Source organism: Aythya fuligula, chromosome 9 (assembly GCF_009819795.1).
Source record: "Aythya fuligula isolate bAytFul2 chromosome 9, bAytFul2.pri, whole genome shotgun sequence".
In the NCBI taxonomy this organism is placed as follows: Eukaryota; Metazoa; Chordata; class Aves; order Anseriformes; family Anatidae; genus Aythya; species Aythya fuligula.
In genome coordinates this window covers 14304024-14414423 of record NC_045567.1, presented here as the reverse complement: position 1 = coordinate 14414423, position 110400 = coordinate 14304024, and the positions used below count along the sequence as shown (strand labels likewise).

General features: G+C 43.5%; 1 protein-coding gene across 1 annotated transcript; it reads right to left on the bottom strand.

Annotated features, from left to right (window-relative positions):
- Positions 1 to 576: 576 nt before the first annotated feature.
- On the bottom strand, positions 577 to 56704 carry MB21D2 (Mab-21 domain containing 2). Its single transcript, XM_032193356.1, has 2 exons — positions 56494 to 56704; positions 577 to 4257 (listed from the first exon to the last, which is right to left on the bottom strand). Exons 1-2 carry the CDS (start codon positions 56702 to 56704, stop codon positions 2993 to 2995), a joined length of 1476 nt encoding a protein of 491 aa, XP_032049247.1. The 3' UTR covers positions 577 to 2992.
- Positions 56705 to 110400: the final 53696 nt, after the last annotated feature.

The following is a 110400-nucleotide window of genomic DNA, read 5'->3' as shown; positions in this document are numbered from 1 at the left end:
AGGTTGCAGCCTTTCACAAAGCTCTTGGGCCCTCTGTTGTCTCTCTGTGCTCTGAGTACTCCCTGCCAAGCTGGAGCTCCTGCCAGCAGCTCAGGTATATACCCTTGCACAGACAGTCTCCCAGAAGTGAGAACTGGAACCAGTCAAATGAGCAGTTTCTCCCATCGTGCTACTGGCCAAAAGCCCTATGTAAACAGCAAAAACCTATGCATTTTGCAAGTCTTCCCTGACATGTACTAGGAGGCAAGAAGGGAGTAGGAGAGGGAGAAAACTGAGTCTTTGTTTGACAGAGCACACACCACCTCTCCAGGCAGACAACATTTCATTAAGCAGAGCTGTAACTATGCGGAAAGGAGCAAATACTAGACTGAGAATCAAAAGCACCTGGAGATTAGGATTCTGCCTCTTTGGAGGACAGACAAACCAGGCAGAGGATACAGTGCTTCCCCAGACCTACCTGGGAAACTGCTTTCCAGTCTGGTAAAAGGCCAAGTCTACTCTCCCCCCACAAAAACACACACACACACACACACACCTTTTCCTCATAATGCATGAAGACCAAGATGAATACTTTTCAAAATGTTTTTTAATTAAAACCAAAAAGAAAGGAGCACACACCAGAGCTTGACGTGGGCTAGCCAAACCGCTGGTCGTCGGGATGTTGAAGTGGCATGAGGAAGGCTGAGAGCTGTGCTCCTGGACAATGCAGGAGCAGCGGCACAGACGCTGGGGCTCCCAGAAAAGCACCCTGCCTGCCGGAGGGCTTTCTGCTGAGCAGATCTCTCAAGTGGCAATGGGAAGTGGCATCCTGGAGCGCAGCCTCTTTTCCCAACAGACAGAAAGAAGTGCTGGAGACAGGGGAAAAGACGGTTTCAATGAATCTGCATTTTCAAAGCGCTTCTGGAGAGGATTCCCAGATGGTTCTTTTGCCCCTGCTGGCAGGCTACACGGGTTTACAGAGACTCATCTTTGGCAGTGGCCACGCTGGTAGGACCCAGTTCTGCTTCCACTGAAGTCAATTCATGTCCTTCCCTAGCCATAACTGCAGCCGCACTGGGGCTCACCATCACCAGCCGATTGTGCTTTAAGGTTAAATCCTCATCCAATGTCCATCCAGCCAACAGCTCCTGGGAGCTTCTTCATGCTCATGTGTACCAGTAGATTCAGGTAAATGTGAACATCTTGGCTGCAGCAATGAGATAAACTTTTCAAGCATGCCCAAGAGATGAAGGAGCCAAAAATTAATTTTAGGTTGTGACCTGGGCACTAGATCAGGTATTGAAACCTCCCTGCTATCTAATAAAGGAATACAGTTTCCAAAGCTGCTGGTGTGTTGCTCCACCAGCCTGGTTTCTTTACTGGACAGGCTGGGCTAAAGAAGTGACACATTTTTCACACACAATTTTTATCTGTTAGAATTTACTAGATACGCTCCTCATTTGTCTGCCACATATTTAAAAAATACTTCAACCTGCTCTAATAATCACATTTTAAAACATGCATCAAGTTTGGATCAGAACAGCTTCTCTGGGAAAATCAGTAAGCCCAAATTGCTGATTTAAGGCCTAAATATCAGTCACTGGCCAGCCAGCCACAAAAAAGCCACTCTATCCTTGAACTTGGAATCCTTGGAATTATTTTTATGCTTGGAATTATTATCCTTGGTATGGTTATTATCCTTGGAATATTTTTTTTGGCTCAGACTAACCCTTGTTAGCGTTGCACTACAAGTTTATGTGCAAACAACTTCTGCAGACACGAGACCAAGGTAAGATCTCGTATGTCCCAGGGTAAGTCAGAAAAGTCCGCAGGAGTCACGGGACTAGTAACTGCCGTAAGGGATCAGGCCTAATGCATGCATCAGAGAAGCAAGGTAGCTCCTTTGCTCGAGGTCTGGCTGATTCACTTTGCACACACCACTGCTTTAGCATTAAGTCCTTATCTAATGGCAAACCTGTTTCAACAACATGCAATACATATCAATGCAATATGCACTGCAACACACAATACGCATCCAAAGAAATATGCCAATGCAAAATTCTGACTTCTCAAACATAGCAGGGCTAACAAGGAAGTCTTTTACAAAAGACAATCAAGAAATCACCTGAAACCATGAGACCCAAAGGGCCTCAAGCAACCGGTACCTAATAACAGATGCTAATTCATGAAAGAAACACAAACAGTGGGGCTGAGGTAATGGCAGAGATTTCATTAGTGCAATTAACATTTATAATGGTATGTTCTTTAATAGAATTTAAATAAGGCTTTGAATAATTACACACACTAAAACTAACATTCCATAACCTTATTCCGCATGGAAAAGCAGCAGAAACAACCCTCTGAACTGTACAGGGTCCAATTATGAACAATTACATTCAAAAAGTAGATCAAAACAGAAACAACTCTTCCCCCCAAAAGCATTAACATCTCTAAAGTCAACTTCCTCCCCTAGTGTGAGAAGTGTGAAAACAGATGAACTGGGCTTCAGCCCAGTAGATTTGGCCTCATCAAATTACCAGGAGTGCTTTCCAACCCAGAGTCTCTCTCATTTCTTTAGGGTCATGGAAGCTCGAGGAAAAAAAAATGTAAATTTCCTAAGCAGCGGAAGGTGAATGCTCCCTTCCGGGGGCCCAACAGTATTTATTAATTATGGAAGCTTGAAAAAAAAAATTCTATATAACACTGGTATATGTGTTTATGGTGCCTGTCCTCCTTTAGAAACTACTCACAGACAACGGGGATGGGTGCGTGAAAAAAAAAAAATCAAAGCAGCATATGAAATAGTAATATACTGTTTCAAAATCTGCACCGTCCTGCAGAACCAGGAATTATAATTTATTCAGATTGTTCTCAACAGATCCAATCTACGCTGGATATGTAAAAAACAAGAGACTAAGTCATCAAGGAAAAACAACTGAAAAAAAATGCACACTGTTTTGTTTTTAAAAAAAATGAAACAAAAGAAAAAATCCCAAGAAACATTGATGAAAGCTCAGAAAAATTTGTCGTCGATTCTGAAGTGGGGCCTTGTGACATCATCTGGGTTAATGAAGACAGAGATGGACTTCCCTGGGTTCTCAGTCACTAGTTGCTGCAACTTTTTGGCTAGTCGGTCATCGGGCTGGTTGGGGTCCCCTCCGTCTGACTGCGGGGAGGGGATGCTGGTGGTGCTGCCTCGCCGCTGGAGCTCGAGCGTGAGCCGGTTGGCTGCTTTGACGTGCTCTATGGCAGTTCGAAGGTGTTCGGCAGGGTCTGAGCGGACTGAGGACAGCTTCCGCGCGTGCAGCATGACGGTTTCTTCAGAGAGGTGCTCCAGCATGTTGCACTGGGGGATGAAATAGTTAGGGCACATCTTGTTGACCAAGCAGTGCTGGAGGTCATCGATGAGACCCAGGAGGAAGTGGGCGGCGTAATCCTCCTGGGCCAAGTAATTGGCAGGTAGCCTGTCACACGCCCACAGCATCATGCTCCGCAAGTGGTACGGGCTGATGGCTTTGGGGCGGGACAGCAACTTGATGATGATAGCTTTGCAGGCCTGATAGGCTTGCATGAGGCTGCTGGAGATGCACTTTTTCAGCTGCACTTCACTTCTGGCAAATGACAGCCTCCATTCATTGTCCTTCTTCCCCTTGTAGGAACATGCAGGCACTAAGTAAAATCCACTTATGACTTCCTCCTCTGTGATCTTCCCATCCCAGAAGTGGTTCTCCATCAGCCAGCTCTGCGCCACAGCTGGCCAGCCTTTGAAGGACACCACAGGAACAATGTCATACAGCATGCGGCTGCTGCCCACTCCCAAAATGATGGATATGATAGTCCCATTCTTCTCTACCTTCTCCACCTTTGGCATCCCTCGCTGAGGCTTTTTCTGGATCTCAGAGAGGACAATGCTAATGGAGTCATAGAACCAGTCTGCGACTTTCGTTGGGGAGAAGAAGTAATTGGTAGCTCCGTTGATATGGTCCACGATCGTGCAGCAGTCCTTCCATTTGCTGATGGTTCCCTCGTCAAAGAGCCGCAGGCTCAGCCAGGAGTGGCACAACGCTGAGTGGCGCATGTCCAGCGTGACTGGTTGGTTGCGGTCATGCAGCTTCAGCGCGGGCACAAGCAGGGTGAAGTCCATGTCATAGTCTGTGCCTCGGGCATACACATTCAGCTCATCAAGGTCAATGTCCACCACACCTTCCCGCACACCGCCTGAGAGCAGCAGGTACTCATTGGCTACAGGCAGCTTCTGGTCAAGTTTCTGAACCATGCCTGCAAAAGAGAGAAAGAGGAATCCTTCCGTGAGAAGGCAAACAGATTTGAGATACAGGATTTAAACAGGACTAAAACCCATCCCATGCTCAGCAGGAAAATAACCCCACCGGGGTATCCATCACTGTTAATGCGACACAAACATATATCAGGCCAACTTTTAGTCCACCCAACTGAAGGCAGGGCCATCCCTGCACTCCTGGGAATAGCTGAAGACCATCCTAAACACCATATCAGGAGCAATGGAAAAAAGCAAAAGTCTCTCTAAAAATACAGCGACGGTGTTTCAAGTACTAAATTCTTAAGGGGAAAATATCTTGTGGCAATATTTGGTGTTCCTGTCCAATCCTCCATGTGAAATTCCTTGTAAAATATACTTTACCTGTTTTATTGCTTCCAAGAGCACCAGATTCAGTTCATTTTTTGCCATGAACTGGGATGATTTTCCAGCCAGGCAGGTAAGGGCATAACCCTTTTCATTTCATGCAGCTCCAGAGGTTGCAGGAGAAGGAAATAGCTCTGGAGGAGTGCTAAGAAACTTCTCCTGCTAGGACCTGAGCTAATCCCATTTTGCAATCTTGCCACATGCTGCCGCATGCTGCCCCATTCATCCTTAAAGAATAATAACCAAGAAAAGCTTCTGTCAACCTCAAAGACATTTTTTGAAGCTAAGATACACAGTGAATGACATTACCCTATGAAGCACAAAGCCTTGCCAAGGTCAAGTAAGTGTCAGTCTCCTTCCTTGCACCCAGAAGAGTGGGATATCTAAAGGGTACCTAAATCAATATGACTTCTGGAGACAGTACTGACACAGCCTCCAAACCCTGCCATTGAACCAGTGGAAGCAGTGCACTGCTTTAGACCTTAGTCGATCCTTGGTGCTGTAGAGCCCAGTCACAAGTTGTGTTTGAGACCCAGAGGGTGGAGGCTGGGACAATCGCATCACAAGGACAGGGAGCAGTTGCTTTTTTCCAAGCATACAAGTCAGTGCTAACCCTTGTCGTGGGGCAGCACAGTTATTCAGGATTTGTGGTGTCCCAATGGCCCATCCTGCCTCTACACTGATCCAGAATTTTTCACTCAGGACTGTGATTTGTGGCACCCACCATGCAGATATGCAGATGATCCTGAGCAAGACAGACAAAACATAACCACCCTATAGAACAAACTGTTCAAACCTACAAAATTCAATGAAGGATGCATTTTTCGAAATATATATATATATATTAATTCAAGGGATAAAAAACATCCTGTGAAGTTCCGTACTGTTCTCTTTGCATGAAAACTTCTATCCTATGTTATAGTCAGAACTTTCGACTGAAAAAGATCATATAATTTTCTGAAAGGGAGAGATTCTCCACTGGGGAATCTACTCTAGGATGAGTTGCTCTCTGTGACCAGAAGAGATCCTCTGTTCTTATGCAGAAGCAATAAGGCTGATGAACTGACCTCATTCAGTCAACAGCAAGTGAGACTGAAGTCTTGCCTTTTTGAACACCCCAAGCTCATCTGCTGGGAAAACAATAACGAAGCTCCAGGACACATATGATCTACCTCCAAAGCCAGATGAGAGCAGGAGCCACTCCTGCAATGTTAATTCTACACCAGCTAACAGTGCCCCTGACTTCATTGGCACAAAGCAGAGCTTGCACTGGATGAAGCCTGGGCAGCTGGCTTTACTGCCAGAGGGGTTGCAAAATGCCAGCTAGCAGAGAAGAGGCTTCTGCTGCTGGTGAGTGGAAAGCATTTTGGTAAGAACTATCCCACAGACTTAGAGCCACTGCTGTCTAAGCACTGTCATGCAGACACTCCCACCGAAGAGACACTTCTCTTCCTTGTAAGAGAAAAAAAAAAGGAGAACACCAGTTTCAAATGTCCTTGCAACAGGGAATACTTTCTGCCCACTGAATGCTCTTTACACTTCCTCTAGAGAGAGGATGTTTGTTGTGTTCTTCGTTAAGTCCAGTTTGCAAGGCTAAAGACTCCTGGAAGGGAAAGGTGCAGTACACTGCCAGTAAGTCAATTGTTTTTCTCCCTCCAGAACTCTAGATCTACCAGCAAAGGAGGAACATAAAAAAATAATCAGGCAATGGCTACAGGAAATGATCTGATACATCATCAAAATCTCTCTACCTGAATGGCTGCAGAGTTTAAATCCAAACCCTTGAGCCATGCTTGTCACAAATTTTCCCCTTCAAGGCCTTGACCAGGAACATGTGCAGCTCTGCCACAGAGCTAGAAAAGGAATTTCTGCTAACAGGTCACAGCAGCATCACTGATCCAATTAAAGCTGTGGAACAAGGGGTTGAGATGAGGTCCCTTTGAGGAAAATATATTTAGAATAAGCATAGAATGTTCTATAAATAGTTGGGACAGGCAAAATCAGGATACAGTAAGGCTTTGGGGGTTTGCGGTATGTTCAGACTGACCCCCTTACTCACAGATCTATTTGATATGTGAAAGGATTTCAAGGAATCTCGTTCGCCAGCACTGCATGGCATACACTACCCTGGCACCAAGCTTTCGTCCCAAGTTCCAACAACCCAAAAGCAAGCTGTGAGAACCACGTGTATGCACAGCAGAAGCAGGTACTCCAGCTCAGCAAGCATGCAAGTGCAAGTATGTAGAAAAGTAATCAAGATTGGTACTTGACCCAAGTACTTAAGATAAGAGCACCAGAGAGCCATTGGGATTCTCATCTTCCTATCTTCGTACCATGAGCAGCCAGGAGGGGTTACAGATAACCTTGTGGAAGTTGTAGAAACCCTGTGGAGTTGTCTGTTAAGGATTGAACCCAGAACTTGTAGGGTCAAACGCAAGATTTTTATCTTACCAGAAGCACCAGCTCTCATGGCATCAGAGGAGGCTCACAAATGTTTAAGAAGACTCTTGCTGCTACTAGGAAAAACAATTTGCAGCCATACCTTGCATAATGTTCTTTTGAAAAGGTTGTTTGGCAAAGCTGGCATCTCGCTATGTGTTCAGTTACTACTTCTACCTGAAGTGCCTTAAAGAAGCTGTTTTCTTAGTCATATAACCAGTTTAAGACCTTCCCAAGATACAAAACTCAGCATCATAACAAGTAACTGAGTAACTAGGCTTACAAGCATGAGGAAAGCAGAGCATCTGACAAAACAAGAAACAGAAACCAAAGGCCAGGCTCAATGGTTACTTTACTAAGCAGTCGATTCAGTGGTGCAGGTGAGCAAATGAGGTCTACAGAGAGGTTTTCACTCCTTTACTGTTCCTTCAGTGGCAGGAAAATAGGATTTATTTTTACTCCAAGAACTGAGATACAAGGAGAAGAAAAAAAGGACAGGGAAAAGAGATTTTGCTTTTACATAACAACTAGATTTGGGATACATCCTTGAATGAACTGGGACTCTGATGCACATGACACAGAGACTGTTCTGTCCATTAAAAAAAAAAAAAAAAAAAAAAAAAGCAACGCAAAGATGTTCTCCAGCCACTACAGAATTTCAGATGAACTCATTTCACAGCCTTCACGGTGTGTGCTGGGATCTGATGCTATTTCATGAGCAACTTCATGTAAATATGGAGGAACTTACAGACCTGTCTTAGAAGAAACTGACCACAAGAAAATTACACAAAAACTTATTTCTAACATATGCATTTCCTTATTTTGTGTTCCTTCCTGATGCTTTCCTTCCTGAGGCCTTATATACATAGCCATTACCATTAAAAGAGAATGTAAGCAGAAAGTACCACTCCGTTAGTCTTACCTAGTCTCATCAAACTGAGCGTGGAGATGTCCAGGGCAGTCACTGAATTACAGGACACTTCTGCTGCATGTGAAATAGAGAGAGGTCAAAAGAGCACTGGGGTGCTCAGAAAGGCTCCACAAAGGAGGATCTTTCAGAACCTCACATGCAGCACAGGGTGCTTCTGGGAGCTGAGCCTGACCCAGGCACTAACTCTGCACTGCTCCCCGCTCCACCTTACACCCCAGTGCCTGCAGCTGCAAACAGCTTGCTCACATTCCACATCAGCCTGCTGTGGAGGAGGCAGCCCAAACAGTGCACAGCCTCCACTTTCCTCCTGCACAGCCTGCGGTGCTCCCTGCAAGCTATGGGAACCCAGAGTTACTATAACATCCCTGTCCCTGCAGACTTTCTATGCCAGGAAAGGTTTGCAAGCTTGCTCTGGAAGCTAATGTGGTCCCTCCCATATCATCTTTAAAGTCTTAGGACTACACATGTGTTTTATACATCAACAGCACAGTAAGCAACAAGAGGCTACTAAACCAGAAAGATACCAAGAAGGACCCCAGGTTAACAGGAAGGGGCTGTAGCCCCCAGGCAGCTGCACAGGGGAACTGAGCAAGGAAAAGTGATGTTAGCCAGCTGCTGCTCCTCATTGCCAAGCTTTCTCTGCTCACCTCTGGACTTTGCCATCTAATCTGATCTGAGAAGTTCTGCACAACATCAGCTGTTACAAATAGCTGCAGCACAGAACAAACATGCCCAGTTCCTGCCCTTTGGCCCCGCACTTGAGTTGAGAAGAAGCCGGGGGGTCCCCTCTCCAACCACACTCAGGCACAAAGCGCTGTGGGTTCAGCCCAGTGACAGGGTGCAGCCTGTGAAGGATCAGAGGAACTTTGATACCCAAATGCTTTACATACTTAACACACATACTTTGATTGAAGGCTGGGAAGGGAGGACTGGACAAAACTGGCAACGTCCTTCACCCAGCTCCTTTCTTTCACACGCACCAGGAAAGAGCCTACAGAATTAAAGCCAAGGTTTTCTCTTGTGAAATCCAACACCCAAGCTGGTATTCTCACCGATATCTTCTTGCCCCAGCTCCGTCTTACTTTGCAGGTAACTTGATTTCCACAAAGCAAGGGAGTCGGATGCTCATTTCCTCAATCAATAGCAATGATGCGATGTTCTGGCACGAATCATTGGTTGACCTTGCATTTAAAGCCTGCCCTCTCCAAACCATTAGCCTGTGCTCTAACAGAAGTCTCCTGTTACTTGCAGCCAGCATTGTGCAGGCCTGCCTATTGTTTTGAGCAACATTTTTCAGCAATCGTATTGAAAGAGAAAGAGAGTATCAGACTGCTGCAACTGCACCCCAAACACCTGGGAAGAAACATAGCTACCTCCCCCTCATAGAAGAAATCAATCTAAATCCCCCCTGACATCAACAGGGCTCTTTGTTTAAATTCTCCTGCAGACCTGCCCAGGGTAGATCCATCCAAGGTGCCAGGGACAAGCGAACTCCCACACCAGGAAGCTCTCCCAAGGGGTTCCAGGAAGGAACCATGTCCCTGAGGAGACAGAAATGCTGGAAGCAGTTTTTATTCAATAGATCTTATTTGCCCTCAGTTGTTCAGCACTTCAGCAAGAGTCCCATGTAGGGAAGCTTGGTCTGTAGAACCACATGCCCCAGCTGCAGGTGTGTTTTTGAGATATGCAGAAATATCTAACAGGGAAACCTGCCGTGCTTTGTTGGGAAGAATACCTGAGCTCACCTGTTGGCAGGAGCTGACTTAGCAGCTGTCAAAGGCAGGGGTAGGACCCATTCCTTCCACTAGGGTGGCCAAAAAACACTATGCTGGGTGCTTGGCACCCTCATCCCCTGGCAGCCTAGGAAGCAGCCACATACAAGGAATCGTCCTTATAAAATGAACTCTTCTACAGGGAGGGCTAGGGATCACCCACATACACCACTTTGCCTCCCTTCTTTACTCTGGTTAATCTGTCCAAAGGACCCAGCAGTATCAGGGCTCTCGAGTCCATCCCAGCTGTACCAAGTTTGATGCTTGAGTCTGTCTTTTTTCTTCTGTATAAAACCACTGCCCTCCTTAGCACCAAAAGCTAAGGAAGTCTGACCTCCAGCATGCTCAAAAAGTTCTTGGAAGTGTTCAGACAGCATTGAACACACAGCAGATGTTACCAGCAGAGAAACAAATTGTGAGCTCATGATAAATCTCAGGATCCTTCACTTCGGCCAGCAAATTCTTAACCCTGACTGCCGAAAGAAATCCTATGAAACCCCAAGCTAGTCAAAAACAAAAAGCTTTTGTCATTTTTAGTAAAGACACTATAGATAGGCACTCTGCAGTTTCTGGACAATTCTGCTGCAAACAGCAGATCCTGTAGAAAAGGAATATTGTTGAAAGGCACGCTCCCTGCAGAGGTCTCCCAGCTATATGCCCAAGTGACGCGTGCTGAATGTGAGGGGCTTCTTTAAGACAGGGATGTGAGGCTAACTCTGCTGCAGCTGGTTTGCACCCATTCTTCTGTTTCTCCTGCTAATTGCAAATCTATTTATGAGCAGCACGAGTTGCTGTTACGCAGAACTGAAGGAGTCAGCTCTTTAGCAGTGTCTTGAGTTACGAAGCACTTTGTGAGATGGCTCTTGGCGGAAGCAGGCAGGGGGTGGGAGGGGAGCGGGGAGACTGCACCGTGTGATACCATTTAGTCAAACATGGGAGGCGAGCGAGGGAAGCTGCTCTTTGCAGGCTGATACACCAGTGTCCTACTGATTTTGCTCCTTTTAGAAATCTTGTGATACAGTGACAGAACACACTGCAGGGGCCCAGCACCCCCTTGTAAAAGAAATCAGCTTCTTTTTCCAAAGTCTTCTTTAAAAACAATCTTAAAAATAGTGTCCCAGTTTTTTTTTTTTTTCCAGCTCCCATGTGCCCTGGTGGAAGTCACCCAGCTAGCTGAAATCCTGTATGCCAATGCAGAGGGGTATTTCATAGTGCACTGGGGAGAGGGGGGAGGAAGGAGGAGAGAGAAAAAGGAAGAAAAAAGAAAAAAAAAAGAGAGAAAAGAAAGAAAAAAAGAAAAAAAAAGAAGAAAATGATGTTGGGTTTCCTGCCTGCCAATTGGCTTATCCAATGGACTTACAACAGAGTTACATTAGCCAAACTGTAATCAGTGTCTGAAAGCTGAAAGCCTAGCAAAGAATATAAAGTGCAGGTGAAATAATTGTTTTAGGGTCTGAAGAATATGTGCAATAGTGACTGAGAGCAGCTGACAAGAAGAAGGAAGATGGGAAAGAAAGAATTTGGGTTTTCCCAAACTAGAGGAAGTATTTACAGCTTTGTCTTTTACAGCCCTGATGGGTTTATCTGCTGGGAACGTCTCGCTGCTTTCTAAATCATTCATGCTTTCAGTAGAGTCAGCGCCTTGCAGCACTGTTTCACAAGGTACATGGTGCCAGAAAGCATTTCCTTTTGCTGGTATGGTAGGAAATGGAGAAACTCACCTAACCACAGCACCTTCCACAGATCACTCATGAGTTTACAAGGCACAGCCAGTCATCTTTTCTCCATGCTGGAAAAGCTAGCTTATTTAGGCTTTGTACACCTGACTGTTTGTGTCACACCTGGGTGAGCCCTGGGATTGCTGGGCTCTACGTGAATCGAGGTGGTCAACCCTGCATGTCACATGAAAAGTGACTTCTCTGTGGATGTCTTCACAGTCCTCTGGAAAATACCTCAACAGCCCTAGCTGCTAAAGCAGCTCCACTCCACTGCCAGGTTGTTCAATGTAATGGAGTTCTCCCCAGAATTTCATCTCACCTTCAGGATATTCCACCTGGAGAAGCCAACACTGATCTCACCACTTTACAAAGGGCATCGATGACACTGGAAAATAACTGCAAGCAGGACAGGGGATGGCTTTGGAGAATGCACAGGAGAAAAAAACCCTCAGCCTCCTTCAAGCTCTCACCCAGACCTGGCTACTCAGCACCAGGTGCCTCTTGCAGATGATGCGGCAGCGCTCCAGCAGTGAGCAAAAGGAGAGCAAAGCCCTTGCCTTCCCAACCCAGGAGCTCCTCGTGCCTCAAGTCAGTCGGATGGGCACGTGTACCTGACGGGCAGAACTCGACTCCGAGGTTGCAAAAGCACTTTGGGCCCCTCAGGGATGGCTTTCTGTTCTTAGTTCCTGCCTGGTCTCCATCTTCCTGACCTGACAGGGCTCAGATGCTACAACACCTCACGTTCCGGTGCCAGCCATGGGCTATGCCCAGAGGAATGCCAGCACACCCTCACGTCCTGTAAATAAAGCAAGAGCCTCCATCGTAAATGCACTGCGAGCTGTTCCTGGCAGGCTTCCTGCTTGCTGTTATCTAACACACAGGAAATTTTCTCCCCAGCCACCTAACCACCAGCCACTTTTCTGTTCCTGTGGACGAGGTGTTTTCTACAAAGACGAGTCACAATCTGAGCAAATCACAGCACTATTCCTTACAAACTGGGCCTGAACACGCACTGCCCATCCTTAGTGCCTGCCTGTTCTGTAATAACAGCTCTGCCATGTTGCAGAGCAGCACATTTGTCCTTGACTGAAAAATTTGTCACTAAATTATAGAGGAAAACTTCCTTGTGGGGTGTATATGGCTACAGAAAGCCATAAATTGTAATTCAATTTACTGTTCTGGATTGCCTCCTGAAATCCACCACACCTGGCTCCTGGGGTCAATAACATGATCAGAATGGCATCCCCTTCAGTCACTATTAACCTCTTCATCTTCCTATGACTAAAATCTATTCTAAAATCTATTTAGCTTTTTTTTTTTTTTTTTTTTTTTTTTTTTTTAAATTATACCATAGGACAGGTTAGAAAAGGGGGAAAAAAGGATGATTCCAGGAAACCACCCAACTTTCAAAAGAGCTCTGGACTCAGGGAAGCTCCTTTCTCTATGTGCAAAAGGAAAGCACGTGTCTTCAGAAGCTCTTCTGAGGCATCTGGTGGAGAATACATGATGCAAATCCTCTCTCCATCCCCTAGAATTCATTCGACTCTATGCATACATTCCTGGCCTGGCCCCTCTGACAGTTCCTATATCCAAAAACTGGGACAAGCCAAGCCAGACAGGCCAAACACATATGAGCTGCCTGATGTCAGAACTACAAACCAGCCTGCTTTGTCCCTGCAGATCAGCACAGATTAGACCAGCAAAACAAGGCAGGGAATGCAAATACTTGGTCAGAAAGTGCTGAACTCAAAAAGGTTTAAACACTACCATGTGTCTGAGATCATGGAGCTGACAGTGAGCTTCCTTGCAGTACTAAGCAATTTCCCACTCACCACAGAGAACATTGCCATGTGAAACCTGATCAACTGAAATATCTATATAGAACTTATTTGTTAAGGCCCCGTCTACGGCATCAGCTGCACGAAAGAAAATTGCTGCTTGGCTTTGACATTCACGCATACACATTGCCAGAGGAAGAAGTTATAGGCCAGATCTTCTGCTAGCAGAAAACATAGCAGCTCCCCTGAAGTGTGTGGGAACACTTGGCAGAAAATGCAGGGGCATTCCTCCTCCCTTTCCATGGGAGACAGACAGAGGAAAACCTTAGATTTCCAAACCTGCTTGCACATGTCCCATTGCTCCTACCCTCCTGCCCCAGCTTCATCTTGCAGTGGTCGCATTTGACAGCCCATGAAAGCAAGCAGAAGGAAGGGAATGGATGGTCTTTTTTCTAACAGCGACTGTCAGTCCCTAAATTCTCAGATTTTAGAGTCACTTATGTGCGGCTGAGCACTGTCATCTGCTAAAGAGCATAGCAGGAAGCACTGTGTGGATTCCAGCTCCATCGAGTGCCAAGCCTGCAGCCCGAGCAGCTGTCAAGGATCTCTTATCCCCTCAGCACAGGCAGAGGCTAGGAAGCAGAGAGCTGGGACAGTTTCAGCAAGAGAGCAAAACAATCTCTGCTACAGCACAGCAGAACCTGGGCCACCTTGCATGAAGGCACGCAGGAAAGTGCCGCTGTCTGGCACAGGACTCCAAAGGTGCAGAGCACGGTGATTTAAGAAAGCAGCAGTGAGAAGTCACGTAGCCAGGTGGCCCTGCAGGATCCTCTGCCTTCCCTCCTGCGCCAGGCGTGTAGTCTTTGGTGGGAAGGGGGAGCAGGGGGAGCTCTGGCAGGGGCTGGCAGCGCTCACAGCTATCTGATGTCCCACAGATATTTGCGGTGAGACAAGGGGTGTGGTTTTGGAGCAGTGATCTGCTACCAGGAATGGGATTTGGAATGCTAGTGCCAGTTCAGCCATGAGACACTCACGGTCCTTTGCACAGCACTCTCACCCTGTTTTGCCTGCTCCAGAAACTCCAGGAGACGAGTCCCACATCTGTCACAAAGCCTCTTCGTGCTTACCTGGCATGAAACAGAGCCTCACATGCATTTAATTAGAGCAGGCCCGGTGATCAACCACTTCATCAGGATGACAGTTACATTGTGAGGTAAAGGACAGAGAGAAAGCAAAATTGTTGCTGATCACATAGACAATGCAAACAATACACTCAACAAAGACATTCTCTCCAAAGTCCTTTCTCATCTAAAAATCTAGTGGAGTGTGGACATAGCAAGATTTGGGTCCAGAGAACTGTCAGAAAGTTATGCAGAAGACCTCATGGAGTAGGAGGTGCTCAAGGCCAGGCTGGATGGGATTTGGGCAAGGTGGGCTGGTGGGACGTGTCCCTGCCCATGGCAGGGGGTTGGAATTAGATGATCCTTACTGGACTTCCAACCCACTCCATTCTATGACTCTATGAATTTCCCTAGTATTTCTGTAGCAATAATGAAAAATGCTGAAAAACTTTGCTGACAAGTGCAGATAAAGAAAAGTTAGGCTTAGAAGAGGCAGGCACATGGAGAATGCAGAACTTTCACATGAAATCAGTAATCAGAAATCTCACTTATATTTTATGGATGTTGCTGTGAAAACACTCTGCAAAATTTCCCCATGGACATTCAGCTCCTGCAGGGCTTTTCTATTCTTTGTATGAAAACACTTCCCAGTCAGCACACCAGGAGTGGATGTTGTCAGAACACAGCCCTGCTACAAAGAAAGCAACAACTGATAGTGTCCTCGCTAGTTTCCCACTGACAGTTGGCCCCTCGCCCCATGATTAATGAACAAACAAAGAAGATTATAGACCTAAATTTGCTAACAGTTAATATAATTAATTGCACATGGTTGAAGCAGGAACATGTGCGTGTGGGATGGCCCTATAACAAGGATGTTCGTTCCTGAAGTCAGACAAAGCTGATGTACAGCTCATGCCCTGAAGACATCTGAGCATAATCCTAATTATTTGTTTCTGACTGCATTTGGGGAAGGGCTTGACAGAGGAAAAATGAGGAAAATACTGAATTTTGCACTGGCTTTCTGGCTGGGAAAGATGCTGCTGTGACAGCAGCTCCACTCACTAATCACCGGTCCTGCTCTGCGTGTGCAGCCCCAACATGTCACCCTGACAGACAGATGGAGAGCTTTGCCACAGCACTGGTGCTACAAACACAGCACTAGAGCACTAACACGCCCAGGTGCAGGAAAGAAGAGGAGGCTAAAGTCTTGCCTGGGAAGGAGTAACAGGGGATTTGCTTCATTGCTGTTCCCATCCTGGGGTTTTGTAGACATCTCCAGATACCTACTGTCCTCTGGATACCTCCAGACCTCAATTATGTAATCTCTTCTACTCAAACACATGCTGCTCTGCTCTCCCTGCCTCACAAAACAACCCACGAGGAGGAGCACTGTCATTAGACAAAAACAAAAAAAAACAAAAACAAGCCTCTCAGACTTGCTTCTTCACCAGGGATAGAAGATCTCGTACTGAATGGACCTTGGGACATCTCCAATCTATGCTCAGACATCAGCCAACCTTTTTACCCACAGGCGTAGCCTACAAGAGGGCAAAAGCGTGCCGATTCCCAAAGAGGCAATGATTGCTTGCGCTCAGATACGGCATTGGCATTCTCTGTCTACAGACAGAAGCATCTTCTAGAAGGACCCTGCAATGTAGAATTAGCTGCTAAACCACAACTTCCTGCCCAAAATTATATTCTGAGTAAGCAAAAACTATTCCACAGAGCTTTGGGTTTGAGAAAGAAACACCATTTTACCCCCTGGCAAAAAGATGGCTTGTGAAATCACGATGCTAATAAACATCTCTTTGCTTTACTGAGACATCCTGCTTTGCTGCTGGCTTTTGAGAGATAACATCAAGGTTCAAATCCCATTTCAGACTAGTTACCCAGCCACCTTAACAGTAAGACAGGAAACATTCCCCCTTAGTATCGACACATTCATTCTTCCATGTATGAAATCCCCACAGGAGTTGTAAAAAAAAAAATAAAAAATAAATAAAATAAATAAATAAATCCAGAAAAGCAGGGACATGCAATCACCTCTTCCGTCAGCAGATGGCACAAACGCATCAGTGTGCCCGGGCTACAGAGCTCAGCACGCCTCTGGGATTTGAGCAGAGAGAAAAAGAATCGGTGAAAAACAAAAGGCGATAGTTTTCACACTGCAGCATGGGCAAGTGAGGAAGCCACATGCAGCCACACAAACATCTTTCTGTGCCACCTGCTAGGGTTTAAAATGAAGAAAAAGCCAGCTCTGACACAATTATCACTACAAGGGAGAGGATAAGACCTATAGTACCAGGCTATCTCCTACCAAACCACACTTGGTATATAATTTTCATCCACTGTATGTTAGAAGTCCTCTAGTAGCACACAGCGCATGGGGTGGGAGCAGGATGCAAGTCTAAGCACGGATAAGCCAGAAGACAGACAGCAAACCTGTCTACAAATCCTATTTAATGCCAGATTTCCAGCCTGTGAGGACTGAAGGGAAAGGCCAGCGTTTTTCCCAAGCCATCTGTACAGGGCGCCTTTTGTGCCATTCCTCTTTGAGTATTTGTGCCGCTTTAGGCAGCAGCATAACAGAGCCGGCAATGTGCACTGTGGCTTCAAAGCAGAACAATTGCTGGTTATAGAAGCACTGTTAACAATTTATTGCTAATGCATTTTAATAAGTTACAGAAAAAGCACTGCTCCAAATGAATCACAGGTAAATGTAGTTCAACATTTAGGTTTTCTATTTCTCCACTGAAAAACAAGCAAACTCACAGTGAGCACATGTGCAGAGGCACAGCTCATACTTTCGATGCTGGCAGGTACCTCATTTTAAGGAAGAGATCCCTTGGATGATTCTGACTTAACACCAAAAGATGGGACCAGCACTTAACTAGTCAGTTTCCCTTATTTATTCTCATCCTCAGAGCAGAGCGAATACAACAAAAGTAATTTAGGAGCACTCCAAATTAAATGCAGACAGGGTCATCTACGAATGCGCATACATCCACACTATATATTTGAGGAGCAGCACTGGGATTTTGGAGCTGATTCAAGACAGTAAATTGAGAGCCCTCTGAGAGATGGTGGAAAGGAAGGAAGTATTAAGAAAAACCAACAGCACTGTCCTTGTAAAGCAGCATTTGCATGTTTAAAACCAGTCTATAAAATTTCTGAACTAAATAAACCTGGACCTAAAAAGTACAAACATTTGGAAGCCCAAGCTAGCTTAAAGCAATGTTATCGCCGTTTGTCAGTGTGACTCCGCAGGGCTTCAAGACAGAGACCCCTGCTGTAAGCAATGCTTTGTAGAAGTGGCAAGGAGGTTACACGGCTCTGCTGGTAGTGCTGAGACACATCAACCTGCCCGGGTGCCAGCTGAGTTACAGGCAAGCGAAGGAATGAGTCCAGAATGGTCAGTGGGTGCCCTTACTGCAGCCTTGGATTTGTCTGCTGTAACAGTTGTGAACATCTGGCAATGCATAACACACCTGTGACGAGAGAGCATGAGCGGAACAAAACCAGGTATCTTTGGAGCTTACAAGAACAGCGAACTAGGTAGTGCAAGCAACGTGGTTGTAACGCTGCAGCCGCACGTGCTACAGCTCTGTGCCAGGCAACAGCAAGCAGCTCTGAAGGGATGATGGGCGTCTCCTACAAACCTTTCTGAAGCTGCATTTAAACAGCTATTGTTATACCCACACATCAGGTTGAAGCAGCAGAAACCTTTGTGGGTGACACCAACCCCACAAAGGACCCCACGTACCCCAGAATGCTCCCCGCCCTAGAACATCAGAGGCTCTCATGGGGATGCTGCTGGCATCTTTCTCCTGCTAGCTCAAGGCAAACATTACCAGAGGTGATCCATAAAACAAGCCCATTTCAAGGTCCAGAACCGCTGGTATGGGAACATAACACCTGGACAGCTCACCATGGGTCCACTGATGCTCCAGGGCAGGAGGGGCAGATCACTCGCTGCTAGGAGGCTGGGTAGAAGGAGCAGTTCACAGCTGACAGGAACAAATCCTCTTGTTTGGGAGGTCAGGGTGGCAGGGACATTAAAAGGTCCCTGAGGGCAGGCACACCACTGCCAAGTAGCAGAGGAACCAGAAGATGCAAATGAAATGGCCAGAGTGAACTGAGCCCTCACATAGCCCCAGAACCTGCAGATTCCCTGAGGAACAATTGCTGAGCTCTGGGTCTAAAGCAAAATTGTGGCAGCTTGGACGAGTATTTCAACCCACAAGCCTGAGACCAGAGTTTGTGCAAGAGAAACGAATGTGGAAACAAGTGAAGCAAAGATTGCTTAAGGCAAGGAGGAAATACAGGAATCAGGCTTCAGGGGAGCCCGCACTGCTGAAGAGCAATCACTTGATTGCATGAAGGACAAATGCTGGGTGATGGCTGTACTTGCCCACTTGAGATGCTTGGCATGTAAACAGCTCTGGTTTAGCGAGCCCCCAGACCACAGCTGCATTCCCCATGTCAGCAGCTTAAGGGACAGCAGCCGCTCTCATCCCCCCCCTGCTCAGCTGAGCTGACCTGAATCCACGGCCATCACGCAAGCCCCGTGTTCCCTACAAGCAGAGGCGCTCATCCTGCTTTTCCCAATGTGCAGCCAGCTAGATCAGAGGCAGCTCTGCCAACTATTGTGTTCAAAGCCTGTAACGGGAGCTCAAGTATGAACCTGGCCCACAGAAACACGCAAGAAACTCGGGGTTTGTTGCTACCTTTGCCTCCAGGCTACAAGCTGCCAAACCGCATTTCCAGACTTCCTTCCTCTGCTCGGAGAATAAAACTGGGATTCGCACATCATCATCTACCGACTCCAGAAGCTGAAGCTTTAATGAGAGCATAAAATTTAACGTCACTGTTGATTAAAAACAGAAACAAAAAAATGCAATTATGAGCTGGCAACACTGTGTGGTACCCAACTGGTATTTTGCCCCCTGAACTGGAGAAAGACAGGAGCACACCACAACTGCACCAGAATTGCACCAGCTCAGGTACAAATCACCTTGGCCCATGAATACTCTGGGCAGAGTTGGTGTGTGATGGTGGAGAGCCTGCCCCACTGCTGCTGTGACAGCAGCAGGGCATGCCAGCAGCCTCCAGGATAACAGGGAAGGCATTTTTGCCTCCTCTCTGTTGCTGCAACCGGCTGCCTCCCCATCCCGTCCCACTCAACGCCCTGCAGTCCTTGTGCACACACTGCATGGTCACACACACACACACACTCAAACCATCCAAGGCAAGGGCTGGGACAGAAAGCTGCACGCTGTGTGCTGCATGCATTTTCTTCCCTTGTTTTATCATCCTTTAAAAGCTGTTAAGACGAAGGGGGGAAGAAAAAGAATCGATAGATGGAGGAGTTGCAATCTCCTGTGAGTATCTGGAGAGCCTGGCTTTCAGCTATTTTCAGCAAATTAGCGTGGGGCTCTTACACCCTTACTTCTGCTCTCTGCGAGGTGAAAGCAGGACCACCGCCAGCTCCATGACTCACACAAACACAAGGAAGCAAACATTAAACAAACCGCCTGCTTGCTCTTTCCCAGGGCTTATTCACACCCTTCACAACTATTTGATCTGCCTGCTCCGGCGCGTCCCCAGTCAGTTCACACAGAACCGCTGGCAGAGTTCAAGCCAGATCTCAAACTTTCCAGTGAACAAAGGGGAAAAAAGAGAAATATCTGAACTTTTATGACGGTAGCTATCAACGGCCCCTGGCAGTTGGGCAGTAATCATCATCATGTTCTGCTTCAAACCGTTTCTGGCTATGACAAAGAAGACCCATTCTTATCCATCAGCTCCGTGTACTAACCTAACAGACACCTACAGACCCGTGCGTCCCAGAGATTTCAAATCCTGAGCCACAGATACGTGTTTGCGTTGTGTTTGGGTCCTGGCACCAAGCAAAGACATGCTGGAGGTGCTGGACAAGTTTTCAACACTCAGCATTTGGCCGTGTTAGCAATTCCTACTGGCCTTCTGCATCTGTCCTTTTGCTGAAGACCCCAGTTTCTGAAGTCATAAGACTGTGCAAAAGTCTCAGCTTAAATTTATGGAAAAAATGAGCAATTTCCATCCATCACAGCTGCAAATAACCAAAAATACCCTGAAGGAGATGAAGCTCAGAAAGATTAAAAAAGCTGAAGAAAACAGAACAGAAGTAAAAATACACCAGGAGCTTTTATTTTTAGAGTCAAACTTACAGCTTCTGAGTGCCTCAGGTTTAGCAAACCAGCTCACTGCTCTTCCCTGTGAGGTTTCCCTTGGAAGGCTGGCATCAGCTCTCTCTACACATTTACTTGGTAAAACAATGGCAAAGTAAAAGTTGCTGGGCGGAGAGGTGGCACTGCTAGGAAAGGGGCAGAAGGATCCAATTTCTCATTCCCTGGGACAGTAACGCCCTGGGAAAACACACCACAAGGGGATCTGTCTGCATCCTAGGGATGGCAAGAGCAGTGCAGATGCCTCCCAGGACACACAGCTCCCTACCCTTGGGGGGAGTGATGGGCACGCAGGGCTCTGCCCACCTCCAGGCTCCTCCACCTTCAGCTGAACATCCCAGCACATCCCCTGAGCCACTGACCAAAGGAAGGGGAGAAGACCATCAGCACCCGACTCGACTCGGCTCTCAGGGCTGCAGACTCCCGCTGACACCCACAGCATGGGAGCAGCAAACCTCTGTAATGCCACGCTCTGACGCCAACAGCTGCAGCCTTCAGCGCTGCTTGGGGATTATCCTCCTCTGACCCCCTCCAGCTCCGTTCTTTGATCTGCCCACCCGGCTCCACGGGCTGGCACAAGGCCAGGCTCCCCAGCCTCCCCTCTCTGTTACTCCATCTGGCCAAGTCCTGGCCTTTTTCAGCATGCAGCTGATGCAGCAGGCACAGGCACTCAGCCCCAGAGCCCAGTCCCTGCTCTCCCGTCCTTCAGATGTCCTTACAAAAGGCTCCACAAAGGTCTGAGAGGCTGTGACAAAAGGATGTTTTGGACACGAGGCTCCTTGCGATCACTCATCTTTCTATCCATGTGGCTAGGTGCAAGCAGGGAGCCAAGAGGCTCCTGCCTTGCTATTTCTGGATGCAGGCAGACCCTCCTCTGCCTGTGCCACTGAAGATGTCTGAAATAGCAGACAGGCCAGCTCCTGGCATTTGGTTACCTTCCAGGCTCTCTGTTTAGCTTCCATCCAGAGATAACGGATCCCTGCCAAGAAACTTAGTTGTCAAGGAGACACCTTCCAAACAACAGTTTGGTAGAAACTCTGTTATTGTCAAGGGTAGCACATCTCCGAGGTAGAACACTGAGGTTAACTGCCTGCTAGCTCAATTGCAGTTGGAAGAGATGGAAGAGAAAGACAAAAAGGAGTTGGCAGCTGAGCCAAACCCTGGAGATCGTAATTTCACACACGTGCAGGATGCTTTGGAGGCAACTGCAGAGGTCACCAAACAGGCCCATGCCCCTCCTGGCTGCCATGGCTCAGCCTCCCTCTCGCGCTCCCACACTCCAAAATGCAAAGAAACAGATCCCATCCTTTAGCTGACACAGACCGTCTCCCCTCTGGGAACCGTCTAGGGCCTTGCATCCTACAGGTGGCAATATTTCACTTAGAAATAGATCTAAACAGGAGCACCCATCTGGAGAGAGCACAGGACCAGACAGGTAGGGATCAGTGCTCAGCAGACAGTTGGCAGGCGCTTCCTAATGAAAGACATAGCCAAAGGGTATGCAAAGAACATAGCTCCTGCTGCATGTTTGCTCCCAGTCCTAGCAGAGGACAGATCTTTAGGGCAATAAAAACTGCTTTCTCATTTGCCTGCCTTCAGCAATACCACTTTCTCTTTCCTCTTCTCTGTTCCCACCTTTGGAGGCTGGGTTAGCTAGGAGGGAACAGTGGAAGTCCCATTTGCCACTTCTGGTACTCTAACTGCAAATAAAGCTACCTCACAGCAGCATCACTAACTACCAAAAGCTTCACTAACAGCAAAAAAGCAGCCAGAAAACAGCAGCCAGAAACAAAGAATACAAGTGGGCAATCGGGGAGAGTTACCCAAATGTAACCTTCAAAAACAGGCAGAAACGAAGCAGTCACCGGGAAGCAAGATATCTGCAAAACCACCAGGAACTGATGCATTTCTAATTGCCTGAAATGACAGCTCCTGACAGCATAAAGCTAATCTTTTATCTCTTGAGAGGAGTTTCAAAGGTAGGAGACATTTCCTGGCATAAGGAAAAAGCTGAGCTGGGAATTCAGGTTATAAGGCACACGACAGAGAGGGAGCCATTTTAAAGTCCAAAAGCACTTACTACAACACATGGCTTTATCTGGTGCAGCCTCTTCTGTACAAGACATGTAAAAATAGCAATTGGTAAGACATGAAAATCAGAGACAGCAGGCCTGTGCCAAAGACATTTCAAGGGAATAACAATCTGATATTACAGTTTCAAGTAGTGATTTAAGACACCATAATTAATTATTTGCTCTATGCCAGCCATGAATGAGGAGGGAAGTACCAAGGTTTACAGCTCCATCCTTGAGATAAAGCAAGCCTGAAAATTCAGTGGATGGTGATGAACAAAATTCATCAAAGAACTCAGTCTGTGAAGCTGAGAATTTCTTTCTTACATCAATTTTTTGCTCAGTCTCCCACCAGCATACAGAGGTAGACAGATAAGCCTCTCATTGTCTGGTAGCTGCAATTCAGCACCAATTCTTCACATGGCAAGGTCTTCTTTGAAGAGTCTTCTATTAAAGAAGAAAGTATTAGCAGATAAATTGTTAAATACTTTTTACTGGATATATTTATTGAAGTCCAAGGGCTGAATTCAGCCTACAGGATCAAATCAAGGAGTAAAAGAAATTTTTTTTTTTTTTTCTTTTAGGAAAGATCGGTTGCTACACCTTCACACTTCCCTCCAGTAATGTGGACTTAGGATCCCTGCCAAACTGTATAAACTCAACTAGTCATCATGCTAAGAACTGCTATCTTCTCAGCACCATGGTGAAAACGTGGTGACACATCAACTCAAGTGACATCCTGGGAAAATGGGTTCACAGCCATCCCCCAAAGCTACTATCTCCATTGGTAAGCCAATGGAGGCCTCAGAAGAATTATCGCTCAGTGGAGGGATAAAGAAACCTCAGTGTGGAGAAACCTACTTCAGAAATGTGACTCTAGTGAAACGGTGGGTCTTAGAAATAATTTGGAAACCAAAGGTAAAAATTGTGCTTCTCTGTGTTAAATAAATATCAAACAAATCCACAGAGCTGTACAGATGACAAATACATTATGATCAGGATTAAACATTCTGAAATTTGACTTCTTTTTGAGTTGAAACAAAGGCAAAAAACCTCTGAAATTATTCACAAGGGGGAGAATCTAAAAATATTTCAGATAGCTGGACATAGGAAATAGAAAATAGGCAAAATGCTTTTAAAACAACTTGAGTGCTCTGTTCCAGGAAAGAAATGTCAAGTCTTGTTATTTTTCCTTTCCAATGGAAACTGAGGCAAAGCAGTTTTGTGAGTTACTCTGTTCAGATGGAAAATGGTCAAATGTTTTTGCAACAGCTGTGCTTATCAGGTGTTTAAAACAAGGGAGCAGAGCAGGATGCTCCCTTGATTGAAAGGCCAAACGTTCAGCCGTGAGCAGCACAAGCAAGTGTTTTCCTTTTGTAAAGCACTGAAGGACGCGTGCATAGCTTCCTCTTCCCTCACTTTTGAACACAAGAGGTAGTGCCCATGTGGATGGACAAGGCTGGGATCTTGTCCAGCAATACCAGAAGCCTAGGCTTGGCTTGGCTACCAGGCTTGGCTGCCCCAACACACATGGGATAAAGGCGAACAAGCTGGAACCCAGCCTGGAGCACTTTGCCAAAGCTGTTTGCCAGGGGGAAATCCCAAAAGAGTATGGCCTGGATCCAAGGATGTGGGGAGAGAGAATTAAAGAAGTCCATCTGAAGTTGACCGAATTTCCTTCTCTTCCAACTGCTCCGCAGTGTCCTCAGGACTGACGTGAAATACCTGTGGATCTTCCTGTGAAACAGGTATCAGGACAAGGAGGACACTTCACTGGAGAAACAAAGGAGAATGGAGCAGAAATACGTTTGTGAGGTTGTCTTAACCTCAGCACAAGCCACTCCTTGCTCTCTTGCTGGAATGGCCCCACAAACCCCTGTCTCCATGTGAACACTCAGGAGCCCAGCGTCTTGCACACCTAGGCAACACACAATGTGGGCAGGCAGCACCAGCACGGGACTTAAGCAAGACTCGGTGCCAAGACAGACACCACACAGCTGGTTCAGAACCACAGAGCCAGCTGGATTGTCCACAGAGAGGAACGGGCCCACACCTTTCTAATCCTGGGAAATGCAACAAAACGAGAGAGTTTGGAATCCATAGCTCACACCAGGGCTTGGTCTTCTCTGGTCAAAATAAGCCCTGAAGAAAATCATTCAGAAAGAAATGAGACGGGGAGGCCAACCAAAAGTAATCAGCAGACGCCAGCCAGAAGGCAGAATTATCCTAGCCATTGCTGGTGTGCTGAGTTTCAGCTGCAAATGAAGGCCACAAACTTTGACAGTAGGAGAAAATCTGCTTCAGGGCCTCCGACAAGCCAATTCTAAACAACAAAGTTAGGTTTATTTAACAAACAAAGAGCATTACAACTAGCCTCTTCTCAGTCTTAACTTGGGATTCTTTTATATATATATATTTTGTGTCATTTTTAGTGAAAATTTTTAGCCTCCAGGAAGCTTGGTTCTCCCAGCCACAAGCCCTAGAGGAATCAAATATTCTTCACCTTTTAAGAACAAAGTTAATTGCATTGGGCTGAACAAGCAAAATGACAATCAGCCAAACATCAGCATGTTCTCAAGGCTCAAAGATCCAGAGGGGTGACAGTGGAAATGAAGAGCTGAAAAACATGTGATGTTGGCATCCCCAGCACTCAACAGATCACTTTCATGAGATACCTCTGGCCCTTCTTTACATGGCCAATTATCCCTAATCATGCATGTGTGCGGGCAGATACCAATCCCATTCCTCGGGATGAGAAGCGAGCAGCAATCCTAAAATAGCTCTACCGATATCCAAGAGATTTCTCTCAGAGTCAGGTACAAGTCAGCGTGAACAAGGACACTGAACATAGCCTGTAGCACGCCTGTAGCTCTCCTTCCCTGGATCAATTTATTAATTTCTCCTGTGCTGGTGATTATGAAGAGGGGGAAGGGGATGGGGAGACAGAGACAAAGCCCTTGTGTGCCATGAAATTAAATGCATAGCAGCAGCCATCATTAATGATGCATTATGGAATCACAAAGGGAGCCCGGCTGATTGACAGTCCCTAACAAGTTGTGTATAATAAACACTTCTCTCCAGACAGAACGTTCCTGATTATGGAATATGTTCCCCTCGTGTTACTGGCGGATCCATTGTGATAGATGCGCCCCACTTCAAAGGGGAAAGACACCCAAAACAAAGGGAGGATTGACTGTGAGATGCTTGACTGGAAGAGGCACGAGGCCACCTTGCTGAGGTCTGTACTGAGCAAAATGCACAAGGCCAAGAAGTTGTCCAGGAAAATAAATGGCTGCGAAGCAAGTATGAACATCAAGGTGAAATATCACCCTGCAATACCAACGTAAATCCTCCAAATGCCACTACAATTCCTCTGGATTTAGCTTTCTCAGAGCAGGATCTGGATTTCTCGACCCCAAAGGCCAGAGGCTGTGCAGAGCTCGCAGGGTCACACAGGCTGCTGCTGCCCGAGATATGCCACAGCCCCTGAAGCAAGGCATAAGCCACACAGGCAGGGTCCATCAGCAGGGCAGTCCAAGAGGAGGGCTGTAGGGTCCTCACAGGACTAGGACAGACAACACCACTCAAACTATGCAGAACTGCTCCAGTTCAGGCTTCCCGAACCCCGTCCCACCAGCGCGGGGGGTATCTCCAGCAGGAACAGGCAATTCCTACACCAATTCCTCAGCTACTAGCATTAAGGCTACAGCTCAGCTTAGCTGGGGCGACGGTATCTCCTGGGGGGACAAATTTCCTTAAGGGGAGAGGCAACATCACTGTGGGTTTTGAACATCTTGGACCTTGCTCCTCAGGGGTGAATGCAAAGTGAAATGAGATGGAAGGACACAAGCTCAAGAGATGCTGAAGGAGCATTCCTAACCCTGGAAAGTTCATATCCTTCTGAATTCTTCTATGCTTCTGAGCAACTCCCCCTGACCAAACCTATTTCCAGGTTGCCTTTTTGCAGGCAGAGGTTAGGCCCCGTAGCACGTGATGAGGAAGTTTGCTGGCAGTTCTTGAGAAGAGGGCGTACACTCTGAGTTTCCTAGAGAGCGATTAAAAGGGAAAGGCAGGAAATTTGCCGCTCTGTAATTAATGCCCGTGAGAAGTCAGAACGGAGGGTGACATCACTGCAGTTAATTACAACTAGGGGGAAGGGTAGGACTAATCGTTATCCTGACCCTGTGATCCATATCTGACTTACTGCAGTCATGCTCCCGGCTGGATTTCCCAGGGAGAACGTTTCCCATGCTCAGAGGCATGCTCCAGATGGCTCTGCTCATGCCAAGCATGTGTGAAGCCAGCTCTCACATATTTCACATGGATGTTAAAACAGGAAAGCGGCCAGCAGTGGGGTCTGGGGGCAGACGACAGGGATGCCCATGGGTGCTGCAGCAGGCCACACACCCCCTTAAAGCTCCTGCTGTAAGATCCTGCAAGGCACTGAGGAGCAGCCAGGCCTGACCTTTCTTCTGCATCCAGCTCTTAACTGCCTAAAACCATTTTTCCACATCCAGCCCAGATCTGGCATTACTGCAGCAGCCAGAAATAAACAGACATCTGGCACCAAATGCAAGCGAAGCACTTCTGTACCCCTTGTGCCACGACAATTCTCCCAAAGCTGTCACCATCGATGCCCTGGAAGCTGCTATTTCCACTTCCACACACAGGATGGGTGGGAGGTCTCTGCAGCTCATTGCCATGGCTGGGTAGATGGGTCTCACAGAGCAACAAAAGCCAGAAAAAGCAGGAATTGCACAAGGAAGGTCTGCTCTCATCTGCCACCAAGGCCTGGGTACACGGTATTGCCACATCTTGTTTTCCTGATCAGTCCGAGGAAGGGGCTCTGGTTCTCTGTAGGAAAAACTCAAAGGTAGGTCCCCTTCTGAAAAACAATTGTCATCATGCTGCACAAGGTCACTAAGTCCGTGGGGTACCAGGTTTTCAGCCAAGGTCTTCAGCTGCCCCGTTCGGCCATTGCAGCCGAACCTTGGAACATTTTCACCCCCCTGGCTTGGTGGCATTTGGCTCTCCCACTGCCATGCAAAAGGATACAAGACCCTTGTCAAGTGGTCTGCAGAAACACAACACCACAGCAAAGAATCCCTCCGAAAGAGGAACTAAAACAAGGCGGAAGGCACACTACCTTGTTCCTTCTGCCACCCTGGACAGACATGATCCTAGTGCGCAATGTGAAGGAAATGATTTGCAAAACTGTTTCAGAGAAACAGCGTATTGGTACCTAGAGCTGTCAGTTCCAAAGAAAACTGCATGAGGCTAAAAGTTACCCAGCTTTTACAGACAGAAAAAGAAAAGCCAGACCCTGAGGGAAGGGAAGGGGAAGTTGCATGTTTTTACTTTTATTAAGAAGATTGTTCTTTGCAGAGTGTGACGTTAGTACCCATAACCACTATTTTGGCACTGCATGAAAGCAACAGGCTCAAAGCAGAAGCAGGGAAAGTAGCCGCTCTCTGATGAACTCTTCAAGTGCAGCAAGTTAAATGTGACAACATAAAGAAAGAAAACCCACTGTCCTCTACTTTGTCTTGATACAGGAGGTGTTATTAACTCACGAAAATGATGTTTAAACTCCTTATTAAAATCTGTGTATACCCAGCACTCCACAGAACCTGCCAAAAATATTTAAGTATTACATTGAAAGACTATCAGAGACCTCACATATCTTTAAGTCAATGGAAACCTTCTGTATTACTTAGATATGCTTCAATAATGCTACAAAGATTAAAAATATGATGCAAATCTACAGAATGGCTTCAAAGTAAGACATCAGTTTATTTAAAAAGCCACACTAACAGGCCTGTAATAAATACCTGTTTGTCTGCAAAGGTTCATTACAAATTCTTTTTAAAATCTTCTTCACATTCCCCTCCCCTTTCCCTATTCTAGTTTGCAAAAAGACTGTAGGAATCCCCGAGATTAAGGGAGAACTCACAATCCAGAAGCATGCAATATTCAACCAGTCCTAAGGCTATTACAGCACAGTGCTCCCATGCAGAGATAAGCAATGGTTTAGAAAAATATGTGAGCAGTTCTAAACATCAAGATGATTTCACACCCCAATGGAAAATATGCAGGCTAATATCACAGCAGTCATTATGGCATTCTGCATACAGCCATGCTAAAATCCACAGAAGAATACAGCTACATTCCTTCACATGCTAAGAAGACTGATCCACAGACCACTGAAACCAATATGATTTTTTTCTCCTTATGTGGGAATTGGACTGAATCCTATAAAACATTAAAATCTGCAAGCTTCCACAAGACATGAAGGTGCGAAACAGCTGCACGGTCAATGCTGAGACACAGAAGCATACTGGCAATTTGTAACAGTATGTGCTTATTTTCTTTCCTACTAGATGGGAAGAACTGAGTAGAGAATGGGGTCAGCAATAAGGTCACATAGCTGGGCATTGCAAATAACTAATAAATATGAATAAATAACGGAACTCATGATTAACTAGGGAATGAAGCTAGAGTAAAACCAACTCTTTTGCAAAGGCCAGAAAGGTCATACATGGAGCTTTTGAGAATGGAGTCAAATTTTAATGGGATGTTTTGACAAGGGAGTTGAGGTGAAACTAGTAAGTAGTCCTAAACGAGTGCAATAGTTTTTCTTCATGAAAGAGCTTTAAGTTGCAAATTTTTTGAAGTACATAGACTAGCATTGTATTATCTCCGAGTACACAGGCTCCCTGAAGGTACAGAAAAACAGTAACGTAACCTAACACACAGATATGACCTTAAAAATCAACCTAGCCATCTGTCTCACCTGCTGTTGGAAGAGGAGAGGCTGACCCAGCGTGTTTGAAACTTTCACCCAGAGCCCCACAGTGGGTGATGAGCTGACAGGGAGCAGAGCAAGTGCTGGGGAAAAGAAAGGCACAAGTATCAGAGGAAAACTGGAACAGAAACCCAGTCACATTGACGTACTGTGTGAACAGTTCATGCAGGAAGAAAAAAAATCAGCAGTGAATGCTGTCAGGATGCCTTTGCCTAGCAGTCCAGGGCAAAATTGTCCAATGGCAGCAGCTAACTCTTCACAGACCAGTGCTCCCAACAGGAAAGTCTCTTCCTTTGATGAAATTTTGCAGCAAGGACACCAAAGCCTGAAGCTCCTCTAGGAAGAAGCCCTTTCACCAGAGATTCAAAGCATCTATTGACTGGTGGGTGACATTCCTGTCTACTAAGAAACAGCAGATAAACTTGATGAAAAGCAATTAGCAGAGGGGATAGCGGTGGAGGAAAAACAGTGAGAGGTATCAAGCTGCAAAACACAATGGTGAGAACATCACAGAAGCTCACACAGGTATAAAAAGGAGAAAAAAAAGAAAAAGCAAACCAGCTGATCTGTCTGCACAACTGAACTGCTGGGCCATTTATTTTTAAACACCTTATTGCTCATGACACTTGCGTCTGCCTTTCCTCTCTCACCTGCACCGGAGCAGCTGCCCTACTTGTGTGAAACCTGTAAGCTCCAGCACTCATTAGGGCGATGCCTCACGCAAGCAGGCTCCGACTGGGACGCCTGCACGACACGCAAAAGGCAAAAGTGACAGGGGTGACAGAGAGATCGTGACAAAGCAATGGTCAGTGCGCAACACCAGTGGAAAAACAATCCTGGGTCAGTTCATCTACCGCAGACTGTCTGACCGTGACAAGGAGGAGAAACATCAGGGGAAGGTATAAAACAGCAGAGTAAGCTTAGAGCAATACTTCCTCTGATGCATCTTCCCGAGCTTCAGGCAGCAAGTGGCTTTAAGGCTTCTGCATGCAGGCTCCTAAATACTAAATAGCTCCTGGCAGACAAATCCTCTCTGAATTCGCACAATTCCTTTTAAACCTGTTTATATTTTGTCCTTTACATGTTAGGGACAAAAAGCTTCATTCTGTAACCACAGGCCACGGTAATTGCATGCATTTTGCTGGCCACCCAGTAAGTTTATCAGTGCCTGTCATTCCTCTGTGGTGCGGAAAACGGACAGAAGTCCCGTCATAATCACCTTCTCCACACCACTCACTACCATTCCGGTCAGGGGACAAAGGAGGCAAGCACAAACAAGAGACTCATCTTAAAACAGAGGAGCAAATGCCACAGGTCAGGAGTTCATTATTTTAAGCTGCTGTTTTTCTAGAGAATTATCTCAATGGTTTGGGCCTCTCTACTGCTGCTTTAGAAGGAAGAGGGAGATTATATTCAGGCCCAGGTCTGGCAATCAGAAAGAATCGTCTCTCCCAGCCAATGCCAGGTCTGGCCAGAGTGCTTCTGTGAGTGATATCAGCATTATCAGCCCAGACAAATCCCATTGCATAACAGAGGATGGGGCAAAGGCAGGAAGGCACCAGGGCGCACACATCCCTTCTAGCATTGCTGGCTAATCAGATCCTGCTCTAGGGGAAAGAACTGACAAACTTACTCTGTCTGGTCCATGCACTGCTAAATTGAAGCTGATATTTGAGGGATTTGTAAGAAGAGCTGTAATAGAAGCATGCTGTCATGGCAAAAGGGATGATACAGGGATTTGTTAGCAAAAAACAGTTTCTCTGTCCAGCCCACCCTGCAGAGAGCTGGAAGAGGAAGAGAATGAGAGCCCATCCATGGTGAGGCCTTCAGTTGGTCTTGCTTTAAAGAATCTGGATGTCAGCAAAAATAAATTCCTGCTTGACCAACTGTAAGCTGTCTCAAAAGCTAGTTGTCCTGTACTCCCACGGGTGTACTCTACTCCCACCTGAAGAAAAATCTGTGGACAATAATCTCAACCCTAATAAAAGCATTATTTTTTTTTCTTTTTTGTTGAAGCAGAATCACAGATCTAAGGCCTATTTCTCAGAGTGATTTGTTCCCTCCCTAGATCCTGACCAAGTCTACCCACACAGCAGCACTTTCATTTAACAGCTCAGGCCAAGCAAAAAGAAGCAACTCCAGAAACAGCACTAGACTAAACACAGCTCTGAAATAAGGAATAGCTAGCCAAATGGCAAGCAGGGTGCTGAGATGTTCCTCTGCCCATCACACAGTGGCTAATGTGAACAGCAAAACTCACACCTGAGAGCACACCGAGCCATAACTGGCAGTTTCACATCCAGCCTTCAGCCTGTTGAGCTACAGCAAGGCCAGGCAGTGGTTCTCAGGGCACCATTGCAACCCTTTGCTCTTCCCAGCAGCACCACAGCAGCATGGACCAAATTATCTTGAAAGGCAGAGCGAACAGAGAGCACTGCTGCACAGAGATTTCGCTTCCATAAAGCCAACAGCACTGTGGGTATTAGAGGCGATTTTTCCATCCAGGACATTTCAGGCCCACGGCTAGCACTACAAGAAAGGGACAGAGAAGAGCACTACTTCACAGGGTTTGTTTCTCCAGCCTTCCCTTTCAAGTGTCCTCTAAGTCCCCAGCATGCAGTGGAGTCCATACTTAATAGTGGTGCATACAAATCTTAACTACAGACTCAGAACCAGCTGGGGATCGATAGAGAAAAGAAAGAGCAAGCCTGCCTTGCTCCAAAACAAACTCGGCACAGGTTGCATTCCTGGTGATCCTGTCAGTTTGGAAGACACTACATGATCCTAACCAAATCCATGGTGTCTCTTCCTCTTTCCTTAGGATAGAGCATAGTACTTTGTATAACTATGCTGCACAATGCTTGTGTTGCCAGAAAAGCTGCTTTAGTGAAAAAAAAAAAAGTATTCAAGCTACTTTGCAGTGTAAAAACCTCTCTTTTCCACAAAGGTGACCAGGCAGTAATATCATCTCTACCAGAAAGTGCCATAACCTCCTCCAAATACGACTGTAACGTCTGCTCCCATCTAGCTTTCTTGTTTAGGTTTACTCCAGATAAGCAATATTTTTCAAAAAAGTGGAGAGCTCCTGACAGTAACACACATGATCAAGCCTTTTCCAGACTGCCCCTTAAGGTTTATCAGTCTGGACTCCTACCCACTGGGTAGACAAGAGTAACCCATTTTATCTAATGTGGTTTTTCTGTGTTTTCTGTCCCCATTAATACTAAAACTAAACCAACCTCTGGAATGTGCTGCAACCTAGCACTGAGGGACCTGCCACTCACACGTACCCACCTTTATTCATTTACTGTAAGGAAACTTTGACCTTCATTCCCTTCCTTCTTGTCTTTGCTTATAGCTTTGCCCTGAAGCTAAGCAAACATAGTGCATAAGTGCTACAGTAGCCATCTGCATAATAAGATCAGCTTGTGATAACATCACGTATTTAATGACAGAACAGCTTCATCCCTGACCTCAGAAAGTTTCCTGGTAGCATCATTCTCTGATTCAGCTGCTCACTTCGCCCACAGACTTTTACATTCATGCTGCTTTTGACGGCTGCCTCCATCAGTTACATCCTTGGCTTTGTGTTCCTCTCCCTTGATGAGCTCTTGCAGATATTACACCCTTTTGTGCTGGCTTCAAGTAGCTCTCTGTTGTTTAGAAGCACTTGTTGCCTCCTCTGGAGCTTTGAGATGCATCAGCGTGCTGGGTTTTCCCTCCCATGGCTCTTGCTAAGGCTGAACCTGTCTCCATAGGTCCTTCAAAGCACCTCAAGATGCTCCATGACATGTGAGAGAAGGGGGATAAAAACAGAGGGTGAAGAAACACAGTTTTTTTTCTATTTTCTTCTTCTCTCAGTCTGCACTCAGAGGGTCCTCCCTGAGGTGTGGGGCAGTTTTGCCTAACAGGAAAACTAAGTTTAGCTCATTAGTGGTCTCCCCTACTCGATATTTCAAGTGTTTAATTCAGGAACAAACTCCTATTTAGCTTATAAGATTAGTTCAGCATCAGCCTCGCTTGCCCCTCTTCTAACAGTGTTTGGCTCACACTTTTTCCAGGCACTGTCACAGCTTAGCCCTGCTGGCTTGCTCGACTTCCTAGGCCAGGCTATTTGTAATGTTACTTTGTAGAGCCATCTCTTCCCTTCAGGTTATGCTACCTGTTACAATTTAGGGAGGTGTTTGGTGGCTCCTCTACTCCTTCCTCACCTCTATCTTGTAATAATATGCCTATCCTCAACTCAGAAAATCCCATCAGTTTTCATCACACCGTCACGCTCTAGTCCCACTATCTAGTCCCACAGTCTAAGAAGGTCCCCATTTCTCCTCCACTGGGTGATTTCATCAAACTTGCACCTTGGGAGAGAAACTAAAAGGCCAGCAAGATTCCTGACTGGTTCTGTAAGGCTGTGTGAGAAATTTTTCAGGGCCTGCGTATGTGCTGCTTCCAGCTGTGCTAAGAGCCGCAATCACGAGGGGTGCATGCACAAAGACCTTGGCCATTTCATTCAATTCACTCTGGAATTTCTCTCTCATCTTGAAAGCCTCTGCTTGGCTCAGCTTGGTTTCCATCCCATTCACTCACACAGAGATACCTTTGTGTCTGTTACACCCTGGCAGACTTTTCCTGTCCAACTCGGTCAGTCCTGCAAATACCCACTGGCAAGCTCACATCTCTGCACAAAGCCATGTTTCTTCTCTGCAGCAGCTGCCTGCTTGTTACCTCTGGTTAAGGCAGAGCCATTCCCATCCTGAACAAACATCCCAGGTTTACAGACTTCATACTATCTCCCAGATAGCCTTTTCTCTGACAGCTCCTCCCTAGCTAAGGGAAAATATCAAGGAGGAATACACAGGAGACTCCAAATCCACAACATAACAATGCCTCCCATCAACCTTACTGGTGCAGGTGGGTACTACAACCATTGGATTATGCCTCAAGACATTTCTAAGGGCCTGGGAAAACTCTCGGGGTGCCATCTGCCTCTGCACTCTGAGGCTGAGCTCATGAAAGGGTCTGAGATCAATGGTTCCCCTTGGCATTTTTGCCATGCTGTTTACCAGACAGCTTTTGTTTCCAGATATGATACTTAGAGGGAAACCTAATATTCATGCGTGCACCTGCTGACACAACGGGAGGACTGTGAAGCAATAGCTGTGTGCAACCTGATCTCCTGCATCAACTGGCCCAGGCTGAGCACGAAGCTGGGCCGCTTAAACCCATTAGAGGGGTCTTCGCTGTGACTAAGCAGCACAATGAGATTAGACAGGAGCAGTGGGGGCCAAGGGGAGGGCCCTGCAGCCCTGGGCTTATGGCCACAAGATATCAGGCACTGCACGTAAGGAAAGCAAAATGCAGATAGGAGGTAGGGCAGGCTTTGGGTCCAGATGACAAGGTAATTTTTTTTTTTCCTGCAGAAGTCGTGTTCAGTGTGCTGCAGCCCAGAGCGTGGCTGTATACAGGTAGCAGAAGACTCGTTCAGGAGAGGAAAGTGCAGAATCATGGTCAGGACTGCAGAGGAACCTACCCCGAGGCAGAAAGAAGAGCGTGGGGACCAGGGAGATTTGCCTCCTCTCCGAAAGGGGCCCAAAGGGATTCTGAGGCTTCTGGATTTAAATCCTGGCAGGGGTCAGTGCCAGCTTCTTTTCAATATCCCCTAAAAAGGTCAACATGATAAAAGCTCACCCCCTCAGTGCTCAACAATCAGCAATTACCAACCACTTGAACAGCAGCAATAGGTTCTCCTCCTCTCCCCAAGTTTTATTACCCTGCAAGTCTGTGAGTGGGTTCAAAGGAACAGATGTCTTCATTGTGCCTTCCCCCTCCTTTTGCTCACAGGAAGAGGTGGGGCAGGGAGAAATGAATTTTCTCCAAATTACGTCCTTAGCCCACCGCATCCTCTCCACTGTTCAATGGTCACAGAGCAAGGAAGGGAACTGCAAACTCCTGGTACTGCTGCAAGTTATTCAGAGCACAAGTGACTGGAAATTTTCACGCTGAATACACAAACAGCGTCTTTATCCAAACAGCACCCACGCTTCCATTTTAAATCTTGATGGTGAAAGTAAACACAAGCTTGGTAAATACATTTTACTTCATCTTTGCATCCACCCAGGCTTGGGTTTTGTGCTAACTGGGTGGTTTTTAACCTACCAGTTCACACCTCAGCCTGCAATATGCAGCATTTCACTGTTTAGCATCAAAGCGCCCTTCTGAATGACATTAAAGGGACCACAAAGTACTCCATCATTTAAGAAAATTTGGTAGCAACACAGAAGTAAGCTCTTTTGCCAGCACAGCCAAAAGGTGCAAGAGATGTGTGTGATTCATGATTAACAGAGCTTTGCCAGTGAAACGCTCACCATAAAAGCCCTGTCAATTTGCCACTTGGTGCCGCCTTTTGCATAGACACAGGTGAAGGTAGGAAAGAGCCTTCCTGGCATAAACTGAGCAGCTTCACAAGATTTTGCTGACAGTGCCTGGCCTTACTGACCTGAAAGGAGAGCAAGCTTCCTGCTTTGAAAGCATCAGCCCCTGCACTTTAAGCAGAAGGAAAGTCTTTAGTGGCTGGGTAAAGAACATCAGACACAACATCAAACGCTGAAGAAATGAGAGGCACAGCTGGGACCCCAAGAGCCTTATTTAATAATTACACAGAAAGTGGCAAGCCAGACCATGCAAACACTGCTCCCTGAGCTGTCAGGGTCTACAGGCACAGAGGGAAGGAGCACCACATGCTGCTTGAAGGACCACCGTCTCCCACATGACACCAAGGCTGCACCCAGTGGTCTGTGGCAGCCCAGCACTTGACCTCCCCCAGTCTTCTCACTGGCACTGCAGATCTGGTTTACAGTCTACAGTCCAAACCCAAGGAACAACAGGAAGAAATCTTAATTTGCAGTGAAGGCAGACAGCGCTGCTGAACCACAGAGAAAGCTCCAACAGAGGCAGACACGGAGAGGAACTGTTGTGTCAAGGTGCAAACAGCTTTCCCACGGGAACATAATGACAGCTCTGCACTTCTCATCTCCATCTCTTCCTGACTCAGCAGTCACAGAAAGAAATCACAGCTCTTCCTACAGTTCCCTTTATTAAGGGCAGAATATGGTATAGATTTCAGCAGAAGACTTGACAGAACTGGAGCTCTTCTTGGACCAAGAAGGGGAGGGGGAAATGCCCTACCACTGCCACCTGCACACAGGTCTTCTCTTCGCTGTGTCTATGCACCAGGCTACCAGCACCCAGTGCTCTGGCTGATGGAGGCAGCTGGTGGTACCCTGCAATCATTTTGCATAAATGGGACTTCTGACCAACAAAAATGCAGAATTCCCACTCCCCAGTGCCAAGATTTTCTACTCTGCATACACCAGAAACTCCCTCTGTGCAGTAAAACACGTCTGGTTCAGTTGTTCATCAGTCAAACTTTACACTTCCTTATTATGGGTTGCCAAACTGCCAGTTTCTGCTCTTTGAGATTCCCCAGGCACCAAGAGCAGCACACAAGTCCTTGGACTTAACCCCTGCATAAAAGCTTAAACTGGTTTGGAGTTGAAATGCCCCAATTTACAACATCAACACTGAAGTCCAAAGAGCTACCTGCTAAGATATGGACTAAATTCAACTAAGCACTTGTCATTTCCTGCACTTCTCAGTCTCTATATAAGCAAGTCTTAAACAAATATGCAGTTACAGCGCAAGACTCCAGGCAGCTGTCCAGTCCCATCTTTGGCATGAGTCTGTGTATATGTATACCCCCCCCAAAACAAACAAACAAACAAACAAACAAACAAAAAACTATTCCAGAAGCTCTCTGGAAGACTGCCAAATATGACTGCAAAGAGAAAAATAGGTGAGCTAAGTCACACATCTATTTATGAAAACAGAATTTCCTCCATCTCAGCAGGTGGAAGGAAATACAGTTGGCCAATAAGACCCCAGTGATCTCTATGCTGACGGTATTTGACAATAAAGAAATACCTGGAGTGGGAGAAGCTGTGTTAATTTGGGCACACACTGTCTGTAAGTACCTCCATGTACCAACCAGGACTATTGCAAGACCTCTATGTGCACCTTGCATCCCACCATTCTCTTGGACCTTTGCTAAATCAAAAGGAACTGTACCTGCTGTGGCTGCAGTTACAGCCATTTGATCGAGTGATTACCCTTCTAAACTCGAAAGCCAGCTGAGAGTTCTGGAAGATGTTTTGGCACTACTTTTAGCTGAATCATGTAGTAATATAAACCACATCTGTTCCACACACGTGATCTGGAAAGCATTTTTTCTTCAACAATTTCACAGAGAAGGTAAAATTGATAGCAGCTTGGCTCGTGGCCTTGAGCACACAGCAGACTGAAGGAATCAGCTTTTCTAGTCCAGGCTGCAAAAGGGAAATCAATCTAGTTTATTCTCTGTAACTCACTAAACCACCTCAATTATCGCTGCAGACAGTGAGCACAGCCTTGCCAAGCTCCTCAGCAGAACTTCCAGGAACAAGAAGGACAACCTCCAAAAGATGATCAGCAGGGATTTTTGCTCAGGTATGAAGAAAAGCAACCAAAGAAATAGTCAAAGGCAACAGTTCAGTCAATGGTTAAAACAACCCAATGAAAGCAAAAGTTAACAAAGGATCACAAGTTGCAGGGCTACTTAAAATGCCACTGCTACTTATATCCTAAGGACATGCTTCAAAGCAAAGGAAAACTTGTCCTATTAATTGTCACATAGGCTTGAGTACTAAAGGGCTCTGTCCCCAACCAAGACTACTGATTGGTACTGGCAATATAAACAAAAAGCCCTGATTTTCAACATGATATGCTAGTTCAAGTGCTACTGCCAACCATTAACCTGACACTTTTGGGATGGCATGACTGGTCGTGTATCAGGTGAACCCATATTGCTGGTTCATTTTCTGCCAAGACCCTACTGGAGAGTGTGGGCGCTCCTCTGACTGCAGCACTGGGAGCTACATGAAGATGTCTGTCAGCAGAACATTCTTCTGGAGCAGAAATCTTGGGTAGCAAAGCCAGCTATCCTGTTGTCTCTTTTTTGAAGCCTGCCATTTGGAAATCTGGCACGTACAACATCACTTGTGGTAAAGATAAGGTTTATGCATCTGTCCTCCAGAAGAAAAGTCTAAGAGATGGAAGAGCCCGAACTCCTTGCAGAGCACTCAGTACCACCAGGCACCGTACACCATTTCAGGTTCCTCAGCCCTTCAAAAGGCAGATTAAAATTCCTCATTGCATTAACACAGAATGGAAAACAAAGAAAAAAAAGAGAGAGATTAAAAAGCTTTGCTCACTCACAGGCCTCCTTAAAGAAAAGCAGCAAAGAGTTAAGCAAGGACTGACCACAGCTTAAGTTTCGTCCTCATCAACCTTGGCTGCATGCTTTCAATACCAATGAAGACAAGAGATAGAAACAGAAGAAAAATAAAGTAAGAACAGGCAGATAAGGGGATTTCACAATGATCTAAGCCAAGAGATGCTGTCCTATGCTGTCCTTGAAACAAAAAGTGAGAGATCTTTTCAGAGACATCACTAGAAGTACGAAATTGATCTGTCTAGGAGCACTTTAGGTTGAAAAGACACATTATAAACTGGATAATATTAATAATAATAAAAATAATACTAACAAATCTTCCTCTCCTCTTGCATTTGGCACTGAAAACAAAGAAAACTTGCAAAAAAGAACCACTAGAAGTTTTGTTTGTTTTCTTTTTTTTTTTTCAAGGGCATTTTTTTATTATAAAGTGTTATGGTATAGAGAAAGCTGAGCCAGTCTGCACGGCAAGCAGCATGTGTCTCAAACTACAGTGGAGAGAGTGATCAAGGAATGAATGCCGTTCAAAATTACTTCAAGAATGGCCTTATAAGTTATATGGGAAAAAAAAAAAAAAAAGAAAAAAAAGGAGCAAACACCTTTCTAGGCATCTAACAGGAGTTGCCACCATTTGTTTCAGTTAAGCTGCAAAACACCTGTGAAAGGATACAAATGCATTTCAGTTACAAACTGGAGCTTCCCCATATTGCTTTACAAGACAGATTTGTTTCCCTTACAGAAGCAACAACCAGGAATCCTTGAAAAGCCCAGCCCAGTTCTAAGGACAGTAAGTCCTTCTCAGTCCATCTCTGCATAATGCACTGGACATGGTTGCTCCTACGTAACTTTCCCAGTTAAACAGCACAACCAATCTGAAGGACACACTTAGAATTGCCAACCTAAAACACTGAAAAACTCTTATCTGTTCCAAGATAGATCTCACTTTTCTGTAGATCTACTGCTGTTAGTTCAAGATTCTCTACATAACAGGAGGGGCTGGAAATTCATTTTAATTTTTCTTAAATGTATGAGAAATAATGAACCTCCCCAAAGCCTCCAAGCTGAATTACCCTCTTTCCAGGAATTAGGAATTTGTACAAAGTATTCTTGACCTGCCAAAACAGCAGTTTGGAAGAATGCTACATAGCAGCAAAGAAATGGCAGACGACAAAAAGTCTGTTTGCACATTATATGCTTTATGATACAGTGCCATGTACATGCCATGAATCACAGTCCGCCAAATGCCTTCATTACTTGGCTCGTGTATTCGTATCCAACCAAAGCACATCAATTAGCTCTCCTTTCCAAACAGCTAAACACATAATAGTTATTTATGGCTAGAGACATTTTGTTTCAAAATAGCCCAATGCAAAATTTGCAGCATTGAGGCTAAACAATAAGATACTAGTTTGCACGTAATCCTGCTGGCCTAGGAGATCAGAATTCCTGAATTATTATCTTTTTATTATTGGAAAGAAAATAAATTTGCTTTTACAGGAAACAGTGAGCATGTAGTTTGGACAGACAGCGATCACACCTCCAGATGGATGGAGAGAAAGAGGGTGGGAGGCAGGGTGAAGACACAACCCCTCTTGTTTATGAGATGGAAATAACTTGTGCTGTTTGCAAACAGCCTTTTCAGCGGGAGGCTGAGGATGGACAAGTGAACACACATTTCCTTGGTCTGTGCAAACAGATGCCACCGGGGCAGATGAAGCTCTCCCTGTGTGGCAGAACATGCTTGTGCTGTGTCAGTCTGGTGGCTGTCAGATGTAAGTGCACTTCAGGTGTCCACAGCACTTCAGTATCGTCAGACTGTAGTCAGGGTGAGCCCTGTGTGTACACAACATTTACGAGTGCTTTTGGCAATTTGCAGGTGAGGAAAATATGGGTGCTGGCAAAAGCAGCTCATAAATAAACAATACTATTTAAATATAAAATAAAATGCAATGAAATGCACTCTGTGGCCACAGTAAGTCACTTAGGAATTATGAGACACTTCCTGACGGATTGCTGGTGAGCACAGACTATTTCACCCTCCTTTAGACAGCTAACAGGATCCAGCCCTTCCCACCACTTAAAATTCAATACTGTCAGAGACTGCCGACTCCTCTGTACATCGGAAGCAATGGGGGAAGTGAACAAAGCTGCTTTACTTTCCTCTAATCTTTCTCCCTTGTGTGGCTGCACCAGATGGTGCCGAGCTGCAGGTTGGAGGGAGATAATAAGCCCAGAGGAAACAAAATGGTAATATTAGGTTATAAAACAGCTGACCTTCAAATATGACGTCAGCTCCTGTTTAATTGATGGGACAGGTCCAGACAGACAGACGCATGCACACCGGGATGTCTGTGTGCAGCACCTTCCTTTCTAATAGGGGAAGGAGCCATACGGCAGCACTGTTAAAATGGTCTGTTCAAACTTTACAGGTGTGAGAACAAGCAGAGAAAAAGACAGTTTCCATTTCTCTCAAGATGGGCAGACCCACTCAGGGAAAGCATTCTTGCTGAAAGTGGTTTTCCTTTAACCCCTGGTTCAGCACCACCATTCTCTACCATAGCCTGCCTCTCCCACTGCAAGCACAGTAAAATAACCCTACAGTTAGAGAGCACTGATCTTCTGTAAGAGGAAAATTATCAAATACAAGATGGCTTTAAGCTTCCGGCTACTCTGGCCCAGAGCTTTACTTCCAGCTGCCAGCACTGCAAACACTGCTAGTGGTTTTATACAGATCATTGAGGACTGGGGATATCTTGCTTCAGTCAAGCACTGGCTCGGGAGAACAGCATGCAGTAAAATTCAGCAGCCTTGTTTGGAAGCTGCCCTCAAGCATTTCCCACTAGGCTAATGCTGAATGATGACTTCATATGATGCCCAGCCTTGGGATAAAGAAAGCAAACCACACCACACACAGACACTGGCCTAGCCACCAGATAGCACACAGGGCCCCCACCAAACCTGCTTGTCCCACAAACAGCCCTGTAACTCCGTGCTGTCCTCAGAAACCAAGAGCTGTCACAGGCTGCTGGCAGGGGAAATGCCTTCCTAGGAACTTGGGAGTTTTGCACAGAGCTTGGAACTGGGACAGCAGTGATTTAACATCTACCATTAAAAGCAGTTTAAAATTTAATGGTCAGAGCATAATAAATCCTATCCTTACAATTTCAGCTTGCAAGCCAGGCCACTGGTAGGACAGAAATAGCTTTGCTGCAAGGCAATCAAGAGTAACTTCAAGAACAAAAGTATTTTACAGAGAACACAAACCTTGGATTGTCTCAAACCACGGCCTTCTCCAGCACTTTTAATGCTAAGACACAAGATGAAGAAAGGAGGTACTGAAGCAGCCAGTATTTGTCATTTAGATCAGGTACTGACAAGAAATGAGCAATCAGGCAGACCAATCCTGAACCGTAATGGGAAACTGAAGCACTGTCCTCCTTGGTGCAGAACAGAATAGAAACAACTCTAAAATCAACCTTACATTTTACTTCAGGGGTCTCATTTGGGTCCAGTCTACTTCTCACACTGTTCTGAGCATCTCAGACAGCTGGAATCACTGCCAGGTTACAAAGCAGGGTATATAACGCCTGCGTGTACAGGCACTGCATGCTCACAGTTTGGGTGGCACTCCAAGATCTCTTCTGGAGGGATGCTGGCCACATGGTTATCCTCTGCACTGAGGACACCAACTGTTTTGCCTTCCTATGTCAGCAGGTTTCCAAAGATCACAGGAGGAGGAGGAACCTCTCACCTATCCAACAGATACGCAGACAGGGACATGTTCCTTCACCCCCTGCCATACCTGTAGCTGGAAAACAAAACCACAGGTTCATGCTGCCTTGCTGTGTGAGGCACTGACACAGCAGACACATGCAACACAGAGCTGTGGACACAGACAAGCAAACGGTGGGGTTTGTGTGACCAGCTTAGCTCCTGACCTTTTCACATCCTTCAGCAGGAAGGATTCAAGTGGCTGGATGCTAAAGATGGGACTGCTTTAGCATGGAGGGGACATCAAAAAGAGGTTTTCAAAAATAATACCACCTCCCTCCATCCTACACACGTACTTTCTCCTCTTACCTCCTCAGGTCAATTGCCCCTGTAATTTAGGGCAGTACACCACTAACTACGGCCTCTTTAATATCCCAGTCACTAAAGTTTTAATGCCTTAAAAACAAAGGGATTGGGAGGGGGCTGGCGAAGGGAGTGGTGTGAAGCTGTGCTATGCCAGGGAAGAGAAGAGGCCTCTCTGCAGTGTTTTGATGTAGGCTCCTGCTGTTCTAATGGAACCTTACCCAGGAAAATAAATCTTTAATTAAAGAAGGCTGCAAACAACCACAATGGGGCTTTTTCGTGGCGATACAAACCCTACTGCAGTTTCTAAAGCTCTTGGTTGAACAGAGGGCGAGCAGCGGCAGCCCCACACCGTGCTGAAGTCCGCATTCCTAAAATTCCCCGTCACGGGCAGGCATGCTCAGAGAAGGCTGCTCAGTGGCTCAGGGGTTATTAGCTGAGAGTTCAGGTTCAGATGTGCCATGGGACAGAGGTCAAGGCTCATTGTCCCTCCAGGGCTTGCTTTTGGAAGTCTTGGAGTATTCCCGGCCTGGCATCCTCAGTGTCCTTTCCCCACCCACTATTGCACAAAACGGTTTCTGCTTGCATTCCTCCGGCCCTTACAGCCTGAGCAAGTGCTGTAAGGTCTCTGGGGCCAAAGTGCAGGAGATCCGGATTGCAGCAGCCTCCTGGGAGGTCTCATGAAAACAGCAGCAAGCAGCTTCCACCCTACTCCCCCCCCCCATAACCACTACATCAGCATGAGGGAGGAGGATCGTGTTAATGCAGCAGGAATCAACAAGCCCGCTTGTTTCTCATTCCAAAGCAAAGACAAAGGTGGGGTTTGTTCAGCTAGGCAATACAGCCAAGGCTTGCAAGGAAGGCAGGAAACATGTGGGCATTTTAAAATTTTGGTTTGGACCTCGTCCCTTCAAATGGAATGTGTAGGGGAGTATTCTATGGAAAGAAGCACAGACAAAAATTGGAAACGCAGACAAAAAATACTTGGAAGTGCTCTACACCTGTCTGGTAACACTGCTCCTCTAGAGAGAAAGAGGAGTGGGAGAAAGGGACAAAGCAGAAAACAAAATCCAGTGCTTTAAGCTTATTTTATCCTAACTTCAGAATAGGAAGGAGTCACTAAAACCTTCAGAGTTTTAGAGAAGAGAAATGGGAATAAACATTTAATTTCTAGGCACATTTAAGAAAAAATATGGCACACTAACACTGGAAAAAACAGAGCTGAAATGTAGCAGGGAAGCCTGGCTGTAAAATAATAAGATATGAGTGAACAAAGGTCCTTAAATTCCCCATGCTTCCAGCAGAGGAACACAAACAGCAAGTGAAGAAAATGAACTGCAAACGTAGAGATTTAATTTCTATTATTTGGTAGAAGTTCCCTGACAAATCAGCTTGCTAATCAAATTGCACAATCCTTGTTTTTAAGCTATTCATATGCAGTGTTTAACAGGAACATTTTCAGCCATAGACTCTGAGCTGTATTTGGCAGCTACAGTGCTAATAATAAACTGTTAAAATATCTTGCTCATTCAGCTGACCAACTCCCTTAAAACATCTTGTGGAAGAAGCCAATGTGCTGTTTGACCAGGAAATGGGTTGTCTTGGAGATATCTTCACAGTCAACAAAAGCTCAGTCAGTCACTTTGAGTGATGCTACCTAGCAATCTGCACATTAACTTCAAAGAGAAAATGAGGATATCAAAGCCACTGAAAGAGAAATCAACACCTGAAAGAAACATGCTGCTCGTCTCCCATGCACTGCTAGCTGAAGGAAAAGCTGCAGCAAGAGGAGAGTTTTGATCTCAAAATGTGCTGCTACCTTCCAGTGTAATTAGGTCACAAGGAGGCTAATGGTGTTCCTGCACATATAGCCATTTAGATGAAAATTACAATCTATGCTGTTCTTTCAGAACCAGTTTCAGAGGTCAGACTTGCAGCCATCACTCCTTAAAAAGAAAGTTACCACAAGGTTAGACAAAGAGGCAATCCAGAAGTGCCACCTAGTTATGGCTAAACTGCAAGAATTAGGAAGATTTTATTAATACAAAGCACGCAGCAGCTCTACAGCACTGGGCATCATTTTACAGACCTCCAAATATTTGTTTCCAAAATAAATCCCTAAAAGCAGGTTATTACGTAACCAGATAAGGAAAGACGCTTATATCCTAGACCTTTAATGGGATGCTAAAAAGAGATGCCTTTCTCCCAAATAAAAAGTGGAGCCAGTCCTGCCCAGCTCAAAGATGCATCAAACTCCCCATCATCAGAACTAGACACAGAGACAAAATGTCAAGACAGAAAGTAAGCTGAAAGCCAGCAAGACTAGATTCATGCTAATGCAAATATTGCCCCATGTTTGGAATTCAGCATTGTGAACAATGGACACGAGGTCTCTAATCTCCCCCCAAATGCTTTACCATGCAATAGGCCTTCTGTTGGGCTTTCTCCTCCCCCAAAAGAAATCAGTACGCTAGCAGCTGCTGGATCTAGAGAAACATGGACCAACGCCATCCACAAAGCATCCTAAATTCCTGTTAGCACATGCTCTGATGATCCAGCATAGTCAGAACTGATGGATGGTTATTCCCCTCCTGTGCTGCTGCGAGACCATTGGCACAGGCAGCCTTGAGGTCCACCAGAGCTGGTGTTCCCCCAAGGCCTTATGCAAGCACAGAGATGCACTTAATGGATCAACATCTCTGCTAACTCAATAGCGTCTGAAACCTCAAATCCATTAACTGTGGGCCTGCATATTTGTAGCACAGAACTTTCAGGCGAGCCTGCTGCATAATTTTCTTAATAGTGCCACATATGACTTGGGAGTAGGCCAATTCCTGGGCAAACGGGGATATATGCTAATGCTTAGAAACGTCAGGAAGAAAGACACAGTCCCTGTATAGAGCATTCCTGTCATCAGCTTCAGTTAAGGGGAAAAAGAAAAGCCTTGTCCCAGCTGTAATGAAAGGTCCCCCTGGTAGCAAGAAAAGTGGCTTTGCTCAGAGAATATTTGCATCTCAGCTGAATTAGTTAATGTGTGTTGAACACTGAAAATTGTGAAGTAGTATATAAATGCTAAGGATTGTTATTTATTATTGTTTTGGTGCACAACAGCGGAAAGCAGTGCCATTTACAGACGCAAATTAAGAACAACAGGAGGTCTATGGACACGCTGTGGGTCTGGGGATTTTGTTCATTTGTCTCTCCCCATTCCTATAGAAGCCTCTTCTATAGGACTCCTGCAAGCCTCGCCAAGCAGGGCTGTGTGCCACAGTGGAACAGCTCTGCCGAGACGGGACGAGCCCTCCACCCGCAAACCTCAGTGACACCACCTCTCAACACCCTCTCCTACGCTCTGAAGCACTGTCATCAATGCCCTTGATTACCAGAATGTTGTCACCTAAATTATTTGATTTGGCAAAGTAAGGAATGCATACATACACACATAAAGACACGTACACATTCCCAGGGTAACGAAAGGGTTAGTCACAAAGAGCTGAGAGCTCCGAGTGACACGTACTGGCACATTAGAGTGAGGTGATTCACACACACAAGTGATGTCTGACAAGACAGGTCTCAGCATAAGAGCAAATTTTTAGACATCAATTTCTTTACCTGCATTGTTAAGAAGCAGCTTAGATACAAAGATGATTTTAAACCTCCTGTCTGCGGCTTTGGTGAGGGAGTAAGAGGGACTGTCTGGCTTTTAAAGCAACTCAGGATTGCTCTATGTTTCCAGAGCCAGGATTTATGTTTAAGAAGATCAAAATCACTTTTTTTCTCTTTAATTTTCCAGACTAACTTGTAGCTTTAATGTCTCCAGCTCTGACTCAAAGAATGCTGTGCTTAAATAGCACATACGACCCCCCCTTCCCCCAAGATAATTAAAATAACTGCAGAGACATTGTCATTCTTTGGTATCGCAACTCTGCCAAAGTGGCTGTTTTCAGATAACGTGTCTGCCTCACCTGCATGCTTTACACATTCACAAAGTTCAGAGGGTGTTGGGGAAACCTGAGAGTACAGGGTCAAGCTTTTAAAGACAAGTTAGCACATAAAACAAACTCCCTGACAGATGCTCGGGCAAATTCTAACAGCTCCTTTTTCTCAATACTGCACTTAGATGTGCATTACAGATTGCACACAGGAAAAAAAAAAAACAAACAACACACACACACATCAGGCATTTAATTCTAACAGTGCAGCTTGTTCAGAGATGCTGCATTTGCAGAGAGTTACATTTTCCTTAAGCTAGTGATTGCTTACTTGGTTGCCCTACTGTCTATGATATACAGACATTTCAGCAACTTAAGCTTGGACGGCTGAATATCAAGGGGCCAATATCAATACCTGATCTGCCATTCACCACACTTCATGCAACTTCCAAAAGGCAAATTGCAGAGGCAGAAAGCAACAGAGCCCCTGAAGAGTTGTTACAGCAACATTCCCTCCTCTATTTGCAGAGCTGAAAATTGTTTTATGAATACCATTCAACCCAAAGATTAAAATAAACAGTAATTCACTGTCCATGCTGGAACAGAAGCAAGCTGTGCTGGTTGTATGGCAGGGACTGACCACCGGAGAATAGCTGTACAGCTATCCCTGTGTACGGATCTGCATCCATACCCAGGCTTCAGAATTATATAGAAGAGAACAGTGAGCTAAGGCACTTCTGAATCAATAAAACCACACCACTCTGAATGCTGGCAAAGGAAGAAGCGTATTTGGAAGCAGATTAGGATATTTATCTCCTCCCTTCTCCCAAGACAAGCCTTATTTCATCTGAATGAAATTGCTTAGCTCCTCTGCTTGCACTCAACTCCAGATTCCTCAGTGCACCAGGCAGTGCTGGACAATCACATTCAAGAGTGGCAATGTACAAAAAGAGTTCACACGAATCAGTCACAAAGTACCTACAAGAGCTCACAAGCTCCTGCAGAATGTCCTCTAGAGCAGGTTCCTGTCACACTGGGCTAGGGACAGAGATTAGAGTCATCAGCTTTGACACTCAGCAGGACTGTGTCACAAAGGATTAAATCATTATATCATGAGGTGTCAGCAGACGTAGCTTTCCTGCTGTTACACCACTAAGTTATACATTAATTAGTGAGGTATAAAACAAACATGAAGTATCTCCAAGCACCTGCCCTGTGGATCAGGCCCAGCCAGAGCTATTAGCACAGGATTCCTTTCCAAGAAGAGGTTCCATTGGGTCCCAGGATCACCCAAAGCATCACCAAGAGAGCCATTAAAATGTAAATGTAGAAGCCTGAAGGGAAAAAACACAGAAGTTGATTGCATCGTTTGCCTTAATATTTTTGAGAGTTCTGTAATACAATCCCTTCCTCACAGCCTCAGCATCTGATTTTCTAAACCAGGTCATATATGCACCAGTGAATAAAAACATCCTTTCTTGAGAGAGGTGTGGAACAGCATCAAAAGACCCTACAACATGAGCAGGAGAGCTGAAATAAGTAATTGTAGAACAGAAAAATCACATGGCCTAACTGTTTTTGCAACAGAGCGAAAACCAACGTACCTACTTCTGGATGCAGCTGCTGAGAAGTGTTCCCTAGCTACTCAGCAATTCAGGACCAAATCATTTATGAACCCTCACTCCATCAGTGGGCGGAGGAAATTCCACATGGTCTGACTGAAAGCCACAGTAGAGAAGATCTAAGAAGACCAACAACATCCCACACATAAAACTATACTTTTCATCTAAATCATGACCTTAGAAAGGTGTCATAGGACAAAATAAATGATTCTGTCCCAGTTTCTTACAGCTACCTCAGCTGCATTTTTAGCTTCAGCTCTGTCTGGCATTTTCCCCTTGCTTGGCATTGCCAGACTCTGCCAAATTACATCACCATACAGCTTGTACCCAGGTTGTAATCTTTAAACTAATTTCTCACAGCTTTGGGATCCCTTCAGTATAAAATGAGATTACTTGCTACAGCTGCCTAACCCAGTCAGGTTGTAATGTTTCTCCCAGAAGCTGAGCTGTACTTGATCTCAAAGCCACCACTAGATCAACACTCAATGGCAGAGCAACTATCTGTTGTCGCTATTGGAAGACTCCCTGAAGCTCTCAAAAGCAGGCTTCATTTCCAGCTGTAGTCTCAGAGGGCTGCACAGTTGAAGTGCTCTAAGATGAAGAACAGCAACACCACAGCGTTCCCTGCCTTTCACCAGCTGCTGAAGCACAGAGATGGGGAAGCCTTGCAGTAGCACTGAGGTCCCACATTATTAGCCTCAGAAAGTTGCTGTGTGAACTGGGGGACAGCCAAAGATGGAACACAGGTCTAGGGTGTCCAGACTCAGTGTTCAAGAGTGATTTTCTTTGGATGAAGTGGATTCCATCCACCTCCTGTTCTACGAAATGAAACCACCCAGGGCTGTGCAAACTTCTGCCCAGAGCCCTACCCATGAGTGGGTGTGAGTAGCTGCCACTGCTGTTTCAAAGGCAAGGATGTTAGGAACCTTAAAGGAATGAACTCCCCCCATTCAGTGCTGTGCAAATTGTACTTTTTACAACAGCATGCTCACAACAAGATGCATTAACCACCTTCTAATTAAATACTTTCAATTAGATTAAAATTACACTGTCTGACAGATTAAATATAATGCATTAACAGGATTGTAATAACTTCCTTAGCATCAAGTGTTTATTAAAAGCTCAAAAGTCAAATATGCTGGGGGGGAGGGAACTAATCTTCCTAAAACTGAATACTACAGCAGATGTTAATTCCAGAAAGTCACTGAAACAGTGCTTTGAAAGAACTAAAGGAAGTCTATCTGATGAGGGTTTACATGATTCAGGAACCTGCCAGGTTGGCTGAAGTACTACTAATCCACTCGGTCCAGGACAATTCCTATTTGCAATAAAAGGGAATACAGCAGAATGGTAGAAATGAAAGCAGACAGCAGAGTTCTCCGCAATAAAAAGAAAGGAAAATCCATAGCAGCATCTGTCAATTGGAACGTCAGCTGCTGCTGAAAGATTTATTCTGAATGCCTCGTAATCTGCCTTCCAGTTGCATTAACAAAAGAAAGAAGCCAAATCCCATATTTTTCATAGTTAGACAGGAAGACAGGATTGTGCTAACAGAAGTCATAAAACTTCGCCAGATATAAAATCCATAGGTAGGATGGGGAACCTCTGAAGTATAGCTGCAGCTTCCAATACAGTTTCACTTCAGTCTGATGAACTCACACCACATTACTAGTGATCTGAACAAGACTTGGGCAAAGAACTTGAGATATTTATCTAAAGGTCATTTTTCAGCTCTCTCACCCTTGCTCCCATGCATGAACACTTCTCTTTTCTCAGTAAGGGAAGTTCTGCAAGCGCAGCATCCAAAGCAGCCTTCTGCTTTATGTCCTGTGGTAGGTTGTCTGCATTTGCTAAGAAAACCAGGGGAGATACCCTTTCCTTAACCGCAGCTCCATCTACTCTAGTGCTTGTGTCATGCCCTACAGACAGGCAAATTAGAGAAACTCTGCATGTAATACATGTATGATATCCTGCGATGAATGGACTGCTGGTCTCAGGAAGTTTTAACTCCTCTTTCAGAGACTATCTCACCGAGATATTAATGGACAGAATTGATGGTTTTACTTTTGATTATGGAACTTAACCCAGCCCAGCTCTCATCTGCTAAGGGAAAACCCAGCTCAGGAGGAATGTCACCCTGCATAATGCATTCAATTCTTAAAGCTCACTTTTCATAGCAAATAAGCTACAGCTCTTACTTTCCAAGTTAGCACCTACATAGTCCAACAATCAGGTTCATACGCTAGCATCACCTAGACATAAGAAATGGATTCAGTGGCAGACCATTTTTCTCAGACTCCAAGAGAACTGATAGGTCCATGCCAGGACCTCTACTTGCAGCTGCCACCACAGGGTCTCACAAAAACGTGCCTGGAGCTCCACTGTCACCTCAGTCACCGTTCAGAGCACTGTGCTGAGGTAACCCCGCCAACTGAAGCCCCTTTGATTGGAAGTGAAGCTAATCTCTTGATTTGAACCACATTTCTTTCTAGACCGTTCCCATCTAACTTACTTTGCAGAGCACGGACATCGAGGGTCCATGTGGACAGAGAAAAGAGAACAGGGATGGGTTTTGGAGATGTGCCTGGGAAAATTGTCTTTGCAGCAAAAGGATTGGGACCTGCACAGGGGCAAGACTGTATAGGACAAGGCCTGAGAAAAGATGCAAAAGTTTTGTCTGTGCAAGACACTGTTAAAGTCAGCAGTAACGTGGCTTTTGACAAATCAAAATGAATAAAGACAATCCGCACTATCCAAAAAACTTACACGGTTTAGGGGCTCCCTTTGAGAAGACCGGGCAGGATGACCACATAGCCTCCTTCAGGCTGGATTCTGCCTGCAAGCTGTTCTACCTCTCTGACTACACATCGGTCTTATAAATCACCAAAGCTACAGAAAAACATGCCCTCCAGCCTTCCTGAGCAGTGCTGTACGTGCCTTTATTTAGCTTCACCTACAATCAGCTGCCGAAAAGAAAGTTGAACAACTGGTTTCTGACTTGAGCTGCTCCAAATGTTCCTGCATTCGTGCAAAGTCATGTAGAAGAAAAAAGGAAAAGTCAAAAACCCAACAACTCGTGTATCCTGGTTACCATCCTCCACTATAATTATAAAATTGCCCTTAAAACATAATTACATAATTGGGCTTGGCAAGTATTCACCCAAATCTTTTACAAATATTTCCCCAGACTGAAGGAACAGGCGGTGGGCAGCCTGACAAGCCTGCCATGCGAATTTGTGCCCTTAGGACATGTTCCTAGCTATTACACTAAATACTTTGCATCACAGCCTAATGTTTCAAAACAGTAGTTGAGCAAGTGAAGTACCAGCGGCTTAAAATAAATTGAGAGAAAACGTTCAAGCTATTTTCACTGCACATGGGGAGGGACCCCTTTGAACAAAGAGATGGAGGAGGCTAGCAGTCCTTTTTAGCTGGTGACAGAGACAGAATCCCCAGGGGAGGTAAAATTGGTTGGCTTCTGATAGCTGCAGCCAACTGGAAGCTTTCGATGCCTTGCTACGGTTATACTGACAGCGTAGCACCCTGCCCCTTAAAAAACAAAAAATAATAAAGAAAACATGACCTCATATGCAAGCAGAGAAACCTGTGGTCTGCAGGGAGTGGGGACCCACCAGAAGCCAGAAATGAAATCTGCAGTACAGTAAGGCTGGTTTTAGCAGCTGTGCATTATGCATTCAGCAGCACAGGGAATGCCAGCAGGGAGCCTTTATTAACATAGGCCTCCGAGTATACAGTGTGCTCCTGTCATGATTGGCCTCTCTTGAGGAAAGGTGCACATATACAAAAGACTTAACCCCACAGAGATCACACCAATCCTGTTGCTATTTCATCAGCTCGACGCCACAACAGAAACCAGAGAATTTCTGTGATTTATCGTAGACGAACAGGCAACAGTTCCAACAATGCCTGAAATCTAGACTATAATGGAAGGTTTCATCAGCAAGTTATACCAGGTAGGGAACAGGAAAAAACGCCACACAAACCTACAGAGTTACACTACCAAAGCTGTCCTAATATACAGACCTCCACTGCAAGGGGGGCCATGAAATGCCTCTCTTGTAGGTGATGCTAATAAAAACAAGCTGTTGTCAGGACACCTGTGTCCTTAGCACAGCAATCTGCACCTCCACCACATGTTTTAGAGGCCCCTCGGTCCAAGAAGCAGCTGGTAGCCCTGCTGCAGACGCAGGGGCCAGCAGGGTAGCTCGCTCCATGTGGGAAGCGGGTACTAGCAGCAGAAGGCTTTTGCTGGCACCAGCTCTGCCTCTGCCACAACTTGCCTCCATCTCAAACACTTGCTGGCACACCCAGCTCAGCACTAGGAAAACACCCTAGAAAAGAGGAATCATCAAACCTCAGTGCCAGGAAACGCTCCCAGCATAGGCTCCCCACCTCTCCCGTATCAGGTGCTGATACAAGCTCTCTCGAGGTCTTGTCAGCAGCTCGGAGTGGCAGCTGGCTGCCAGTCCCCAGTGTGCAGCCTGTCGGCAGCACAGGGTCAGCACTGGGATGTGCAGCTCCCGTCCTGTCCCACACAAGTGAGGTGCAGCCACCGGAGCACCAAAAGATACACTAGGGGCCTTCAAAAGGAAAGGCCGCTCTGGCACCAGTTGGAACCAGTCCTTTCCCTAACTAGGGGGGAGAGCACAAGGAGAGCAAAGGGAAGGGCTTAAAATGCCCTGAGCATCCCCATTCTGACTCTACAGAGCAGAAAAGGTCTCATGATAGGGAAGAGAAACAAAATACCAGCCTGAAGAGCTCAAGAACTGCTCTAGACAACCCAATGCTAGTGTGTGCCTAGAGTGGAGGAATGGTCTGTATCTGTTCATAACTCCTTGCTCTATTATTTTTTTCTCTTCTTGTTAAGAAGTAAAACGTGAGAGTCAGTATCCCTAAGAGCATGAGCTGCTGTGAGACAGCAACAGCACTGGAAATTTCAAGAGGCCGTTTAATATGCAATGTTCTAGTTCCCAGGAGCATAATATATGTTTTCTCTCTCTCTTTTTTTTTTTTTTTTTTTTTTTTTTAAGCCTAGCACATCTGTGCTTTACAACACTTTTTTATTTAGTGCTGAACAGAAAGAGACAGGTAGTCTTTATTAAATAAGTTTCCAGGAAGTACTTGTACTGCAGGAACAATACTCTCAAGGTCAGGTACCCCTAAAAGATTTTGCAATATTAATGCAGTGCTCTCATCACAATTGCAGCAAGTGCTTTAAAAATCAAAATAGCATCATCTGTAACATTATCACTCAATAAAAATAACCCTTTATCACTCCTTAAGCACAAAAAACCACCAGAGTCACGGACAGAATAAGTAATCGCTTCTTTTTGCGACTGGCAGACAGAGACTTGGTCTCCCAGTCAATCCCAGCCAGCCCATCATCTACAACACAAGACTCTTTCCTCCACTCCTTTTCTTGATTAATGCAGCCTCCCCTCCCTTGAGGCTCAGTTATACCTGTGTTGGAGACAAGTAATTATCAGGCACAGCTCAGCATGAGTATGGGAGGTTACCCAGCACAGGCACCAAAAGCCACCTGTTGTTTCAAGGCAGGGTGCTGGCAGGACCCTATGGTTGGTCCTGGTGATTAAGTATGGGATGCCCATGAATTGTCTACATGCAGAAAATAATTCCCCCAACCAATAGCCAGGTCATTTACAGCCCTATTCTAATGCTTGGGGCACAACATTTTGGATAAAGGCATGACAAGCAGCACCTCTCCCTATACCATAGCACAGCTCTTGAGATCTCCCATAGTTCAGTCACAAATAGCAGTGCAAGACAGCACACAGAAGAAAATGAGTTAATATAAACAGAAAGCAAAGATCTGAGCGAGAGGGCAAGCCACACGGAGCACAAACATCTGAGAATCTGTGCAAAGTCTGCTCGCCTATCAGTCATCCATGAATTACGGACCAATGTAATTAAATCAGAAAAGCTACGTTTAATTTTCCTATCATCACCCGATGAGATAAGAGCAGTACGTATGGGCGGGATCAGGCACAGGGGAAAGAGCTATTTATTAATAAGTTAAATCATTTTAGATTTAAGAGACTGTCTGGCTAAGAAAGGTCTGATCTACAAATGTAACTTCTGGGTCTAAGGCAGACGACTCAGATACCCTGTCTCTATTTCTGTCCTGGGCTTGGTCCTGAGGTCTTGTCTTTTTACAGAAACAAGTCTCATTGCTAACTGTGAGATGTAACTTCGATAGAAATATAGCTTTTGTTTAAACCCATTTTTAGTCTATACAGTGAAAATTGAAGAATGCTTATCTCCCACCAGTTACATTAACAGACAGCCACGTTAATCTATGCTATTTCTAAACAACCCAAGGCTGTTTTCATTAACAGCAAGCCCTTAGGGTGCACCCGCAGAAATACAAGGTACACCACAACCTATTCTTTCTTCTATTGCCTATTCCTGCCAGTGAGACAGGAAAAAATGCCGTGATCCCTGTCCCCTGCAAAGGAAAGCAATGCTTTAACACAAGCTTTCTCTACCTAGCAGCCACACACAGAGAACTGCTGTTCTCACTGTTTTTTGTCCTCTCTGCTTCATCTCGTCAAGCCCTGCTTCCTCAGCCAGTTATTTAAAGCCCATATTGAAAAATGTATCACATCATAATAGTGGATGACTTCCATGGGATCAGGTTTTCAATAACAAAAATCCTACAGACTTTGTTGCAACCAGGGCTTCACCATGTAACTTTTTTTTTTTTTAAACAGGAAGGGAAAAACATTTATAACAGCAACTATAAATACACATGCTACTGAATTTCAACTTGTTGTCCTTGTTCTCAAGCTAAATTTAGTCTGTTATATCCTGTCCAGCCCTTGGTGAAAAAGCAATACACAAAATAGTCTGTGCAAATCCCAAAGCAGATGATTATACTTATCCGGGTACTCTATAAGATACCCAGCTGAACAGGTAAACGGTCATTCGGTGAGCGTAGGTATGTTTATGGCTACAGAGAAAGTGGTCTATTTCTGGGGTAGGATACCCCGCAATACAGAAAACAATTATGATCACAATGGGATAGCTCTGTGCTGCTGAATGAGAAAAGTGATGGAGGTTATTCACTGTGCACACACAGACCACACATTTGGCTTGTGCCACATATGCTTCAAGGGTCTACGTGCACCTCCGAGCCACAAAGAACCCTTCCCTGGCCACACCTGCTGATTACACCTGTTCTTTACACACAGAAATGGCTGGGATATCAACTTAAATCCAGAAGACTGATTTAAACTCTACCCTGCAAGTAAAGAGCATCCTTTTGTATCTCGAGGGCTCTCATTCCTATGAGTTATCTCTTAGTCAAAATAAGGTAAATATTTATTGGGAAATCAACGCCTATAGAACCGGAGTTGTTTGTCATTCTAATGCTAATCTTAATAAACCTTAGTCATGCCAGAGCCCAGGTGATTTCTGCAGGGGCCAACGCGTCTCACCCCGGTTTCAGGATCCCTGCCCGCAACTCAAAGTTTCGCGCAGAGGAGGACTCCCCCGCCACAATCTGACTTGCTCCACTCGCAGCAAGTTTTGCAACCCAGGCAAGAACCGCAGCTCAGAGGATGCTCCTGCTCGAGCATCAGCCGGTCTAATAACCAAAATGCGTGGAAAAAAATAATAAATAAAATAAAAAGAAAAATCTGTGTTTCCTACAGCTTGGATAGCTGGGGGGGGGGAAACAATACAGGCTCGGGCTCGCCTCGCCTGCAGCCCTGCTGGCTCGGCGTGCTCCTCCAGCACCGGCCAGCTCTGCCACCCTGCTTTTCCTCTCTGCTTGTACACACACAGCACCGCCGAAGGGGAGGTGGAAGGGCCAGGAAAAAACAGTTTGCTGGCGGTGAGAGCGGCCCCGCGGCCGGAGAGCCCGCAGCAGGGGAAGGCTCTGCCGGTGCTGCACGGCCGGGAGCCCTGCCCCGAGGTCCCCGAGGTCCCCAAGGTCCCCGAGGTCCCCGAGGTCCCCGAGCGGCACCGCCGCCGCCCCCGGTCCCTGCCCTACCCAGCATGGAGAAGATGAAGTCCTTCGCCGTGTGGATCTCCAGGGCTCTCTGGTCGTCGTACTCCCTCTGGTCGTGCTTGGTGAATTCCTGGATGAGTTTATTCAATTCCTCCACCCTGGCTCCCGATCGGAAATCCAGCTCCGGGAAGGGAGGCTTGCTGGTAGTGCCGGCGGACCCTGCCTTGCTGGCGAGAGGCGCCGCCATCTTCATGCAAAAAAAAAAAAAAAAAAAAGGAAAGAAAGGGAAGGGGGGGGGAGGGGGAGACGAAAAAAAAAAAAAAAAAAACCACACACACACGCACACGGGAGGGGTTTGCAATGGTGCAATGGAAGAAGGCGGGCGGGCAGCCCGGGCGCGGGGGCTGCGTGCGCGGGGAGGTGCGGAGGGGGGCCGGGCACGGCGCTCAACAAGCGGCCGCGCTGCCCCCGCCCGCCCGCGGCCCCGCCGAGCCGCCCGCTGCCGGGCTGGGGGCCGGGCTGAGCCGTGCCGGGCTGGGCTGAGCCGTGCCGAGCTGGGCTGAGCTGTTCCGAGCCGTGCCGAGCCGGGCTGAGCCGTGCCGGAGCGGCGCGGGGGCCGCCCGCTGCCGAGGGGCGTTGGGTTTTGGGGGGGGGGGGAGGGTGGTGCGGAGGCTGGGGTCGGAGCTCCGGCTCCGAATGAGATGCCTTTCTTTATGTTATTTATTTATTTGTTTTAATTTAAATTGTATTGTAAACTTCAGTAAAAGCCTTGTCCTGCAAGTGGGTTAATAATCGGCTTGGAACTCTGCTCTTCCCACATGTTCCCAGAGGCATTCTGTGTTTATTCCTTTCTGGCTCCATAAGGCATCCCGTAGGTTTTGTGTGTATATATACACGCACATGCATACATGAAGTCATTTTATTGTATCTTTGTGAAGCAAAGACCAAGACAAAGTATCCTCACTGCTGCACCAACACCCTGAGCTCCACAGACAAAGGGTAGGGGGAAGTGGGTTGTCAGAAGACTTGAAAGTCCAGCAGCTTGTGCCAAGGATCCAAACCTCCGATCTCCATCCATTCCCGCATTGTCAAGGCAGCATGCTTTCCTTTAGTACATGTTTTAATGCCTACTGACTTTTCAAACTGAAGTGGTTTTCTCCCCTTAGCCTGATATTCTGAGCCTGGTCCCATCATGGAGCATATATAGCATGAGCTACCTGGCTGCATCTGTCCATTTTCCTGCCCAGGGAGCACACAAGTACGTTGTTAGCTTCTGTGGGGCACTTCAGTGCTATGGCACTGATGCAAACTGCATCAAAAAGTATTATCCCCTGAAGCTTGGCAGAAAATAAAGCTTTCGTCTCAGTCCCAGACAAAGGTAAAATCTCTACCAAATTTTGGAGTGATGCATTCAGAGAAAAACCAGGAAGGTGGAACTAAGCGTTCACAGGCTGGTTTCCCTGATGCATGGTAAATGCAGACACTAGTGTTTAGACCTGTGCTCAGGGATGTGGCCTGGTTTCACAGGACCACTAACTTTGGTCAGAAATGGGAGCTCGGCACCCCTGGCAGTGGGACCTTATCTGAAACAAGAAATCTACAAGGGTAGATTTGGCCCCTTGTGGCAGAAACCACAGCCTATTCAAAGGAGAACAGACACCGCCTGTGGCTTTGTTCTGTATTGCCTTACACAGATTCTGAGGGCACTGATATCTCATTATCTACAAAATGATGTCCCAAAGGCAAAGGTAGTAGTGCCTGTGTGTGCATCCACATGCCCTCTGCTGGGTGCACAGGCCTTACTGTGCACAGACGCCACGCTCGGCCAGCTCTGACACACATGGACTTCATTCTCTGTCTGAGCCTTTGGCGACCAGCTGCACTGTCACATGGATCAGTTTGACTTAGCCCTGTTTGACTTTGACCAAACACCTTTCTTTCCTCTCCCTCCCCAGCAAAGCCTACAAATAAAAACCACTTACTGCTGGCGTTAACACACTGTGGGACCTGAATTGCAGAGGAGCAATTAGAGGTGTTCTGTGGTGGTGGCCTCCCAGAGTGGTGCCGCTAACCTGGTGCAGCCCGTGACCTCCCATGCTACCCTACTGAAGTCTGTCTGAGCGCTTAGGACCTCTTGCTTCCTGCCCCTCAGGTTTTAAGAGTCCTGTTGCTATTTCTCTGCAGTGTTTTTGTCTGGGGTGTCAATCTCATGCAGGCAGACAGCTCCCTCTTGTGATAACACTGCTCCCCATCATCAGCATCCACAGAAGTCACATTAACTCCTGAACCCCAAACCATGCCAAGACCTTCTGTTTTGCTCTATCAATCTTTGAACATCTCTAGGTCTCATACACCTGCTATAACCACTCCTAGTTGTGTGGGGACCTTGTTCCACTTCTGTGTAGTGCAAACTGCCAGCTGCTATGATGCACACGTCGCTGGCACCACTTGTCAAAGTAGCAGGACCTTTAGATAGGAGCTACGCGTTTCATCCCCAACTCTCCTGCCTCATCCCTTTATGTCTGATGTTCTCCACAGGCTTCATGGACTTTGGGGCTTTCTCCTCTACCTGTATCTTGGTTGCTGCATTATATCTCAGTACTGGAACTTCCAGTAGTTTCTTCATTAGTGTTTTGTCTTGTCTCAGATCCTGTTTTTCAGTGGGTTTCCAAATGGCCGGACTGACTCTCCACCCACATCAGTGTCAGACATACTTCCATTCTCTTTTTTTCCCTCTGTTCAAAATGTTTAAAGCCCATTCTGTAAGTTTTACAGCTAGCTTTGACTGCCTGAATTCCCTAAATGCCTATGGGAAACAGAAAGTGCTTCAGAGACAACAAATGCCAGAAGCAATGGAGATCTCAGTTTCACCGTCTTTTTTAATGGTACCCCTGCCTGAAGTTACAGTCATTTTCATATTTCCAGAAGGTTTCCATTAGACAAAGTTGTCAACTGCTCCATGTTTCTTGCTCATCTGGAATTTGTTTTGTTTCTGGTACCATGCATTATTCAGACATTTCTCAGACTCAAAGCATGTGTTCATTTAGTGTCTGAGCTCAAACCAACACTGCTCACCAAGAGCATTGAGCAGTCAGTTTGCATTTTCTTCAGGAGTCTGACAGGTACTGAACCTCTCTGTCCCCACCCCAGTGCTATCAGAAATTCACCTTCAAGAAAAGCATTGTACTTGCAAAACAAGGAGCCTCCTTACTGTCTTTGGAAATCTCTGAATGGGCTTGGGTCCCTCAGTGGCAAGTGGGATCTGCTGCACTGTCACATGCTTGTTAATACCCTTGAAACTGCATCACTTTGCAATTTTCCCTCATCACATCAGTGCAATTTAAGATCTCTGAATAAATACACAGTTAATTCAAATCTTACGTAAATCAAGCACTGGGGATTATTTGAGCAAATAAATGAGAATGAGATTGCAAGTACGGTTGGCCAGGGGTTTTTCTACCAAATCTTTTTTCTTTCTGAAACAGAACTTTTTGTGGAAACACTGCAGCATCCCCATAGCTCTTTCTGTGGGCATTATCTGGGGCCTAGGAAGAACCTATGGCCTCTCAATAGTGTGTCCAAGACTTACCAGTGAGGATACTCACCTATTTAGGATAGGGATTGAACACCCTGACTACTAAGCTGTTCCTTGCCTGCACTGGAAACTGTGCCCTCCCTCTCACATGTACCCCTCCTTTCTCCTAGGTTTTCTCTTTCCTTCAGTGTCTTCCTCTTTTGCTCCTGCAAAACAGATTTCCCCATCTTTTTCTCCAGCAGAACAGATACCCTTTTTTCTGCTCAGTGCCACTTCCAGCACTTAGCAACAGAATAGGCCACAGAGAAATGAATCGAAAGAGAAGAAATAACTGTTCTCACTTCTGTTGCATGACCTGAGACCTTGAAATGCTTTTCACACTTGAATAGGCTTTCTCAAAAAACTGCTGGATAGCAAGTGAGTATTAATACCACCATCCTAAGACTGAGGAAACAGGTCTGCAGTAGCTATGAAGAGCAACTGGCCCAAGATACCCAGGGAGAAAGAGCAGACAGCCAGGGCCTGACCCTTGGTGCATCTCACTGAGGTGCTGAAAACTGGTAGAGGAAATTAATTGGAGCAAGACACAGAAATAGCATGGAGCCTCAGATAAATCATCTTAGGCTATTTCACTGCAATTGAAATCATGGTATGACACAGAATGAGCTAGTTTCATCCCTCACTTCATAGGAACTGTACACAGATTTTCTGAGGCTGCAAGTCTACTTGAGGATCATCTTTCCTTTCTGTCCTTAGCACTGAAACAGCTGTAGCTCAAAGCCTCATGTGGCAAGGGGCTTCACCGGGAACAAAATTACTGACTGGAAATGCTCTATTTTTCCTGCCTGGTGGCTGCAATTGGTGCCTCATGTTGTTGTGATACATCCTAAGCTGTTCAAGGGCCCTTTTTTCCTTGTGTTGCAGAAACCTGGTCCTGGCCTGTAGAAGAGGCTGTCTGCACAGATTAGAAGAGTGACACAGAGCAGGGAAGTGAGCCGTGCACAGGCAGGGAGATGCTCAGTGGCAGCCTGGATCCTGCTGTGCCATCCCCCTCCCTCTCCACTGGCTCTGCTCCTCCAACAGATAGCTGAGCCCAGTATGAATTTTCCCTAATTTCCCAGCACATTCCCACACTCCTCTTTTTTCCTCCCTGCTCACTTCTGCGTGGCCTTAATTCCCAGACCTGTGACAGTCCCAGGAGTAGGGAGCCAGAGCAGCTGAAACCAAAGCTGGTTTCAGGTTTATTGGGAGCTCACTTCCATTATCCTGCCCTGGTAATACCTCGTGTACATCTGCCACTTTCCTGATCTTTAGATCTTTCCCTCCACTAGCAGCCCCTAGGTTGTCTCTGGAGTGGGGCCTTTCAGGGTTACCAGGCAGGACCTCATCAAAGCATTCCCTGTGCTTCTCTACATCAGGACTTACTTCCTCATTCTGGTGTCAGAACACTCTAAAAATGTCTTCAAAATGGAAGACACAGCTAGCAGGCTTTAGGCTCCCCAAGGCTGGGATCAAAAAAGACCATGTTTAGTGCAGACTCAGGGCAAAAAGAGATTTTCAGATGAAGTCTGGCAAGACTTGAGGGAACTGTACTGAACATAAATTCATGCAGCCCCACCAGAGCACACTCAGACTTGGGAGATCTGGATCATTCAAGTAAATGGGCTTCCACCATGTACCCTCAGGGCTCCTCTCCATCTTTTCCAATTTACAGAGGAAAGTCGGTGTCATTTTGGCCCGTGGGCCCCATTCATTTTACCACCTGGAACTGTCTCCTTGTGGCGACATGTGTGGTACCAGCTGTGAAAGTTTGCCAGCCAAAGCAGCATGGATTCTGCTCAGCTCTGTCCCTCTCCAAACACCTGGTGCCCAAGATATTTCCCAGAGACCGTGAGATGCTTCCCCTGCCCTTGTTCTCTCTCCAGACACCAGAGACTACTTCTCAGTGTCTGTAAGTAAAAATCTGGGTGATTGCAGGTACAATTGCTGTATGCAGAGGATCGTAATAGATCAATAGCATCCAGCACGTACCGCGGTCTTGAGACTGTTTTAAAAAGGGATGTGTCGCCTCCTTGACAGACTTAAACTTTTCCTCCAGAATAAAAAAAAAAAAAAAAAGTCCCTTCCATGAAGAGTTGTGATGTACATCCTGTCAGCAGAACACAGCATCGAGCCATCCACATGGCACTGGAGCTGTGCTCATTAAAACATTTTGAAACAATAGCATTGCATCTGTCATAGCCAACCTCAAAGTATCCATACTCAGGATACTTATAGCATTTTCTAAAAGAATAGCAGATGCTTAAAGCAAGAAATCTATCATTGCAGCTCATATATCTACCAAGGCTTTTAAAAGAAGCAGGGTTCTGAGAAGCAGACTCCTGATTCTCAACTATATTCAGACACTAAATATTTAAAGACCTCAGACAAATCATTTACTGTTCTTAGTGCCCTTTAAATATATATATTATAATATATATAATTATATATATGTTATATATAATACATATATTATATAATATATATAATTATATATATGTGTTATATATATTATGATATATGTATATATATATTGGTCATCTGTTTATCTCGTTGTTTAACTTAACTTGATTATACTATGGCACCTTTGAAGTTGATATGATAAACTTAATTGACTCTAAGTGGGTTGGCTCAGGGCCTCTGTAAGCAATGTTTGGAAATATTTCTGCTGCTCATTTCCATGGTTTATGTCAATTTTCTGTCATTAGTTTTATTTATAAATTGGGATTATCTCAAATAGTAAAATTTGGATTCAGATCTGAGCAGTGTTGGGAGCTGCAGTGCTGCACTGGAGCTAAAGCTCTGGTACAGGGATATGTCCAGAGCATGAATCCATGTGCATATTTGCCCCTACACAAAGAGGATACAGATTTGGTGTTTGCTTTTTGTTCCATATAGAATAAATAAATTCTGGTTGGGCAGATTGGAGAATACAAACAGAAAGACACATTCCCTTACACATCTCCGTGCATTATGTATGGCTTGACTACACTCACTGATGTTCGTTAATTACTTGTATTACAATAATATCAAAAGCCACAAATGAGAATCAGGGTCCCATTGTACTGGAAATGAGACATAAACATAATGAAGAACTGGTCATTAGCACTCCTGTTTAATTTCACTGTATATACTCAGAGATCTCAACAACTCTCTTCCTACTCCTGGAGCTTAGAAAAAATACCAGTGAGTCTGTGCCTGCAGTGATGGATAGATCCAGGGTGAGAAAAAACAATTATACCATTTCTCCTGCATCACCCCGCTGCTCACAGGGTGGCTGCCAGCAGCAGTTTAAGCCCCACGTCGAACTCTGCAGCTCTTGAGCAGGTTTCAACATGGCACCCTGCATGCAGACTGTCAAATAGCAACTGTCTTTGTGGTATAGACATACCTGCTACTTCTTTGGAGCCTCATTAAGAGCAATCCCAGACTGTGGGATAGTGGTGGTAGCTGTAAAAGATGGGCATTTTTTCCAGGTTTCCAAGTTTTCCCAGCCGCTTTCCTGTGTCCCTGGAGAATGCACTACTTACAAGTTGGCAGAAAGCAGTAGGAAAACAGGAGGTTTGCAGGAAATGCTACAATTCCCTGTAACAGCATCCACACAACAAGAAAATGCAGTCCTTTGGTCACATGTTGAAAACCTATATTCCCTTTCCTCTGCCTTTCCCCACATTGTGCTCCCCGTTAGAATATCCTAATCTGTAACTGATTGTCAAGCCACTGATTTCTCTATCAGTTTCCCATTCCTTAGAATGAGGAGCTAAGAGATTTCGGAACGTATTTCAATAAAAATACATTAACATAAATGAAATCCAGGAGACTTGAGCTCTGTAGTGTATTTAACTGCTCTACTTCACACATCTTCTACCTTTCCACATCTGATGACAAAACCTGGCCACTGCAGACGCATTGTTAAGAGTTTTTGTTTTGTTTTGTTTTGTTTTGTTTTTTTTTCATGTTGCTGAGAAGCAGCATTCAGCAATACTCTGGCTGATAGAGAGATTCATATCAGACAGAAGAAGGGAAGACCTGAGATGAAGAGAAACAAAAGACAACAAAAACCTATAATAAAAAAAAAAATCTCCTGTAATGGTTGTTGCAGCCTGCCAATGTGTCAGATAAAACATTTTAGTGGCCTCTAATAAGGAGTAGGCGTTCATGTCCTGAACACAGGACTTGTCTGTCTGCCAAGACAGACACTTGAAAATGAAAAATAAAGAAAAAATGGGTGGACAAAAGCAAAGATATGGAAAATCAAGGGTATTGTGCTTTTTACTTCAGAAAGTTATTATTGAGCCAGGACCCGGACATGAATGGGATTTTCTAGTTTTAATTCAGCTTATAAATCAAATAACTAAAATATTTTTTCTACTTTGAGCATGCCCCAGTAGGGCATGCTGTTTCCTGCTTGCTGGAATGATCTGCATTTCCTGTTAAGTGTTTCATGCTAGCAGCTGGCCATACAAATACCTAAAATACACATGGATCCCTTGGAAATGAAAATCATTCTTTGGTTCAAGATTACCAATCATCTTTTTTCCCATGGACTCTCAATGAACAGATGTGCAGTGTTGGGATACCTGCCACAGTGACACCTTTGAAACATTTTCCTAATTGAATTATCCAAACAAAAATAAAACAAAACCAAACAAAACCATATCCTTTGTTCTAGAATTCTTCTGTGGCTCCTGTTCTGACAGTCTGGCATGTTGTCACCTGAGAAGAAAATCAAGTAAATCACCATGTTTCTTTTTCCCTCCCCAGCTACTTTGCAGACACTGGCAAATCCTGATGTTGCTGCTGTCCCCTTTCTTTCTTATCCCCTGCTACGAATGTACAAGAGATGAATGAGTATGGATGCCTGGACATTTGCGCTGACTTTTGTTGTTCCCAGCCCAGCAGACATTTGCATCTGACAGCCTCAGCTGCACTGCTTCAACTCAGGGGAACTGCGGCGTAGTGCTAGTGTCAGGCGCTGTTCAGCATGTCTCCCTCCCATCAGGTGGTAGAATAACAAATCTGCTGAAAAGCCTATAACTACAGTCAGCAAGGAGTTTTCCTTCAGGGATTGTATTAATAACAACAGAGCAAAAGCAGTTAGCATAAGCAGAAAAGGGAACAGAAATGCTCATTAGAAATGGAAAAGTCTCTAAACATATATTGTGTAGCCACTACACTAATTCTATTGACTAGTGAGTTTGGAAGAGGAGCTCAGCACCACTCCTAAAATATACCAAGTCCATGATAGCAGTCTACCATGCTCTGAATCCAAGAATCAGGAAAAAAAAAAAAAAAAAAAAGGGGGGGGGGGGGGGGGGGGGGGAAGGAAGGAAGAAAGAAAATAGGAAAGAAAAAAAAAATGATAAAAAAGCAGCAGCTTAAGCAAGGCAGATGCCACTGGAGATAGCTTTGCTCCAGGGCTCAGTTCTGGGTACAGCATTCCTGTCACTGTCACTTGTTTGCTGAAGAAATGACATCTCCTCATCATAAGCCCCATCCCCTGCAGCACCAGTGTCATTAGGGAGGCTGGAGCAGTAGGATATGACCTGGAGGCCTGAGTGCCCTAAGCACCCTCAACAAGTAGGAAAAGTGATGGCTATAAAGAAAACTCCCCAGAGCCAGAAGGGAATACAAGAGTTTCCATCACAGACTGGACAGCCATAAGTGTTCCAGTTGACACCATTAGAGATAATCTTGATGTTGACTGAACTTGCAGCAAACTACACCATGGAGGCCCAGGAAACTTCACAGTTCCATGGTGCCATTGATGTATGCGAGGTGGGAGTGAGGGAGCAGAGCAGGGTTCAGGGAGCCCAATTCTGTTAGGGTGATGAGTACTAGGGGAGAAAGAAACAAGCTGTGGACAGCAAAGTCTACCCAGGAGGGGTCTGTAGTTGCAGCTAAGGGACCAGGCTGCTCAGCTAAAGGAAGCAAGCAAGGAATAGATCAGTTGTTGCTGTACGACACATGCAGTCATGGCTTCTTGCATGTAAGCTTCCAGGGTACAAACACCATTAGCAACTTACACTGTTAGTCTGTGTAATCATGTAACCATAAGTAAAGGAAGCTCTTTGCACCTCCCTACAGCTAGAGAGTTTAGGTAGGGTCAAGGGTATGCCAGGAGGAACTCTATGCAGGATCAAAATCTCAGCCATTTTTGCTATGTGCAATGCATTTTCATGGGGTTGTGAGGATGATTTCCTGTGATTTCATGCTGTCTTTCTTTCTCAGAAACAAGATCACTGGTCTCTGCTGTCTATTTTTGCCTTTCTTACTCTAATGAGTGTGCATTATAAACAGAGGTGTACAGCATAAATAGACCCCCCTGGAAGTATTTGTAAATAAAAGGCTCTTAGAAACCTTTTATAGGGAAGCCCTATAGACATTAATAGATAGTGAACACTTTTCTATAGGCATTGTTTTTCCATTAGTCTATACGATTCAATAGCAAATTACATTCCTGCTATCAAATCCCAAAGGATGATTCAGAAAACCATTAGAAAGGATCTAATTCTCTGTAATTTTCTGTAGTAATTGAGATAAAAGCCTTTCAGGGTGTCCTCTATTACTGTTCATGGGAATTTTCCATGGGAAAATAAGTGATCAGTTTAAATTCTCCTTGGTTACTTAAGCAATGTAAGGCCAGTAAATTCTGGACATTTATTCAGATAAAATTTCCTTTCATTTCCGTGGGAAATTTGCTTAATTTTGGGAGGCAGTGAGGGCCAAGGACTAATTCTACTCTTTGTGATTTTTACAGCTGGACATCAAACTCCACCTCCTGCTTGACCCAAACAACCACAGTGATTTTGCCACTTCTTTCCTCTGGGCTGGCAGGGAGCGTGTGCTTTGTGGAGACATTACACACAGCGGCAGGTCCCACTCCATTAACACACGCAGGCTCGGTACTGCAGAAACCCTGAGTTCCGAGGTCCATGGTATGTCTGGACACCCACAGAGTGTTAATTGAAACACTGCTACTGTTTTTTCCAATCATGTGATTGAAAGACCTTTTGAGGAGCAACTTTGCTTTGTGCCTACCTGTGTCTTGTCCAGGAAGCAGAGATGATGTCTCTACAACATTGTGTTGAGCTCCTGAGAAACCCAAACCTTTCTTTGTCCCTTTTCTCTATGTTTGCTGCCTCCCAAGAAGCACTAATGGCCTCTGCAGGGAACTCGCTGCAGAGCCTTGAGAAAAGGTCACACATATGAGAGAAGACAGGGTCATAAAAGCCATGGTGACACATGAAAGACCTTAAAGACAAAGATCACTTGTGTGTCTTGCTTTGTGGGAGCTCCCCTTGTGAGGTTGTGACCTGTATTTTTGGACTACATGAAGACAGTCAGACCTCTGTGAAATCCTGACCTTTCTGACAACAGCAAGAGGTTGTTCACTGACTTCCCTGGGTCTGAGGGGTTTGTCCACAGACCTACCATGAGCCCCCTCCAGGTAGTGCCCTCTGCACATCCTTATGGTTTTTCCTCCAGCCTTCTCCATCCCACCACTCTTTGAGGTTAACAGGAAGCTGCTCACAGTAAAATTACAATTATGGCTTCTTTTTTTCTCAGTCCTGTGTTTTTTTCAAAGCCAAGTGTTTTAACATCACTCACTTCTTTACATGCAGCCTACAGCTAGATCTTCGTGTGAAAAGCCAGAGATGAAGCTGGGTAGAGAATACATCACTTTAGCTTTAGTCGTCTTTTCTGATTCTTGGATCTGTATTGTTCCCTATCTAATTGTCTGCCTCCCAGACACACAGTAAAAGGAAGTTATTCCTATATCCAGGAGATGGGCTAATAAAACAAGAAAGTCATTAGAAGCTAGAAGGGTTGTGAGAAGCCATCCCTGGCCTTAATGAAGAACAGAAGCCTGCAGAAATATCTTATCAGAGATGATCATCACCTCTGCTTCCAGGAGGGCTTTGGAAGCGTTGGATACACTCATCAGCCACAAGACTTCCTGCTGGAGTTACCGCATCAGTTAGCCATGAGAAAAACATCATGCTCTCCACTTCAAGCAAATCCTTCTTCTCAGTGCATTGGGCCCTCCTCATCTTTATCCCACAGTCGTTTATTGTTTCAGGTGGTGCACTGCACAATTCCTGGCCTATCACTGATATCAGTGACCTGTCTTGCCTCCACGCACCAAATTGCGGCTTTGATTACATCAGTGTCCCAGCCACTCTAAATCCCAACCACTTAACAACAAACTTAAGTAGGTCACAATGACTTGGGAAACAAATAGCTTACAAAGCTAAATCTTCAACATGTCAATGGCAGCACTGTATAAGCAAGTAAACCGTAAATCCTCACAGCACCACTACAGAATGTCATTGTAATACTCCAGAGACCAAGAAAGAACAGAGCGCTCTCTGAATTAGCTCTTTCTGCTTTTATTAATTTTAAAGGCTTTTGCTCTGCGCTTTATGAAATTACCATAACTCGTGAACAGTGCTCCTTCTTCATTTGTCACTGGGAGAGTAAGTGGGTAGGGAAAGGACTCAAGGGTTTTCTGTTTTACTCCAGACTAAATTCTTCTGTGATCTTAGGCAAGCCACCACACTGTGAGTGCCTCAGCTTCCCCATCTGCCAAACACAGGCATTATTTGCTCTGCAGGCAAATTTAGCGCTGCTGACCCTAATTCAGTAAAGTCCTTAACAGTCTGCCTACCTTGGAGCTCTTGTTGAAGTCTTTTGTGAACTTTGCTGTGGCTGTTGACCACAGTAGACATTATGATGCTCCAAATCCTCCCCGCCTCCTGTTCTCTACCTCTTCCCCTGGTAAACCGAAGGATTCAGTGCATCTTTAAGCACACTGTTGTCAACAAGAACATTTGTTCTCTCCATTAACTTTGATTAGGAGCTTGCAAATGGCTATAAAGTCCTCATTTCACAATGATTTTTTTTTCTCATGTTTAGAGTGACAGAATTCAGACTGCACCAGTGTTGTTGTTGTTTTTTTTTTTGTTTGTTTGTTTGTTTGTTTGTTTTTCAGAGTTTCCATTGGGCTTGTTTTAGCTAGCTGTATAAACATTCATTCAGCTGTAGCAAATCCTTCACAAATCATTTCCTGTTATTTTTATAGGCAGGTATTTTGTTTCTATGTGACAGTGAGACCCCACAGTTTCCAGTACCAACTGCCCAGAGCTGATGTTTGCCTTAGTGCACTGTGTAGGTACACGAGAGCTTTCATAGTATTTTTTGTGTGACTTTTGCTGCACGCAGCTCCTTCAGCAGTTACTTTACATGAATGAATTTCATTTAAAGAAAAATAGTGTTTTGAGATTTTGAGCTGAAAAGCACTGTGTAAGCGCCTAGGGTTATTTTCAATTAACAATATCTAATTCCAAGCACACCATGAATCACATTTTTCCTCTCTCTTTAGAGCCAACATATTAATCCTTTGAAACAAAAATGGCTGCATTTTAATGAGAGTTTAAAAGGGTGAAAGTTCTGCTCTAGTACACGGAGTGTAATAGATTATTGTTGTGATGTATATCTTCCATCCACTCGCTTTAATGTTCAGAATAATATCTGGAAAGCAGCCCGTTTTATCTCCAGTCTCTTCCCATTCACTCCACTTAGCTTTCAGTGTGTGTATTGCAGTTAATTTGAAGCTGATATGTGTTACTCCTTATGGGCAGTACGTTACAATAACACCAAAAAAAGATTACAGTGTTGTCCTCTGCATGTTGGCTTGCACAATGAATCTCAGAGAAGTCCGTTTAATTGTGTTTTCCTACATTACTTTTAAGTACTAGAACATAAATGAATCCCTGGTTAGATGAAGTCATCAGCTGAAGACACTGGGCATGGGAAAGCCTTCCTTTGCAGGTCTGCAGTGGGTTAGCCCATGTCTGTCCTCCTCCAGGGGCAGTTCAGGTCACATCCAGCCCCAGCAGGCAATGCTGACAAGCAGGAGCTCCCTCCCAGACAGGCCCCCACCCCTCTGACAGGTGTCTGATGTTCTCATTTATTTCCATAGCTCCTGTGAAAGCAGTGAAGATAATCAGGAAGTCCCCAGAGGGAGCCTGTCACCTCTCCTGATGTGTGTTGGAGGGAAAGTAAAGGGATAACCTGGTCCACTAGTGAAGCACAGTAATACCTGGCAAGCAGAAGGAAATTGCCTATGCCATTCATGCAGGATACCAAAGCTAATACCTTGTCCATGCACCTGCCTGCATAGGGGTGTGAGAAGAAAGGGAGATGTTTACCAGTACTTCTGTGTGCCCTTCTACCCAGCTGTGCTCTGCTCTAGAGCTGAGAAGCTCAGGAAGGCATTTGTGTTGCAGATGGGGAGGGGAGAAGTGCCTATGGAGGAGGCATTTCTGAAGACTTGTTTTGCATTGCATGGTCAGAGGAGGAGAAAGCCATGAGAAACAGGCTCACTGAGCTGTTCATGTCCTGCACACAGACTAGGTGATAGAAAATAAACATGACTAAATAGATACAGGACATCACAAAGCTGATAAGTAATAAGGAAAGATGTCCACAGGACTGCTTCCCAATCTGTTTGCTAGTGATGAATACTTCTGCTTACAAAGGACCTTGGAAAGTCACCATGATTTCCTCTTGGCCCACCTGTAACTAAAACAATAGCATGCATATTTGGTTAAACATGATCAGCTTCCCTGTCTCCATTAATTGGATGTGCACCATGGCATGTCCTAATGTGGGCACTATATTGTGTCACCTGATGTCACCAACACATTCTCTCATCCCACCATGTACTTTTCAACTGGTTATACCCAGAAGCAAGGGCACGGCAAGGAAACAGTATCAGAACTGTCTTTGTTGTAGCGTAAAGATACTTTTACACAGTTATTTTGTATTGTCAGTATCCTGTCCGCAGTAACAAAAGCTCTGCTAAAACATCAGCTTCGGCATCAGAAAATCCACTGGAACAGCTTTAGAAATCTCAGCAGTTCAGTTGTAAATTTTACTTTTTATGGCTTGTATTAGACATCTGTATGTCAGCTAGGCCCTATGTAAACAGGTAATAAAAGGATTTCCTCATATATAGAGCTCTGAACTAAAGTAGATGCAGCAGGTGGATGAAACTAGACAGTGGCTGTGAGCCCAGCGTGATAGCAATTCAGTGCAGATGTTTACTTTTCCCACTGATGTATAGACAAATACAATCTCATTTTAAACAGTGTCTTGAGCTGGGCAGAACTGGTTTCTTAATTCTGAGGGCAAAGGGAGCTTGTATAATGCTACCCCAAGGTTTAAGGAAAGAGCCTTCCCTTCTTCAGAAAACCAAACTGAATGAACTGACTATCTCTCAACTTCCTTTGATGACTCCGCTCAGGGCAAGCTACCAACATTCCTAGAGGAGAAGAAAATGAAGACTTTGAGCACACAGAAGAAAGACTGTATCAGCTGCTCATGGAAGAGTAAAGCAGACACAGGACTTGGTTGCAGAATGCTATGGATAAAGCTCCAATAAATCATGCCTTCAGACAGGGCAACCCAGGGATATTACAAGTGGAAGTTATTAAGTCATTGACAACTGCTGCATTGTGTTGCACAGGAAAGCAGAGGCAGGCAGGTCTATAACACAAGGTTGTTACAGAGATGGATAGAAGACTGGCTGACCGACATTTTGGCTATAACACACAGTGGTACTGCTGATCTGTTATCTATGCTCTCCACAGGTAATTTAGCTCCCGACTCCTAGAGCTATCTTGTTCTTACTTTCTCAGTTCTGCTCAGTTATTGTTAATGGAGTGTGACTTTTTAGTTTGTTTTGTTTTAAGTATATTTACTCAGTTTCCAGCAGGAAAGCTGTAATAGAAACTGTGCCTTGCAGTGTGTTGGGGAGTGGACACTGACAACTGTGTGTTATAGCCAAAAGATAGATCAGCCCCTCAGTTGTCTGCCCATCTCCCCATACAGCCCCATACAATGAAGATGTCAGGGGTAAGGTAGACCTCACTTTCTTGCTGGCATGCTTCTCTAACAGCACTAGCTTCCCTTCTCTAACAAGCCTATGCAGTGTTGGGATGCCCCACTAAAGCCTGGCATCCTCCAGCAGAACTGTGTGAGCCTGCCAGAGGAAAAAAATTTCAAAGCTGTTACCAGTCTACATGAGGGTCCCTAAGTTCAGAGGGGAACAGTCAGCAACAACGTACTCTGCACTGAAACCAGAGGGTGAAAAACACCCCTGAATTTAAAATACAGTTTTGTGTGTGCAAATCAATGCATATACAATAATTTGTACCTGCTCATTTTCCAAAATTAAGGACAGGATGGAAGAATAGTTATAATTATGAGGCAAACAATGACAACCTGTGAATTTCATTCACACCCTGGGGCCATCAGATGTTCTGTAGTTATATATGAGGTAAGAGCATGAGGTAAGCAGACTTATGCAAGGTCTTCGTGCAATTTTGCTTCTCTGCCTCATCCACGTACCCTGTCTGCAGAAGTGAGTATCTCTCACTCCTGTCACTTGTGTCCAAATCAACTCAGGACAGGGGAGAAGCAGCAGACAGGAAAGGACAATGCTACCAGTGTTACTATGCTAATTTGTAATGATGGCTGGATTCTTGTGGCTCATTTAGACAGAATCAAATGAAAATTAATTTGCTAATGGCAGTTAACCCTGTAGGCATAACATACACCTTGCAAGACCTGATTCTGATATCACTCAGAGATATCAGAAGGTTTCAGATGCATTTTTAATTGAGTTCAACAGAATTTCTCTGGGTTTAGCAAGGAAGATCAGTCCTTGCTTCCAGCATGCTGTTTAAAATAATACATGAAAATTTTCCTCTCCATTGTGGCAGAACAAAAGCCCTTTTCACTGCTGTAGCTGGAGAGGCTTTGGGGCAAAATGCACATCAGCGTGTTACCTCAATTGTCTGATTTCCCTGCTGCAGAGATGAGCAAACTAGGAGTCATCAACTTCAGCTCATCACAGGAGTCAGAGCGCCTGTCCCTTTGCACTATGTGTTCTGCATGAGATGAAAGAAAAAGCAAGCAGATCAGTGCTTGTGGAGCGCAGCAGCTAACTGAAACAGTCTCACAACACTCCTGGCCTGGCCTGGCCAGTCCCTGTTGGCCCAGACTGGCATCTCCATCAGTTCAGGTAATGTGCTTAAAGCACACTGCTCCTGCTCCTCCCAGCCAGCTTCTTCTCCTACAGCAGAGATGTCTGGCTCTTAATAAGTGGGTAGAAAATTTTATTATTACATTGGGGTGAAAGAGAAACTGGAAGACAAGACTTCAGAGCATCACTTCCAAGCTGTGTTTCAGCACAGCAAGCATTGAACAGCAACCTGCACTCGCCCCAGCCCTACTGATGATTCCCACTTCCTTGCTGCAGTGAAGCCCTTGAGTTGTACTACAGCCTGAGAATCTGCTTTGTGGCCCAGCTATGAATATACAGCTTCACTCTTTAGCCATTTTCTTCTTCCTACAGCCAGATCAGTTCCCTATTCTTAGCATGGGCCTCACAAACAGTTGCACTGATGCAACCAAGTGGGTAGGTGCCCTAGAGCAGGATGAGAGGTAGGCATGGCAATTCCCTAAATTTTTGCCTTTGCCACATCTTCAGGACAGAAAACCCTTACCCTTGACAAGATCTCAAAAGACTGAATTTACCTATACACAAAAGCCTAGCACAAGGGAGATGTGCAGTTTTAAAAACCTGATCAGTCCTTAAACAGTGCTTCTTGGAAGTGTTTCATGCTTCCACACAGGAGTCAAATGCATAAATTCAAACCCCACTGTATATAATGCTGTACAAAAAATAAATAAATTAAAAAATTGAAAGGAAGATCTCTGCTTCAGAGAGCTCTCACACAAGCATAAGGCAAGAGTTTGTGAAGAAACAAAGAAATAAGGCAATATGGGCCAGCATGACAGATGGAGAGTCCTGTACCCACATTCACCCAGCACCACTTTCCCATTGGTGCTGCAGGAAAGAAGACTTCTAAAGAAGTGAAAATCACAAATTTATTTTATTTTTCTCCAGTAATGTGGAAGACTCAGAAATCTCAGGTTTCTGTCATCTGTCACAGGCTGACTGGCAGATGAATGGTCTTAGCAGACCTTTCAACAGATCTAAATATTTTTTGTGAGACTCAGGACATAAGGTAGGCATCCTCCTGCAGTCTCACCGTCTGATCACCTTTGACCAACCTGGATGACTCCTCCTCCTCTTTTCTTAAAGCCAAGTACTGAAAGCTACAGAAACAGAGACAGGCTTTGGCAATGCTTTACTGACATGGCCAATAAAAAAAAAGACTTGTATACAGAATGACAGACCTAGGAAGATTTCCAGAGTCTCAAAAGGCCAATATTTGCTTTGCCATATTTCTAACTGCCATGAAATGATTCATGTTTATTGTAGAGCAGCAGTAAGTGTTGGGATTATCAGTACTAATAAGTGTATTTGTTCACAGGCCTATCACCCATACATAAAATATAACTTTTCCTTGTACTACAGGGAACTAACTTCACAGCAAAACTCTATTGACACCTTGCTGATATGGCTGCAGAGTCACTAACACCAGCCAGTTAAAGCTCTTAGAAGGCTCTGGTGCTTCAGCCAGATGCCAAAAGCAGGATTTAGAAGACTAAATTTAAGCACCTTTGGAAAGGTTTCCTGGAAGAATTAAGACACACATCATTTAGGAAGACCCACCAGTAATTCTGGAGCTGATCTAACCATCATTGAAGACCTTGAGGAAAATCTGAGGACTTCACTCTGCTGTGGGTGAGTTCCCATGAGGCAGAACCCAGGATGAAGTAAGTGTCAGCACGATGGAGAAAGTATAATAAAAGGGGATACATTAGGCTCCTGGCAAAGCACTGCAGGCAGGATCTTAGTGAGACTGTTTGGAATTGGAAACTGAGAACTGGGCTCTAACCAATGGCCTGGAGCAACACAGCAGCCATTTCCTACAGCCTACTTAAATCACCTGAATTTCAAGAGGTGCTGCTTCCACAGACAGCCAAAGAGTAATGTATTTAAGAAGGTAAATAACTGTACACTCTTTTTGGAAGTCTTGGCTGAGCAGAAATGCCTAAACTTAGAGATAATCTATGGTGAAGTGTGGATCCAGCACACAAGCATTAATATTTAAGTCCTCCAAGCATCAAGAAGGCTCCTGCTTCTCTTTCCAACCAACCAGGCAATGAGGTAAAATACTGGGTTTGAGGGTGGCTCTTAATCACAGTTAGATCTCCTGTATCATCGAATCCAGAAGCAACGTTATTCATCTGTCAAGAGAAATGGGCTCAGAGCTAAAGTTCAAAGATGTGTGGAAAGATGCAGCCAAGAAGCATACAGCAACGAGATCCCTAGCACAGCAACACAGGGTGCTGGCCTAAGCAGATGGAAAATGGGGAGGTGAGAACAAGGAATGGCCTGGACAAGAGCCCCACTTTGTTCCTTTCACCAGGGCCCATACCAATCATGCTGCAGTGCTGGCTGTAGAAGCTTAATTTGGGGGATTTTCTCCCAGAAGTCTGACCTAATGAGATACAGCAATGTTTGCATGCTGCTTCTGCAGCTACCTTGTCATTAGAGATGCTCATTTCCCAGGTGGGCATGTGGTTTTCTATCTCTCTGGGTTAGGAAACAATGTGATTATACAGTGAATTCAAGCCTGCTGTGTTTTAGGGAGAGGTAGTGTCTGATACGCATCATTTGTAAATGGACACCATATTGCCATTGCATAGGCAATACTATCAATTTCTCTTCTGCATGATTTTTTTCTTCAGCATTTCATAAATTCCTTCCATTTTTCTTAATACTTAAAGCCCAGAGTGAATCAATACTAGTATTAACATTGCAAAAAGAAAGTATCCCCAGTAGAAACGCAGAAACAATTGGTCATTTTGCTTAAGAGCCAGACTATTTGCACCAGTGACCACAAGAACAAGGGTAATCTGTCAACAGATTTTCACTTTCATGCAGATACATATTTTTTAATTTAATTTTCATTTGCTTTTTACTTTTTTTTTTCATTTACTCACCTTGCACTTGACTGTGACAGTGGATATCTCATATTTAAAACATAAATCTGTGAGTCTTGGATTTTACTGTAAAACCATGTAAAACTCTCTTATTTCTAAGGCTTGCCCATTAAAATTTCACAGATGGGAAATTTAAACACTAGACTTATGCAGACCTGAGCTACAAACAATCCCTCTGGATTGGAAAAGCCCTGGTTTTCAGACACTTTACTCAGAAAGGCTTTGGGCTTTAAATGCCCGTAGTTGAGAAATGGAAATTAGGTTGTTAGTTGCTGGATGGAGATATGCCAGCTATTTTCTGTTTTGCTTCCATTTTGCTGGGCTAGAGGATCATTGAACCAGGGTGGCCTTGAATTTGGATCGAGAGCTCACTTCAGCACTTGCCTGCAGAAGGCCTGCTGCTTCAGGTGAAAGGGCACCGTGCTTTGCACAGCAGTTCAAACCTCAGGCAAGGGTGAAATATACCCCTTTTTTGGCAATCAGATCCCATTTGAGATGACAGGGTGAACTCTACAACTCACATTCCTCTCTCCAAATTCTGCTTACATCTCAGCCAACCTCCTTTCCTTCCCTGCTCCCTCAGGGAACCCTTCATTGCTTCTACTTCCAGAAAGCAGTGTGTCCTCTCCCCTGCAGCATCCCACACTCATGCCCCACATGCATGTGCAAGGATTTTCTGAATGCCTCCCTCATTAAGACACAGTGCAGGTCTCCTCCCCATGTCCCAGGAACACCAACTCCACACTGTCCTTACAGGCTGCCATGATACTGAGTACCAGCAGTCCTGCAGGCTCTCTGGGTGACATTTCTTTCTCTTGTTCTGCAGACATTTCCTAAGGGTTTTCCTGCTGTCCCCTCAATGTAGTATGATAACTGGACTCTTCTAGCTCTAAGTGGATCATTTCCTCTCTCATTTGTCTCATCTCACAGCAGCCTGGAGGTCTGCTCCCATTTATTGTAGTCTTTCACAAAGCTGATTTCCTTGTTTCCTTTTGATGTAACTTTATTCCCAGACAATTCATGTTTTCCCTTGTTAGGGAGACCAGTTTTTGGATTAAATGAAACCAAGCTGTTATTAGTGGTGTAATCTTTTCCCCACTCCTCACTCACTGGGATGCTGGATAGACTGCCTCCACCAGTAAACTGACGTCTGGCTTCAGTCAGGGTACCCTGACCTATGTGCAGTGAGCACAACTCCCTCTGTAGCTTACAAAAGGCTTGTAGGCTCCTACAGAGCTTGAGCTGAAGGATAGATTTCAAGTGTACACAAAAGCCAACAGCTCTGCTTTCAAGCAGGGAGCTGACAGGCCAAGAGATGCTTGCCCCAGCACGCAGGGAGTGCCTGGGGAGCTGCTGCGGTGGGTTCTTGGGAGACTGCAGGGCAGGACTACAGCACATTGCACACAGAATACAACCAGAGGCCTCCCGAGGGGAAAAAAAAACTCATGGTCTCCTGCCTAACCTTGTTCTTCTGATGACCCAACATAGCAATTAGTTTAGTAAATTTCCAGACTGGCCTTTAGTGGCCACAGGAGCAGAAGCGAAAAGGGTTCATCAGTTGGAGAGCTCAGCTTTCAGCCCATTGTCCTAAAGGCCTGCCATTCTCTGCGTGGCACTGGAAGCGTTCTGCTGCTGGTGGCATTTGGGAATAACAACTGTGTACTGCTGCAAAGTGTTAGAGAAGGGCATGTGCTGGTGAAGGTGGAACTGCCTTGTGGCAGGCAATCAGCTGGCCCCGCTCCTCCTCCTCTCTCTGCTCCCTGTGCATGGCCTCGGTTCACTGGATCCATGTACAAGGAATGGCAGAGCAAATGGGAGACATAAAAGTGCTTCCAGGGCTGCTACAGAGCCACCTGAGGGTGCAGCCTCACTCCTTACTCAATTTGCACTGAAGATAATATAACTTGGACAGACACGGACATTATTCCTCCACCTCTGTAATACATCTCTAGGATCTGCAAACTGGGCTGACAAGGATGTTACAAGGCTGATTTACTGGTAGGGGGTAACATGCTTTGTTCCCACGAGGCAATGTATTGTTCGTGCCCCACCGACAGAAATTCTGAGCAGAATATTACTCCCTACATCTTGCTGTAACTACAAGAGCCAGGGAGAGCTGCTCCCTCCCCCTCCTCATGCTTTAGGACAGGGATTATGGTGTCTAAGGAACCATGAAGGAGAAACTCTCTCGACAGTATTTCTAGTCTTCTCTGTAGTCTGTTCTTGCCACTGTCCTGACAAGTGTAAATCATGTTTCAGTGTAAGTCTGGACCCAGTACATCTGTCATGTCCTGGTGGCAATGTTGGCTAGGCTGTCTGTAAATCCACTGAGAATAATGTATTTGTGCTGCAGGATGACATCCCATAATGAGATTGTGATATTCCGTAGCCTATGATTTGCTATTTGTGACAAAGATAGATTTCATGAACAGCAAGGCTGCTGGGAGACCTGCTGGGCTCAGGGGACATTCAGAAACCGGGGATGTTGCTCACCTATTCAGCGATAACTCAGATACACAGGAGACAGTTTCTTATTGCTTTCTAGACCAATCACTAAACACCATTAGCTACAAATCTGGCCACATATTTGCATTCAAAACACAACACAACACAAAATAACTAACTGTAGAGAAGCATAGTCAAGAACTGCACGTATTTACGTGCCGGCCTATCATAACAATCCAACTACATTTAATATAGCAAGTATAATAGTAAAAAAAAAAATCATTTCCAGGTCTTGAACAACTCTGTTTATTCTCCTCAGAGATTTAGACAATTAATCCCTTTCATAATGAAATTCTGCTTCTTTCTTTGCTCCCAGTTGTAGTTTATTTATGGAAAGCTTAAAAAAATATATATATCTTCATCCATATTTATGGAAATACACATATGCCACGTTCTTCCCTTCTGTGCTGCGAGCAGAAGTTGTATAAGACTGCATTTATGCATACGTACAAATCTGAACATACCTTCACACTACTCTAGCCTTCTTAGCTGACAATACAACTTAAACCTAACTTATTTTCCCTATTTCATTGGGAATTGTGATGTAAATCATACTTGAGACTAGGTGGCTAAGCAGTTGGCAACTCTAAAATTAAATAAATGGATGCACATATTAAATGCTGCAGAAGATGTGTTAGTATTAGAAAGGTTTTAGTATACATCATTAAATGTTGTGGTTTAATTGCTTTTTGGCAAAGCATGATGTAACAAAACTTGAAAATTGCTGTAGAGTAAAATACCTCCTGCTACCAGGGAATGAGCACCAAGAGAAATGACAGACGAATCCTACTTTATGGACACCAAGAAAAGATCTGCTTTATTTTCACTTGAACTGAAGTTTATCAGTGCTAGTGCTGATTGCAATTTGTGGAAGAGGAGAATTGGGCCCATGGTTTTAGAGAAGACTTTAGTCAGCCCAAACTTAGTAAAGCAGATGAATGAATACATCTACCTCATTTTATAAAAGCAGACTCAGAAATGCTGTCTTGTTCAAAGCCAAACAGCTAAGAGGAAAAATGTTTAAATTCAGCCTCTCTGTGGAGTCTAGCAGAATTAGGAACTCAGCCTAAGTCTCTTGAGCCTCAGGCTTGTTTCTCTGGCACTGAGATCAGCTGTCTTGTCTTTATTTGGCAGGGGACTGGAACTAGATGATGTTTAAGGTCTCTTCCAACCCAAGACATTCTATTTAAATGCACAGTCCTTTTAAATGACTGTTTTATCCTACTAGACTTCTTGTTCTCCTTCATTTACATCAACATATGTAGAAACATGGCAAAGAGTGCCATGTAAATCAATAAAATAAAATAGAAGACAGGGTGTAGCATAAACTCCATATCCCCTATTCATGCACAGCCCATGGCAAGAGAAATGGATGGAGTGATGGCTATGTTACCAGCAGCTGAGCACCCTGGTATTCTGACCTGAAAATTGAGTTAGAGTCATTGTGAAGTTGATGCTGCATGGTCTACCACATAGTTGTACTCAGTTTATTCCAAGTGTGCTTCTAGACCTAATTTCCTACAATTAGATCACAGACAAACACATCTGTGACAATGCAGAACAGACCTCAGTGTCTCCTAAGCCTGTCCTAGCAGTCCCTGTAGATAAAGCTGCACACACTTCACCTGTTCTGGTCACTGTGCATTCACATGTACAAGTAAATGTATTTCTGTTGTTTATTTCTTCTGCTTCCCACTGAAACATATCTTGGACTCCCAGCACAACAGCTGGCCACAGCTGCAGATGGGTATGAAATGCTTACACGTGACTCAGTACATTTTGGAAAGCTGCCACCTTCCAGTATTGTCCCACAGATGAGTGCATCCAGGGTCAAATCCTACAATTGGAGGAGTGGACAGGGCTTCCTTGACTTCAGCACTGCTGTCTCCTGAACCACAGTGAGCACTTAGCTCATTCTGTATAGCCTCCATCAGGCAAAGGGCTTCCAAAATAGCTTAAAAGAACCATTGATGAATTTTAACATAAAAGGTAGAATCGGGCCAGTAAAGCTGACCGTTTAAATCCAACAGGTCACTGACTCTTTTGTGTTGATCTGAACCAACATAATCAAAACCTGGCTGGGTTCCACTGGTGGTCTCTCCATCGCATGTTACTTGCCATCTCAATTTCAGAGTGTTTCAGAGAACAGTCCCACCCCTTCCTGCCCTGCTCTCTGAAGAAACAGTTGGTTTGAATAATCAGATCCTTTTTTTTTTTTTTACAACATTCTCTCAGAAATCCCAAATGCCAGAGACTGCACATCAGCACGTACAACCTCAGCCATTCACTGAATGACTGAATATGACACACTGTTTACAAATGAATACTACATGTATTTCTGCCCTGTAAAACCAAAACCTAAAAAAACCTTAGTGTAGTGACACTGCAGTGACAGCCCAATACATCTACAGGAGCTGTATCCAAGAAATACTACCTGCAAAGGGTGAATTTGTCAGTAAAGAAGAAGCTTGTACAGTCCCTGGGCATGGTTTCAAGCCAGTGTTTGCATGAAAAGTCCACAAGGTTTTGCAAAGCAGGTAACAGAAGGACCTTTTAATGTGTTTTGTGACCCGTATTTCAGGCTTGTTATTACTAAAAGACAGAAGCTCCCTGTTGCGTTACAGATCTTCAGCAAAATATAATGGCCACCACCACTAAAAACACTAATACCTGATTTATTGCTGGAATCTGGAAAAATGTTAATTCACTGATGTCTCGGTTTTTACCATGCCTGCCCAGACCTTTGTCTGAAGCTAATTTCTGTTGCCTTTGGGGGAGATTAAGTAGTTGTGCTACTGTATGTTAGGTGACAGAGATCCTGTTGCAAAGTTGGTTCTTTTGAACACTTGGCCCCAAAGAGTGTTTTGCAAAAAAGAAGAAAGTGAGGGTAAAATCTTAGAAAAGAATCCTGGAAGACAGACTTCAAAACCCTCGGATACTGCTGAAGACCTCGTGGAACATTTTGAGCCTCCATTTTGCAGCCAGGCCCTCTCATTTCTACATCTGATCAATGCAGCAGGCCTAAAACTTTGTGGCAGATACATTCAAAAACTGGTGTTTTCTCCCCTGTTAATGGTTGCCACAAATGATGCAATGTTTGGAGCAGCCTCTATGCTACTTACAAGTTTTTTATTTTAAATCAAGTTTAAATCACTAGGCTGTCTCACATATTCAGCTTCATGTGTTCTGATCTCCCTGTTGATAGCTCAGCACGGGTATGCAGAAGCTGTCCCAAACAGAGCCGGTGAGAACAGTGGGAAGGGAAGGCAATGAGTGAATGAGTGCTGGCCAGACGGGCATAGATGGTAATTTGGGATGATGAGCTAAGTAAATTAGCTGGATGCTTCTGTAATATGATCAGTGACAAAATGGAACTGACAAATGCACTGCTATGGTAATAACAGTAGTAATTCACTTGTGATGACTGCATGTGGATCTCTCAAAATTAGATTTCCATGTTGTTTGCAGTCTCATGTTAAGTAGTAGTTTATCAGTGACATATTTTCTGATTATATTTCTTAAGTTTTTTTTCCATAGCTATAAGCACTTGTGATATTTGTTCTGAGTGATATCTCCACCTGCAGAGGATTGCTGTGTGTCAAGAAGCACTAGACTATTCACCAGGTCATAGAGCAGTGCACTGCCACATAAACAGGCCTGTGTCTCTTAGGAGATTCCTGCCAACCTTGTGGGACCTGTGCCTGCTTGCATCAGCTCTTAATTCACCCTGAAGAAAGGCTAACGATGGGCTGGATTTGTTCTTAGTACAACTCTCGACTTCAGCAGAGTTTCCCTTGCAGTGAACTCATCCTGACACACTCACATTGTGCAGCCAAACACAGCAGCAGAGGCTCTGGCTGGCAGGTCATACTCAAATCCCATTAACCTGGCCAGCCTCCTGCCAGGGGGTTGGAGCAAGGAGAGATAGAATGCAGAACAGCATTCTTCCCTATTATTTAGTTATACTGATACTGACAAATGTATTTTTGAATCCTTAATTTCTGCTATTTGGGGCTACATCATCAGTGAATTGAGTGTTCTCTTCCTTTCAGAACTTCCCATGAATAAGGTTCTTCCTTTCCTCAGAAAAACTGCGATGAGCTCTCTCCTTACCCCTAAGCAAGGGAAACTTGCCATTGCCAAAGAAGAAAATGCTGGGCTTTGCTTATGGAATTCCAATGAAGAAAAGGAGTACTTTTTTATGAGGCACAGAAAATACTTGTGGGCGTTTGGCCTTCCCCCCACCAAGGAATAAGCCCTCCCCAGTTGTTTCTGTCTCCTCCCGCCTAATCAGTACCAATGAAAAGAGTAAGCAACAAAGGGCCATGGCATTCTGTAACAGCCCAGCCATTACCCAAGTCAGAGAAGAAAGACTTGGTTGAGTGAAGTTTCCACATGATGAAAGAGATATTCCAGGTCTCTCCTGCTTCCTAACAGAGAAGGACTCACAGAATGCATATCTCAATGATCTCCTAGTTGCTGTGGTTGCAGGAGTGGGTTTTGTCATTTTTGCAGCTTCCTTTCCTGCAATCCTGTTCTCTGTTACTGAGAAATAAAAAGATTTGGGAGACAGCCCAGACTTCCTGCATTGTAGCAGTAGGTGTCTAAAACCTACTCCTGAATTCCTCACAGCATTCTACAAATACTCTGCCTTGCATGAACCACAACGACATTCAGTTTGCTCTCTGTCTGATCTGTATTCAGATTTTCTGTGCTCTGTTTCTCATGAATGCACCAGAGTAGTCAGTGTGAATTCCCAAGGTGGTGGACTGGAAGCTGTGTCTTGGAACCCATGATTTAGAAAACACCTCTAAAATGATCAATGATCACCTTTTGATCATTGGGCTGGGATCAGATATGTTTTGCTCTAATAACAGGTCCTTTTTTTCATGATTTTTCACTTTTTATCATTTAAAATTAAATTTAGCTGTGGTTTAAAAGACCATCATTATAACTGGGAGAAATGTTACTGTCTAGTATTGCAGGTACATAGATGAAGCTTAGTAATAACTCCTTGCTTCTAGGTAAACAGAACTATGATTTACAAGCTTATAAGACTTGACTGTACTCAGTCACAGGTCAAGTACTCAAGTATTAGACAGTGCTAACATTCACAGCTAACTGGGAAACATTAGAGGGAAGGGCTGGTGAAGAGGGATGAGAAACAGAAAGCCTGCTCCACTGAATCTGTTCACCTTGTCTCCAACTGATGATCTGCTCCTGGCATTTCCAGATTAGCTCCCAAAAGATCACAAACTCCATCAAAGATAAGTTCCTTTTACAACACAAATGCTGATGTGTGGCAGGCAGTAGTAATGATAGTACTTCAGACAAAGCAGGGTATATTTTACTATGAGACTACAGTATCAAGAACTAATTCAGACAAGTAAAATCATAAATCTGGAAATGTGTGGAGGAACTAAGAACTGATCAGACTGCTAAAACCACAGATGTGGAAATGTGTGAAACCAGAAGAAATGGTTACAGGTGGGATCTTAGCCTGCATAGAAACATGCAGCTCTCCCAGCAGAAATCAACCAGAAAGCCTGCCTATCAAATACCGCTGCTAGACTTTCAGTAGCAACATCCAGAAACACAGCACAGGCTTGTGTCTAGAGAAAAAATATTGTTGCCCTCCGCATCCTATGGACCAGAAAGAAATGAGATATGATAAAACCCAACAGCATTGTTTGAGGTTTTGTTGCTGTTCGGGAGTGGCCTTTCAAAGTATATGAATACCAGGGCTAGCTCATGGCAGTCCCACAGCACCTACTGCTTGACATTTGGCTAGTGTCAGCCCAGTTTGCACTGCCACCTCACGGTGCAACCCAGCAAGAGCAGTGGTTTGGTTGCTAGTGGAAGATCTGTCGGGAAAGACCTCTCCAGTCCTTCTTAAATTAAAATCCTAGATGGCAGAGGCAAACAAGTCTGCACTAGAACAGTGAAAACAGCAAGGCTAAATGAGCACTGATGGGAAGAATAAATCTCGTTTTTGTCTCTAATTTATGTTCAGAAGTAGAAATGGCAAGAGACCTTTCAGAACAATTAATGTATTTTGTTGCATTCTGAGGCAAGCAGAAATGAGGGCTCCATTCATCTGGTGAATGGTCTCCTACAAAAGGTTCCTGAGCATTCATGCAGGCTTGAGCTGTTGGAAAATGTGCCGGTCTGCTACAGACTGGCAACAGTTCGGACTCCTTTCTTTTGCGATTCTGTGCTGAGTTCATGAATTCCTTTCACCAGTTGGTTACTATGAGACTTCACCTACTGTTGCAGAGGAGTTGGCTGGTTCAGTCCATTTTCTGCTGTGAATGAATCCCTCTGCCCTTTTACCATCGACAGTGATACAGAGGAAACTGTGCACCACCACACACCTGCACTGCAGCATCAGCAGGCCTTGCTGAGGTTGGGACAATCACATGCTATATTTAACTAGTAGCTTTCTTTTGCCATCTCATTGTTATTCAAGAGTCTGTAATTGGAAGGCTGTAGAGCGGGGGTTATTTGAGAGCTGATGCCTCCCACTAGGGAACCAAGATATAGATTTTCTGATTACCTACGTCCATCCTTTTCGAAAGGCTTATACAGCCAGCCCTTTCTTATGACTACAAGTTTCCTTGAGAGAACAATATATTCTAACAAGCAACCCTTAATCTTTCAACCACTGCTACACAGAAGTCTTAGAATAAGAGTTCCTGCAGTATAACACTTTTGAAATGTATGTGCCAGGAGTGATAAAAAAGCTTTTATATATTCGGAAAACAAATCTGTTTCAGTTGGGTGCACTCAGACATTCCTCCTGATTTGTTTAGCATACATCTTCTGTCCAGTCTGTCTGAACAGAGACCAATGTAATGAAGCCCAAAGATGTAAAGCTTTTGGATCTTCTTGTTATGTTGTGGATGAAGCAAAACTTAGGTGGGGTGGTGAGCATCAGACAAGAGAAAAAAAACATCTATGTGTGCCTTGATTTATTGCATAGCAGCCATATGGCACGATTTGTATTTCATGAATAGATAGCAGATTTTTTTTCTTTTTCAGAAGTTGTCACATGGGAAATCCATGAAGAATCCTTACAGCAAAGAGACAGGTGGCTGAGCGCTACCATACCACACATGCTGCTGTCAGATGGAAATAACCCCACGAGCTGCAGCTCTCTGCTCCATAGTAGCAACCAGTTCCTGCCTGCCTCTAGCTGGTTCTTTTTCTGCTGTGCAGTCCTGCTCTCTGGTTTAGGTCATCTCCAAGGCAGACACAGGTTTGTAGGAGCTGGCAGCGCCTTCACCTTCAAGCACTAAATATTTTCCTCATGTTTTGGGGATGAGTTTTTTATCTCCTTCTTCCCTGTTGTCATCATTTATTGATAGACAGTGACAGCTTGTTTGTTGAGTTGTTGTGTGCCTTGTATACCTTCATATTTATGGAAGAAGACAAACCCATCTTATATATTAACATTTATTTGACTACAAAAGTAAGTTCTTCACACTCAGTGACCTGTGACCTTATTCCGAGTCTTCCCCACCCCTCCAGGCAGAAGCCTCACCCAAAACATAGCTCATTTTTATTGTCCTGTCAAACTATGCAGTTTTGTTAGATTGAGGGAGGGTTTGATAGGCAAAGGCAGGGCTCTCAGTAATTCTTTTGGTTCCCCTGTGTACAGATTTAGTGGAGACGCTCTGCTTGACCACTGCTGTGGTGATACATTGGCAGGAATGGGCTTGGTAAGGAAGAATAGATCAAGTCCTGATGGTTTCCTAGGTCAAAGGCAGTGAATAAGCTGCACCGCCTAGCAAACTGGAAACCAGTGCATTTTATGGAGTTATGATAGACTGCAGCAAAACTGCGTTAATCAGACAAGGATTTATTGCCACCCACAGACAGTGTGACTCTGCTGAGATCAGGCTTCACATAAGACAAGGTGTAGTACAAAAGCACTTTGGCAGAAAGGCAGTACCCAAAAGACCTTGTGGTCCTAATACACAGCTGAGAGAATGAAAGGATTTGTCTCTATACTAAGGACAGATGATGGAGCAGACGTACCTCCAGACTGTACACTGCAGCTCAGGACCCCAAACCAGCTGATAACACTCAGTGTTAAAATCGCCATTTGGACAGGCAAGAACAGCACCCTACAACATTTTCTTGAGCTAGCACACCTCTTATCTTGACTTACCAGATCCGTCCTATCTCAGTATGGCTAGATCTCTTTCTTTTAATTTCTTTGCATCCGAGTTAACAAGACCAAGTCAACATCTGGATGTATACTAGAACATCCACCCATCACTATGTGAGTAGGTTGCAAGAATTAGGATTTAACCCTGGGTCTTCTGTCCAGTATCTACCTGAAGGTAAACTTTCAAGTTGGGCCCAGAGAAGAGGAGTGTGTTCCATGGTTGAGGAGCTGATGGAGGAGAATACCCGGTTGCAATCATTTCACCACCAACTCGTTTTAGTCTGAAGGATGTTGAACTTTCCTGTTGGCAATAGCTGGTCTATAAAACTGTGATGCTTATTTAGCAACCACTGTAGGAAAATTAGATAACATGAATACATTTTATTGCTCAGCATCATCCATCACCATGTACGTCACTCAAAGAATCTTGATAAAAAGAGACAAGGAAACAGTCTTGGGTAAAAAAGCTTATTTATCCTGGAAGTTTAAAACCCTTTCAGCAATTTGTGGAAATTTCTTAGATGATCTTCTATGTGGCATGTAAAAGATAATCTTTTATAAATTACTATAATTACTAATCCTTTATAAATTACTGTAAAGCTTACTAAAGAATCTTTTATACAATGTATTTCATCTCTATACATCTCAGATTATGTCTGTAGTATGTCTCTATATTGAGACTAGTTTTTACCCATAGGTTTCAGGAAGTGCTATTGAGCTGCAATGGTGCCATGTTAAGAACCCTACCATGACATACCAGGAAATGATGAAAAATATTTAAGCTGCCTAACCTGCACCATCCATCACTTTCAATATTGAATGACTATACTGCCTCTGTTATACCTCTGCTCTACTTCATTAACCTGGCAACCAGGTAACTGCTAAGTTTTCATTCTCTAACAATAAGGTTACCATTATTTTTGAGTTTTCACTTTACATTATGCTCTAAGTCATGCAACGTCAAAGGGCAGCATTTAAGATAGTCACGCTACTGTAGAAGACTGCTTTCATCTTTGTACTTTCAGCTGCAATCTGAGGCAATTGGAGAATATGACTCAGGGCATATCTATGCAATGCAGAGATTTTCAGTCTACCATTGATTCACTGCATACAGGAAGTTTCCTCAATGAGAAAAAAAAAAAAAAAAGAGAGAGAGAGAGAAATTAGGAACAGTTTCCAGACTGAGACCTCTGCTTCTGTAGTCTGGGTCTTGTAGTTCTTTGAAAGCATCAGAGAAAATGTTAATAAGCTACAGAGTTAAATACTGTTATACATGGACAAATATTTTAAATGGCATCCTTTTCTTATTCCAAGTCAAAGGCAGACTAAAAGACCAACAGATACCTGGCAGAAATGGAAAACCTTCCATTTTGAAGTGCCAGGTGATCAGGACACTTCACTTTTTCTGACTAGCTAGAAATTACCTTGAAGCTACTTTTTCAGAAACCAGCAGGAGCTCAGCACCTGAACATCTTGAAAAGGAAATAGCTAGAACAACTACTTACTTTTGAGTGAAACTCTCTGCTGCTGTCTTCAGTTACTAATGATATAACCAACCTGAACAGTTTGGGCCAACATTTTCCATAGGATTTCAAACCCCAGGTTTGGTTCTTCAGGTTTGGCAAACTCCAGCCAAAACAATGGTTAGTTGAAAGAAACTCCCAGAAAATGAGACGGGGAGTTTGGCCTGTATTTTTAAAATTCTAGTGACCTTTTCCTTGTTAGAGGCTAATTCTATTTTCACCTTTCAAAAAGAGGCTTATAATTTGGTTGGGAGGGATGTGTACTTATCAGAACTATGCTTTTTGACACCACATCTGTCCAATTTCATGAAGAATCAGGCTTCCAGCCAGAATATATTTTGGCCAGATCCCCGTAACTGAGTTCCCTATTTTGGCTACATTAAGTACATTCAGCAAGCACCAGCCCAACTGCATATAGGCAAAGTCTCATTTGCCCAGCACCAAAGACACTGTTAGGGAACAAACAGGTAAGTTATGAGGAATCACTGCTGGCATCCTGCCTCCTATTTACCAGGAGAAAGAGAGTGTCTAGTTCAGATCTGGGCATAGAGCCACATGGAAGACGTACTGGAACAGAGACCAGTGCAGCAGCTGGAAAGAAAACGAAACTAACAGCAGGAGTTGGAAATACAATTGTACAGAAATAGCAAGGGCAGAAGCATGGGGCATCCCATGGAAAAAGCATGAAAAATGTATATTGGGGTAGAAGTGGAGACAGATCTTGGAAAGCAGTCTTGGACTGGCATGAGGTAAGGACATTAAATAGCAACCTGAGGCAGGGTGAGAGGAAGGGCAGAACATGGCTCAGGCACATAGGTGAAAAAAAGGACACTGTACTGCCCAAGGTCTGCTCCCAGCAAACATCAGCAAAAGCAATGGCAGAGTAAATAGACCAGCTCATGGATGAGAGACTAGCAAATGCCACCAGTAATGCTGTAGTACATCAATGCTCACCAGTCCCACCTCACCAGTAACTTTAAGGTATCATTACAGGAAAACCTGAGTAAGTACTTCTGTTTTTAGTGTGCTCTAACAGAAGAGGAAAATATGACAAGCAAGTCTCAACTATATGCGTAACTTTGTTAAAAAAGCAAAAACAAAAGTTCCCCAAAAGAATTAAATTCATGCTCTCATACAATTTATAGAATCCAAAAGTTTGTCCTTTGATAATGATGGAATTTAAAACTACCTTTTCTACTGTAGTTTGGCCTCATTTTCCATGCACATTGATATTTAATTGCATTATCACATATTATTTATCCAACAATATGTTTTCGAATACTCTAAACTTATACCTGTTGTCTTCTATCCATATTTTCAGCAGCTTTCTTTAAATTTTGGCTCCAGACTAAAATAACATACTTGAACTGAGCAAAACAGCTTAGCAGACTACTACTCCCATGCACCTCAGCTTTCCCCCCAAAATCGTATTAAACCTTCCCTTTACAGTATTGAATTCTGCTGACTGTACAGTGTGAATACCCAGTCTTTCAGAAACCTTCCTTTGCCCTATCATTATCCTGTAAGTATAGACCGTATTTTGGTAACAGAAGTATGACTGTGTATTTGACTTAAGTGAATATGCACTGCAGATATTCGTGTATCATCATCCTTATCTAACATTGCCATAAATCTGTGTCACCTCAACACCTCATCAGTCTCAATTTTATTGTGTACTCCAAATCATTGCTCAGAATATTAAGGACTGTACGCCCAAGAACTAAGTCTAAACTACTTAATGGAAACACACCCACACTGTGACAATCCCTTGTTTTTAGCTACCTTCTGGGGTTGCATGGCTACCATTTGCAGCACTGGAATTATCTAGGCATTAGTGCAGACTGGCTCTACTGGATGTCCTCCTCCCTGTGCTCTTACCTTTGTTTTAGGTGGCCTCTTCAGTTCAGTGTCTGGTGGTGTCCGGAGACAGCAGAGGTGACAAAAATTAGCAGGAATAGCATCAAACAAGTGGACTAGTGAAACCAGTGTCTTTCCTCAGCTCCTGGCTGCAGTCCTGATGACAGTGCTTGACTCCATGGATTTGGCTTCAGTCTGTTAAAGAAAATTACTTGTGAAATTCAGTCTTAAATTTTGGAGAGAAAAGAGAGGACTGTGCCTAAAGATATTAATGAGGAAACAAAAATGTTTGCCAAATGTAATATAAGATTGTTCTCAGTTTCATAGCCTTCCAGGACTAGAATCAACAAAATGCTCAAGAGACCTCAAAGCCATTTGAAGCCTTGCATAGGCTCACTCAGAACAACAGGACTAAACATAGACCCAACAGAAAACACTCTTAAATGTCTCACTGAAGCAGGTCTGAATGGCAAACGATTGGAGACAATCTTAAACAGTATGTCCTGGAAAAGGAATCAAAAGGCAAAGGCCATAACATCTGTCTGTCTCAGTCTTTGAAAACTGCTCATGCTTTTCAGGCTTATGTGAAAAAAGTTCAGACATTAAAATCTAACAGGATAACAGAAACAATAAATCTTGTTTTACTCATTTTATCTGCAGTACCAAAGCAATCAATTGATTTACACATATCATACGTGGTGACTTGTGATAAAGAAATCATTTACTGGGTGAGTGACAGGAACCAGATGATCCTGATTGCAGCAAGCTAACCACTGGGCCCTGCTGTTCTAATGGCATGTATCACACCTCACCACCTCAAATGCCAGGTGTGGTGACAATGGAACTTGGACTTGAGGAAGAAATTCCTGCCACAGTGCTTGCTCAGGAACTGATCCCCCAACAAGCTGAACTAACACAATAGATCAAAGTCAGACCAGACGCTGAAAACAAAACTACATAGCTACTCCAGCACAAACAGAAAATTGCTATCGCATTACAGTAAGATCTACTAAACACGCAAGCCCCAGAGGGAATTATGTAATAGGTAAAACAACCTCAATCCGGAAGATTTTTTGCTTCATTTAATTCATTGCCAAATAACAAACTTCTAATCACCAATTCAGGAACTGCAAAAAAGAGAGCATAAATAATCAAATGCTTAAGCAGGCACCTTTCCTCTCCCTTCCGCATGCTCAGTTCACAAATATCTTCTTCTACCTCCACCATCTCAGCATCCCTGGCTCCCACTGCATGTTATGCTCTACCTGGCCATCTCCTGCCATGAGAAAGCTGGGGTGCTGCGTGCTATGGTTTCTTTTCTCCACCCTGACGTACCGCTCTTATCTTCCCTTCCTATCCGCTTGCCTGGACTGCGGCACAGCCCACACCGAGCAACTCTTGTCAGCGAGGGCACTGCACCACCCGCTGCAGCTGGGGCCAGTCACGTTCCCACCCCTGAGCTGTTTCTAATGGGCCCATCACAGTTCCTGACACCCCCAGCTGAGTTGGGGAAACAGCAGAAACAGGGCAGGATGAGGCCCAGTGAGGGGAAGCAGGGTCAGACACAGCTACGACATGGGATGGAGTAGGATGGGGTGGCTGACAGCCCACAGGGCACATGGCTGGGCAGAGTAGGGATGTGATAAACCCAGAGTATGGCCACAGGCTGGGCTGGTAGGGGGCTGCGGGCAGGGCTTTTGGGTGGAGACCTCAGGTGAGGCTAGTCAGGGTGCGTGAGTGCTCTTGTCATCCCCAATACTGATCATCTTGTTTTATTTCAGACTTTAAGTACCAAAACCTCTCTTACCACCCACTTCTGTTATCCCCATCTCTGTGACACCTCTCAGCCCCCTGATGGGCACAGGGGAACATATCCTTAGCTAGGCTGGCTCTCCTAACGGTTTACCACCGTGAATCCCAGAAGTGATTTATCCTCACCTCAACAATTTTATGCTTAGAAAAGCCAAGCTGTCTGGTAGTGTCTCAACTACCAGCCTTCCAGAAAGAAGCCTCACCATTCTCTGCGCTTTGCAGTTCTTGGAGTTTTCTTACCTAGACAGTTGGAGCAATTAAATTAGATTACCTTCAAATCTCAAACATTGCTTCTTTGCTGAGGTACTCACAGCTGGTATCACTGCTGCTGTTTCATTTTGGTGTCTTAAAACTCAGGTGAGTGCTGTGAACTAGCCTGGTAATTTCACTGACATTTTTCTTCTGTGGGCCTGCTCATCTTCTGTGAAAAATAAAATACCTTTTGGGCCAGAAAGACAGACCGACTTCTGTGGGAAACCAAGGTAGATGAGCTCACTCCACTGAGCAGATGTTTGATATGAAAACCTGGCTTCCTTTCCACTGTGACCTCTGCCAAATCCTGTAATCTCATGCTGTTCCGTCCTGGCAAATGGGAATAAATCAATAGCTCTGAAAATTGGTCTGTGCAAAGCTTTTTAAGAAATAAGGAGCAAGCCCACGTGGTGAATGTAACTAGAGTAATTTATTATACTTGGCCTTTTAGGGTCAGCAATCTAGAAACTTCTGCTCCTTGCTGTCTTAATGCAAAGAGAACCCAGAGGAATGCGTTAGTGCCTCTAGTTGCTTAGAAGATTTTTCTAAGTATTCTTGTATTATTTTCTTCACTTTATTTCTTTTCTGTATTTACATGTTAACGCAAGGGAATAAAAAGGCTATGGGATAAAATGAAAGCTCTTTTCCATAATAAAATTGAAACTAGTTAGTATATATATTTTTGTAAATCTTTTCTCATGCTCCTCATTGTGTGATGGATATACATTACCAACTATATATAAAACAGTTTTCAGAATGGGTATGGTCAAACACGGGAATCAGAGAGGGGCTCAGAAAGGCCCCATCGTATTTCCATCATGATTGGACAAGGCCCAGTCTCACTTGACATAATTTTGAAGTTGCCTGGTCTTTAAGCAGGGAGTAAACCTGGTGACTTTCACAGTTCTCTTCCTTCTTAAATTATGATTGTATGATTCTGCAATTTCCATGCATTGGCATGGGATTATTCAGCTGGAGAATGTTGGTTGATGTAATTCTAGCTGAATCAAAACATTGCCACATTTTTACACATACCATTACACACATGGGCATACTATCCTGAAATAAAGGTAGTATATTGTGATATTATTGATTTGCTTTGGAAACTATAGTAGTATTGTTTATATTCTCTATGCACAAGAAAAGAAGGAAGAATTAAGATTGTATGTGGCAGATATATTTATTTTGCACAAGGAATAACTGCAGGGGTACAACAAAAGTATTTTCCAGCTTTGTATTTTTAACTACGGAAAGGTTGATAATTTCTACAGAAACATCTAAATTTCTGGGTTCATGCAAGTTTTTAGTATAATGGCAATATATCCTTCTGATCATGTTAATAGCCATTCATCTTGTAACTCTTATAGAGATAATACAAATCAATGATGCTCAGCAAGAACCAGATGTGTTTGCTATTTGCTTCATTCCCAGGCTGCATACTTCACTCGTAATCTGTCTTTCAACACCGAGAAGCAACATTGCCCTCTCCCCCTCCCTCTACCTGCTGAACTCTAAAGTAACATAGCCAGTTGTCAGTACTCTTTCTCAACAGATTATATCATGTTTAAAAGTTAAAAGAACTCTCTGTTTGTCTCTCTCTCTGATCATAAAAGCAATACATATGCATATGTTCTGTTTGATAACCAACATTTACTTCATAGCAGTATGGTAATTGGTATTCTTTATCTTTTTTCTGTATTTGTTTGACTTTAATTATCCAATTATTTTCAGACTCAGTGGCAAAGATGGAAGCTTGGAGGTCTGAAATATGTTGTTTAAATTTTGATCAGAAGAACCCAAACCAAATTATTTTAGCATGTTCAAAATACAATTATGTTTTCTACATTGTCACATTTTGAGCTTACTCAGTCTGGTAGAAAATGCTATCCAACTGTCTTTAGTCTCTGGAGAAGGAAATACAATGCATAAGATAAAATCATCATCATCATATGTGGTTAGCTTTACTTGCTAAACTTTTTTCACAAAACTATGTGTGTATATATATACATATATATTGCATATATACATATGCAAACACACTTGTATGTGAGCTAGAATCTGAAATGCTTTGCTTACTTGCTGAGACAAGCCTTGTTTTCCTGTATAGCTCCAAACTCAAATACTCTTTTATAAGTACAGTCAACTCTAAAGCAAACAGTAGAATGCTGATCTCTCGCTCCACTCTGTTGATGACACAGGTGATCTCCTTTCAGTTTAGTTCATTTCAGATGTAGAGCTTGCAGAACAAAATACAAATAGCAGTGCATTTCACAAGCTTCATGTCTTGCTAGAGTCTTACTTTGTGATCTGGGAATGGACTGAGCAACAGGTTAACTTCCGTCTCTCTCTCCACTTATAAAAGCAGTAGGAATTGCCAATCTGGGGTTTTATTTATTTATTTATTTTTTTTAGATCAATTCAATCACCTCTTGTTCGGTTTTCCTGTAGGGATGTGATCTAGTTAGTGGTAAGCAGTAGTGGTTCCAGTAGTCGTGGGAAAAGTAAGATTTAGATCAGCAAAGGCTATATGAAAAAATATTGACAAATTTCTTCATTTTTACATAATTTATAACTGCATGTCTCTCTTTATTTAAATAAAAAGGAAATTGTACTTGGATTTTTTGTGAAGCAACTGCAGTAACTAGTTTTAATAGCTTAATTGCAGGAGCCATTGGATATTCAGAGAGCTCTCATACTGTAAGAAGTGCCCATACCTTAGGACTATACCTTCAGAAGAAGAAAAGCCCTATCCAGGAGTAACAGATGGAAGAAGTCACCTTTCTCAAACTGACTAGGAAGAGGTAAGAGGTTTGCAGGATTACTCAGGACACAAGGAAGGAGATGGAAAGCACAGAGCTGCACCAATTCCTTTTTGTGATATATATGAAAAATCAACCAAGGACAAACAGCTGCTTAAAATTGAGTTCAAGTAAGGCTTGCTAACACTGGAGTTCTGAGAATTGGAGGAACAATGCAGGCTTTGTCAGCTTCAGAGGAGCTCACTACAGTGAGCAGAAAATTCAAACAAACTTCAGCATTCATTAAGGCAACCTGAGATTTCTGAATTTAGACACAGCTGCATCTGTAGTACCAATTTCCTTATAGAAAAGGAGACAGGAGTCCCTTTAATTTACACGAGAATGAATTAGGCCCATCACCAACTTATAGTAGAACATTGGAAGTGAAACAGTGCAAAAGCAGAATCAGACCTTTGCAGTACTCTAAACTCTTTTTCTCTGTAGGTAAATTAATTTCACAAATGATATGATTCAAATAGAATGCACTACTCTACCTCTGAAAGAAACTACTGTTAGAGACTGGTCTTTGAACTCTCCACGTTTGTTACATATTATTAGATCCAAATCAATAAATATACAATACATCAAATGATATATAGTTGTGAGGTCACTTAACTTCAGCAAGCCGGGGAGAGCAGATTGGATTATCACTGAATAATAAAACATTAAAAAAAAAATCCCTACACAAAGAAGGCAGTGTTAAGAGAACAGTTTCCTTTTGCTAGAGATCTGCTCCCAAAACGTATGTTCAAAGGTATCCTTTATATCTCTTCAATATATATTAATCAACAGACTTGGGAAAACTTCTGGATTTTTATAAACTGATTTACTAATCTCATAATTGCAAGTGTAGCACCCTAAAATTAGAAATAAACTAGTTTTGCATATGATGGTCTTTACTTTAGACAAATACCCATTGGAATGCCAGCAAAAACACTGTCTCACGTTAAGAGGAAAAACGTTAAATTCTCCTCCTTGGTATGCTGGAAATTAAATACATTGTGAGTGTATTTCAATTCAAATATAAGAAAGGCCTTAAAAGTTATAACTTACGTAATACATTTTCCATATGGTACACATTTGTAAGTACCTAATAAGCTCATGAATATTACCTTAAAAATGTATTTCTGTTAGGTTACAGTGTATGAGTACTGTTTGCACACAGGAGTTCTGTTCAGAGGCAATCGACAGCTGAGAATATTGACAAAAAGCTGTTACCTTTTATTTCTGATAGCTCTACACTGGTCAAAAATGTAAAAAAGAGAATGAAATTTTAATTATTAAAAGTGCATCTATGCTCTAATAATGGGCATAATGATATTCAATTTCAGTGTCATAGCAACTATCAGATCAAGAAGTGAGTTTAAATTTCTAAACTAAGCTTCTGACTGGAAAGCCAGCAATTAGAAAAACAACTTCATTTTTTTCTCTACAGAACAGAAGTACACTTTAGTCATCGAAGAAACATACATTTATTTTCTAGCAACAGATTTTTTTTTGTATGTACTTCCTTCTCAGCCTATCAAAAGTTGTTGCTCAATAGAGCAAAGGTGGGATTAATTGCACTGATGTGTAATCTAAGTTTCCCTGATTATGGCTTTATGGGTCTTGATTGTTTGTTTCGTAACTCCCTAGTGGGGGTTTACCAAAGTGCTGACTTGGGGGTAGCTCCAACCAGAGTCCAAGACAGAAAACCAGAGGTCTGTCAATGCCTTCTCAGACACAACGTCAATAAAAGCAAAGCAGAGCCCAGAGGGCACTGGGAGTTCCAGAAACTGTGACAGAGGTCTTGCGTGCTGCAGAAACTGATTCACTCTTTTGTTAGGAGAGAGGAGGAACTTACTTATTGCCTGAATAGAAATAAAACATGAAGTTATAGGAACATCCTTTTACTCACACAAATTGTATCGATTTAACTAAAATTGATGCAGAGACCCAATGCAGTTAAATTTGTACAAAGCCCAATGAGATACATTTCTATTGCCTGAAAATCAGATAAAGATGTTTAATTTATATGCACAAGTTTACTGAGCCATATATATTCCAAATTAAGAGAATCTGTGCAGGGTTCTGCTATTTGAAACCCACAATTTTGTTAATCTAATTAAAATTTCTTCTAACTATAGCCTCAGAAAGAGTAGACCCTAGAATATGCCTGTACTGCAAGTGCATTTCAATGGGATAACTAGGACTTCATATCAGAAAGTAACATCTCTGTTTTGTACTATGTAGCAGTCTCCTTGTCACTATGAGGGTCAACTAGCCTAAACTTGTTAGCTTAAGGGAAAGAGATTTTGTGTAATTTTCCAATGAGGATAAACACTTTAGTGTTCAACATCACAGGCTGAACATAAACAACACAGTAAAATGCAATTGCTATTCATCAGAGAACATCAGGACTCAAGAAAAATAAAATGGAATAACCAGGTTTAGATATCTGTGGACAGTAGGTATGCTGGAATAAATACGCAGCAAAAGCTGAACTAGACAGCCTTAGAATTAATCAACTGTTGAGTTTTTTTTAACATTTTTACTGTTTGATTTTTCTTGCTTGGGACATATATATTTTTTTTTTGTCTTTATTGTGCTGTTACTTTGCTGGAGTATCAAGCTGTTTCTGTCTCCTCTGGAATGTAGCTTTGTTCTGCAAACATTAAAAGACACACTCTTAAAGAGTCCCTTTCTGACCACCAGCTAGAAATAAAGTTGTATGCGTTATATTTCAGTATATTTTTGTCTTTTTGAGGATATTGCAGCTCACACTGTTCATTGAAAAGCCCTACTACTTGCATCTTCTGCAGATTTTGTGTTGGAAATCTGTTTGTGTCACCTAAAGATGTGCCTGTCAACAGACAGAATGGAGGGAAATTTTTAATGTGGGCTGGAAATTTGGGAGAAATTTGGTGTTTGGTTTCAAAAAGAAATATAGCAGTATAGAGCATTAGGAAGCCAGTCATAGGGATTAGCTGCTAGGTATGTGTCAATTGCATCCTTGATTTAAGGCAGAATTAAAATACAACTTCTTTGTAAGATTTTCTGCAAATGCCATGCCTTGGAAAGAATTTTAGCTTCACTGTATTAGAAACAAAGAACTGCTGTTCTTCTTCAGGTTGCTGTGCAGTCCAGACCAGTATTTTTGTATAAATGGTTGCATCTCCCAGATTCTTTTCAGGGATACAAAGCATGCCGATGGAGAAGAGAGACATCAGGCCTACAAGGTGATCAGCTTAGCTCTCAGGACTGCAAAATACTATCACAGCCCAATGGAATCAAATGGCAAGTCCTTTCCTTTTCATATTCTCCATGTGTAAAAGTGGATATTAATATTTGTCCCTCCCTGAAAAGCCATCAGTACTCCAGTTTGTCATTCACAGAGTACCTAAGCTGGCATCAGACGGAAGTGGCAAGGTGATGGAAAAGGCCACGCACCATGGCTGGGAGCAGCCTGTTTTGACAGCAGTGTTCATGGTACTGCAGTGCCCCACATTTGCAGTGGGTGAGGAGGGCTCAAAAACATTGTATCATTGAGGTGTAAGGATTTACAAGATGATGATTTCTTTCCAAAGTGGGCAGTATCTCCTGTCCATGGAAGACTTGTGTGTCTGCTTGCAGATGGACTAACATCATGTTGGAATCATGCACAGCAGCATCAGATTCATGAATGAGGAATTTGTAAACCATCTGCAGAAGGAAAGCATCAGCATACATGGAGGGTCCCTGCTACTCATTATATGCTATGGACACCCATTGCCCAGTTACCACTTGCTGGACAAACATCTCAGCAGCCCTGCTGCTAATGCAGTGTGTTCAATGCAAATTTTATCTGAAGGTCACTTATATTCCACTCCTTGCACTGAGGTCTTCTCAACTGAACTGGAAAATTGTGGCCAATGGTTTTATGCAGGGAATAAGTCTCCTCTGTCTCTAAATGACAGAAGTGCAGTTCCTTATGTACTGATTGGCGAAAATGCACATATTTTCTAAGGAAATGATTTTCATTGGAAAGGGAGGCTTACCAGTTAAGCAAACATCAGCTGCACCTATCAGCTGACTTTTTGAGGAGCTTGTGTGGGGCATGAGCTTGTACCAGAATACAGCCCCAGGAAAGGGAAATTAACTTCAAATATATTTATGTTCCTGCTCAGCCTCCTCTGTTTCTTCCTTTTTCTTCTGTTTCTGTAAACAGCCTCCTCAGTTATTCCTTAATGACAAGTGAAAATATTTTGTGCTGAGTAAGGGGAAAGGGAGTTGAAGAAATCCCAGACATTTAAATAGTGAAACCTTAATGACTTCAATCCCGAGATTTACAATCACAAATGAAAAGTGGTTATAGCTAAGAGGCCACTCTTCCAGAAATCCCTACTGCCAGAGCCACCTACCTTTAGATAAAAATAAAAATAATAATAATAACAACAAAAAGCTGTGGTCTGGGTTTTCCAGGCAATGCAAAGTAACATTGTATATGATCTGATTTTCCTTTGATTCTCATCACTAATAAAATCTAGGTGACATAGAAAATGTAGCTTCCTTCAAGCTATTTCTTTACAGACTTGAATGCACGGGATGAAGAGCAGTGAAGGCCCAAGTGGCAGAGGGAATGATCAAACTGCTTTTTCTCTGCCTCCAACTAACAGAGATTTTATTCACAAAGCTCAGAAAATTATCTTTCATTTTTCAGCAGGGCAATATGCTGGCAATAATATTTCAGCAATTTCATGAATTTTGCCAATGACAATCTGACTGTTCTGAGTAAATTAAAAGCTTGTGGTCTGCTGCGCTGTATGTTAGCTTCAGAGAGGGAGAAAATACAGTGAATACAAGAAACCCTGCTTACACTAGCAATAAAAGCTGGGCAGAAGTTTTAAAATTAAGAAAGTTGTCTTGCTATCAATATATATATATATATATAAACAAAAGTATAAAAATACAACCTTTAAAGTTAATTTTAAAGTTTTAAATATACAAAAGCAGCAATAAAATATTCCAAAATCAAATCAGTTTCTCCAATAGGCAACGAAGGGTGTCAAAACAACTCACACAGAATAGGAGCTTTCCATTAATACGTGCTTTCCTTGAGGAAGATAACCTGGGGAGCCCAGATGATACAGGATTGGTCAGAATTTTACAGTCACCTCCGCCCTGTGGTCAATATATTCTTCCGTTTCACGGTTGGTCGTCCTCATTTCCCTCTTTCTGAGGACAGCTGGTGGATTATTATGTAGACTGTACCACACAGAAGACTTAACTCTGTCTTCTAGTATGGGGACCCTCTGGCACTTACAATGCACTCTAATTTTATTTTGTCTTTCAGTGCTGAATACCACAGGGTAAGTAGCACAATACTGAATGCACCTTAGCTCAGGAAGCTTAGCTACTGTTAATAATAAATATCCTTTCTTCACCTTTTAAACATGGAATGTACAATTTTAAACTGTATAATTTTTAAAAAGAGGAAATAATTGATATTTTTTTTTTCCTAATTCTGCACTGGCTGCTATCTGAGAGAAATTTGTAACACAAATTTCTAATGGCACATCTGAAGAGGAGAGATCTTGACAAAATATCTGCAGTAGTTATCAAATGTTTGACTCTAAAAGTTTATCTACAGTAGCCTTTGCCTTAGGACTTGCCTGATGTGTAACAGTTTAAATAGAACTGGATGGAGACTAAATGGCAACTTGTCACAGCTTTCCCTTTCTTGTGGAGGAGGAAATCCAAGAAGGAAAACAGAGAAAAAAATCCTACTTTATCTCTTTTCACACTTCTTTCCTTATTGAGCTTTATCTCAATCTGTTTTCTAATTGCTTGGTGGATTTCATTGATGAACTAGCTATTGTTTGTGTGATATTTAGTCCTAAGCTCCCTAGTTTATCTGAATCTCTCTGCTTAGATTTTGATGGGCTGTGGGGACATTCACTGTGATGGATTTGCTTAAGGACAGATTTTCTATACTGTGTCAAGTACAAGAAGGGTAATTGGGGTGGAGGGCACCATGCAGGCTGGAACTGGACCCTGCCTCCTGATGCTGTGGACCACCATCAGAACATGTCAAGACCTGCTTTGTAGCTTTGCAGTCCTGGAAATCCCTTTCCTATAAAAAAAACTCCCAAATAAAAGAACCATCTATGCTGTGATCTGTGATGGGATTTTGGTCTCATGTCAGTTCATCTCTGCAGTATTTTGTAGCACCATAAAGACTATACATTTATATCTGCTCCTTGCCCTGCAGCATTTTCAGGGGAAGTTAGAAGAAGAACTGAATGAGATGACAGGTTGTGGTCATAAGAGATTTGCTGTGGTTAAAGGAAATAGCCTTCCAAGAAATAACATAGTTATACAGTACACCAGTTTATTGGCATTTACACACACTGTTTTGCAAGAGTGGGGATGACAATGCCATGAGCAAGTTCATTGTGAGTTTTTTTTTTGTTATCCTGGTATTTTCTGAGCATAGTTGCATGTAGCCATCCCTTCTATAGATCCCCGTACCTAGAGCTGGTCTCCTTTCAATTCAAAGGGATACAGAGTGGAGGATATTTCTACACTCAGACAAGGTGAACATATCCCACCTTTTACTCACTCTCAGAACTTTTCCTGAAGGAGTAAGGGCAAATGGGAAGAGACGGAGTCAGATGGGGATGAGGTCCTGGGTCTGGGCAGTAATTCAGTAAGAACACCTAAAAACATGTGTTGTTCCTGACATCCTTTCTTAAACTGTTTCATTGTGTGTTTTTTTTCTTGGTAGGCTCAGACAAAGACCAACTGGTGGCTTGAGAACATGGGATCCTGAAACAGGTAACTGCTTGTTCTTAGTGCTATTGATGTCCAAGGCTGGTTTTGAATATACTATATCCTTTCCTTACTTTAATGTGTGTGTTTCAGCTTACCTCACCAGGTGTGATTTTAATAACAACTCAAGACCATTTTGTGACTGGACCCAACCTTGCAATGCAAACCAGGGAGTGTGGATACGAACCAAGCATGACACTCCAACTGATGGAACGGGTCCTGATGGAGACTATCCTGATGGAAGTAAGTGCTTGTTTGTGGTACTGTTAATTTCCTTTTGAAGACTGCCTGTCTTCTTCTTTCTATTTTATGAAGAGATTCATGAAATCCTTTGAAATGTGTCAATTTGGTTGACACATGTCTTTGGCTTTTCACCATGCTCAGTCACAGGTAAATGAAACTAAGTTGTAACATCACGGGCTGGAAATCTGCACTGGTAAGTGCAGTAGAAGAAAGCAGAAGAATGCTAGTTACACCATGCTTAAGACCTCACAGAGAAGGCAATGACATGCAACAGATCATTGTTCATGAGAAATTTTGTGGGCAAGTTACAGTGATACCTGCTAGTGACAATAAATGTAATGACTGCAGTACTGATACTAGGTAATTTTCATGATAGCAAAGTTTTACAAGATCATGTCAGAAATTAAAGAATGCCTTTAAAAGGTTTGTACTCAGCTACATGTGATTGAAAATCTGAGGTCTAAAGTGCTCGTGTCATCAAAAGAGTGCTTAGCATGGCTCCACCTCTGTGTGAACCATTATCCTTGTACCAGCAGTCCTATTTATAGGAAATCAGTCTGCAGTGATATTTTTTTCTGTAATTATCCCAAGATTGGAATGGTCACCTTCTGTCAGACTCAGTTAGTAAGCAGATTAGAACAGTATCGGTTTGGATTTTCAGTAAGGAATTTTTACATTTTTAGTATTTTGTTGAAAGAAGAAGTGAAATACTTGAAACAGAGATTCACACAACTAGATAATAATGTCTTTTTTTTTTTTTTTTTTTTTTTCCAATTGGCACAGACCATATAACTCCAAATGTTACTTAAATTTTCTTACCATCAATAAAGTCCTAAAACCTTTTAGTGAGTAATAGAAAATTTTTTTTGTGGAGAAATACTCTACAATGTAGAAATGGTCTTTTTTCATTCCTTTCCACAGTCAGATGGGAGAGACTTGACTAACTGCATTGAGGAAATGTAGCTTTGATCTTAGTACAGGGAAGTGATGGCAAGCAAAAAGCTTCAGCCCTAGAAAAGTAAAATGAGATCTCATATTGAACCAATTCAAACTAAACTATTTCAAATCCTAAAAGCAAATATTGTGAGATTCTGAATTTTGAGAAGTTTCAGTCCTTTTGATAATATCAAACCTAAATATTTTAATGGAAATATCTGTATTTCTTTTTTTATATCCCTCCTATTTTGAGACAAAAACAAACGTTGAGGGGTTGGACTTTTCCTTGTGCCAGGGATTTGCTTATCTTGAGACCAAAATATTTAAAGGAAAATATATCCTACAAGAGAAGTTGTATAGCAGATTGCATAGCAATTCACATTATCTTCCTTTGAGGAAAGAAGAAACTGAACAACCATCAGTGGGGCACTGTATCTGGATGTGCTGTCTCTTGAAAGATGTTTAAATTTTTGTTCATGATGCCAAAATAACTGTTTGTGTGAGATAAATTTTATTTGCTTTCTAATTTACACTCCACTTTAGATAGCTATAGAATGCTAACTATTGCAACGTAAATTACAAATCCCTTCTACTTTGCTTCTTTGTTAATGTTGATGCACTTGAATTCTTCCAGAGTTGTACTTCGGTTTTAAGTTACACCTAACAAGTTACAAAGATTCAGCCCTATTTTTATTTTTTTTTCACTCTGCAGAAGGCTATTTCATCTACCAAGAAGCAAGTAATCTGATCCCATTTGACACTAACAGACTTGAGAGCCCAGATGTTGTGGTTTCTGGAAAAATATGCATAGACTTCTGGTACTATATGTTTGGGTCAGAAGAAATGAATGAGTTGAGAGTGATTATCCAAGACAGCACAGGGGAGTCTGTGGCATGGAGTCGGAAGGGAAACCAGAGTTCCTCTTGGAATTATGGTGCTGTCACTCATACTTTTTCAACACAAAGAAGGATAAAGGTAATATATTTTCAGAATAAATTTTTTGTGCAGTGTCAGCATTAATGTTTGTTCTCCCTTTGCAAGCTGTAAAAGATTGTATATGTAAGCTAGAAAATATAACCACGAATTTCTTGTTTTATGTTTTGTAAGTATAATACCCAAATGCTCTGTGCCAACAAACCGAGAAGAAACAAACGACCCCGAGTTTTATTAGTGTTTTTAGCTAATGGATAAACTATATTTACTTTTCTCTCTCTTTCCTTTCTTCCTACCCTCCCTTCTTCCCTCATTTCATCATGATGACAAGGACTTTAGGTGCCTTACTTAAGTGCAGGTTTTTCCGTTGCAAGCTCAGGTTTAAACTGTGGGATGCTGCCTATGTTCAACTCCTCTATAGAATCCAGAAAACTAATTTTAATAAGTCATTTATCAATCAATAAAATAAAATAAACAGAGTGTAGTGTTTCATCAAGTCCCTACCTTGCTACAGAATATATATTCTAGACTTCCGAGGAAAGCTAGGAAAACTGTTCCACCCTCAGTTCACCTGATGTCCTTAGAGATAGACCAGACAGAATATTTTGAAAACAGGCTGAGGGAAATTCTGTCACATTTGTCTGAGTAATTGTTGCAATGATTCCATTTACATCCTGGTTAGGTCATTTTTGAGGCTGTCCGAGGACTGACAGAGTATGGGGATACAGCACTGGACAATGTGAGAGTAAGAGATGGATCCTGTGGTAAGTTTTATATTTGTGCCTTAGCATACACTCCTTCTTCATCTCTGTTTAAGCTGTTGACCATTATTCAATTCCATATACAATATCAAAACTCCTTGTAATTCCAAACCACAAAAGAAATGGTAAAAGCTTTACAGCTCACTTCATTTAAATGTTACCTGTTCTGGTGTAGATTCTTCCCAAATCTTTCCTCACCACCTCGAATGTAGAGAATAAGCTATCTGCTTCTCTGCAAATGTGATCATTTTCACAAGGTTCAACAAACTTTAAGTTTGAAGTCCATCTCTAAACCCAGCCAAGAATATGAACATTGCTCATGAATTACAGATTAAATGATCTAATCAACATTTTACAGCAAACCTCTGTTCATATGAGCTCAGCAAATAAACAGAACTTCCATATGCAGCAAAAATAAATAAATAAATAATGGTGACTCAATAATGCTGAATTGCACTACCATTTCTGTCTATGAATCAGCAGTTTGAACTCGATTCCTGATCCTGTAACAAAATAGCCAAGACTTGCACAAACTGTGAATGACTTGGATTCAGAAATGAATTACTGTTTCATCCCATCTGTACTGTTATGAATGCAAAACTTATAAAATGTGAATTCTACAAGGAACCTGCTGAATATGGTATAGAAAATGTCACTAGGTATAAATAGGTCTCTCTGTGAAACACTACTCATATAATGATGATAAAATGGTTCAAATTACACTAGGCAGGATTTTTGGAGGGTGAAGAGTTCCATTCGTGTTCACACCCTCAGAACACGTAATTTTCTTTAAAATTCTGTGCATAATACTTGGGGCTCTTTTGGAGAGCCAGCTGTTCATTTTTTCCGGACTCATTACCACACAATTCAGCCACTGGATGGTGCACTAAATGTAATTCCGAGAGGCGAGAGAAGTGCTCCTCCCTCTGTTAAACTGTGTGGCTACTAATATGATCAGTTCAGTGAGTTATTAGGCCTTGTTAAAAAAATATAAAAATAAAATAAAATAAAATAAAATAAAAAAATAAAAAATCCTCCCAACTTTTTGCTTCTAGAAGAATGCTCGATGGAATAAACATTTTAATCAGACTCATAAAAATCTAAATATATGTCCATTTGTCACATGAAAAATTAGTTTTCAAGGCAATTTTAACAATCATTCTTTGGGTTGTATGTTCGATACTCATATTGTCACTTGCAGAACTTCTTCACCTTACATCTCGAGAGACTATCTTAGAAAGAGGTTTTCTTCTGTTCTTTTTCTCAGCTCTACAACAAAGTTAACTTAAAGCTTGAGAATAAAAAAAGAACAAAAATAAATATTTGTGCTGCATATGCGAAATGTTGAGCTGTGCCAGAGTAGGGAACTGGATGTGCATAAGTGGGCATAAAAGAAGGAGGTGTGCAAGAAGCCAGTGGATGCAAAGCAGTTGATCCCATTTTGCAAGCAGTTTATTTAAATGTGTCTTCAGCTTTGAAGTTAGAAATCATCAAGTGAATAGGATCATTTTATACAGAGCTTTATCAGTATATACTGAACATCAGTTTATGTGAAGTCTATTGTCTTTTTCTAAATTATAATCATAAGTATCCTGCAAAACTCCCCACTTCCAGCTTAACCATATGGTGAGCACAAAAAAGTATGTAGTTGCTGTATCATAATTTACAAATCTCTACCTTGTCCTCTTATGACTTTTCTATGCTATAACTAGACTTGTTTTCTATACTATAACTAAATTTTTTATAAATAATGCTATTAGTAATGTCAGTAATAAGGTTGGATGGGGCTTTTGGCAACATGATCTGGTGGAAGGTGTCCCTGCCCATGGCAGAGAGGTTGGAATTAGATGATCCTTAAGGGTCCCTTCCAACCTCAACCATTCTATGATTTCATGAAACATGCATCCAATTGTAAATATACTTACAGTTCCAGAGAAGCATGCAGGGACAAGCTCAGTCACTGTCACCAACCTAACAGTCAGATGAGCTCCTAAGAGCTCAAAGGACCTACAAGTACTCATTTTTAAATATAGGCCATTCTACTCACTTCAGTGAAAATCTTCTAAGTTTAAGCTGGTGAAGAGTAAGTTGAAATTCATGTACATTGGTTAGTATGTAGTGTTTATGGAGAATTGTTATAACTCATTGTTACCTTATCTTCTCTATTGACAGATGCAGTTTCCACCCCTGTACCACCAACACCTACACCAACAGAACCTACACCATCTCCACTGACAGGTAATTTTATCCAGTCACATATGCTAGTCAAGGCATTTTAGAAAGGCATTTCTACCAGTGCTACTTAAACGCTTTAGTTAATTTCTCTGTGTGTGTTTCTATGGCATTGCTGTATGAATCTATTTTTTTCTGTTTCTGTCCTTCCATATATAATCTATAAAATGGGGGTGACTGTGTGTTCCCACTGCACAATGCAGGTATGAGGTGGCCTTTCTGGATGCACCAATATGTTGATGAGAATATATTCCTTTTTCCCATCTCCAGAAGCAATTTGTAGCATACATGGGGATCCTCATTATTACACATTTGACAAGCAGCGTCATGACTTCATGGGCACCTGCACCTACACCCTGTCCAAGCTGTGTGAGAGCAACAGCTCGCTGCCCTACTTCAACGTGGAAGCGGCCAATGAGCACAGGGGAAGCAACACGCGTGTGTCCTACGTCCAGTACATGGATGTCGATGTGTATGGCTACAGGATCAATCTGGGTAAAAACAGAGTTGTTAAGGTAAGGCTGAACGACGCTATCACCAGAAATTCAAGAAATTGTAGTGCAACGACTACAAACATACAGTGATATTTAGGGGGCAGTCAAATACTTAGGACTAGTAGTACTATAGAGTCCTTAAAGTAAACATTGGGATTTCGGAATTGAAAGCACAGGTTAAAATGTTGTGCTATGTTGCTAGGAGGCAGGACCAAAGCTGATGCCCCAGATAGCTTTGGTGGGCTAACCTACCTTTCAAGCTTTCCCCCATTCCCAAACTTATTCTGCAGCAGGAAATAAAAAGGCCCTTCATTAACTGAGGCTGAGCTGGTGGTTATTTTCCAGGTCTATACAGTGGCCTATAAAGCTGCATGCTTGCCTGTGATTTCTATTTATAGCATAACCGCTAGCTTCACCTAATATCTGGCACTTGCCATAAAACAGGGCCAGATGAGAGTCCCAGAGAATATCTGATGACTCTCCTCATGCTGAATGTATCATTTGGCCAGCTATTGTATTTTAAGACTTCTTTTTGGAACACTTCCATGAAGGGCGAAGGTAGCAGATACATGTTCGATTCAAAACCCACAATAAATGAATAGCTCACCTTATTTGATTAACACCCTTCTTATTAAAAATAATAATAAAATTGCAGTGATCTATGTGAGAGGAGATAAAGGTTTAAATATATACAGTGACCTTTCCCATGTGATCTTAGAAGCACATTGAGTTTTATATCCACATTTCTCCAACAGTTCCTCTTTTATATCTTTCCATTGTATTTACATTTTTCATTATGTATGTTCCTAAGTAAACTAAAATTTCTTATGTATATAATAAGAACAAATGTTCAAAGTAAATGTTAATTTTATTAAATTTAAAAAAAAAAAAAAAAGAAGAAAATGAAAAAGAAAACTTTATACAAGCATGTGTTTTCTGTTGTTTGGCATCTCATGTGTGAAAATTAAGAAGAAAGAGGAAAAAAAAAAAAAAAAAAAGAAAAGAAAAAAGAAAAAAGCTTTTTCAAAATTTGTCCAGTCTGAGACTTCATTCTAGCTACATCTTTTAAATCTTATGCCATGTTCTTTGTTCGTGCTCATGTTGTTTTATCCAAAATTAAAAGGTCTGCCATCAGTTACTCCTGAAGGCCCTGCTAAGTTTTGGACTTTTTTCATCTGGGTCTGATTCACCAATCTTGCTTTGACCACAGCTGGGACCTCGAAGCTAAGTAGTTGCATCGCTAGATCTTAAGGCCTTACATCGTTTGCCCATATACAGCATTCATGTTACATAAGACTTCAAAAAACAATAACACTATGGTCTGAGTTCTTAATTCTTGTACAGGCTCACTATGCAAATCCTATGCTCAGTATAGAAACAGTCTAAGAGGATCACCATTAGAAATACTTCTTTTAAAGTGATTTTAAGGATTGCCTTTCTCTGTCCCTGCAGGTTGATGGAGTCATTCAGGTGCTCCCTCTGACCTTGGTGCACCCTGTCAGTATTTCCTTAAGCGGGCAGTATGTTGTGGTTACCACTGACTTTGGGCTGAATGTCAAGTTTGATGGAGATCACAGAGCAGAAATCACTCTTCCCAGTACCTATATGTCAAAAGTCTGTGGAATATGTGGAAACTATAATGGGAACAAAACAGATGACTTTCTTAACCCAGATGGAGGGATGGAAACAAACTCGGCCAGCCTTGGAAACAGTTGGCAAGTTTATAATGACTCAAGGTAGGACTCCAATCAGAATGTTTGGCCTTAGCTATTGGTTATACAATGAGCAGTATTTTATGCAACTGTTGAATGTAGGCCAAAAATATCAGGAACAAGGAATAAAATATATTCTTGTCAGTGAAGTTCCTTCACATATCTGGGTAAACTTTCCTAGCAAATTCAACAGTGCGTAAAAAGAGAAAGTTTGAATATAACACCTGCAGATACCCACTAGAATTTCAGTTAGTGTTATAGTATATTAATGCTAATACTTAAAGATCCTGTTTGAACTCTTCTGAGATACTTAACGATTTATTTTATAATTACACAGTATGTTATTTAATGATGACAGATATTTAACTTTGAATGCTTTTATTTTTTTTTTGCTCTTCCTAGGTGTCTGCCATGTCTAAAGCTTGTTTAAACTTAAAATAATAATAATAATAATAATGAATTAATGTAGGTTTTTGGTTTTTTTGAAATGTTGAGCTAGCCTCCCTGAAGTTTTGATAGGTGCAATTTGAAAAGCATCTTGAATGCAATTGCATGCAAAGTTTGCCAGTAAATTTTTACACATCATTTTTTCCACACCAGGTGCTTGCCAGATGATGGCCATACCCCAAATTGCACTGATGATGAAAAACATATCATCCAAAGCAATGACTACTGTGGTCTGGTCACTGATCCCAGTGGTCCATTCCAGAACTGCCATTCAATAGTTGATCCACAGAGTTATTTCGATGCCTGCCAATATGATCTATGTGAGCTTCATTTGAACAATGCAGCCCTTTGTCAAAACCTGCAGGCTTATGCGGATGTGTGCCAAGCAGCAGGAGTCCAGCTACAACCATGGAGAAATGCAACCTTCTGCCGTATGTATCAAAGACTACTGGAAATTACCATTTGTCAGAAGGATATAGTTAGGACTGCCTGAGGAGAGAGCATTTTAAGATTGAAAAATTCCAGTAACACTGTGAATCTCAACTGATTAAGATAAAGATTTCAGGATTATGTGTAGTCCTCAATCTGAGTCCTTTAGGAAGCCTTTAATGAAACTACTTAAGCTGTTTCTGGATGAAAGGAAAAAAACACTTTCTAGTCCATCTTCAAATAGAGTTGAGGTCTTTTCCTTTGAAATCATGTAGTGTCCCTATGTTTTTGCTTAGGAGTATTACGTATGTCAGGGACATTTGACTTAGAGAATTTTTTGCTTTCTGGGGAAGTTGTAGCTAATTTAAGTGTCTTTGAGAAAAACAAAACAAAACAACAACAACAAAACGACAACTTGTTTTGCAAATGCTTAGTTGACATACGAGAGTTTCACCCACTCTACTTGCAGAGACACTGAGCTATCTTCCG

Coding starts and splice junctions, on each gene's coding strand:
- MB21D2 (XM_032193356.1), bottom strand. CDS start 56,704: ATGAAGATGGCGGCGCCTCTCGCCAGCAAGGCAGGGTCCGCCGGCACT. Junction 4,258..56,493: donor CTTCATCTTCTCCATGCTGG/GTAGGGCAGGGA, acceptor TCTCTTTTGCAG/GCATGGTTCAGAAACTTGAC.